Source organism: Salvelinus alpinus, chromosome 26 (genome assembly GCF_045679555.1).
Source record: "Salvelinus alpinus chromosome 26, SLU_Salpinus.1, whole genome shotgun sequence".
Classification (NCBI taxonomy): Eukaryota; Metazoa; Chordata; class Actinopteri; order Salmoniformes; family Salmonidae; genus Salvelinus; species Salvelinus alpinus.
The window spans coordinates 11,041,544-11,170,148 of NC_092111.1; the positions used below are offsets into that span (position 1 = coordinate 11,041,544).

At 41.4% G+C, this 128,605-nt stretch overlaps 4 protein-coding genes and 1 long non-coding RNA gene across 10 annotated transcripts; 4 read left to right on the forward strand and 1 right to left on the reverse strand.

Moving 5' to 3' along the window:
* Positions 1-1,873: 1,873 nt before the first annotated feature.
* Positions 1,874-18,661, reverse strand: LOC139554690 (DEP domain-containing mTOR-interacting protein-like). Of its 3 annotated transcripts, XM_071367726.1 has the most exons (6): positions 7,152-7,758; positions 4,744-5,149; positions 3,772-3,903; positions 3,575-3,645; positions 3,346-3,450; positions 1,874-3,161 (listed from the first exon to the last, which is right to left on the reverse strand). In XM_071367726.1, exons 2-6 carry the CDS (start codon positions 4,760-4,762, stop codon positions 3,033-3,035), a joined length of 456 nt encoding a protein of 151 aa, XP_071223827.1. In that variant the 5' UTR covers positions 4,763-5,149; positions 7,152-7,758; the 3' UTR covers positions 1,874-3,032. The 3 variants fall into 3 exon arrangements, with proteins under 3 accessions (XP_071223827.1, XP_071223825.1, XP_071223826.1); XM_071367724.1 differs by lacking the exons at positions 4,744-5,149; positions 7,152-7,758 and adding an exon at positions 18,530-18,661; XM_071367725.1 differs by lacking the exon at positions 7,152-7,758 and having other exon boundaries at positions 4,744-5,161.
* On the forward strand, positions 18,579-49,515 carry LOC139554689 (autotaxin-like). Of its 4 annotated transcripts, none has more exons than XM_071367721.1 (25): positions 18,579-18,862; positions 20,226-20,331; positions 20,804-20,959; positions 21,496-21,621; positions 22,246-22,309; positions 22,573-22,670; positions 23,246-23,325; positions 23,542-23,661; positions 23,896-23,951; positions 24,486-24,551; positions 24,749-24,821; positions 25,169-25,277; positions 25,635-25,760; positions 25,900-25,931; positions 26,067-26,194; positions 27,814-27,898; positions 28,001-28,088; positions 28,246-28,415; positions 30,221-30,266; positions 31,675-31,814; positions 32,477-32,618; positions 32,825-32,902; positions 33,659-33,791; positions 43,592-43,745; positions 48,273-49,515. In XM_071367721.1, exons 1-25 carry the CDS (start codon positions 18,845-18,847, stop codon positions 48,441-48,443), a joined length of 2,565 nt encoding a protein of 854 aa, XP_071223822.1. In that variant the 5' UTR covers positions 18,579-18,844; the 3' UTR covers positions 48,444-49,515. The 4 variants fall into 4 exon arrangements, with proteins under 4 accessions (XP_071223822.1, XP_071223823.1, XP_071223821.1 ...); XM_071367722.1 differs by having other exon boundaries at positions 18,660-18,862; positions 22,249-22,309; XM_071367720.1 differs by lacking the exon at positions 18,579-18,862 and adding an exon at positions 19,489-19,782 and having other exon boundaries at positions 22,249-22,309.
* Positions 49,516-53,455: 3,940 nt separating this feature from the next.
* Positions 53,456-88,482, forward strand: LOC139554691 (venom phosphodiesterase 1). The gene is made up of 25 exons (XM_071367727.1): positions 53,456-55,229; positions 59,264-59,351; positions 59,604-59,738; positions 61,570-61,695; positions 61,872-61,932; positions 62,103-62,200; positions 62,323-62,402; positions 64,654-64,773; positions 65,074-65,183; positions 65,302-65,367; positions 65,487-65,559; positions 68,835-68,943; positions 69,206-69,334; positions 69,421-69,452; positions 71,285-71,412; positions 71,527-71,596; positions 73,245-73,332; positions 74,880-75,052; positions 75,872-75,917; positions 83,394-83,548; positions 83,999-84,134; positions 84,457-84,534; positions 84,868-85,000; positions 85,219-85,372; positions 86,099-88,482. The coding sequence occupies exons 1-25, from the start codon at positions 55,188-55,190 to the stop codon at positions 86,270-86,272; spliced, it is 2,604 nt and encodes an 867-aa protein (XP_071223828.1). The 5' UTR covers positions 53,456-55,187; the 3' UTR covers positions 86,273-88,482.
* Positions 88,483-110,593: 22,111 nt separating this feature from the next.
* Positions 110,594-112,906, forward strand: LOC139554299 (uncharacterized). Its single transcript, XR_011670810.1, has 2 exons — positions 110,594-110,661; positions 112,454-112,906. It is a non-coding gene; the product is annotated as an uncharacterized lncRNA (long non-coding RNA).
* A 9,679-nt stretch (positions 112,907-122,585) lies between these two features.
* Positions 122,586-126,529, forward strand: tnfrsf11b (tumor necrosis factor receptor superfamily, member 11b). The gene is made up of 4 exons (XM_071367728.1): positions 122,586-122,706; positions 122,840-123,221; positions 125,342-125,524; positions 125,624-126,529. Exons 1-4 carry the CDS (start codon positions 122,701-122,703, stop codon positions 125,953-125,955), a joined length of 903 nt encoding a protein of 300 aa, XP_071223829.1. The 5' UTR covers positions 122,586-122,700; the 3' UTR covers positions 125,956-126,529.
* Positions 126,530-128,605: the final 2,076 nt, after the last annotated feature.

Genomic DNA, 128,605 nt, shown 5'->3' on the forward strand with positions numbered 1-128,605 from the left:
AAATAATTTCTGGAAAGTGACTTTGTTTAAAAAAATGAACTAACTACCTATCTTGACCACATTAAATGTGTTAATGCCTTTAATAATAAGCCCCTATCTGTGTCAAGTTAAGAGGTCAGTGCAATCCGGTATCTTTGGGACGTCCCTACCCTAAACCCTAACCCTAACCTTAACCCCTACCCTAACCTTAACCATAACCCTTACCTAGCCCTAACCTTAACCCTTACCGTAACAATTTAAAATGTCAACTTCAATGGGGTAGTGACGTCCCAAGGATCCCAGATAGCACAGACCCAAGTTAAGATATAGTACCATTCACTCATGTTGCAGCAACCTTAATGCAACCTAGCATCTACTTCAAGAGGTTTGGACCTCTTGGAATAACAGATAAGGTGTTGCACTGACGGTCAGAATGCCCGTCAGGTTACCCCCGAATTTGCCACTTTGGTGTTATGAGTGGAATGGCACTCCGGTGCAGCCTACATTTTTGGAATGAATATCCAATGAAGTTTAATGTTTCACTCAATAAATATTTTATTTTTAATTTAAATGGTTCCAAACACACAGGCTCTAGTCTTGCTGTTGAAAAAGATAGTAGTTTAGACTTATCGGAGTAACTTCTACATAGCTGTTTTGATTAGACCATCTCACAGCAAACTAGATCCCACTCATCAATGGACAGTTAACACATCATTGACTAAAGCCTGACTGTGACTGAATACAGTATGTTAGCATGGGTAGCCCCATGAAGTCATAGGGTCTACGAGAGCTCCTTGGGCTACACACCTTTCCCAGTTGACCCAATGTCGAATGTGTTTCTACAAGCACAGAGGGGTAGTTAGGTACGCTGTGTTTTATGCATCGCCATGACAGCAAGGTCATGGTCATGACAGAAGTGATAAAGAATCATCTTTTTAAAATCAATTACTTGTGGAATCCCTCTATAACTCTTTTTTATTGGAGGCCTCTTATGGGGTTAACATTCCTGCAGTTATAGAATTCACAGTTGTTACTGTAGTTACTGTAGTTACAGTAGGATATGGTTACACTATATCACTTACTCTTTTTGCTTTTGAAGATCCTTGTGCATTCAGAATGCTGAGCTCATCACTAGATGGAGTTTGAAATAGCTCACAATTTCTGCCCTTGACACAAGCCCTGACCCATTTTAAGAGCATTCCATGCTACTGCACTTAAACCCTTGACCCCTGAACTCTGATGAGGGCAGCAGAGGGGTTATCTTATCATAAGTTTCCTACACTAACAGGCTGGATATTTTAGTAATCTGTAGTGATAGCAACCCTACTAATATTGCAGGAAACATATAATGCAGCTTGTGGATTGTTATTGTAATATTATTGTGGCAAAAGTGACATCAAACAAACATGACAAACAAAAAAACTTCTCAAAGTACTGGAAAGGTATTTACAGTAAAACGCCTGTAAAAGAGATTTGGATATTCAGTCAATGAGATCCAATTGGGAAATATCAGTTGTATATATGGTACATACTGCCACCTGGTGGTCAGAGACATATAGTCTGCTTACGTGATTGAATGTTGTTCCTTGTAGTTCACATGCCATCTACAGATATTATTGCACAATGCACATTCCTTGACCAGATATTTTAACCACATAATCTAGGAATGCCAATGTGATCCTGTTGATCTTGATCTTCAAGGTTATTTAAACTTTTATTGCAGTTTAAAGTTCCTGTCAGGGTTCAATAAATGCTCTTACTTTATTGCTATTAGATTGAAGCAGTTACATTTCTATCCATAATATTGATTTTCCGGTAATGTTGCTAAAATAATTTGCTTCAGTTGATGTGAGCCCTTATTTTAACGATAATAAGATTGATTATTTGCAAGTGATGAATCATATTATTGCTTTAATATCATAAACATTGATTCAAATACACATTTGCTAACATTTTCAATTGAATTACTTTATTTTATTAATTCATTGGCTAATTGAAATATTTTCACACTGATCAGACGCTAACACAAATTCAGATACTCTTTGCTGGCCTGGTCTGCACTAATACCCTTTAAAGATCAGTTGACCATAGCAAATGTATAGTGTCGGGTTATATGGCTATATAAAAGTACAACTCCTTTAGTGCTTTGGGTCCTTTATATCTTATGTTGGACTATGTGATCATGCATTACAAATGCACAATATCACTGCTATAACCTATCTATTTCCCTGTAAAGTGCATTGACATAACACATGGATTTGTTGTTTCAAAAATAAAAAAGGATTAACATGTTGATAGGCTACTACTGTTTGATTATTTGAACTTTTATCAGTATTGTGGGTTTCCAAAAATATTGCAGTGGAATCAGAAGCCAAGATGACATCCAAGCCTTTTTATGCTGCTAGAAAGTATGTGATCTGCAGTTTGACAGTATTGTGCTATTTTCAGTCCAATATGAATACAAGGTTTAAGTTACTCCTGCTACCAAACTTTAGCATTCAATGCCAAACATATTCCAAGCAAAATGCAAAGCTAAATCATCAAAAGAAATTCTACACTACTCAAAATCACCTTTGCCACGTCACAAAGTGCGGTGTTGTTTACAATATGTGCCACCTCACTTAATCAACAACACCCTAAGTACTTGTCTTTCTAGGAAGGAACCCTCCATTGGAGCAAACAAGGGAGTGGATGGAAAAGCAAACAGCAGGCAAGGAGTAGGCGCACAGGTCAAAAGTCTAAACTGCTGTGGGAGAGCGAAAAACACAAGCTGTATCCATGTTAACCACGGAACACTGGTCAGAGTCTCAGACTGATGATGTAAGCACACATGGCTTCACAGTGGGGCTCATCAGGTTTCTGTTGCTGTGACCCGCGTCTCAAGTCGATCATGTAGCTAAGTCCATTTGGCTCCATATCAAGGTCGTAAGGTTTCTATGGATTTATTTCGGCCAATATAGTCCACATTCTTACTCTAAGCTTTCGACCACCAAGAGCCAATGGGTTACTGAGGCCTTAAGTTGACTGTAACCGAATACAATACAACCTCAACCTCAGCAATCAGACTCCTCCATAACCTCCATGACCACGGTTCGCGATCCAGTGAGGATGAGGTTGCTGACCGTCTTGTAGTCCAGAGACAGGACGTCCAGACCATTGACAGAGACCACAAACTGGCACACCTGGAAAACGGACTTTGGTCAAATACTGTACGTAATGAAGAGAATTTATGAGAGCTGCACATAGCAGAGGCATACTTATTATTGTCTACCAGTCTAACAAATATATTGATTTGACAAAGCTATCAACCTGTAGGCCCTGGCGATGCTCTTTGCACTAAATGTCCCACAATGCCATGGTACTCACTTTCACTCCTACTGCTGCTGCAGGGCCACTGGGGTCCACTGCCTGGATATGACATGGCCTACTCCCCCTGACCACGAAGCCCCAGCCCACCGCATCACCTACAATCTGGAGATAGATTGATCACATGACTTAGGAATAGAATTGTGAAAAAATATAATGGATTTTTATTGATATTTGGTTGTGTTTCATTATTTTAGCATGAATAAGAAATAACACTGTGGTAACGTACTGTAAACGTCCTCTTTATGTATGAACCTCCTGGTCTCCGCAGCTCCTCTGGACTTACTTGTCTCTTTAGCACTGTCAATGGAACACAGACACTGTTAGCAGATTCTCAGTGTAATCATGAACAGTGGTGTTTAAATTGAATCTGTACAGTAGAGAGGACGTGATACAGCTTTAGGTGAAGACCAGAGAGATTCTTACCTGATTTGGGGTTTGACAGCACAGGTGAGGTAGGGGTAAGCATGGGACCTCTGTTACAATACCCGCTGTTGCCACTACTAAGACTGTTATCTTGCCCCCCGGACACCATCTTTCTTTCCTTAGATGGAGTGACTGAGAGAAGGAAAAGAAGAACATATAGAGATATCACACAGAGAGCATAGACTTGTTTTATGATTGAGAGTGATTGACAAAGTGTACTGAGAGGAAAAAGCACGAATAACAAAAGGAAGCCACCATGTTATTCATTCTGAAATGTCACACACACACAGACACACACTCCAGTTTCAGAACTGTTAGCAGTGCTGTAGTTTACAGTAGAACACATCAAACACACACCATATACCCCTCTGCCTCCCATTTCATATCTGAGTGTTATGAAAGAACTAAGTGTCTGCTGCTAATCAAATATAGCCACATAATGTGTTAATGAACACTCCCTGAACTGATTGATATCACAGAAACACTTCCTGACAAGCTTATATTTATACCAGCCTATCGTGGAAGCTATGGTTACTGCACTTAGTTACATAACAATCACCAGCATACTATTATGATGACATATAGAATAAAGGTCAAATTCACCCCCAGTCAAACACAATGTAATAATGCTTTCTTCTGTGCTGGATATCTCTTCTAATTTGTAGTTGCATATAATTGGACTAATCTATAATTTTTCATCAATAAAATGGTTCTCAGTCTCACAAAAAAAAAAGGAATAAACATTATCATTTAAAAATACTTAACAAGAGCCCAACTAGGAGTAAAAACATGTCCACAGCCACTTGTGATACCATTGTATTCACAGCACTCATATAGGTGAACTCAACACCAATGCTTATGATTTAACAAGAGACACAATATTACATTAGCCATAGCAAGGAAAACAAGTTCAGTAAACCTACAATCTCCACCTTTCACGTATTTGCCTCGCGCAATAAAAGTTGCCCTTACCAGCTGTCCGAGGTCCCATCGTACAATTCACTTCAAAGGTTTGCCAGCCAAAGTGCCAAGTAACTTGGGAAGGTTGTTGTCCACAATCTCTGATGATGTAGTCAGCTGTGGTGCTCCGGTATAAATGTTAAATGTTAACCCCCAGAGAGAGTAAACAGTCTAGGCTGGCCGGGAGGGAGTGGGAGGGGTTGAGGGATGCCTTGTTGCCAGGCTATCCCAGGGTAGGCGATAAGAGCTGAGAAAGGCATATTGGGATCACTAATGCTCTAATGGAGGTAGGGAAAGAATCAGTGGAGTTTTCCACTGGTCACTGCGGCCAGGCAAGGTGGAGTGGAAGGACTGGCCATTCTCTATTACACACACACACACACGCACACAAACAAACACACACGCACACACACATTCTCTGTCATGGTACATGGATGAGAGACATGGTCAGTGGGAAGGTTCAACAACATCCATATCAACAATGACTACATCCACAATGACATATGGACAAACAAACTGATGATAATGGCCTAATGATAATGGCCTTCTGTGAGATAAATCAAGAACATTCCTAGCTGTTGACAGCATGAGGTATTTGCCTCTACAAATACAATATTCAATGTATTTACCCAATTACAGTTGAAGTCGGAAGTTTACATACACTTAGGATGGAGTCATTAAAACTTGTTTTTCAACCACTCTACAAATTTCTTGTTAACGAACTATAGTGTTGGTAAGTCGGTTAGGACATCTACTTTGTGCATGCCACAAGTAATTTTTCCAACAATTGTTTACAGACAGATAATTTCACTTATAATTTACTGTATCACAATTCCAGTGGGTCAGAAGTTTACATACCCTAAGTTGACTGTGCCTTTAAACAGCTTGGAAAATTCCAGAAAATTATGTCATGGCTTTAGAAGCTTCTGATAGGCTAATTGACATCATTTGAGTCAATTGGAGGTGTGCCTGTGGATGTATTTCAAGGCCTACCTTCAAACTCAGTGCCTCTTTGCTTGACATCATGGGAAAATCAAAAGAAATCAGCCAAGACCTCAGGAAAAAAAATGTAGACCTCCACAAGTCTGGTTCATCCTTGGGAGCAATTTTCAAATGCCTGAAGGTACCACGTTCATCTGTACAAACAATAGTACGCAAGTATAAACACCATGGGAGCACGCAGCCGTCATACCTCTCAGGAAGGAGACACGTTCTGTCTCTTAGAGATGAACGTACCTTGGTGCGAAAAGTGCAAATCAATCCCAGAACAACAGCAAAGGAACTTGTGAAGATGCTGGAGGAAACAGGTACAAAATGATCTATATCCACAGTAAAACAAGTCCTATATCGACATGACCTGAAAGGCCGCTCAGCAAGGAAGAAGCCACTGCTCCAAAACCACCATAAAAAGCCAGACTACGGTTTGCAACTGCACATGGGGACAAAGAAGGTACTTTTTGGAGAAATTATGAAGCAAAAATAGAACTGTTTGGCCATAATAACCATCGTTATGTTTGGAGGAAAAAGTGGGAGGCTTGCAAGCCAAAGAATACCATCCCAACCGTGAAGCACGGGGGTTGCAGCATCATGTTGTGGGGGTGCTTTCCTGCAGGAGGGACTGGTGCACTTCACAAAATAGATGGCATCATGAGATAGGAAAATTATGTGGATATATTGAAGCAACATCTCAAGACATCAGTCAGGAAGTTAAAGCTTGGTCGCAAATGGGTCTTCCAAATGGACAATGCCCCCAAGCATACTTTCAAAGTTGTGGTAAAATGGCTTAAGGACAACAAAATCAAGGTATTGGAGTGGCCAACTCAAAGCCCTGACCTCAATCCTATAGGAAATTTGTGGGCAGAAGTGAAAAAGCATGTGCGAGTGAGGAGGCCTACAAACCTGAATCAGTTACACCAGCCCTGTCAGGAGGAATGGGCCAAAATTCACCCAACTTATTGTGGGAAGCTTGTGGAAGGCTACCTGAAACATTTGACCCAAGTTAAACAATTTAAAGGCAATGCTACCAAATACTAATTGAGTGTATGTAAACTTCTGACCCACTGGGAATGTGATGAAAGAAAGAAATAAAAGAACGTGTATTGTATAATTTCAATGACAAACCAAGATGATCATCAAACCAAGATGTTCATTGACCACACACCAACACTGAGTGCATCATGATCAGTAGTATAACATGATGACCTCTATTATGTGGCTCCTTTGCCTGGTTGCCCAGCCAGAGAGCAATATCCAATAGCAATATCTCTCTCCTCTCACATTGCTAAAAGGTAGAGACATAATTCATAATGTATAGAGGTGAGTCATGATCAATAGGCTTATAAAGTCTGATATGGATGTCACACTGCCTGAGGTATTTCGAGAACATACAGCTCAATAACTTTACATAGGCCTTTTCTTACATACAGATGTAGGATGATCACTCTTTTGTTGCTGAGAATCATCCTGCACAGCAGGAAATGCAAACTTGTTGTGTATTTAATGTTTAAAAAAGCTTCTAAAGTTTGTAATTTTCACTTTAAAATGTCAAATTTGATTTGCCTTAAAGAAAAATGCATCAACCCCTATAAAAAAAAAAAATGTCCATCGTTATAATCCATATAGTAATTCACATTTTCTGTTGCTGCAGGATTACTTTCCTGCTGTAGCTGTCACGATCGTCTTCGTGAGAGAGAGGACCAAGGCGCAGCGCGTGAAAAGAACATCTTCTTTTATTAGAAGAGAAAAAAACAAAACAAAACAAAACACTTTACAAAATAACAAACAGACGACCGTGAAGCTATAATAGAAAATAGTGCTGACACAAACACTACACATAGACAATTACCCACAAACACCTAAAGCCTATGGCTACCTTAAATATGGCTCCCAATCAGAGACAACAATAACCAGCTGTCTCTGATTGAGAACCAAATCAGGCAACCATAGACTTTCCTAAACACCTACACTCAACCATAGACATACCTAGACACATACACTCAACACAAACCCATACACTACAACCAACACCCCCTATACCATATAATCACCCAAAACACACACATACCCCATGTCACACCCTGACCTAACTAAAATAATAAAGAAAACAAATAATACTAAGGCCAGGGCGTGACAGTAGCAAATTGGCTCAAATTAAGATCCTACGTCTGTAGATTTGGAGCTCAATTCAATAAATCCCAAATGTAGCGCTAAGCTCTTTCCCCATGTCCCCAAATAAAACAACAGAATGTTCCTGGATATTATACTACTATTAGTAACAGTTAGGCTCTGCTCAAAGGTAGATGCCTCCGGATTTCCGAAAACGTAGCGTGTGTGTGTAACTGTGCACAGATCCGCTTAAGTGATAATGCCCTAGAAGACGGTGTTTGGAGGGTATATATATATCCCTCAAACACTGGCATCGAGGGCATTATCACTTTAATTTTGATGAATTTATTCATACTATTTCATCCTTCCACAAGATATAGTCCTGACACAAGTTTAGGGTTGCTTCCCAAGCCGGTCGGTTGTTCATTCTATCGATTCAGTTGATTCAGTCTTTTTGTTCTGTAAACATGGACGCGACACAGTTGTTCATTCTAAATGTTCCATTGCCATACTGGCTGGCAACGTTTTTATCCTTTGCTTACTAGCTAGCCAACTACGGCTAATTTACAGTCACTTGAAACAGTATAGCTGGAAAGACCGCAAACTAGCTGCACTTCATTTGTTTGACCTTTTTTCAATTGACATTTCTTTGTATATAACCATAAGAATTATGCCAGCTGACGCATGACTGGCTGAGAAACGACTGGCTGAGAAATGCTGCCTGTCTGTCTGTCTGTCTCGTCCCGACTCCCGACATGTTCATTACTATGGGACAGCTGGAAATCAAATTTAAATATTGAAACAATGTTGCAAATGTCAGAGAGATAGATAGCAAGTTTTATACAAATCTCTGCTGTTGAAAACTAAATGTTAGTCTAAAAGAAACGTGAGATAATGTCTAGATGCATTTTATAGTGGAATTCAAGTTTATAAATTGCCTGGCTGGGCTGATGAGACAGTGGATTGCGCAGTCAGATGGAACAGAGTAAATAGGCATTTTAACGTTGTAGATTTAGACGGCGGTAACTTTTGGAATAGACACCAGCTGGAATATGCTTTGAACTAATCAGCATTAAGGATTAGAACCACCTGTTGTATAATAGTAAATACACTTGCTATGGCAGGTTTGACTGAATTCACACTGTACAGTACGTACCATACTGTATGTGTCCCAACTTCCTTCAAGACATGTCTTTCCCCAGGTCAAGATGACCATAAAAGCCTGCACTGAACAGTGACAAAAATATAGAAGATAAGCTCAGTTTACAGAGCTGCAAAATGACCATACAGACAACATGATAGTATTACAACATCTGTACACCACATCTGTCATTGGCTTCATCAATAAGTGCATCATTGACGTCGCCCCCACAGTGCCTGTACGTACATACCCCATCCAGAAATCATGGATTACAGGCAGCATCCGCACTGAGCTAAAGGCTAGAGCTGCCGCTTTCAAGGAGCGGGACTCTAACCCGGAAGCTTATAAGAAATCCCGCTATGCCCTCCAATGAACCATCAAACAGGCAAAGCGTCAATACAGGACTAAGATCGAGTCGTACTACACCGGCTCTGATGCTCGTCGGATGTGGCAGAGCCTGCAAACCATTACAGACTACAAAGGGAAGCACAGCAGAGAGCTGCCCAGTGACACGAGCCTACCGGATGAGTTAAACTACTTCTATGTTCGATTCGAGGCAAATAACACTGAAACATGCATGAAAGCACCAGCTGTACCGGAAGACTGTGTGATCACGCTCTCCGCAGCCGATGTGAGTAAGACCTTTAGACAGGTCAACATTCACAAGGCCGCAGGGCCAGACGGATTACCAGGACGTGTACTGCGAGCATGGGCTGAGCAACTAGCAAGTGTCTTCACTGACATTTTCAACCTCTCCCTGTCTAAGTCTGTAATACCAACATATGTTAAGCAGACCACCATAGTGCCTGTGCCCAAGAACACTAAGGTAACCTGCCTAAATGACTACCGACCCGTAGCACTCACATCTGTAGCCATGAAGTGCTTTGAAAGGCTGGTCATGGCTCACATCAACACCAACATCCCAGAAACCCTAGACCCACTCCAATTTGCATACCACCCCAACAGATCCACAGATGATGCAGTCTCTATTGCACTCCACACTGCCCTTTCCTACCTGGACAAAAGGAACACCTATGTGAGAATGCTATTCATTGACTACAGCTCAGCGTTCAACACCATAGTGCCCTCAAGCTCATCACTAAGCTAAGGACCCTGGGACTAAACCCCTCCCTCTGCAACTGGATCCTGGACTTCCTTACGGGCCGCCCCCCAGGTGGTAAGGGTAGGTAACAACACATCCGCCACGCTGATCCTCAACACAGGGGCCCCTCAGGGGTGCGTGCTCAGCCCCCTCCTGTACTCCCTGTTCACTCATGACTGCACGGCCAGGCACGACTCCAACACCATCATTACATTTGCTGATGACACAACAGTGGTAGGCCTGATCCCCAACAACAATGAGACAGCCTATAGGGAGGAGGTCAGAGACCTGGCCGTGTGGTGCCAGGACAACAACCTCTCCCTCAACGTGATCAAGACAAAGGAGATGATTGTGGACTACAGGAAAAAGAATCCCGATCACGCCCCCATTCTCATCGACGGGGCTGCAGTGGAGCAGGCTGAGAGCTTCAAGTTCCTTGGTGTCCACATCACCAACAAACTAACATGGTCCAAGCACACCATGACAATCGTGAAGCGGGCACGACAAACCTATTCCCTCTCAGGAGACTGAAAAGATTTGGCATGTGTCCTCAGATCCTCAAAAGGTTCTACAGCTGCACCATCGAGAGCATCCTGACTGGTTGCATCACTGCTTGGTATGGCAACTGCTCGGCCTCCGACCGCAAGGCACTACAAAGGGTAGTGCGATCGGCCCAGTACATCACTGGGGCCAAGCTTCCTGCCATCCAGGACCTCTACACCAGGCGGTGTCAGAGGAAGGCCCTAAAAGTTGCAAAAGACTCCAGCCACTCAAGTCATACACTGTTCTCTCTGCTACCACACGGCAAGCGGTACCGGAGTGCCAAGTCTAGGTCCAAGAGGCTTCTAAACAGCTTCTACCTCCAAGCCATGACTCCTGAACATCTAGTCAAATGGCTACCCAGACTATTCACATTGCCCCCCCCCCCCCCCCTCCCCTCTCCACACCACTGCCACTCTCTGTTGTCATCTATGCATAGTCACTTTAATTAACTCAACCTACATGTACATACTATCTCAACTAACCGGTGCCCCCGCACATTGACTCTGTACCGGCACTCCCCTGTATATAATGTTATTTTTTACTGCTCCTCTTTAATTACTTGTTACTTTTATCTCTTATTCTTATCCATATTTTTTTTAACTGCACTGTCGGTTAGCTGCTCGTAAATAAGCATTTCACTGTAAGGTTGTATTCTGTTGTATTCGGCGCATGTGACTAATAAAATTGGATTTGATTTGATTTGACAACATGTCTTACTGTTTATCAGCACGTGTACTACATTGGAACCACAAATGGAGTTTAGATTTGTCCTTGCTTTGTATCATGTGTAACAGAGTCCATCCCTGCTATAGGCCTACATGATAGCAATGGCAGGCGCGCAGTGTCATTTCACAGTAATTTTTACAGCGGGGCTTGTTTCAACAGTCAACACGTGCCACTTCTGTTTGTCTTATACATGGTTAATCATTTGCCATTTAAGGTCAGTTGAGAGACAGTTGAAGGAATGACACAATTTTCAGGAGACAATGGTTGGTCAGTTGGATGTGGTGTTTCGGTCAGGTTTCAGTGTAGCGCTTGACAGTACCAGGGTTGGTGACCACTGTTATGATGCTTTTGTATTATAGATAACATTGCCATCGACTGGCCATTGACTGAGTAACAGTGATCCATTCAAAACATGACTACCATTTTGTTGATCATAATCAGTGGAGGCTGGTTGTGGGAGCTATAGGAGGACGGGCTCATTGTAATGTCTGTAATGGGATAAATGAAATGGTATCAAACATATGAAACCACACGTTTGACTCTGTTCCATGTATGCCATTCCAGCCATTACAATGAGCCTGTCCTCCTATAGTCGTTCCACCGTCTCCTCTGATCGTAATAATATGCTAATAATGCGATCATAGTTTGTAATTCTCTGCTAGAAACCACTCTTTGAAGTTCACTCTCTTCGTTCGCTAGACTTTATCCTGCTAACTGTTCCAAATGTCCGAACTGAATTTGGTAAAAGGTCTTTTGTGTACTCTGCGCCATCGTCTTGGAACACCTTACAAAATAATTTTAAACTGGAAGAACTTGTCCCGATTGGTGTTTTTAAATCACTGATGAAGGATTTTGAGGCTGATTCCCTGACCTGTCAATGTTTTTAATTTGCTGTTTTTGATATTGTTATACTCTTGTGAACTCAATGGTTTTTACTAGATTACTTGTAGTTTTTCATGTTGTCTGTCTGTAATTTTTTGTAATGACTTGGTGCTGCCTATCTTGGCCAGGACGCTCTTGAAAAAGAGATTTTAAATCTCAATGAGCCCTTCCTTGTTAAATAAAGGTATATAAAAAAAAATAAAAAAAATACTTTATACTCTTTATTGGGTTGTAAGAAAAAAACTCTACTTTCGCAGACAGTCTCCATCCAAGATCTTTATACTAGTCCGGTGGGAATTATTGAGGACATCTACATTTGTTCATAACAATGGACAAGTTAACTGACAAGCAGTCATGATCCAGCCAGGTTTATATTTGTAGTTGTATAGTAACAGTGCTTTAACAAAGACTCCTATGACCCTAGTTTACTCAGAAGTAGAAATTATGTTACCACTATTTACCACCAGTACCACTATTCACCAGCAGAGAGAGTACGTTTCAGATTGAGGAGTTCAAGAGTCCCAGTGCAGATGGTACATCATATGTTTCTGTGCATTTATATCAGTGTCAGGTTTAGATTTGGAAAAATACTTTTTTTAATCTAGCTGTCGACACTACAGCACCAAGGTGCACATTTGTTTAAAGTGGCAATCTGCAATTGCTACATCCATATTTGGACTTATAAATGAAGGATATGTTCCAATTGATTCATGAAGAATTTAACTTATAAATGCCTCATGAGTTCAGTTCAACTGTTTAGTTCAACTGCATCAGAACCCAATATAAAAGCTTGTTTTACTCCAATGTTTATAAATAAAGTAAATGTAAACAAACACTGTATAGCCTCAAACCATAGTTAACATGATACTTTTGATATCGTGGATGGTCATTCCTTGCATCCATAGCTAAGTCTATAAATTTGAGAGTATTTACATTTCTCTAGCCCCATCTCTCAGCCTTTTACTGAAACTGAGGCAGGGTGTTTCACTAAATGCTATCAAAAATGATTCTCTCCCCCAAATATCTTCTCGCAAATAAAAAAATCTTCTGAATTGCGCATGTCAGTTCATGCCATCATTTGATTGGATGGGAAATATGTAAATTGCTACTACAAGAGATCTGAATGGCTATCTGTTCATTCTTCCCTGGATAATTTAAAAGATCCAAAAGTCGAATTACCTTTCAAAACAGCAATGGTGGGTAGTTGGACCAGAAACTTGTTAAATGTCCCACAGATAAGTTGAATAACTATAGACAAATGGACAGATGAAGACACATGGGTGCTGAAAGCAGTAGAACAGAAGGGAACATTCACAACATATGTATCAGATTGTGTCTGCTTAGTGCAGTGATGCAACCTCGTCATCAGCTGTTTACATGAACAGTTAAACCAGATAGGTTTCAAACTCTTTGGCTAAACAAACTAATTGGGATTTCAGGAATGTGTCAATTATAAAGCAATGGACCGTTTTTAAATACTGAATGGGAATCTAGAGGAGGACAGAAAAAAGCCACCCTCACCTATAGGGTGTGCTGTTGAGACAACTGTAGACCATTGAAAAACAGTGTTTTTATCCAGATACTGAAGTTAGTGACAAGACATTATATTTATTCAGTACAGATTAATCTAAAATTGTTTTTGTCTCATATTTTTTTCTTAAATTCAAATACAGGAGGAATGGTCCTCCACTTCCTCCAATGACGTTGAAGTTCCTAACAACTGATACAGCGTCAGATATTTATTTTATCACACAAATGGTTAATGGAAAACTCCACCCAAAAACTATCTTTTGGTATTTGTTTCATTAGTCCATTGTTGACACAGTCCCAGAATGTTTTGCTTGTCATCAATCACGTTTTCAAGATATGTAACTTGCAAAGGACAGAAATCGTTCTCCGTATGAGGCATTTTGCATCATATGATGCTGCGTTTTGCACTAACTCCATGCTGAGACATGTCTTTTGAAGCTGCTGATTTTTAAGATTTGCAGAGCATAGAGACATCCAGCCTCAAACCTGCATGCCTTTCAAGCAGCGAACTGTCAACTCTCACAATGGTCAAACTCGTGAATACTGGCTTGGCCTTAAAAATACTAGAAAGAAATGATACTCCTGAACCAGCCTCTCAGCATGCGGTAGTTCAAGTATGTTTTTTAGTTACATTGTGTTGTTTGCACTACGTCAGTGGGCTGTGTGGGCGAAATTGAAGTCAACTCGCCACTGCACACTAGGAGCAATAAACAACGTGAATAACATAAAACAATAACATGTCGCGTCTGTCCGTAGGCTGTGGGATATGAGTATTACGAGGAACAATTCTATCGGTGTGCTGGATTTTGCATCACTGTTCATTTGGACGGATCATGCATGAGTGCACCTACACCTGTCTGGCATCTTTAGAATTTTCCAAAAAGGAGGGGTTCATTTGAGCAATAGACTTGACTGATGTTTTAAGAGGTGAGGGTGTGTTGACTTGTCTGCTACCAGATAGGATCCACCGTGGTTCCGCCAGTTGTACTAGGTGAAACATCTCAAGCCTTTCCTCCCAGACCCAAATCAAGAAGCTGGCAGGAAAGCCAGCGGTCAAGCCAGATTTGGTTATGGGTTGCTGAGATTACCTTTAATAGGATTAGTCCTCTGTAAACATTACATGGAATACATATTCCAAGAAAAGGGTAACATACACAAACGTACCATGCTGTATTTAAAGAGACAGTAAAGAGAGTTTTCAGACCTCAAAAGTAGTCTGTCATTATGATTCCATGGTTGCGTAGATCCAGCTACATGCCCCAGATGAATAGATGGATAAGCACCAAATAAAATCCTATCTTCTCCATTCACTTTAATTGAGGCATATAGACCTTCAAACTTTGCTGGGATTAGCTGACAGCCACCATCATTGTCAAAAAGAAACCCAATGGCAGCAGTAAGGTACACTGGCTAATAAAAATGATAGAAACACCTCATAGGAGGACAAGTCATCTTTACGTTGTTACAGGTGACTGGTGTGTATGTGTGTGTGTGTGTATGTGTGTGTGTGTATATGTGTGTGGTGGGGCAAATATTTACTGACCTGTAGTGTGCTCTTTCACTTTGCTCTCAACCAATGTCAGCATAAGCTTATTGCATAAGCTTATTTGAGTATACTCTTGACATCACTTCCCATAACCATATCACTGTCCATTTTATTCCTGGACAATTCTCAATATGTTCAATTAATCTAGAGCGACAACAATGTTTCCTTTTAAGGTCTATCATAGTGGTTGACACATTTGACTGCACAAAGACTGAGACAGGGTGGGTCCTGAGCAATGGTTACTGCATGTAGAGCAGAGACAAACTCACAAATTCATTATATTCTTCTTTGTCTAAGGTATTTTCTTTAACCATTTAAACTTGTGGTGTGCATCTGGAGTTTCATAAAACATGCAGGATTCCCTGGTCAAAATTCACAGTATAACATTGTTAGAAACCATATCCAATAAGTGTCCTTATAGTAAAGTTTGTCAACCAGAGCCTGAGGGGGAAAGGGACCGTGTCCAATCCAAGACAGGCTGTAATTTTTGCCCGTATCAGAAGTTGCTCTTTTTCAGAGAGAGAGAGAGAGAGAGAGAGAGAGAGAGAGAGAGAGAGAGAGAGAGAGAGAGAGAGAGAGAGAGAGAGAGAGAGAGAGAGAGAGAGAGAGAGAGAGAGAGAGAGAGAGAGAGAGAGAGAGAGAGAGAGAGAGAGAGAGAGAGAGAGAGAGAGAGAGAGAGAGAGAGAGAGAGAGAGAGAGAGAGAGAGATTTATGCTTATTTATTTTAACTTGTGTGCTTTAACCATTTGTACATTGTTACAACACTGTGTATATATAATATAACATTTGTAATGTCTTTATTGTTTTGAAACTTCTGTATGTGTAATGTTTACTGTTAATTTGTATTGTTTATTTCACTTTTGTATAATATCTACCTCACTTGCTTTGGCAATGTTAACACATGTTTCCCATGCCAATAAAGCCCCTTGAATTGAATTGAATTGAATAGAGAGAGAGAGAGAGAGAGAGAGAGAGAGAGAGAGAGAGAGAGAGAGAGAGAGAGAGAGAGAGAGAGAGAGAGAGAGAGAGAGAGAGAGAGAGAGAGAGAGAGAGAGAGAGAGAGAGAGAGAGAGAGAGAGAGAGAGAGAGAGAGAGAGAGAGAGAGAGAGAGAGAGAGAGAGAGAGAGAGAGAGATTTTTTATATGAATCTGGTCCCCAGGTGACATGTAGGTTGAAACCCTATCCGATCCAACTTCCTATAGGATCAGGGAGGTAAGCATAGCCCCAGGTAGCAGAGGTTCACTGCCCAATTAAATTGCTCCATGGCCATGCCAGGTAATCCACTCCAAAGGCCGAATAGCCGAATGAGACAGGACAAGCTTTTAGTCTTAATGCTGTGTCATTCAACAGCTACCCATAACTACCTAAGCCTCCAACAACTGAACAAAACACCATTGTTTGATAAATATTTCATAACATCGGAGTACATTTTAGGAAGTGGATGCCCTCAAGCAAAGTTTGTCCTAATTAGTTTCAAAACAATAAAGTGGATGCCCTCAAGCAAAGTTTGTCCTGATTAGTTTCAAAACAATAAAGCAGTGACAGAGAGCCTCCTGTAAAGGCCTTGACTACCAGAAAAAAATAGATTTCTGAGAATTGGTAACATTGGCGCCTTTACAAGGCTGTGGATAAGAGCCCCTGCTAAATGAGTGGAATATAACATTGTGTTCTGTACTGTATATCAGCATGCACTGAAGGATGCCCCTGTGTGCTGTTTGAACCCTCTATACTTCTAGCCTTGAGAGTAGCATTGAGTAACTGTTCCCTTTGCGTTGTGACATCCCCTTTGACTCAATAAACAGAACAGAATGATTGGTGAACGAGACAGAATGGGGTGTATTTGTTGTAGTAAATACAATTGAGGACTCTTACCTCAAATATGCATTGCCCCGTTCAGTATCAAAATACTTTCATCTTTGCTTTTCGGGCTTGATGAATTTAGAGCATAATCACACAGGAAATTACAAATGGCAAAAGGAGTGCTTTCCATGCATTTCCAAAACATATTTCAATAAAGTGTCAATTTCAAGTCAAACCCCTAGCACCACAAGTAGAGGTCAACAAGGGTACACATGGGGTATCTGACATACAGTACAGGCCTATGATAAACATGGAATCACCCTGTGCGCTCACCCTCCCATGCAAGGGTGTAGATACTGGGAAGGGCGAACAGTAGACTGGGGGTCCTCCCCCAGAATTTTTGTTTACATTTTAAAATGCATTTCCTGCAATTCTACACAGTTTTCCATGTCGCTGACATACATTTTTGCCGTTTTAAAGTAATTGTCAAGTGAAAATCGAACTTTTAAAAGTTCATATTATGTTAACCCATACCCAAATAATGTTGTTGACTCATCCTATACTCATATTTGTGGCTACACAATGAATTGGAGAAAAAAAAACACTTAAAAACCCTCACCTCAAAATGCTTGGTATTTCAAAAATGCTGAGGAGGATGAGCTGGCCAATCAGCGTTTTACTCGCATTAATATTTTTAATGACCAGTATGCGCCCACACAATTCTGTTGTTTGGGTGCACCCACACCATTCCAACACAGAAAAGCTGCTTTTTTAACATACTTAATTACAATATTTTGTAAGGAAAACTATTTAACTTATATTGTAATTAATTATAGGTCATATTAATCTGCTAACACTGGACACTTACTTTAAAGGTTGCCTTGAGCAAAATCGCAAAAATAACAGCTTTACACTGTATAACTGATCAATGCACAATCATACCAGGTAGTGCATAAAAGCCAAAATAAATGAATGAATAAGATATTTAGCAACAGAAGTGCCATTTCTTACTGATCTCTACAGCTTCCGTCCCCCCCAAAATTATGTGAAATGACATCAACACATACTGAAGGAGTTACTGGCTAGCTACAAGTGGCTAACTTAGCTAACGAACTAGCTATGCCGGTCACAGCGCACATGACCAGAATGATACATTGATGAACCACCAAAGGCACACCCCATTTCTGAGAGTGTTTTTCTTGGCAAAAGTCGACCATTAAAGCTAATTAATATTTTTTAAATAAATTATTTGGGGGACAGTCTACCTTTTCTGAATATTGGGGGGGACATGTCCCCCCATCCCCCCTGGAAATTTCGCTATGCTCCCAAGGCCACAAGTTATTGTTGTGGTGTTTTCAAAAATTATTTTTACAGCTGTCATTTCAACATAAACTGTAGTTGAGAAAGTGTTATAAAAACCCACCCCTTCTCTCTCTGAGCGTCTCTCTCTCTCCTTCTCCCTCGGTCATTGCGCGGGTCGTGCGTAGGAGTGAGCCCACAGTTTAGTGCTGACTATGGTTAACAGATCATCTGCCAGCAGCACCATTGTACCAGAGCGCAGCTGTCACCATTACTTAATCCGCATTGGTTTGCAGCAAAAACCAAATTGAGCAAGACAACTGAACAGCGCTGAACTCCTGCGCCCTGTCCATCGATTCAGAACGGTCAGGGTGGACTTTGCCCACCATTTTTTTTGACACTTTTGGGGAATGCACTAAGAGGATACGCTATTTGGAACATGTTACTGGGAAAATTGGTACGGTAAGATTGTTTCATAATTGTTGTATTCTGAAATGTAGTCATGAAATTCTTGGATTTCTTTTGGGCAACCTGACAAAATGCTAAATGCGTCCTTGCAACAGCGGTCCAGATCTTGCAAGCGAGCTTTAAGAAAACGTATGTAATGATTCATCCTATGCATAATGCATTAACAACGAAAATAAACAACTGATGAATAGCCAAATTGTCGGTAGGCTACATACAGTCTGTAAATAGTGGCACACGCACTTGTTTACCCGGGCAAGTAAACATGCTAAATTGGCTAGTGATTAATATTTTGTATAGTCATGTAAGTATCCGTTATGTTCTGCAACACATTATTTTTTATGTTCTTAATTGATACCAGCTTTTATTTGAGAGTAAATGTTTCAACTGAAACTGAATAGGCCTATGTGTCAGATGTATCATTTTAAGTGCAGCAGTTCAGATGAACTTGAATCAATATCGATGCAATCAATGAGTGACAGGAATCGTCTGCTCAGACTGATTAGCTTATATAATGAATCACATTCATTTAATTTTTCTCTTCGCTGACACAAATATCAGTATCTGCTTACATTTTTGTTTTAGACAATTTCACATAGACGGAGCATAAAAAATACACAGGGTGGTCTAATCAGGGATCAAATTACAAAGATTGTGAACATAAAGGGCTTGTTGGGACTAATTTAAACGATTGTCTATAACTTTCAAAAAGACAATAAACAGGGGGATCGTTTTCAAATAGCGATATTTGTGTATGAAATATTTTGCCATGATAATCAAGTTATACATAAATTCAGCTATTCTGTCCTCCAATTGAAAAACAAACCTCTCTTCAAACTTCAAACCGTGGGCTGCTTATGGAATAACAAAAGGCAACCACTAGTTGTGATGATTTTAAAGGAGTACTTCAAGGTAAACAATATTATGTTCCTCTCTTCAATGATACTCTGGTTTGTTTGATCATATTTCAAGCTCAACACACACTAGTAATAACAGAATATTTGTCAATATGACGGTGCTATCATCAGACCTGAGTCAAATATAGGCTATAGGTCAAATGCTTTCAACTACCCTATTTAAGGGCACTTGATTTTGGGACTATTACATTGGTTCCATTGTACAGTGTAGGCTAAATCATGCCCAGCTTGAGTATTTGAATGTAGTTGACATCAACCAGTGTACACATATTTAAGTTGTCACAGTACCTACCTATAAGGGGTGTTTTTGTACCAGTAAAAAGGGATTTGGGGATTTGTTTGAATTCATCAGGTGGATTACCTAATGTTCTAGGCTTGACTCCTTGATTCTGATGTTGCGTGAACAACTTTAGGATGACGTCTATCTCTTATTCTCAGGCAGTTGTTCTCTTCGCACTCCTTACGGGATCCAGTGTTAGTGTGGCATATGTCTTTCAAGCAAGTCGACCTGGAGAAGATGCTGGATCTCCGCCCCAAACCAAAAGTGAGACATGGATCGATGCGTTGACATTTGGCCTTTCCTGCTCTGACACAGTTGACTAATAATGGTTTTATTACAGTATAATAAAATAGAGAGTAATAGAACTGTTTTGTCCGTTCAAGGATGGAAATTGTTCGTTGGCATCACCACTGTACCTTTTCTTCCACATTGCACCTTTTTTCTGGAACAGTAGGCTAATAGACTTACAGTAGTAACCCAATATTTAAGATTGACGTTACATTTTCTGCAGCCTGGTTGCCTTTAGCCTTGGTCATTTGTGTTGTCATGATGCCATAGCCTATTATGTGTAGCACACAAACTGTGTTTACCAGGCTACATTTTCAGTACGCTGAAGCCTTTGCTAGTGAGTATGGTGTCCATATTAAGGACACATCCACGGACGTTGTGTCAATCACTTGTTGGTGTGTTAGTGTGTCTCGTTAGCGTTGATGCTAATTGTGTTCGATTGTCCCAGCTCTCTCAGACTCCCTGTGGGTTAGCTCAGCAGGATCATGTAAGGGCAGATGTTTTGAATTGGAGGAAGCTTTACCGCCAGGTTGCAGATGTGACAACTTGTGCAAAACCTACTACAGCTGCTGCTCAGATTTCGACGAGCACTGTTTAAAAACAGGTTTGTATACCAGCTTGTCTTTGAACTGTTTTCTTGTACTGTATATCTTACTCTGGTGCTATGGTGTGATGAAGGAATAAGGCCCAAGTGCTGTGGTATATGGCTAATATACCACAGCTTAGTGCTGTTTTAACGCACGACGCAATGCAGAGTGACTGGATTCAGCCCTTAGCCGTGATACGTATATTGGCAAAATACCACAAACCCCCGAGGTGCCTTATTGCTAATATAAACTGGTTACCAATGTAATTAGAGCAGTAAAAATAAATGTTTTGCCATACCTGTGGTATACGGTCTGATATACCACAGCTTTCAGCCAATCAGCATTCGGGGCTCGAACCACCCAGTTTATATTCCTCAGTATGCACAGAGTATAACCATCCACTACTGTTAATAATAATGTACACCAAATTAAACAATGGCTGATATTGAATTTGCTTTCTGATTTTGTGTGTGTGCATGAGTCATGACTATGGTTTTGTAGTAGCTAGTTGTTGATGCTGAATACAGACTCTTATGTCCCTTCCCTGGTGCAGCGGGTGGCTTTGAGTGCAGTGAAGATCGCTGTGGGGAGACGAGAAACGATGACCACGCTTGCCACTGCTCAGAAGACTGTCTGGTGAAAGGAGACTGCTGCACCAACTACAAAGCCCTCTGCAAAGGTACACACTCAAACTAGGGATGTATGAAAGGCTTTTGAAGAAAGTGAATTTAGGTCAGTTCATTCTGTATTGGACACACAAGGGAACCAAATGAGAAGGCAGTCGGTTAGAAGGAAAAGTAGAATGTGGCCTTTGGGTTTGTTGTGCATTTTACCTTTGGACAGCAGAAGTCCATTAGTTTCACTTTTGTTGTTTACACTACAATGAACCTATAAAAAGTTGTGAGTCTCTTATATACATAGTAACTTTCACATTCTACATCAGGGGTATTCAACTCTTACACTTGTGGTCCGGAGTCTGCTGGTTTTCTGTTCAACCTAATAATTAATTGCACCCACCTGGTGTCCCAGGTCTAAATCAGTCCCTGATTAAAGGGCAACAGTGAAAAAGACGCAGTGAAACTGGCTTCGAGGTCCAGAGTTGAGTTTGAGGGTTCTACATTGCATACATGTTTTCTATTCTTCTCACACTCTGACAAGCTTTGATCATCCAAATACTTTCAAAATGAAGAAGTGAAACTTTGCAACGTTGCAACAATTCTTCTTTTGAATCAAATTCCAATGCACCGTCAACAGACTTTTGCAGACTTGCGCTAGACTTTAACTTTTCAAATTCTCCTATTAGCAGGAGACACTAAATGGGTGGACGATGAGTGTGAGGAGATCACAGGCCCTGAATGTCCTGCAGGGTAAGTTTGAATCAAAAACTCAATAAACGTTCATGATTTTATCCTCAGAAACAGTGACAGTGGCTTTATGGTCTGGGGGAAAGGGGCAGCAGCTGAGCAGTCAGCTCCAACTTGGACTGGAACCAGTAGCCCAGTGGGCACCTTTTGACCTAACACTACAAGGCCATTTGGTTCCCATATCATTTGTGTAAACTAAACAAGTGACATCCCATCAACAGCTAATTTTCCATGACAGCTTTTGAGTATTTGGTCCTTATTCCCAGTTTTATCCGCCCTCCTCTGATCATGCTGTCGGTGGATGGGTTCCGGGACTCCTACATGAAGAAGGGCAAAGCGGTGATCCCCAACATGGAGAAACTGAGTAAGTCACTCCCACTCACATCCTGACACTAGATAGGCCATAGTGTAGCTATACTGTTGTTGAAGGCAGACAAAGTCAGGAACCCAAGCGACTTAGTTACATATCAATCAAATGTATTTTATAAATTCCTTTTTTACATCAGCAGTTGTCACAGAGTGCCTTACAGAAACCCAGCCTAAAAAAACCCAAAGAGCAAGCAATGCAGAGGCAGAAGGACAGTGGCTCGGAAAAACTCCCTAGAAGGCATAAGGGTCTCTAGGAATAAAACAATGTCCTCCTCTCCTCTCCTCTCCTCTCCTCTCCTCTCCTCTCCTCTCCTCTCCTCTCCTCTCCTCTCCTCTCCTCCCCTCTCCTCTCCTCTCCTCTCCTCTCCTCTCCTCTCCTCTCCTCTCCTCTCCTCTCCTCTCCTCTACTCTACTCTACTCTACTCTACTCTACTCTACTCTACTATTAGACTTTAGACCGTAATGGATGAGTTGAAGTGAGGTGCTTTCACTTTAGATTTCATGCAGTGTGATGAAAGATTCTAGGCTACTGATAATATATTGATCATTTGTTAATTTCTTTCCATATAGGAACATGTGGCACTCACGCACCCTACATGAGACCAGTGTACCCCTCCAAAACTTTCCCCAATTTGTATACTCTTGCCACGGTATGGTTACTTATTCCGATGCATGTCCATATGAATATACCACTGTTTTATTGAAACTTGAAATAAAATATGTTTTCAATTAGATGGTTTCCAATTTCCAAGTCATATACATTGTAACAACATGTAGCAACATTATAATAACATTGTAACAGCTTTTATACAGATCTTCGTCAATTATGTTTCGCTGGTAAATCTATGAGTTGTGATGTTTTCAAGGGGCTATATCCCGAGTCTCATGGAATAGTGGGCAACTCAATGCACGACCCCGTGTTTGACGCCAACTTCAGCCTGAGGGGGAGGGAGAAACTGAACCACCGCTGGTGGGGTGGCCAACCTGTGAGTGTATAGATACTGTCCAATTCTTCACACTTACACCGTTTTTAAACTTAGGGAAATACACTAAAGGTTTGCAGAATCACAATGGCATTTCTAATGTAAGATAGTAACTTGGCGCAGCATCAAGTGGTTAGGAATGGATAAGATAATACGTGAATGGGTTTTTTGCATACTGTATGCTTCATGTTTTATATCTGTGCTTGGAACATGACCTGTTTCCCTGTATGTCTGTAGATCTGGATCACTGCAGAGAAGCAAGGGGTGAAGGCAGGAACCTTCTTCTGGCCGTGGTGAGTTAACTCGGTCTCTTTGTCAATGACTATTTTGACCGTCAACTACGGTGGCCTGTTAGAGCAAAATGACACAACAAATAATTGATCAGTTGATTAAAAAACCAAGACCATTAATTATTTATAAAACATTAATACTGAGTGGTGAAACTTAATATAAAGATGATAATAAGGGTCAATATAAATACAAATAAGTTGGGATTTTACTGAAATAATGCAAATCATTTGCATATCTATGAACTAATAATGACGAGGGGGCTGGTCCTTCCTGCGGCACATCCATACAAACAATGCCCCCCCCACACAATCAGACACATTGGCCATTGAGCTTCCAAAGCATGGTAGCCTAGAGCCCAGTTTGTTTTGCTAGCGAGTTTCACTCATTAGCATAAACACATGTTAGACTGCCAGGCAAACACTTTTGTTGATATTTCTTTTTGCAAAATAATGTACCCTCATAACGTGTAGTTATTCTAGAACTAAGTCATGAGATACTTGCAAGTATACTTGACTGACATGTCTGTGTCGTTGCAGGGTGATTCCACTGGAGAGGAGAATCCTGACCATCCTGCGTTGGCTTAGTCTTCCTGACGATGAGAGGTTAGATATTCATCCCCAAGGCTCATTAAATATGAACATCAATCTGCGCCAACCTCACTTCCACCAATTTCCCCAAAAGACTCAGAGATGGACTAAGCTACTCAGCCTTATAAAAGCGTTAATAGATAGAGAATCAAGCTGCTGTACTGTACTGATTAGGTCAGAGGTTGAGCTGTGTGTCTGTGTGATATTTCTAGGCCCTATGTGTACGCTGTCCACTCAGAGCAGCCCGACACGTTCGGACACAGACTGGGACCCTTCAGCAACGAGGTGAGCTCCTTTGATTGGGCCAGACATAACTTCGTCCCCAGTCCCGAATTGGTTCGACAGAGAGAGAGCCGGCTGGTGGATGAGATTAGGCCAGAGATAGTTGATGGATGCTATGGGGCGGGGTGGGTGTTGTGCGGGGAGCGGTTCACGTAAGAGTAACTCATCTTAAGGGGATAAAGAGCTAAACCATGTTGCGGTCTCTAACTTTGGTGATATTTACGCATTTTTACACATTAATACTGTAAATACAGGTAAAATGTTGTCATGAACCACAAATGACAAATTCCAGAGATTGTTGTTGAGGTATGACTTACTGTAGTAACCTTTGTGTGTTTTGTGTGTTATAGTTGGACAACCCCCTGAGGGAGATTGATAATGTCATTGGTCAGCTGATGAACGGCCTGAAACAGATGAACCTACACCGCTGTGTTAACATCATCGTCGTTGGAGACCATGGTATGGAACAACGGACCACAAGAACCACAACGAGCCTATGTCTACTCTGGTTAACTGACCTAATAACACAAAAACATATTTCCCTGATGTCTTGATAACAATGTGAAAAAATACAGATTTACCTTGTTGTAATCTTGTTACTTGATGTCTGCAACCAGAAAAACATTTTAGAACCATTAAATGAAGTTATTATGAAGTCCCATGTCGACTTTTGTTCCATGGGAAATGTTTACTAACCTTGGCTTATGCTTAAGGCCGTCATTGTAAATAAGAATTTGTTCTTAACTGACTTACCTAGTTAATAAAGGTTAAATCAAAAAAATTTAATAAAAATAACTTGTCTCTTTCTGCCCCTAGGAATGGAGGAGGCCCACTGTGAAAGGACTGAGTTCCTCAGTACCTATCCTGTGAACGTGGACGAGATCAATCTGATCCCTGGATCTCTTGGGAGAATCCGGGCCCGGGATCCCAAGTCAACCACCTGTGAGTTACACAGTACTGTAAGAGAATGGACATAGCTGGATAGATGTGTGAACTACAATGTGTTCATGCATCTTTCTTTCTTTATAGTATATATTTTCCTATATAGCTGTTTTACTTTTTTATGTTTACAATTTTTCAGACGACCCAAAAGTAGTTGTGGCGAATCTTACAGTAAGTACACATGAAACATTTACGAAACAAAACAATTATTATGTTTTTGTTAGTTATTTTGCTGGCTGTGTATAACTTACTGTAAGTCATCTACATGAGCGATCACGTAGTCCATGTAATGACCTTGTTTTACAGTGTAAAATGCCAACCCAGCACTTTAAGCCTTACTTGAAACAACACCTCCCGAAACGGCTTCACTACGCCAACAACCGCAGAATTGAGGATGTCCACTTACTCATGGAGAGAAAGTGGCACATTGCCAAGTATTGTATTTTTCTACAGTACTAGTACTATCAACTCAACTAAACTCAGCAAAAAAAGAAACGTCCTCTCACTGTCAACTGTGTTGATTTTCAGCAAACTTAACATGTGTAAATATTTGTATGAACATAACAAGATTCCACAACTGAGACATAAACTGAATAAGTTCCACAGACATGTGACTAACAGAAATGGAATAATGTGTCCCTGAACAAAGGGGGGGTCAATATCCAAAGTAACAGTCAGTATCTGGTGTGGCCACCAGCTGCAACAAGTACTGCAGTGCATCTTCCTCCTCATGGACTGCACCAGATTTGCCAGTTTTTGCTGTGAGATGTTACCCCACTCTTCCACCAAGGCACCTGCAAGTTCCCGGACATTTCTGGGGGGAATGACCCTAGCCCTCACCCTCTGATCCAACAGATCCCAGACGTGCTCAATGGGATTGAGATCCGTGCTCTTCGCTGGCCATGGCAGAAAACTGACATTCCTGTCTTGCAGGAAATCACGCACAGAATGAGCAGTATGACTGGTGGCATTTTCATGCTGGAGGGTCATGTCAGGATGAGCCTGCAGGAATGGTACCACATGAGGGAGGAGGATGTCTTCCCTTTAACGCACAGCGTTGAGATTGCCTGCAATGACAACAAGCTCAGTCCGATGATGCTTTGACACACCGCCCCAGACCATGACGGACCCTCCACCTCCAAATTAATCCCGCTCCAGAGTACAGGCCTCGGTGTAACGATCATTCCTTCGACGATAAACGCAAATCAGACCATCACCCCTGGTGAGACAAAATCGCGACTCGTCAGTAAAGAGCACTTTTTGCCAGTCCTGTCTGGTCCAGCGATGGTGGGTTTGTGCCCATAGGCGACGTTGTTGCCGGTGATGTCTGGTGAGGACCTGCCTTACAACTGGCCTACAAGCCCTCAGTCAAGCCTCTCTCAGCCTATTGCGGACAGTCTGAGCACTGATGGAGGGATTGTGCGTTCCTGGTGTAACTCGGGCAGTTGTTATTGCCATCCTGTACCTGTCCCGCAAGTGTGATGTTCGGATGTACCGATCCTGTGCAGATGTTGTTACACGTTGTCTGCCACTGCGAGGACGATCAGCTGTCCGTCCTGTCTCTCTGCAGCGCTGTCTTCGGCGTCTCACAGTACGGACATTGCAATTTATTTCCCTGGTCACATCTGCAGTCCTCATGCCTCCTTGCAGCATGCCTAAGGCACGTTCACGCAGATGAGCAAGGACCCTGGGCATTTTTCTTTTGGTGTTTTTCAGAGTCAGTAGAAAGGCCTCTTTAGTGTCCTAAGTTTTTATAACTGTGACTTAATTGCCTACCATCTGTAAGCTGTTAGTGTCTTAACGACCGTTCCACAAGTGCATGTTCATTAATTATTTATGGTTCATTGAACAAGCATGGGAAACAGTGTTTCAACCCTTTACAATGAAGATCTGTGAAGTTATTTGGATTTTTACGAATTATCTTTGAAAGACAGGGTCCTGAAAAAGGAACATTTCTTTTTTTGCTGAGTTTAGATTAAGTTAAAAAGTGGAATTTGGGGACAAATTGGCATTTGTCTAATGCTTTTTATTTTGTATATTCTATGTGATGCAGGAAAGTGCCTGAAAACAGGAGGCATCCTGGGAGATGTGGTTTCTTTGGTGACCACGGATTTGACAATAAGATCACCAGTATGCGGGTAAACCACTTAAATAAAAATTCTATAATCGTAACATTTTCCAGATATCATATTCTTAGCTGCTTGTGTTTACATTGTTTTCAATGTTTGTTCCCTGTATAGACAATCTTTTTGGGCTACGGACCAAGCTTTATGTTCCAGACAAAAGTGGCAGAATTTGAAAGTATTGAGTTGTACAATGTCATGTGCGGTACGATTTCTTTCTGTACTTAAGAGCTTATTTGTTGGCACCACCCCCTTACTCTGAAACAGATATTTACAATAAATATTTCAGAACTAGGAAATTGAAAGTTTCTGTGGAAACTTTGTTCCATACTAAATCAATCTCATATGCCCTTCTTTCTCAGACCTCCTGGGCTTGACCCCTGCCCCTAACAATGGAACCCATGGCAGTCTGAATGACATGCTGAAAGCCCCTCCTTTCACACCCACCATGCCAGAGGAAGTGACTGCTCCCACCAGCTCTGACACATCCTCTGCCACAACCTACGACCTGGGATGTAGCTGTGACAATGAGGTCAGTGGGGAGGTCATGAGTGGGAACCAACTCAAAGAGTTTTATTGAGTAACAGGGTCGGGGTCCATTCCATTTTAAACCCCATAAGGTTGATGTCCGATGAATGCTAGTATATATGGAGACTGTTTAGTGGCAAAAATAAGGGGTTAAATACATGTAAAAAAAAAAAAAAAAAAAAAGCAAATGTTTTCTGAACTTTCTCTTTGGTGGCAGGTAGCCTAGCGATTAAGAGCATTGGGACAGTAGCCACAAGGTTGCTGGTTCAAATCCCTGAGCTGCTATGTGAAAAATCTGTCAATGTGCACTTAACCCTAATTGCTGCTGTAAGTCTGCTAAATGTAAATATAGGACAGACACTTCAGAACAAACTTCCTTTGGATTTTTTTAGGGGGGACTATCTGCTGTTCCTTGTAGGGAATCTGTTATGCAATGTGTTTGTATTGGTCCCATGATTTATGTACGCTGAGAGTCGGGAAGCAAGTTCAGGGAGTGAAGACATTTAATAAATTAACGAACATGAACATGAACAGAACAAAACAAGAAACATGAACAGCGCACCGACATGAAACAGACACAGAAACAATAACGCCTGGGGAAGGAACCAAAGGGAGTGACATAACTAGGGCAGGTAATCAAGGAGGTGATGAAGTCCAGGTGAGTGTCAATAAGCACTGGTGCGTGTGACGATGGTGACAGGTGTGCCTAATAATCAGCAGTCTGGTGACCTAGAGGCCAGAGGGGGAGTATACGTGACACCAAAGTCGTTTTAGAGAATTTGGCAGTACGTCCAAACGGCCTCACAACCACAGACCACTTGTAACCACGCCAGCCCAGGGCCTCCACATCCAGTTTCTTCACCTAAGGGATCATCTGAGACCAGCCACCTGGACAGCTGATGAAACTGTGGGTTTGCACAACTGAAAAATGTCTGCACAAACTGTCAGAAAACGTCTCAGGCAAGCTCATCTGCGTCAAATGCTCTCCTTCGATGGCCAGTGGCACGCTGGATAAGTGTGCTCTTCACGGATGAATCCCGGTTTCAACTGTACCGGGTAGGTGGCGTTGTGTGGGCGAGTGTTGTGAACAGAGTGCCCCATGGTGGCAGTGGGGTTAAGGTATGGGCAGGAATAAGCTACGGACAATGAACACAATTGCATTTTATCGTTGGGAATTTGAATGCACAGAGATACCATGATGAGACCCTGAGTCCCATTGTCGTGCCATTCATCCACCTCCATCACCTCATGTTTCAATATGATAATGCGCAGCCTCATGTTGCAAGGATCTGTACACAATTCCTGGAAGCTGAACATGTCCCAGTTCTTCCATACTCACCGGACATGTCATCCATTGAGCATGTTTGGGATGCTCTGGATCAACGTGTACGGCAGCATTTTCCAGTTCCCACCAATATCCAGCAACTTCACACAGCCATTGAACAGGAGTGGGACAACGTTCCACAGGCCACATTCAACAGCCTGATCCACTCTATGCGAAAGAGATGTGTTGCGCTGCACGAGGCAAATGGTGGTTTTCTAATCCACGCCCCTACCTTTTTAAAAATATATCTTTGACCAATAGATGCATATCTGTATTCCCAGATTTCATGAATTTATTTCAATTTACTGATCCACAGATTTCATGAATTTATTTCAATTTACTGATTTCCTTATATGAACTGCAACTCAGTAAAATCTTTGAAATTGTTGCAGGTTGCGTTTTCATTTTTTTTCAGTGTATATAACACACAGGAAAATCATGCTTTTGACTGCACTGGGACTAAGATCTCTGTTCCTCTGTTACAGAACAAAGTAGAGGAGAACAATCAGAGATTCAGCCCAGCCGTAGATGGTAAGTGTCAATCTTTTAGAGTGTGTTCGGTTACAGTTTATTTAAAGTGATAGTTCCCTTTTATTTTTACATTTTGTGCTTATTTTCCACTTACCTAGGGTGTTATGGAGTAATCCAAATAATTTAAACGTTTGTTTGCTGGTAATTTACCAACTTCCAGAATCTCCAGGCTAACAGTTTTTGAAAATGTGGAAGATTGTATCAGTTAGCAGTGCATTCAAAAGTATTACAACTGGCCTAGTCTCTCGTGACAAGGTATGCCATGAAACGCCCAAAATGCTAATATCGGTGATATTGATCAGTGTTTTTAAACACTAATAACCAGGTAAACAAAACAAAAACATTGTTTGCTGTCTTACCTTGTCCATATACTGCTCACAGGGAAACTGTAATTTTGTAATTTGGGTGAACTCTTTTGAACTATTTTTAAACTCATACCCCGACTTTCCCACTTACTGAGTGACTAGGAGCTTAGCAACCATCTGACGTGTAACCTGTGGTATGTGTGGCTTAGCAGCTTTGCTTCCTCGCTCACACGTCTGCTACTGGGATTGATCTTGTGTCCTATGTATCCCGAACACTCTCGATTCACCATAGCCAGCTGCACCACCATAATGCAAGCAATTCCATGCTGCTGGTGGTGGTATTTCAAGCTGAGTGAACTTTGCCAACTCAACTCGGTTACACCCGCCCCTCTCAGTCCACAGCCACCCCAGCCTTTGAAATGAACGCACTGCAGATCCAGGGCACGGTGCCCCTGTAACAGCTACATGCTACTTGCTTAACAGCTTTGCTTCCTAGCTAACAAGTCCACTACTGAAAGGGATTGATCTTGGGCACTTTGTCTCGCAAATACACGTGACCGCCCTCTTGAAACACCTTAGCCAGCTGAGCCACCGAAAAGCAATTCAATGGCACGGGGGGTGGTATTTCAAGCTGAAGAGTGAGCTTTACCAACTCAACTCGGTTGCACCATGACAATGTGAATGTGATTAGTCGAGAGCCCGTAGTGCAGAGCGTTACACATTGTACACACTCCTGAGTTACTCCAGCCAACTCCAACGCCTTATCCCCATGCTTTTGAATACACTAACTTATGCTAATGCTAATCCTAATACTAATGCCCTAACTGATACAATTAGTTTCCACTAGCATTGCTACATCCCCCCAAACCACTAGCCAGGGGATTCTGGACCTTCTATTGAACCAGCTAACGAACTTAGAACTTTGGATGAAACTCAGGTAAGTCGAAAGCTAAAAATAAAAAAACGATCCAGTTTGCAATATTTAGACAATATGAAATACTATATAGTCACATAGCCTGCTGTAGAATTCAAAAACAAAATGACTGATTTTGAGCCCAGGTTAACTACTGCCCTACTTGCTTGATTAACTGGTATTTTCACAGACGCCACACACCTCCCCTTCGGTCGACCAGCGGTTCTTTTCCAAACGACGTATAGCCTCCTCCTCCACAGTGACTTCATCAGTGGATACAGCCAGGAGCTCTCCATGCCCCTATGGACATCATTCACAGTGCCCAAACAAGTAGGCTATTCATCACATGGAACACAACAAATGGAACTAGTAGTAGTAATTTAATGAGTCGATCCATATGATTTGAGAGCTTGTCCTCAGACCTGGGTCATGTTGAGTCGTTGATCAGTGGTTGCCGAACGGTTTTTGAATTGTGACCCACAAGGCTTTTCTAGTTTTCTTCTTACCCACAGAATAGACACACAAAAAAGATCATAGTCACAGGGACTGGCTATGACGTACCAGTCGGTCCAGAGCCACCATTTGGGAAGCATTAGGTCATATCTTTCCAAAGCTCTTTTGAAATGTCTCTGTTTACTTGAGTGGTTACAAGGAGTAGCATGTGTGAAAATAATTACTACTCCCGTTGGGAGATCGTAAATGTTATTTTGGTCTTTGACTCAACTGGTTAATTGCATTTTGTATTAAAATGAGCCTGGTTTTGTTTTATTGGGGGGAGAGAATCTGGATAGGTACTTGCGTAACACTAACCTAACAGAACCCTATACAGACGCAGACACGATACAGCACACAAATACCAACTAATGATGTGGCCCCAATCACATACAGCAACACTGTATTGGCTGTTTTTTAACACTGGCTGTTTGTGTACCGGTTCTCTCTCATTTGGCGATGGGATTTCACTATGTGTTACAAATGACAACCCTTCCAAGGAAGAAGTCATGCCCCTCCCTGAGCCTGAGCCAGTGATTGAGTGTGTGAGAGCAGACATGCGGGTCGCTCCTGAACACAGCCAGGCCTGCACCACCTACAGCCAGGACACCGATGGCTCCTATGGCTTCCTCTATCCACCAGGTGGGTTGCACACTGGTCATGTTCATTAAGGCACACTGAAGCAAAACAAGCATTTCTTATTGGAGTTAGATAGTACCTCCTTTTTCAATCGGTTTTGTGCTTAATGAAGACGACCCTGGTCTTGTGGCGCTACATGGTGTGCAGGCTTTTGTTCCAGGCTTAAATGGGAGGTAAATGAAAGTATATATTTGTATTTTCTATGCTAGAGCTGGCCATGTCTTCTGAATCAAAATATGATGCATCACTGATCACGAACACTGTTCCCATGTACCCTGCGTTCAAAAGTGAGTATTCATTTATTTATATCTACTTATATCAATTGTAATAAATCTGTCACTGCGTTTTGTTAAGAAAGTTGTTATGCTGTAAGGTTCTCAAAGGAGATCCTTGTTGCTCACTTTCTGTTTTTCTCTGGTAGATGCTTCCTTCCAAAGCTTTTACGGTTACCAATCACATCATATATAGTACATGTGGGCCTCTGGACTCTTGTTCTGCGTCTTTGCTTGGACTGCCCATTCTAATGTGTGGAGGGAGAGGTGGGAGGAGGAGTGAGGCGGGAGGCTAGTAGGATGACCTCAGGTCTGGGGGAGAATGGACAGGCTGACCCCCCCCCCCCCCCCCCACACACCCCCCACACACACACACATACAAAGAGAGCCTCAGTCTAGGCCAGTGAAGCCTGGTGTGGTGAAAGACTAGAAAAGGATGTGAAGGTCAGTTGCCTTGTCTGGGGAATTTTAGTGTGGGGCATGGCTTTTACTTCCTCGTGAAAGAATTAGCATCAAGATCAGACCAGCAGCCTTTGGCTTTTGAAATGCTTAGAAGGTGCCCTGTCATGATTCAAATGGCGCAATAACACATTAATAACATGTATTCCCAAAATGCTATACGCAAATGCAGTATAGAGAGCATTTTTCAAGGTTGGCTATAAGCATTCATTTCAGTTCCTGACCTACACATAATGTTGCAAAACATTTGATTTGGTTCTCTAATTGTTGATTGTCTTATTCCCTTGTTCTCTTTTCCCTTCAACTCTGCAGAAGTATGGAGCTACCTCCAGGGGACTCTTCTCAAGCGCTATGCAGAGGAGAATAACGGCATAAACGTGGTCACCGGTCCCATCTTTGACAACAACTACGATGGCCACCGCGACACCACTGTGAAAATCAAAGAGTAAGGACTCAGACATAACAACAGCGTTTGCTGGCCGAGAGTACTTAGCACCTTTGAAAGTAATTTGCGAACCGAGTGCGTTACCGATTTTACACCGATTTTACATCTACAGCGGGCGGGTAGTCCCTAAAACACAGCATGCTGAACGATCGGCAGATGACTGCTATATCCACATTTGGTGCGATGTGTGCGAGCTATAAGGGTGACAGGTAGTGATGGGGGAAGATGAAAATTTGTAATGGTGTTACATTGGATAAAAGTAGAGACTCAGAGCTAGAAAATGGTATATCGTACCTTGCAGTTTTTTTTATTTAACCTTTATTTAACTAGGCAAGTCAGTTAAGAACAAATTCTTATTTACAATGACGGCCTACCAGGGAACAGTGGGTTAACTGCCTTGTTCAGGGGCAGAACAACATATTTTTACCTTGTCAGCTCAGTGATTCGATCCAGCAACCTTTCGGTTAGGCTACCTGCCGCAGTTGAGGAACAATGGGAAAGTATGTCTGCTTTGAAACTTGATAAACTTGTAACCCCACTTTTGAGAAAATGGCACTTGAAAGTTTTGGTACACCTACTGGAGAGCTCTTCTTTGTCTACACCCATTCAGCATCGTTCACACCCTCTTAAGCCTTAGCCCCACCCATCTCTTTGAGGATTCACATGTGTGGCCATGTGCTAAACTAAGTGAGTAGTTTAGTAAACAACCAAAGATTTCAAGATTAAAGTGGTAAAAGTAGTAGCCTATAATAAGGAAAAACTCCAGGTAAAATCACACTTTATCTATTCCTTTGCCTATATCCCAATCTGACTTTGGTGCAGGTCATGTTGTTCTTCAATGGTAAACACACACTATATCAAATAAAATCAAAAGTTTATTTGTCACATGCACAGGATACAGAAGGTGGTACAGTGAAATGGTTACTTGCACATTTGCAAGATTAAAAACAGAAAGTGTCCAGATAAAAATGATTTATAAATATTGTATAATTATTAGACGATGCTCACCCGACACACTTGTCTAAATTGATGGGTCATGTGAAGGAAATGCTATAACCACCCCCCAGCCACATCTAGCTAAGTGGATGGGTCACTATTGTCTAGACATGTACACATGTTGATTAAATACAATATATGGCCTTAATCACCCCCAGACACACCTGGCTAACTTGATGGATCATGTAATCATCTGGCGAAGTGGAGCCTTTTGTTTAGAAATGGTGCTAGCCAAACAATGAATCGGCATAATCCCAATTCGTACTACTACCAATACAAACATTGTCATAGCTGTAGTATAAATCTGCAGGTAGCTAAAGCTAACAATAGGCTATAACTAGCAATGCAAATGGATTTCTGATTAGAATAATATTACTACACAGATCATACACGTAACGTTGGCTAGCGAACCAGCAAGATAACGTTCGCTAGCTAGAGAACAGTACACTTTAACTTGCAAGGAAAATGACTTTCTGACAAAATTTTAAACTTAGAAAATCTGAAAATGCAGCTAGACGCTTACCCCTATAGTTGGATGAACGCTTCACAGCAGACTGGAACCATTTAACTATGTTTTTGTTTGTAGCTACATCTTGTTTGGCCAGCGTTGTCAAGTCACTCCGGTTCACACTGACCGTGGCGTGTGCAGAAAGTAGCCCTTCCCTTTTCCAACTGATCTACCAATAGCACCTGCTAAATTCAGTGCATCAATGTTGTTGAGCAAAGTAGCAAAACGTTTGTAGTTCTCGATGTTATATCTTTCAAAAACCACACCGTGGAAAGGACTATCAACACATACTGAGCAGCTCATGTTATAGACAGAAGCATGCTACATGCAGACCAATCCAAACTCATCTCCCGGCATGTGCAGCCCATCCATTATCTCTGCCAATCATGGCTAGCGGGAAGGTTCCTGACTTTTTCCGTGGCTAGACCAACGAGGCTCGTAATTTAACACTTTTATTTGTATTTACGTATGGAATACAAGTTTGTTATTAAAGCACATGAAAGTATACATGTTCCCGAAGGCATTTCTGACCAAAAACGCATTTTGATTAAAAGAAATACATGTTTACATTCAAATGCCTCTCCTGTGAAGTAGTGAAGTGTGACATACGCCTAGTTCCCTGAAGCAAGTCACATATCGCAATATTATTTCTGGGACGATATTATGTCAATATTTGATTACAAGTATCGATTTTGCAACTCTAGGTAGCGTTAGCTGGCACTAGTCGGCTGTACCTGCGCCAAAACTCCAGTATTTCCCTCCTATAGTTTGTTCCCCCGTCTTCTTTTTAAATAGTGAGCCCACATGTTTTCAGCCCTTTTAATTCCCTGACTGATCAAAACTTGTTTTCTCATGCTCTCTCTTTTCTCTCTGATGCAGACATATGGTAATCAATATGTTCATAACATCAAATCGCAATAAAATCGCAGTATCAAATCCCGATGCATAATGTATCGTGAGAATCTTGAGAATCGCAAAACATATTTTATCGGCACCTAAGTGTCGTGATAATATAGTATCGTGAGGTCCCTAGCAATTCCCAGCCCTAGTGACAGGTCAAGATGATGCCCTTTGACCTGTGTTTGTAAGATGTTACAAACAAAGGGGATCATGTTTTGTGTTATTCTATTTCTATTTTCAAATAGTTATGGCTGTTCAATTGGAGTGATTTGGATTCATTTGGATGTATTTTGTTTTTTTACTGGCTGGTACATTTAGCTATGATATCTCCTTTTACACAGTAGCGATGTGTGTGTAAAATCAATGGGGAAGCCAAGCCAGGCAAATATTATTTTTTACAACCTGTGTTGTTTTCACTATAACCTGTTAGAAATGCATTTATACAGCACCGTGATAGCCGATATAAGGCTGATAAACCATAGCCTACATCGTGTCACAGACAGTCCCAAAAGACAAGTGTCACACAGTGGCGTAATAAATTCAACCACATACATTTGTGTTTCATCACAGTTAAAACCAGAGAGCAACTTCTGTCCTGTTTAAGTCCACAAAGATAATATTGCATGTAACAAACAGTTGACCTACACAGCATGGTCAAATGAAAGTTAAAGTTAGTTGTAAAAGTTAATTTGACCAACGGTTTGCTCAAGTTACAATAACATCCTTACTAAAATGTTTCTGAAGCAGCAAGATTATAATAGCCTATTGGGAAATACAACTGCAATGCACTTCAACTTGGACATGTTGTAGGCTAACTTTAGGGAGAAGCCCCCCGGAATACTGATGTTAACTTGTGGTAACCCCAAGAAGTGCATTAAAACAGACTCTGAACAGTCTAACTATTGATTCAGGACCACGGAGAGTTACCGGAAAGCGCGGCCTCCACTATCAGCACCTCAAGTTGGACAGCGCCTTTCTGGCGGAGGCCGCATCTCAACGAGCACATTCACATTGACTCATCACAAAAATATATGCAAGTTAGAATAAACCTGTGCAGAATATATGCCCACAGTCCAGACTAGATAAATAGTTAAGTATTATCATCTGGCGGCGAAGATGGAAGCAAACATGAAATAAACCGAGCTAAAATAATGAATAACATGGTACAGAAATTGTAAGCATATAGACATTGATCATCTTACGGCAAAGATGAAAACACAAACCATTTAAAAAACAACATTTCAACAACATCAAGTATATGCCTAGTCTAATACAATGGCAATATAAAAACACCGAAAAACAATTTAGTCCAATCAAGCCGTCTGTGTGCAAAGAGAAAAACATGTTGACTCACCCTACTTGTTGACTCACCTTCCTCTCTTTCATGCTGGCAAAATGGTCAATGACTTTGTCATACAGTACTCCGCTGGACTTAAGTTCATGCAACACACACGTTTCCATTGACATTTTTGCCAAATGTGAGTCTCTCTTGTCCACAGCTATTGTTTAGGCAGGTTTTAATCATTTTCAGACAGGAAAATGGCCTTTCAGCCGATGTACTTGTGACAAGGGATGGTGATCATCAGTTTCAGGAGCTTGCATACCTCGGGTAAAGTGTTGGTCACGTAATTTTTCACGAGTGATTTCAGCAGCTCACCTAGTGGTTTGTGGAAGGAGGCATCAGCATAGACTACCTGCAGCAAATGTTTCAACCTCTGGTTGTCAAAGAAAGGGTACGTCTGGAACAGCTGTGTGAATACTCTGTCAGGAAACCCCTCTTGCTTGGAGACCTCGGGAAATGACCCATGATCAAGAACACAGAAGAGGTCGAGGCTCTTCATGTTAGCAAACCTCTGGGTCATGTGTAGTATGATTGAATTGAGTTGTTTCGAAGTACAGTCGTTTGGTATCTGTCCAGGAAGCCTGGGGCATTGTCAGTGTTGTCCCGGTGGTTGAGTCCCTGTTCATAGTCATCCCAGCCACGGCTGCTTCTTTTGCGTCTTTCATCTTCCATTCAACAGTCTGATCAGTGTTGTCATATATCCTTTGAAACTTTGCATCACTTCTATTGGCTTTCAATGCATTTAGTGTACTATCAACCTGTACACAAGAATGTCTTACATCAAGAGATTTGCTCTACAGGGCCTGAAACAGCGGTTCTGTGAGTCCCAAAATGTTGACAGCTTTGCACACTCTTGGCATTCTCTCAACCAGCTTCACCTGGAATGCTTTTCCAACAGTCTTGAAGGAGTTCCCACATATGCTGAGCACTTGTTGGCTGCTTTTCCTTCTCTCTGCGGTCCAACTCATCCCAAACATTCTCAATTGGGTTGAGGTCGGGTGATTGTGGAGGCCAGGTCATCTGATGCAGCACTCCATCACTCTCCTTCTTGGACAAATAGCCCTTACACAGCCTGGAGGTGTGTTGGGTCATTGCCTTGTTGAAAAACAAATGATAGTCCCACTAAGCGCAAACTAGATGGAAGGGTGTATCGCTGCAGAATGGTTAAGTGTGCTGGTTAAGTGTGCCTTGAATCTTAAATACATCACTGACAGTGTCATCAGCAAAGAACCCCCACACCATCACACCTCCTCTTCCATGCTTCACGGTGGGAACCACACATGCAGAGATCATCCTTCACCTACTCTGCGTCTCACAAAGACACAGCGGTTGGAACCAAAAATCTCACATTTAGACTCATCAGACCAAAGGACAGATTTCCACCAGTCTAATGTCTATTGCTCGTGTTTCTTGGCCCAATCAATTGGTGTCTTTTAGTAGTGGTTTCTTTGCAGCAATTCGACCATGGAGGCCTGATTCACATAGTCTTCTCTGAACAGTTGATGTTGAGATGTCTGTTACTTGAACTCTGTGAAGCATTTATTTGGGCTACAATCTGAGGTGCAGATAATTCTAATAAACGTATCCTCTGCAGCAGAGGTAACTCTGAGTCTTCCTTTCCTGTAGCGGTCCACATGAGAGACAGTTTCATCATAGTGCTTGATGGTTTTTGTGACTGCACTTGAAGAAACTTCCAAAGTTTTTGACATGTTCCTGATTGACTGACCTTCATGTCTTAAAGTAATGATGGACTGTCGTTTCTCTTTGCTTATTTGAGCTGTTCTTGCCATAATATGGACTTGGTCTTTTACCAAATAGTGCTATCTTCTGTATACCAACCCTACCTTGTAACAACAAGGCACAGCTGTTAATTCAAATGCATTCCAGGAGACTATCTAATAAAGCTGGTTGTGAGAATGCCAAGAGTGTGCAAAGCTCTCATCAAGGCTACTTTGAAGAATCTCAAATTATTATATATATTATGATTAAATAATTTTTTGTTACAACTTCATTCCATATGTGTTCTTTTTATAGTTCTGATGTCTTCACTATTATTCTACAATGTAGAAAATAGTAAAAATAAAGAAAAACCTTTGAATGAGCAGTTGTCCAAACTTTTGACTTGTACTGTACCTGTAAATATGGGGCTTGTCCCAAGGTGTTCAGTCATGGCAGTATCGAACTCTGCAAATGCATTGACAAGTTCCACAAAATGACCTTTGTTAAGGCTTGTTGCTGACTCGTCATGATTCCTGAAGGCTTGCTCCTGCTGTCCCAGGTATATTACTGCGGTTAACAGTTTCTTCAGAATGTCTCTGCTTTATTCACCTGTTTGATGTGCCTCTGGACACTGATCACTGCGGCCTGGTCGAGAGCCTTTTTGATCCGGACTCGACCAAAGAGCTTTAGTTTCAGGCTCGCCATAATGTGTTTTTTAGATTTTCCATATTGGTCAAGGGACCTGCCCAGATTTGCAAGATCAGAAAAACCTGTGGTGGCCCAAGGGTTGTTAAGCAAGCATGTGCTCTTGTCAAATAGAAGGCATGGTCAGCAAAACATATTTTTTTACTTAGCACTCCCAGTTAGCCAGTCGTATTGTAATTCTCAGTGTTGAAATATCCGGTCCCACCCCTTACTCCTCTCCCCTGCGCAATATCCAATTTTGGGGTCGGCTTCCCATTCACCTTGATTTTCAGTTGCTGCTCAAATGACAATTTTACAAAATCGAATTTAATGAAAATTATAAAACACAGCGACTTAAGTCATTATATGTATACTGTATATATATATATATAATTCTTTTTGGGGGGAAGCTTGGCTTCCCTTGACGTCCATGAATACACGTGTCACGGCCGTCGAAAGAACTGGACCAAAGCGCAGCGTTGTGAGCGTACATATTCCTTTTATTAGAAATGACGCCGACAAAAACAATACAAAACAACTGTGAAGCTTAAGGGCTATGTGCCACAAACAAAGTTAACTTCCCACCCAGAAAGGAGGGAAAAGGGGTACCTAAGTATAGAAGGGGTACCTAACGATAGACAGCTGTCCCTGATTGAGAACCATACCCGGCCAAAACAAAGAAATACAAAACATAGAAAATAGAACATAGAATGCCCACCCAAATCACACCCTGACCAAATCCAAAATAGAGACATAAAAAGCTCTAAGGTCAGGGCGTGACAACACGCCACTGCTTTTACCTAAATAATGAGTGTCACAAGCATAACCACCAGGATAAATGTATGGGCTTGTCCTCCCAACTAGTGGAGGAATGGGTTGCTGAATATGGTACTGACGCCCATCCATTTTAGTAGCGATTGAAGTTCAGATAAATGGGAAAGTACTGTAATATAAATATGCATACATACATTTGGGGGTGACATTTCATAAATTATAGCATCTGAATTCTGGAATTGTTCAGAGGCAATATTTCTGATCATAACTGCTTTGTTTGTTTAATAAGACCGACCAGGTCCGGTTCCTCTGGTCGTGATTTTTTGGTTTTGTGTCTGCAGCTGTGCGTGTTTCTCTGTGTGTGTGTGTGTGTCAAATCAAATTGTATTTGGCACATGCTTCGTAAACAACAGGTGTGAACAACACGGCAGAGAGAAAATAATAGAAATAATATACAAATATTAACACGAGGAATAAATACACAACGAGTAACGATAACTTGGCTATATACATGGGGTGCCACAACCGAGTCGATGTGCAGGGGTAAGAGGTAATTGAGATAGATATGTACATATAGGTAGGGGTAAAGTGACTAGGCAACAGGATAGATAATAAACAGTAACAACAGCTTATGTGATGAGTCAAAATAGTTAGTACAAAAAGGGTCATTGCAGATAGTCTGGGTAGCTATTATTTAACTAACTATTTAGCAGTCTTATGGCTTGGGGGTAGAAGCTGTTCAGGGTCCTGTTGGTTCCAGACCTGGTGCATCGGTACTGCTTGTCGTGCGGTAGCAGAGTGAACAGTCTATGACTTTGGTGGCTGGTATTTGACAATTTTTAGGGTCTTCCTCTGACACTGCCTGGTATAGAGGTCCTGGATGGCAGGGAGCTTGGCTCCAGGGATGTAATGGTCTGTACGCACTACCCTCTGTAGCGCATTGTGGTCAGATGCCAAGCAGTTACCATACCAAGTGGTGATGCAGCCAGTCAAAATGCTCTCACTGGTGCAGCTGTAGAACTTTTTGAGGACTTGAGGGTCCATGCCAAATCTTTTCAGCCTCCTGAGGGGTAATAGGCATTGTTGTGCCCTCTTCATGGCTGTGTTGGTGTGTGGACCATGGTAATTCCTTAGTGATGTGGAGGGGACTAAACATGCACAGCTGAGGGGCTGAGGTGCCCACGTGTTGAGGTCAGTGTGACAGATGTCTTGTTGCCTACCCTCAGCAGCACTTCAGGAAAGGGAGGTGTTTAATCCCAGTGTTTAGTGATGAGCTTCGAGGGCACTATTTTTTTCAATTTTACTAGGCAAGTCAGTTAAGAACAAATTCTTATTTTCAATGACGGCCTAGGAACAGTGGGTTAACTGCCTTGTTCAGGGGCAGAACAACAGATTTTTACCTTGTCAGCTCATCGATTCGATCTTGCAACCTTCCGGGTTACAAGTCCAACGCTCTAACCACTAGGCTACCTGCCACCCATTCAACTATGCTGTTGAATGCTGAACACGTAGGTGTTTATTTTGTCCAGGTGGGAAAGGGCAGTGTGGTGTGCAATAGAGATTGCATCATCTGTGGATCTGTTGGGGTGGTATGATGGTATTGATGTGAGCCATGAACAGCCTTTCAAAGCATTACATGGCTACAGATGTGAGTGCTATGGGGCGATAGTCATTTAGACAGATTACCTTGGAGTTCATGGGCACAGGGACTATGGTGGTCTGTTAACCTGTTTAAAGGTCTTACTCACATTGGCTATGGAGCGCATGATCACACAGTCGCCCGGAACAGCTGGTGCTTTCATGCATGGTTCAGTGTTGCTAGCCTCGAAGCGAACATAGAAGGTATTTAGCTTGTCTGGTAGGCTTGCATCACTGCTGGGTTTCCCTTTATAGTCCGTGATAGTTTGCAAGCCCTACTACATTCGACGACCGTCAGAGCTGGTGTAATAGGATTCGATCTTGGTCCTGTATTGAGGCTTTGCCTGTTTGATGGTTCATCGGAGTGGGATTTCTTATAAGTGTCCAAATTAGTGTGCCGCTCCTTGACAGCTCCAGCTCTAGCCTTTAGCTCAGTGTGGATGTTGCATGTAATCCATGGATTCTGGTTGGGATATGTACGTACAGTCACTGTGGTTACCACGTCGTCGATGCACTTATTAATATAGCTGGTGACTGATGTGGTAAACTCCTCAATGCCATCGAACATGTTCCAGTCTGTGCTAGCGAAACAGTCCAGTAGCGTAGCGTCATCGGACCACTTCCGTATTGAGCACGTCACTGGTACTTCCTATTTGAGTTTTTGCTTGTAAGAAGGAATCAGGCGGATAGAGTTATGGTCAGATTTGCCAAATGGAGGGCGAGGGAGAGCGTGTATGCATCTCTGTGTGTGGAGTAAAGGTGATCTAGAGGTTTTTTTTTGCTTCTAGTTGCACAGGTGACATGCTGGTAGAAATGAGGTAAAACTGATTTCTGTTTTCCTGCATTAAAGTCACCGGCCAGTAGGAGCGCCACCTCTGGGTGGCATTTTGATAATTGTATAGCGCCGTCTCCTTCGAGTGTCGGGGATTTGGGCCTGGTCCGGGAAAATCAATATGTCTTTTGCCTCCGACTCATTGAAATAGAAGACCTCGTCCAAATCGAGGTTAGTGATAGCTGTTCTGTGATAGCTGATAGCTGTTCTGATGTCCAGAAGTTATTTTTCGGTCATAGGAAACAATGGCAGAAACATTATGTACAAACAAAGTTAAGATCAGTGCCAAAAAAATACACAAAATAGTCAGGAGCCTGTAAAACATCTGCTATTCCCTTCAGCACCATCGTGTGTGTGTGTGTGTCTGTATATTCATTGAAGTGACCACTAATGACTGTCACCCCCAGGTACGCCGGAGTCTCGGCTCCGGTCCCCACCCACTACTACGTAGTGATCACCAACTGTCAGGATGTCAACAAGACGGCCGAGGCGTGTGACGGCCCCCTCAATGTCTTCTCCTTCCTCTTACCCCACCGCTCAGATAATGATGAGAGCTGCAAGGTAATTCTCTCACCACATGGGGGCACTATGTCTATGACTAGCTCTCTGCTTGAAGAAGCCTACATAATAAATTGTCATTCACCGCAGATCAAGGATCAGGTTATCCTACTGCTAGCCCTTACTGTAACCATTAGATAGATGAAATAGTATCTGACCCTGTATGAGTGGTTATGTGTAACTTGGAACTGGCTCTTCCCCATTCTTCCCCATGGCTGTGACTCTCTATATTCAACCACAGTTGCTTTAACCTCAGGATTCTATAGAAATAGAATCCAACCTCAGAGTGCGTATTTACTTCACAGAACAATACCACATAATTAAAAAGTTATTTACTTAGAAATTACATGGCAACGGTTGGTATTTATGTGAACTAACTCAACTGACGTTATTCCCTTGACAAACTCTTGGCACCACATGATACTTTCATGCTGATGAGTTCTTAAGAATCTTAGGGAAAGTACTAGCATGACATCCTAGAATCATTTCAAGGGAACACTTAAAGGGTGTAGGGGAAGTACTTTGTTGTTTCCAGTGCACAGTCCTTGAGTCAACTCTGCATCTAACAACCTTTACTACAGTTTCTTATGTTCAGACTTCCATTCATGGGACATCCCTTGCCCTACTGAATTATTGGAGTGACATTTAGAATGAATACAGATGACTATCTCTGTAGGCTACCTGTCACTCTTCTCACTAACCGTTTGCCACACAAACTCATAAAGGGTCTGATTCAGGGCCGAGATATCCACACAACTCTGACCTTCACGTTAATGACTTAAACAATGTGCAGATTACACATTAAGTTTGGAACTCAATTTCTTTGAAGTTTGATTAGGATGTATTAAGCTTTGCATTGTCAGCAGAAGGTGGCATTTATTGCAGCCTTCTGTGTCAGTTCAAATTTCACAATACAGTGCCTTCGAGTAGTATTAAGACCGCTTGAATTTTTCCTCATGTTATGTTACAGCCTTATTCTAAAATAGATTTTTTTTAAATGTCCTCAGCAATGTACACACGATACCCCATAATGACAAAGCGAAAACAGGTTTTTAGAAATGTAATAAACAGAAATACCTTATTTACATAAGTATTCAGACCCTTTGCTATGAGACTCGAAATTGAGCTCAGGTGCATTCATCCTTGAGATGTTTCTGATTGGAGTCCACCTGTGGTAAATTGATTGGACATCATTTGGAAAGGCACACACCTGTCTATATAAGGTCACACAGTTGACAGTGCATGTCAGAGCAAAAACCGAGCCATGAGGTTGAAGGAATTGTCCGTAGAGCTCCGAGACAGGATTGTGTCGAGGCACATATTTGGGGAAGGGTACCAAAACATTTCTGCTGCATTGAAGGTCCCCAAGAACATAGTGGCCTCAATCATTCTTAAATGGAAGAAGTTTGGAACCACCAAGACTCTTCCTAGAGCTGGCTGAGCAATCAGGGGAGAAGGGCATTGGTCAGGGAGGTGACCAAGAACCCGATTGTCACTCTGACTGAGCTCTAGAGTTCCTCTGTGGAGATGGGAGAACCTTCCAGAAGGACAATCATCTCTGCAGCACTCAACCAATTAGGCCTTCATGGTAGAATGGCCAGATGGAAGCCACTCCTCAGTAAAAGGCCCATGACAGCCCACCTGGAGTTTGCCAAAAGGCACCTAAAGACTCTCAGACCATGGGAAACAAGATTCTCTGGTCTGATGAAAGCAAGATTGAACTCTTTGGCCTGAATGCCAAGCGTCACGTCTTGCGGAAACCTGGCACCATCCCTACGGTGAAGCATGGTGGTGGCAGCATCATGCTGTTGGGATGTTTTTCAGCGGCAGGGATTGAGAGACTACTTGGGATCGAGTAAAAGATGAACGGAGCAAAGTACAGAGAGATCCTTGATGAAAACCTGCTCCAGAGTGCTCAGGACCTCAGACTGGGGTGAAGGTTCACTTTCCAACAGGACAACGGCCCTAAGCTCACAGCCAAGACAACGCAGGAGTGGCTTTGGGTAATGTCACTGAATGTCCTTTAGTGGCCCAACCAGTGCTCGGACTTGAACCCGATTGAACATCTCTGGAGAGACCTGAAAATAGCTGTGCAGCAACGTTCCCCATCCAACCTGACAGAGCTTGAGAGGATCTGCAGAGAAGAATGGGAGAAACTCCCCAAATACAGGTGTGCCAAGCTTGTAGCGTTATACTCGAGAAGACTCAAGGCTGTAATCTCTGCTAAAGGTCCTTCAACAAAGTACTCAGTAAAGGGTCTGAATACTTATGTAAATGTGATATTTCAGTTTTTTTTTAATACATTTTCAAACATTTCTAAAAACCTGTTTTCGCCTTGTCATTATGGGGTAATGTGTGTAGATTGACGAGGGAAATTATTTAAAATCAATTTTAGAATAAGGCTGTAACGTAAAAAAAATTGGAAAAAGTCAAGGGGTCTGAATACTTTCCAAAAGCACTATTTTATGAATTCCCTGCCGGCGACAGTTTTTTGGTTGCATAGTATAGTTATTTAGCAGACACTCTTATCCAGAGCAACTTACAAGAACAATTTGGGTTATGTGCCTTGGTCTTTCATTAGTGCTACTGTTTATGAGCATGATCACTTATCTGTTTGTGACCTTTACTAAACGTACTGTAATTGGTCATCTGAGGCTACATGACTATCACCATTTATCCCATGGTATCAGTTTATGACCGTGACCTCTTGTCTATCTGTGTTGAACTATGACCTTGTCTTGTGACGGTCATATAGTGAATTTTCTATGAATGCAGCTATGCTTGTTTTGGTAACATCATTGTAATTTCCGCTCTTTCGAAATTGATTACCATGTAGTGTAGTCTTTTGAAATGCTTTCTATAAATAATACAAAGAGATTTAATGAGCCAGGTGATGATCATAATAATTTCAGAATTACATGTGATTTATATGTAACATACAGTACCAGTCAAAAGTTGCTCCTACTCATTCCAGGGGTTTTCTTTATTTTTACTATTTTCTACTTTGTAGAATAATAGTGAAGACATCAAAACTATGAAATAAGACATATGGAATCGTGTACTAACCAAAAAAGGGTTAAACAAATCAAAAATATTTTTTTCTATTTGAGATTTTTCAAAGTAGCCACCCTTTACCTTGACAGCTTTGCACACCCTTGGCATTCTCTCAACCAGCTTCATGAGGTAGTCAGCTGGAATGCATTTAAATTAAAAGGTGTGCCTTGTTAAAAGTTAATTTGTGGAATTTCTTTCCTTTCCTTAATGCGTTCGAGCCAATCATTTGTGTTGTGACAAGGTAGGGGTGGTATACAGAAGATAGCCCTATTTGGTAAAACTATGGCATACTATGGCAAGAACAGCTCAAAAAAGCAAAGAGAAACGACAGTCCATCATTACTTTAAGACATGAAGGTCAGTCAATCTGGAAAATGTCAAGAACTTTGGAAGTTTCTTCAAGTGCAGTTGCAAAAACCATCAAGTGCTATGATGAAACTGGCTCTCATGAGGACCGCCACAGGAATGGAAGACCCAGAGTTACCTCCGCTGCAGAGGATATGTTCATTAGAGTTACCACCCTCAGAAATTGCAGCCCAAATAAATGCTTCACAGAGTTCAAGTAACAGACACATCTCAACATCAACTGTTCAGAGGAGACTATGTGAATCAGGCCATGGTCAAATTGCTGCAAGAAACCACTACTAAAGGATACCAATAAGAAGAAGATACTTGTTTGGGCCATGAAACATGAGCAATGGACATTAGACCGGTGGAAATCTGTCCAAATGTGAGATTTTTGGTTCCAACCGCCGTGTCTCTGGGAGACGCAGAATAGGTGAACGGATGATCTCCGCATGTGTGGTTCCCACCGTGAAGCATGGAGGAGGAGGTGTAATGTTGTGGGAGTGTTTTGCTGGTGACACTGTCAGTGATTTATTTAGAATTCAAGGCACACTTAACCAGCATGGATACCACAGCATTCTGCAGCGATACACCATTCCATCTGTTTTGCGCTTAGTGGGACTATCATTTGTTTTTCAACAGGACAAGGACCCAACACACCTTCATGCTGTGTAAGGGCTATTTGACCAATAAGGAGAGTGATGGAGTCCTGCATCAGAGGACCTGGCTTACACAATCACTCGACCTCAACCCAATTGAGATAGTTTGGGATGAGTTGGACCGCAGAGAGAAGGAAAAGCAGCCAACAAGTGCTCAGCATATGTGGGAACTCCTTCAAGACTGTTGGAAAAGCATTCCAGATGAAGCGAGAGTGTGCAAAGCTGTCATCAAGACAAAGGGTGGCTACTTTGAAGAATCTCAAATATAAAATATATTTTGATTTGTTTAACACTTTTTTGGTTACTACACGATTCCATATCTTATTTCATAGTTTTGATGTCTTCACTATTCTACAATGTAGAAAATAGTCCAAATAAATAGAAACCCTTGAATGAGTACTGTAGGTGTGTCCAAAGTTGACTGGTACTGTACGTACATAACAATTTCATCTTGACTTGTGGTGGTCCTGCAGAGCTCAGACGACGAGTCGCAGTGGGTGGAGGAGCTGCTGAAGTTGCACACAGCGCGGGTCAGAGATGTGGAGATCCTCACAGGGCTGGACATGTACCGCTCCACCACCCTGAACTACACCCAGACCCTCTCCCTCAAGACCTTCCTGCACACCTTTGAGAGTGACACCTAAAACAGACACACACAGACTCACTCTTACTGTATCTCTGTATTGTTTTCACTCTCTTCTCAATCTTGTTACTGTGTTTCACTTCCCCTCTCTGTCCTACTGGGCACAGACGCCAATTCAACGTCTACTCCACATTGGTGCAACGTAATTTCATTGAAATGATGTGGAAACAATGTTGATTCAACCAGCGTGTGCCCAGTGGGGTCTCTCTCTCTCCCCAGTACATCTCTGATCTTTAGGTGTATATTTGTATACAATTTGTCATATTTATTAGGTAGAAGATAATAATGCTACCACTTATAGTCACACTAATTCAGAGAGCTCTTGTGTAGAAGTGGAATTAGACTTTTGTTGTGTGTGGTTTGAGAGAAAGTGTTGTGTCGTGAATGGAGTGTTTGTTTGGGGAAGTGGAGTAATGGGTTGGATTAGGTAATGGGCCCTTTTGGTTGCAGGAAGATGATGTCACATCTCTTAATGCCGCACAGTGATGATGTACTATAGCCTGAAGTATCTGTGTAATTCGTGTGAAGACTTTATTGCCACCTCCTACACCTACATAAGGTTTACATAAGGATGACAGAGCAAATGTTATAAACAGTCGAGGCATCAACGACAACTTGCTGTAGTACTTTATTGGTGACACAAAGCGTTGTTCAGGTTAGCTAACAGGCTAGTGCATTGGTGTTATGGGTGTTATAAGTGCTAAGTCAGTTGTTATAAGATCTTAGAACTGTGTTATAACAACTTTAACAACCGGTATATGATGTTTATGACAGTGTTACGTAGGCCTTATGACAGTGGAGTCAAGTGCAATGATTGGCTGTTTGGCATTGAGCGTACCGTACTACATCTATTACTGATGACGGCCCTGCTTGCAGCACACTTAACTCAGCCAGTCATAGAGATTCATCACAATTAACAATCATTTTCATGTCACTTAATACAAGCTCCATTGACGGCCTCAAATGGTTGATATGTATGTTGATGGTATCTGGATATGTTTTTCCCTTCTAAATTGTGTATTATTAACATGTGGCAAGGTTCTGATCAGAATAAATTCTTATATTGCAGGTGACCATTCAATTAGAATGTATGTTTATGTATAGAGAAATTTGAGAGCACCATCTTGTCAATCATTTAATCATTTAACCTTGGCTGTAGTATAAGAGTAAGCTAAGTAACCAAAACGCTAAGTTTAAAAGGTGTGTTTTCTTATGCTATACAGTGGGGAGAACAAGTATTTGATACACTGACAATTTTGCAGGTTTTCCTACTTACAAAGCATGTAGAGGTCTGTAATTTTTATCATAGGTACACTTCAACTGTGAGAGAAGGAATCTAAAACAAAAATCCAGAAAATCACATTGTATGATTTTTAATTAATTAATTTGCATTTTATTGCATGACATAAGTATTTGATACATCAGAAAAGCAGAACTGAATATTTGGTACAGAAACCTTAGTTTGCAATTACAGAGATCATACGTTTCCTGTAGTTCTTGACCAGGTTTGCACACACTGCAGCAGGGATTTTGGCCCACTCCTCCATACAGACCTTCTCCAGATCCTTCAGGTTTCGGGGCTGTCGCTGGGCAATACGGACTTTCGGCTCCCTCCAAAGATTTTCTATTGGGTTCAGGTCTGGAGACTGGCTAGGCCACTCCAGGACCTTGAGATGCTTCTTACGGAGCCACTCCTTAGTTGCCCTGGCTGTGTGTTTCGGGTCGTTGTCATGCTGGAAGACCCAGCCACGACCCATCTTCAATGCTCTTACTGAGGGAAGGAGGTTGTTGGTCAAGATCTCGAGATACATGGCCCCATCCATCCTCCCTTCAATACGGTGCAGTCGTCCTGTCCCCTTTGCAGAAAAGCATCCCCAAAGAATGATGTTTCCACCTCCATGCTTCACGGTTGGGATGGTGTTCTTGGGGTTGTACACATCCTTCTATTCCTCCAAACACGGCGAGTGGAGTTTAGAGCAAAAAGCTCTATTTTTGTCTCATCAGACCACATGACCTTCTCCCATTCCTCCTCTGGATCATCCAGATGGTCATTGGCAAACTTCAGACGGGCCTGGACATGCGCTGGCTTGAGCAGGGGGACCTTGCGTGCGCTGCAGGATTTTAATCCATGACGGCGTAGTGTGTTACTAATGGTTTTCTTTGAGACTGTGGTCCCAGCTCTCTTCAGGTCATTGACCAGGTCCTACCGTGTAGTTCTGGGCTGATCCCTCACATTCCTCATGATCATTGATGCCCCACGAGGTGAGATCTTGCATGGAGCCCCAGACCGAGGGTGATTGACCGTCATCTTGAACTTCTTCCATTTTCTAATAATTGTGCCAACAGTTGTTGCCTTCTCACCAAGCTGCTTGGCTATTGTCCTGTAGCCCATCCCAGCCTTGTACAGGTCTACAATTTATCCCTGATGTCCTTACACAGCTCTCTGGTCTTGGCCATTGTGGAGAGGTTGGAGTCTGTTTGATTGAGTGTGTGGACAGGTGTCTTTTATACAGGTAACGAGTTCAAACAGGTGCAGTTAATACAGGTAATGAGTGGAGAACAGGAGGGCTTCTTAAAGAAAAACTAACAGGTCTGTGAGAGCCGGAATTCTTACTGGTTGGTAGGTGATCAAATACTTATGTCATGCAATAAAATGCAAATTAATTATTTAAAAATCATACAATGTGATTTTCTGGATTTTTGTTTTAGATTCCGTCTCTCACAGTTGAAGTGTACCTATGATAAAAATGACAGACCTCTACATGCTTTGTAAGTAGGAAAACCTGCAAAATCGGCAGTGTATCAAATACTTGTTCTCCCCACTGTACTTGTCTGTTTATCCATGAGGAATAATTGTGGAAGCTACGCACTAGAATCTGGGTGGTTGTTATTTCAGATTTAGATGACAGTGGCTCTGCAAAGTGTTTTTCCAGATAATTTACAAAGCTTAATTCCCTCCTTCAGTGGAATCATTGCTGGATTAGGCTACTGTTTAGATTATGCTTTGAAGGAAAAAAACGTTGATTCAGTCTTTACACTGATCTTACATACAGAGACTCAAAGGTTTTCTTAAAGTTCCAAAGTCAGTGGTTATGAACGATTTATTGACTTTTACATTAATTTTTTTATTTTTTTGTAATTTAGCAGACATTCTTATCCAGAGCAACATACAGTTAGTGCATTCATCTTAAAATAGCTAGGTGGGACAAGCACATATCACAGGCATAGTAGTACACTTTTCCTCAATAAAGTAGTTATCAGCAAAGTCAGTGCTAGGAAAGGGAGGGGGGGGGGGGGGGGAGTCAAATGCAAGTGTTGGTTCAGGATTTTGTTTTTTGGGGGGGGTCTAGGTGAGGAGGGGGATTATTTAAGATACTCTTTAAAGAGGTAGGGTTTCAGATGCATTCAGAAGATGGTGTCATGATCGTTATAATGATTGGACCAATGCGCAGCGTGCGTAGAATTCCACATGTTTAATAAAGAATAAACTCACCAAACAAAACAGAAGAAAAAACTAAGCATGACGTTCTGGGCTGCTCACAGGCAGCTACACAAAAACATAGTCAAGATCCCACAAAGCACAATGGGGAAATGGCTGCCTAAATATGAACCCCAATCAGAGACAACAATAAACAGCTGCCTCTGATTGGTAACCATACCAGGCCAACATAGATCATTATTCACCTAGATAACCCACCCAAGTCACTGTCACGCCCCAAACAACATAGAGAATAAGCAGCTCTCCATGGTCAGGGCGTGACAGATGGGCAAGGACTCTGCTGTCCTAGCTTCAGGGGGAAGCTGGTTCCACCACTGGGGTGCCAGGACAGAGAAGAGCTTGGACTTGGCTGAGCGGGAGCTATACTCCTGTAGGTGAGGGAGGGCCAAGAGACCTGATGTGGCAGAACGGTGCTCGGGTTGGGGTGTTGGGTTTGAGCATGGCCTGAAGGTAGGGAGGGGCAGTTCCTCCAGAGCAACATACAGTGGGGCAAAAAAGTATTTAGTCAGCCAACAATTGTGCAAGTTCTCCCACTTAAAAAGATGAGAGAGGCCTGTAATTTTCATCATAGGTACACTTCAACTATGACAGACAAACTGAGGGGAAAAAATCACATTGTATGATTTTTAATGAATTTATTTGCAAATTATGGTGGAAAATAAGTATTTGGTCACCTACAAACAAGCAAGATTTCTGGCTCTCACAGACCTGTAACTTCTTCTTTAAGAGGCTCCTCTGTCCTCCACTCGTTACCTGTATTAATGGCACCTGTTTGAACTTGTTATCAGTATAAAAGACACCTGTGCACAACCTCAAACAGTCACACTCCAAACTCCACTATGGCCAAGACCAAAGAGCTGTCAAAGGACACCAGAAACAAAATTGTAGACCTGCACCAGGCTGGGAAGACTGAATCTGCAATAGGTAAGCAGCTTGGTTTGAAGAAATCAACTGTGGGAGCAATTATTAGGAAATGGAAGACATACAAGACCACTGATAATCTCCCTCGATCTGGGGCTCCACGCAAGATCTCACCCCGTGGGGTCAAAAAGATCACAAGAACGGTGAGCAAAAATCCCAGAACCACACGGGGGGACCTAGTGAATGACCTGCAGAGAGCTGGGTCCAAAGTAACAAAGCCTACCATCAGTAACACACTACGCCGCCAGGGACTCAAATCCTGCAGTGCCAGACGTGTCCCCCTGCTTAAGCCAGCACATGTCCAGGCCCGTCTGAAGTTTGCTAGAGAGCATTTGGATGATCCAGAAGAAGATTGGGAGAATGTCATATGGTCAGATGAAACCAAAATAGAAATTTTTGGTAAAAACTCAACTCGTCGTGTTTGGAGGACAAAGAATGCTGAGTTGCATCCAAAGAACACCATACCTACTGTGAAGCATGGGGGTGGAAACATCATGCTTTGGGGCTGTTTTTCTGCAAAGGGACCAGGACGACTGATCCGTGTAAAGGAAAGAATGAATGGGGCCCATGTATCGTGAGATTTTGAGTGAAAACCTCCTTCCATCAGCAAGGGCATTGAAGATGAAACGTGGCTGGGTCTTTCAGCATGACAATGATCCCAAACACACCGCCCGGGCAACAAAGGAGTGGCTTCGTAAGAAGCATTTCAAGGTCCTGGAGTGGCCTAGCCAGTCTCCATATCTCAACCCCATAGAAAATCTTTGGAGGGAGTTGAAAGTCCGTGTTGCCCAGCAACAGCCCCAAAACATCACTGCTCTAGAGGAGATCTGCATGGAGGAATGGGCCAAAATACCAGCAACAGTGTCACGATCTATCACAAGGATGACGCTGGAGAGACGAAGCAGGTACGGGGAGTAACATTTAATAAATAACGGACATGGAACGAGACATAAACAGCTTAGCAAACAGAAAAACAATCAATGCAGAACAGAGCTGGGGAACTGACACATATAGGGGAGGAAATGAACAGGTGATAAGAGAGTCCAGGTGAGTCCAATAACGCTGATGCGCGTGACAAGGAAAGGCAGGTGTACGTGATGGATGGCAGGAGTGAGTGATGCAAGGCATTCTGGCACCCTCAAGCGCCAGGGGGAGGGAAAGAGCGGGAGCAGACGTGACAAACAGTGTGTGAAAACCTTGTGAAGACTTACAGAAAACGTTTGACCTCTGTCATTGCCAACAAAGGGTATATAACAAAGTATTGAGATAAACTTTTGTTATTGACCAAATACTTATTTTCCACCATCATTTGCAAATAAATTCATTAAAAGTCCTACAATGTGATTTTCTGGATTTTTCTTTCTCATTTTGTCTGTCATAGTTGAAGTGTACCTATGATGAACATTACTGGCCTCTCTCATCTTTTTAAGTGGGAGAACTTGCACAATTGGTGACTGACTAAATACTTTTTTGCCCCACTGTACATAACACTGTCATTTTTGTATCCATAGCTCTGTATATGAATTTGAGAGTGGTTACAGTACATTTCTCCAGCCCCATCCCTCAGCTTTTTACTGAAACAGGGGCGGGGGAAATGCTTTATTATTGTTTCAACTGCTGATTGCTGATTTAAATGATCTATATTTATTTATTTCAACAATTGCACCATCAACAATTGGTCACCAATTCCTAATACGACCAGGGCAATACTTCCCCTATAAATTAATAAAGTCTCCTACTCTCAGAAAATATTGATTTTAAGATTAAGATCACTTTATTGGTCAATTGCACACTGGGTCCAACCGAAATATGACTTTCACTTTCAACCCAACCACTCTGAAAGACACATTTATACACAGGCTTTTGGAGAGGTGCGGGGAGCTATTGTGGGGGGTTAAGTGTTTTGCTCAAGGGCACAACAGCAGGCAATGGCATCTAGGATTTGATACCAGCAACCCTCTGGCTGCTAGCTCACTTCCCAACAGATTTTCTTGTCGGACCCCGGATTTGAACTCACAACCCTCCGGTTGCTGGCTCGCCTCTCTAACCTTTTAGCCCTCTGCAATCAGATCTGAACATTGTAAAATCAGAGTTGCAAAATGTCTTCCCTGTAAATCATTAGCTTTTCCTGTGAAGCTTAATATCAGGTGAGTTCTGGACAGGTTCCCAAAGCTTTCAATTGGTCTCCTGCATTTTACAGTTGCAGAAACATGAGGTTCCCTCTTCTGGCAATAAGTTACTTTCCCACACTCAGTTCCAGAGTTCATTGTTGTGGTGAAGTAGCACCTCGTGTTGACTGTGTTTAGAATTGGACAGCTCTCAAGTATGGGGATAAGCAAGGAGTTGCAGGGAAAGAAGACTATTGTCGTAAGTGCATCCAACATCCAGCTTCTTTTGAATGTTTCACTAATGGAAATGGTGTATAATGAGATATGGGTAATACTAAACTTAAAGCCTGCAGGTAATATTTATCATGATGCAGTCATAATGTATTGTGAGACTTTTGTCTCATCATCATTTCATCGCAATCCTATGTAAATACCAGCCAGTTGAAATGTTGATACATAGACATAAGATATTATAATCGTTATTATAAAACCTTACAAAGGCTCATAAATGCTTAATGTAAGTTATAAAACATACCAGCAGGTTTTAAGTAGTTTAAATGTTATCGAGATAGGAAATGCATAAGATTGATTGGATTTATGGGAAAGGGTGTAATTGTACTTTATAATGCATACAAATAAACTACTCTTAGAATAATACTTATACTACTCATGAAATGCACTACAAAAAAATGCTCATGACAATCAAAAGGATACTCGTAAGGCATATGAAGGGTCATTGTTTGGAAAGGTTTTTCAGTGGGACTGGTAGCTTTACCATCACAGATGTGTGCTTATTGTGTATGGCCCACTCCACATGCCCAGTGTATTTGTGTCCTTTGCACATTTTTTACCATATTTTCTCCACAGTGACTCAGCAACCCTACATTTTGTTTCGTAACACTTTACAATAAGGTTCCATTTGTAAAGGGGTAATAAATGGGTTAGAACGGTTATTTAATCATTTGTAAATGCCTTATAAACCATTAATAAACAGTTATATTACATTGGCCAAAATAGTGTAATAACTGGTCAGTGTTTGCCAAATAGTAAGCCAATATTTACCTCCTGTTATTAACCATTTATAAATGCACTTACAAATGTTTATAAGATTAACCTCTATGTAATCTTGCAACCTCATTTTCAATGGTTGCACAGTTACACTATAGTCATTTTCTAACGTTTGGGTGTGATGCATTGTTGCTCTGTCCCAGGAACAGAAGAGGTTGGTTTTTCTGACGTGTCTTGACAGACCTTTGAAACCCTGATACCCTGGTCATTTACATCCAGGACATTATTCAATCATCATTACCCCTTAACAGATTACCCGATTCAACACACATCACTTCTCTGTGATAGTCTAAGTATGGTGAACGCTCTGGTGTGAAACGGTAACCGTAATACCTTTGGTTGGTGAAACATTGGAGGAGGTATCCTCTCACAGCGTTGATTGTTTTGGTCTTCACACCCACCATTCATTGACTGAACATATTTAACAAAGTGTTGAATCTTCTCTCATGTATGTAGTGATGAGTACCCAATACTGTCTATAAGTATGTCTAACTTCTGACTGAACTCTCAAATCATCTATAAATGATTTACCCACATGTATAACTGCTAAAAGTATACCTTATTTTAAAGGTGACAGACCTATAAACATTTATAACTGAGTTATCAACATGTATAACTGCTAAAAGTATCATGTTTCTTAAACAACAGGCCTGTAAACATTTATAACTAAGTTATCAAAAAATACTTTTAAAGTTGCAATATTGCTCCACCATTTCCTGGTTGCTAAAATTCAAATAGTTAGACACATTTCAGTTTATGTAACAAAACAAGCAGTCATTGTGTAGAGAATCATTGTACCATCTAAACCGCTATGAAATATATTTTCCATAACCAAATATATTGTATTTTCAGCTGTTTGAAGCTGGTGTACAAAACTGAAAGTAAAAGACATGAAACATAAGAACAGGAAGCATTGAAATAGCACACATAAAAACAGATCTATCACTTCTTAGACTTGCTTTCAATGAGAATGACAGATCTATAAACTTTAAAGAAAGTGGAAACATACTGACCATTTATTCACGAGTTAGGCCTACCAGTATTTATAACTTAAAAACATTAAATTGCTTAAAAGAAAGTAGAAAACTTCTGGCCATTTATTCATGTTGTTACAAACATTTCTAACAGTATATACAGTAATCTCCTCAAACCTGCAATACATAGTAAGAAAAAAAAAATAATTGAATAGAAGGATACATTGGGAAAACAATTTTAATTGCAGTGACTCAAATCTGTAGCCTATCATTGGAATAGTGAGTAGCCTATCTAATTCAGATAAACAGGGGTGTCTTTTTCTCCCCTTTTTAACATTACAAATCAGAAGAGAAATTGACAGATTAATTATTTAAAATACCACATAGGGTCTCATTCTGTCTTCATCCGTTTCTTTCTTGTTAAGCATTTTCCCATCCTGAAGTCGCAGACCTTATGGGAATGTTTGGGAGATAAGAGGAATTTATGACAATTTAGCATAGATAATAGCTACATTACTCTACTATAGCGGTTCCTAAACTAAGGGTCACAACCCCATGTGGGGTTCCCTGATATGAAAATGGGGTCGCGAGCATGAAACGGCACAGGGGATGTTCAGTGTGCTGCGTGGCTATATTGAAGAAAAACAGATTCCATTGGGTTTTAGGGCCTTCCTCTGAGGTCCTGGATGGCAGGAAGCTTGGCCCCAGTGATGTACTGGGCCATACGCACTACCCCCTGTAGTGCCTTGCAGTCGGAGGCCGAGCAGTTGCCATACCAGGCAGTCATGCAACCAGTCAGGAAGGTCTCGATGGTGCAGCTGTAGAACTTTTTGAGGATCTGAGGACCCATGCCAAATCTTTTCAGTCTCCTGAGGGGGAATAGGTGTTGTCGTGCCCTCTTCACGATTGTCTTGATATGTTTGGACCATGATAGTTTGTTGGTGATGTGGACACAAAGGAACTTGAAGCTCTCTACCTGCTCCACTACAGCCCTGACGATGAGAATGGGGTGTGCTCGTCCCTCCTTTTCTTGAAGTCCACAATCATCTCCTTTGTCTTGATCTTGTTGAGGGAGAGGTTGTTGTCCTGGCACCACACTGCCAGGTCTCTGAGCTCCTCCCTATAGGCTGTCTCATCGTTGTCGGTGATCAGGCCTACCTCCGTTGTGTCGTCGGCAAACTTAATGATGGTGTTGGAGTCGTGCTTGGATATCATCATCATGATTCTCACCATTTAGCCTTAGCTAGTTATGTTAACCACTGCAAGCTAAAACTAATAATAGCCAGTGTTTAACATGTAACTCTGTGTTGTTGTATGTGTCGAACTGCTTTGCTTTACCTTGGCCAGGTCGCAGTTGCAAATGAGAAACCAATGATTACCAATGATTATTTCATGTAATCTCTTCTGTCTGGACTTTGCACACTTCTCATAGCCACGTCCATCATGATTCTTCATTACGCACTGTCACATAATGTCAGTGCCAACACAACATTCTGGACACGTTCCAGGTCATCTTTATTTCAAGCACGTTTCACAGATGGCCAGATCTCACAAAGTAGGGGACATTTTTCAGAAACCAGCGAACCACACCAGTAATATGGCTTGAGATCTTCAGATGAGGTCTCTTCAGATGAGTCCTTAAATATATGTACCAATGCATCATCAGGGTTTCAAACGTGGGGGAAAGACACATCATGGGAGTTGACCGTTGGTCTGAAAACCAACCTCTTCTGTTCCTGGGACAGGGCAACAATGCATCACACCCAAAAGTGAGAAAATGACTATAGTTAACTGTGCAACCATTGAAAATAAGGTTGCATGATGATACATAAGGGTTCAATAGTATACGCATTTGGAAGAGCATTTATAAATGGTTAATAGCTGGAGGTAAATAGTGGCTCACTTTTTGGCAAGCACTATTTTGACTAATTTGTTATAACCCATTTATTAATGGTTAATAATGCATTTAAAAATGATTAAATAAGTGTTAGTATCGTAATTACAAACCCTTTATAAACCCTTTACAAATGGAACATTGTAAAGTGTTACCGTCTTGGTATACCACAGTAAATGGGATGCCCTTTTTTCAAAAACATTTTGTATTAGAAAATAGTACAACTAGTGTCTTTGTGGTTGATACTTGTACTTATACTGTGTGTGTATGTTTGTGTGTGTGTGTGTGTGTGTGTGTGCGTGTGTGTGTGTACGCGCTTACACGCATGTATGTGTCTGTGTGTGTCTGTATGTGTAGATAGGTGCTTTGGCGATCTCCATGGTCACCATAATCCTAGGGCTCGGACTGGGGCTTGGTTTACAACTAGAGGACTGTCGAAACAAAGGTACACTATTTCTTATTGGAGCATATTCTGTAAAAAAATCACATACACAACCACAATATGTATAATTACAATTATATGTGATATTTGATATCACCACTTCAACAATAAAACAAAGACTACCTTGGTGTGCCAAATCAAATTGGCTCGTGGGCCGGATTTGGCCCCCTGATCAGTTGGTGCCCCCTGTTCTACTGTATAAGCTGCACCTGTGAAATACACTGGAAGTGCTCAATGTACCTTCATGTGTTCCAGTGGTTCCCACTACCTCCTGCAAGAACAGATGCTACGAGCCCTTCGACGATGAGACACCAGGCTGTCGCTGTGATACTCAGTGTGTCATCAACAATAACTGTTGCTATGACTTTCAGGACACCTGTTTCCAACCAAGTGAGCCATGTTTACTGTAAATTACATCAGTGGTTCCCAAACTGTGGGGCGCGCCACCTAGCGGGGGCGGGGGGGGGCAGTAATAGTAGAATGCACAAGGTGCAATTTCGAAATTGCATAGTGCATTCTCAGTTCCTCTTGCCATGTTAGTCATTGCATACCTTAGAAAGCTATTTATAACTTGTCAGAAATTTGGGGCGCGGGATTACCCAATGCTGGAACAGGGACCCGGAGTGAAAAAGTTTGGGAACCCCTGCCCTATATCACCCACTGAATGTCCTCACAAATTGAACTCATACATTGGCATACTGATATGAATACCTTTGAAAAGTATGGTGTTATCAGTGGAGGCTCCTCAGAGGAGGAAGGGGAGGACAATCCTCCTCAGTGAATTTCATAAAAATTTAATATATTTAGTTTAGATAAAACTAAACTAAATATATTCACGTCACCAAATAATTGTTTTGCAATGAAAAACACAGTTTTGCAATGAAAGTCTGCAGTAGCCTCATGTGCTTGTTTTAGTGTTGGTCAGGACGTGAGCTGGGTGGGCATTCTATGTTGTGTGTCTAGTTTGTCTGTTTCTGTGTTCAGCCTAATATGGTTCTCAATCAGAGGCAGCTGTCAATCGTTGTCCCTGATTGAGAATCATATATAGGTGGCTTGTTTTGTGTTGGGGATTGTGGGTGGTTGTCTTCTGTCTTTGTGTTCTGCACCAGATAGGACTGTCTCGGTTTTCACATTTGTTATTTTGTATTTTGTATAGTGTTCACGTTATTGTCTATTCTTTATTAAATCATGTTGCACACTAGCCGCGCTGCATTTTGGTCCTCTCCTTCATCCCAGGAAGAAAGCCATTACACCTCAACAGCACTCTGTAGGGTAGCACCATGATTTAGCCGGAGGACAGTTAGCTTCCGTTCTCCTCTGGATATATTGACTTCAATACAAATCCTAGGAGGCTTATGGTTCTCACCCCCTTCTATAGACTTACACAGTAATTATGACAACTTCCGGAGGACATCCTCCAACCTATCAGAGTTCTAGTAGCATGAACTGACATGTTGTCCACCCAATCAAAGGATTAGAGAATGAATTAGAGAATGAGTTTTTTTCACCTGGTCACATACAGCTGATGTGTTGTGCATTGAAGTCCACAAACGACGGGACAAGGTGAGAGGAGGAGAGTGAATAGATGCGAGAAGGAGTACAATGTGGCTGCTATGAAAGTGAACTGTGTTTAGCGGGTTGTATTCATTCCGCCAATTCTGTTGAAAAACGTTTCTTAAACGGAAGCAAACAGAACAAAACAGGGATGAACATATCTGAACTCTCGTTTGCAACTGTTGGACTAATAATTACACCCTCTTTACCAGCTAGATGCAGGCAAGAGTGTGCAAGGCCTCACATGTTTCTCCTGACCTGTGTGCACCTACGTTGTAAGCTTTCATTCATAGGCTAGGTTTTTAGCAACCTCATGATATTATAGTGAAAATTTGAGTATTATGTAGTAGCCTAAACCTATCGATGTTACATTGAGCTGGGTGAATAGAATATGAATGACAGTCATTCAATACGCTGTAATAGAAATAAGGTCATGCTCATGAAAAAAAAAACTTCCTCCCTCATCATAAACGGCACCGACCGCCACTGGGTGTTGTCATGTTGTAGAATTTTTTATGATAGCATATTATGACCAATAGGGTTCAAGTCTACCACTTTATTAAACTAAGAAAAGACTGAACTTTGATGACAGAATTGTTACCTTGTTCACATGTCAGCTTATTATGGTTTAGCTAGCTTCACCACTTCTAATGGTTTAATCCAACAGCTCAACAATGGGAGTGCACCAAACTGCGCTGTGGAGAAACGAGGTTGGCGGAGAGCAGGTGCCACTGCTCTGACGACTGCCTGGGTGCTGGTGACTGTTGTACCAACTTCAAACATGTCTGTCAAGGTGAGAAGAACTTTATGAAATGTACACGTCAATGTACACATTACCATGTATCCATGTATCCTCAATAGCTCAAATGTTTGCATTGAGACAGATTTGGAAGAACACTTGATTTGAAATGATGAAATTATTTTTTTCCTTCAATTTTCTCACTTGTACTTGTTTTCCCATAAATGAAGGAGAGACAGAATGGGTGGCAGATGACTGTGTGGATTTGACGAGCCCTAAATGTCCAGCGAAGTATGGTTTAGCGCATTAAGGAATGCACAAAATTGTTTTTCTGAAAAAAACAAGAATGCCAAGATGATTAGAAAAGGCTTCAATATCTACCTGAATTACTAAACTAAATGTAAAATGTAAAATTCTACATATTTTCTAAATGTTTCTAAAATCTATATTTTTACCCTTAGCTTTAAACTGCAGCCGCTGCTCCTCATCTCACTGGACGGCTTGAGAGCAGAGTATCAACAAACATGGAGTTCCCTCATCCCCGTCCTGGACAAACTGAGTGAGTCCCATCATCCCTTTGTCAGATGGGATCAGTTTGTGCCATCATCCCTATTCAACTGCCTTAACCATACCAATGGGCTTGCACATAAGGGCTCATCTTTGTCCTTATCCCTCTAACAGGAACCTGTGGCACCTCTGCACCTTACATGCAGCCTGTGTTCCCCAGCATTACCTTCCCTAATCACTACACCATTGCCACGGTTAGCCTCATATCCTCACACACAAACCCATTGTTATGCACAATGACAGGCATTTTTAAAGACCCACAGAATTGTATATCAGCCAAAAAGGGGATATCAAATATACAGTTGAAGTCGGAAGTTTACATACACTTAGGTTGGAGTCATTAAAACTTGTTTATCAACCACTCCACACATTTCTTGTGAACAAACTATAGTTTTGGCAAGTCGGTTAGGACATCTACTTTGTGCATGCCACAAATCATTTTTCCAACAATTGTTTACAGACAGATTATTTCACTTATAATTCACAGTATCACAATTCCGGTGGGTCAGAAGTTTACATACACTAAGTTGACTGTGCCTTTAAACAGCTTGGAAAATTCCAGAAAATTATGTCATGACTTTAGAAGCTTCTGATAGGCTAATTAACATCATTTGAGTCAATTGGAGGTGTACCTATGGATGTATTTCAAGGCCTACCTTCAAACGCAGTGCCTCTTTGCTTGACATTAGGGGAAAATCAAAAGAAATCAGCCAAGACCTCAGAAGTCTGGTTCATACTTGGGAGCAATTTCCAAACGCCTGAAGGTACCACGTTCATCTGTACAAACAATAGTACGCAAGTATAAACACCATGGGACCACGCAGCTGTCATACCGCTCAGGAAGGAGACGCGTTCTGTCTCCTAAAGATGAATGTACTTTGGTGCGAAAAGTGCAAATCAATCCCAGTGTCACGCCCTGGCCTTAGTATTCTTTGTTTTCTGTAATATTTTGGTTAGGTCAGGGTGTGACAGGGGGGATGTTTGTGTCTATTTGTCTCGTCTTGGGTGGTTGTATTGTATAGGGGGTTTTGTAGAGGTTATGGGGTTGTGTTCAGTGTAGGTGTCTAGGTAAGTCTATGGTTGCCTGAATGGTTCTCAGAGACAGCTGTCTTTCATTGTCTCTGATTGGGAGCCATATTTAAGGCAGCCATAGGCATTAGGCTATTGTGGGTAATTGTCTATGTGTAGTGTTTAGTGTCAGCACTATTTTGTTTGAATAGCTTCACGGTCGTCTGTTTGTTGTTTTGTTCGTTTGTTCGTCTTCATAATAAAAGAAGATGTCTTTCTATCACGCTGCGCCTTGGTCCACTCTTCTTCAAAGTTACGACGATCGTGACACCCAGAACAACAGCAAAGGACCTTATGAAGATGCTGGAGAAAACAGGTACAAAAGTATCTATATCCACAGTAAAACGAGTCCTATATCGACATAACCTGAAAGGCCACTCAGCAAAGAAGATGCCACTACTCCAAAACCGCCATAAAAAATGCCAGACTACGGTTTGCAACTGTAGATGCTGACAAAGATGGATCTTTTTGGAGAAATATCCTCTGGTCTGATGAAACAAAAATAGAACTGTTTGGCCATAATGACCATCGTTATATTTGGAGGAAAAAGGGGGATGCTTGCAAGCCGAAGAACACCATCCCAACCGTGAAGGACGTGTGTGGCAGCATCATGTTGTGGGGGTGCTTTGCTGCAGGAGGGACTGGTGCACTTCACAAAATAGATGGCATCATGAGGTAGGAAAATGATGTGGCTATATTGAAGCAACATCTCAAGACATCAGTCAGGAAGTTAAAGCTTGGTCGCAAATGGGTCTTCTAAATGGTCAATGACTCCAAGCATACTTCCAAAGTTGTGGCAAAATGGCTTAAAGACAAGAAAGTCAAGGTATTGGAGTGGCCATCACAAAGCCCTGACCTCAATGCTATAGAAAATTTGTGGGCAGAACTGAAAAAGCGTGTGCGAGCAAGGAGGTCTACAAACCTGACTCAGTTACACCAGCTCTGTCAGGAGGAATGGGCCAAAATTCACCCAACTTATTGTGGGAAGCTTATGGAAGGCTACCCAAACGTTTGACCCAAGTTAAATAATTTAAAGGCAATGCTACCAAATACTAATTGAGTGTATGTAAACTTTTGCCCCACTGGGAATGTGATGAAAGAAATAAAAGCTGAAATAAATCGTTCTCTCTACTATTATTCTGACATTTCACATTCTTTAAATAAAGTGGTGATCCTAACTGACCTAAGACAGGGAATTTTTACTAGGATTAAATGTCAGGAATTGTGAAACTGATCTGTATCAATTTGGCTAAGGTGTATGTAAACTTCTGACTTCAACTGTATAAGAAATAAAAAATATGCAGCAGTTTGTGTCATTACCAAAACTGTGTCATTAATTTTGTATTCTTCACAAAATGTCCACTGTGTCATCTTTAGGGCATGTACTCCGAGTCCCACGGGCTGGTTGACAACAAGATGTATGACCCTGTGTTCGACGCTTCCTTCAGTCTGTCAAACGATGAGAAGTCCAACCCCAGATGGTACCTTGGTCAGCCGGTGAGTCCACCCTCCTGCTTCCTGCTTTGCCATTCACATTGAGACCTTTAGAGAGCTAAATAAGCAAGATAAGAATACTTTTATTTGGTTTCCCACAGTCAGATACGGGGCCTACTGCCATCTTTTGACCATAGCGTTGAAAGTCAGCCTGACGTCAATATTTATTTTTCATTGTGTGTTGTGCATTTACGTGTGTTGCTGTAGTTCACAAAATAACACAACTCTCTGCTCAACAGAATACTTCGATCAGTACTGAGGAGTGATTCGAAAATATTCTCGCTCATAACCTTGTCATTGTAGATTTGGCACACTGCCAGTTACCAAGGACTGAGAGCAGGGACGTATTTCTGGCCTGGCTCAGATGTCAAAATCAATGGCAGTTTCCCAGACATCAACGAAGACTACAACGGGTAATATAATCAGGAATAAATTATCTTGTTTCTCATATATGAATAGACCGATAGCTTTATTGCCCTTGGATGATAAGAACTGTCATTTTCTATTGTCATGCCTTTAATTTCATTTCAGAAAAATACCTTTTGAGGAGAGGGTCTTCACACTCCTGAAGTGGCTACAGTTGCCAGATAATGAGAGGTAAATCCCCCATTTAAGTTAGAGGCATCCCAGCTACTAGCAAGCCTTTATCAGAGACATTCAAGCCTAAAGTGCATTGTGTATAATGTCGTGGTGTATAACAATTGTTGTCCCTGCAGGCCAGATTTCTTCACGTTGTACCTCGAGGAGCCGGACAAGTCGGGGCACAGCTTTGGTCCTGTCAGTGGAGGGGTAAGGTCAATAGGAAAACAACCAGGATGCATCTCATTAGTCTGAAGTTATTTCATATGCAATTAACTGAAATACCTTGAGAGGCGAAGGGCAAAAAACTGGTTTCTGTCCACCATATTGCTTTCTCCTGCCCTGTGTTCTCAGATCATTGAAATACCTCTGGTGCAACAACCTTACAACAACCTGCAGGTCAAAGCAGGTTCTGGATTGTTAAGCTTATACTGTATCTACCATTCGAGAGCTTGGGACAATAAAGCTATATCTGCATAAAAAAAAAATATATATGTTGTTATTGACATAGCCTTGTTCTGTTCAATGTTCTCTACCTATAAAGTACTCTAAATGCAACAATTCATGTTGTTAAGTTCAAAAGAATACAAGAAATTGTTGACACCATTCAAACCAATGAGAGTCCGGAACATTAAAGCTAATTATCTCAGAATAATATTTTTTTCTGATAGAACTTTATAGTCCAAAGCTCTCGCATTAATAAGATACACTTCAGACGCTCTGAAGTACTTTGATGAAATGGTCCATAAATCTTTATTAATAAAATAACCAAAATGACAAAATAACTAATATTAGAATTAACACTACTGCAGAGTTCCTGCACCTAAATAGAAACAGTACCAGCACACAAAATGAGTACTGGCACCTATTTCAGTCAAGCATTAAGGCTGCCACCTCAAAGGTGTTGTTCGATTCCTGTCGAGGACAAAACAGCAAAAGGTCATGATGTACTGCTTTGTTGTTACGTAATGTAATCCAAAAAGGCTCACTTCTTGTGTTTAGGTCAGGAATGTGTCGAAACTACCCTTTGTTTTTGTTCTCGTAACTGCTTTTAACATGCTTTTATAGCACCACTATCAACCCCTGACATAACATTTACACAACATATGGCAAGTGTCTTCACTGACATTTTCAACCTGTCCCTGACTGAGTCTGTAATACCAACATGCTTCAAGCAGACCACCATAGTCCCTGTGCCCAAGAGCACTAAGGTAACCTGCCAAAATACCTACCGACCCGTGGCACTCACATCTGTAGCCATGAAATGCTTTGAAAGACTGGTCATGGCTCACATCAACACCATTATCCCAGAAAAACTAGACCCACTCCAATTTGCATACTGCCCCAACAGATCAACAGATGATGCAATATAGATTGCATTCCACACTGCCCTTTCCCACCTGGACAAAAGGAACACCTATGTGGAAATGCTACTCATTGACTACAGCTCAGCGTTCAACACCATAGTGGTGCCCTCAAAGCTCTTCACTAAGGACCCTGGGACTATACACCTCCCTCTGCGACTGGATCCTGGACTTCCTGATGGGCCGTCCCCAAGTGGTAAGGGTAGGTAACAACACATCCACCACGCTGATCCTCAACACGGGGGTCCCTCAGGGGTGCATGCTCAGTCCCCTCCTGTACTCCCTGTTCACTCATGACTGCATGGCCAGGCATGACTCCAACACCATCATTAAGTTTGCTGACGACAACAGTGGTAGGCCTGATCACCGACAACGATGAGACAGCCTATAGGGAGGAGGTCAGAGACCTGGCCGTGTGGTGCCAGAATAACAGCCTCTCCCTCAACGTGATCAAGACAAAGGAGATTATTGTGGACTACAGGAAAAGGAGGACTGAGCACGCCCCCATTCTCATCGACGGGGCTGTAGTGGAGCAGATAGAGAGCTTCAAGTTCCTTTGTGTCCACATCACCAACAAACTATCATGGTCCGAACACACCAAGACAGTCAGTGAAGAGACAGTGAAGAGGGCATGACAAAGCCTATTCCCCCTCAGGAGACTAAAAAGATTTGGCATGGATCCTCAGATCCTCAAAAAGTTCTACATCTGCCCCATCGAGAGCATCCTGACTGGTTGCATCACCACCTGGTATGGCAACTGCTCAGCCTCCGACCGCAAGGCACTACAGAGGGTAGTGCGTATGGCCCAGTACATCATCGGGGCCAAGCTTCCTGCCTTCCAGGACCTCAATACCAGGCGGTGTCAGAGGAAGGCCCTAAAAACTGTCAAAGACTCCAGCCACCCAAGTCATAGACTGTTCTCTCTGCTACCACACGGAAACCGGTACCAGAGCGCCAAGTCTAGGTCCAAAAGGCTTCTTAACAGCTTCTACCCCCAATCAATAAGACTCCTGAACAGCTATTCAAATGGCTACCCAGACTATTTGCATTGCCCCCCTCTTTTACGCTGCTGCTACTCTCTGTTTATTATCTATGCATAGTCACTTTAACTCTATCTACATGTACATATTACCTCAATTACCTCGACTAACCTGTGCCCCCACACACTGACTCTATACCGGTTCTCCCTGTATATATCCTCGCTACTGTTATTTTACTCCTGCTCTTTAATTATTTTTTATTTTTATTTTTTACTAATCTGTTTTCTACTTAACACTTATTTTTCTTAAAACTGCATTGTTGGTTTTGGCCTCCCGAGTGGCACAGCGGTCTAAGGCACTGCATCTCAATCTAAGCCCCTGGTTCTAAGCCCCCCACTGGTTCGAATCCAGGTTGAATCACATCCGGCCGTGATTGGGAGTGCCATAGGGCGGCGCACAATTGGCCAAGTGTCGTCCGGGTTTGGCCGGGGTAGGCCTTCATTGTAAATAGGAATTTGTTTTTAACTGATTTGCCTAGTTAAATGAAGGTTAAATAAAATAAATTGGTTAAGGGCTTGTAAGTAAGCATTTCACTGTAAGGTACCTGTTGTTTTCAGTGCATGTGACAAAAAATATTTGATTTGATAGACAGAGCAACCCACTGAATGATTTTGATCCATGACCGCTGTATACATATCCATGACCACTGTATACAAAACACATGGCTTAGATTCAATGCTGACCGCCAAATGAAAGTGCTCACCAAAAGGTGAAAGTTCAATGTCTTGCTCACATGTGAACAAATGGTGCCATTGAAAATTAAGTTGGGCATACTTTTTCTCCATTGAAAAGGCCCCTTCAAATCAGTTGCCTTATAAATGCAAACATATTGTAAAATCATCATGATGCAAAGTTATGATCTAATGACATTTACATATTGTAGTAACCCCAAGAGAAAATTACATAGTTATTTTTTTTATAGAACTCAACATTTGTTTTCATATAATCATGCATAAATCACGTCAAAGTGTGTTTACTTTTTGTAAATAGACTGGTACTTAACAATAATCAAGGTTTGATTGGTCATTGAAGACTACAGTCACAGATATAACAGTCTCACAAGTTTCTCACTGTATTTCAGTTGATCGAGGCTCTCACGGGAGTGGACAAGGTCATTGGTCAACTGATGAACGGACTCAAACAGCTGAACCTGCATCAGTGTCTCAACATCATCATCGTAGCGGACCACGGTAGGAGGCTAATAAATCAAAGGAATCAAATGTATTCGCCCTTTACCTCCACAAATCTGACATCTGGACAGCAAATGGACCTCTTTCCCATAGACCTAGTATATCTAAAAATGTAACGTATTTAGAATAATATGGAATTAGTCTACAAACATGAAAAAATAGTGAGCATTGTTGTACTCGTGTTGTGGCTTAATAGTTCAAGGCTGTACAAATAAGTTTGTGTGGAAACTTCAACAAAAACTTTATTGGGCTACACCAATAGGTATGGAGGACACAAGTTGTGACAGGAAGGAAGTCCTCCAGGATCTACTCCAGGTGGAAAATGTTCGTGATCTATATGTCTACGAGGGACCATTTGGGAGAATTAGATCCAATGACAAAAACCAACCCTGTGAGTGTAAGACCAAACATGTAGAAAATGTACCCTTTCTTTGTATCGCAATAAAAATGACATATTCCTGTTGTTTCCTTTGACAGTGGACTCGGCCCAACTTGTAGCCAACATGACGGTGAGTAAGAAGCTACAATAAATCATTCACCTTGATTTAAACTAGCCGTGACTGCCATATTGACTGGAAATGCTCCAATTGAGGAATAATCAAATGTTTAGGCAAACTGAAGATGTTCATACAGTGGGGAGAACAAGTATTTGATACACTGACGATTTTGCAGGTTTTCCTACTTACAAAGCATGTAGAGGTCTGTAATTTTTATCATAGGTACACTTCAACTGTGAGAGAAGGAATCTAAAACAAAAATCCAGAAAATCACTTTGTATGATTTTTAAGTAATTAATTTGCATTTTATTGCATGACATAAGTATTTGATACATCAGAAAAGCAGAACTGAATATTTGGTACAGAAACCTTAGTTTGCAATTACAGAGATCATACGTTTCCTGTAGTTCTTGACCAGGTTTGCACACACTGCAGCAGGGATTTTGGCCCACTCCTCCATACAGACCTTCTCCAGATCCTTCAGGTTTCGGGGCTGTCGCTGGGCAATACGGACTTTCGGCTCCCTCCAAAGATTTTCTATTGGGTTCAGGTCTGGAGACTGGCTAGGCCACTCCAGGACCTTGAGATGCTTCTTACGGAGCCACTCCTTAGTTGCCCTGGCTGTGTGTTTCGGGTCGTTGTCATGCTGGAAGACCCAGCCACGACCCATCTTCAATGCTCTTACTGAGGGAAGGAGGTTGTTGGTCAAGATCTCGCGATACATGGCCCCATCCATCCTCCCCTCAATACGGTGCAGTCGTCCTGTCCCCTTTGCAGAAAAGCATCCCCAAAGAATGATGTTTCCACCTCCATGCTTCACGGTTGGGATGGTGTTCTTGGGGTTGTACTCATCCTTCTATTCCTCCAAACACGGCGAGTGGAGTTTAGAGCAAAAAGCTCTATTTTTGTCTCATCAGACCACATGACCTTCTCCCATTCCTCCTCTGGATCATCCAGATGGTCATTGGCAAACTTCAGACGGGCCTGGACATGCGCTGGCTTGAGCAGGGGGACCTTGCGTGCGCTGCAGGATTTTAATCCATGACGGCGTAGTGTGTTACTAATGGTTTTCTTTGAGACTGTGGTCCCAGCTCTCTTCAGGTCATTGACCAGGTCCTGCCGTGTAGTTCTGGGCTGATGCCTCACATTCCTCATGATCATTGATGCCCCACGAGGTGAGATCTTGCATGGAGCCCCAGACCGAGGGTGATTGACCGTCATCTTGAACTTCTTCCATTTTCTAATAATTGTGCCAACAGTTGTTGCCTTCTCACCAAGCTGCTTGCCTATTGTCCTGTAGCCCATCCCAGCCTTGTACAGGTCTACAATTTATCCCTGATGTCCTTACACAGCTCTCTGGTCTTGGCCATTGTGGAGAGGTTGGAGTCTGTTTGATTGAGTGTGTGGACAGGTGTCTTTTATACAGGTAACGAGTTCAAACAGGTGCAGTTAATACAGGTAATGAGTGGAGAACAGGAGGGCTTCTTAAAGAAAAACTAACAGGTCTGTGAGAGCCGGAATTCTTACTGGTTGGTAGGTGATCAAATACTTATGTCATGCAATAAAATGCAAATTAATTACTTAAAAATCATACAATGTGATTTTCTGGATTTTTGTTTTAGATTCCGTCTCTCACAGTTGAAGTGTACCTATGATAAAAATGACAGACCTCTACATGCTTTGTAAGTAGGAAAACCTGCAAAATCGGCAGTGTATCAAATACTTGTTCTCCCCACTGTATGTTGTTTGTATTCAGTCCCATAATGTTTTGTCCCTAATACTGTATCTGTTATAGAAACCTAGTGATTGATCAAAAACATTATGTTGTTTTCTTGGGATTCCAGTGCAAGAAGAACGGTCAGAAGGTCAAGGCTTACCTGAAAAACCATCTGCCCAAGCGGTTCCACTATGCAAACAGTAGACGCATTGAGGACGTCAGCGTGATAGTCAATCCAGGATGGCTGTTCGAGAGGTACCGATTTAAGAAACTCCACCCTACTTTATAAACATAATCCTGGTGTGGATTTTAGTAGGGCATGATGTAGCAAAATGTTGGCTTCTTACATATTTCTGTGTTATGTTATAGATACCCAGGGTCTTTGACCTTCTGTGCAGGTGGAGCTCATGGGTATGACAATGATGATGCTAGTATGCATGTGAGTAGGAAGGAGATCCATTTACTCAAATAAATCAGTTAGTTAATGAGTACAAACTTAATTTGATTGGTTTAAAAAATATACTGAACAAAAATATAAACACAACATGCAACAATTTCAACGATTTTACTGAGTTACAGTTAATATAAGGAAATCAGTCAATTGAAATACATTCATTAGACCCTATGGATATCACATTACTAGTCAGGGGCACAGCCATGGGTGGGCCTTGGAGGGGATAGGCCCACCCACTGGGGAGCCAGGCTCAGACAATCAGAATGAGTTTTTCCCCCCATAAAAGGGCTTTATCACAGACAGAAATACTTCTGGGACGACAGCCATGCAGACCAATTTGATACAGTGTACGGCGTATGGTCTGAGCACTGACAGGCTGACCCCCCACCCCTTCAACCTCTGCAGCAATGCTGGCAGCACTCATACGTCCATTTCCCAAAGACAACCTCTGGATATGACGCTGAGCACGTGCACTCAACTTCTTTGGTCGACCATGGCGAGGCCTGTTCTGAGTGGAACCTGTCCAGTGAAACCGCTGTATGGTCTTGGCCACCATGCTGCAGCTCAGTTTCAGGGTCTTGGCAATCTTCTTATAGCCCAGGCCATTTTTATGTAGAGCAATAATAATTTTTTCAGATCCTCAGAGTTGTTTGACATGAGGTGCCATGTTGAACTTCCAGTGACCAGTCAGTATGAGGGAGTGTGAGAGCTATGACACCAAATTTAACACACCTGCTCCCCATTCACACCTGAGACCTTGTAACACTAACGAGTCACATGACACCGGGGAGGGAAAATGGCTAATTGGGCCCAGTTTGGACGTTTTCAATTAGGGGTGTACTCACTTTTGTTGCCAGCGGTTTAGACATTAATGGCTGTGTGAGTTATTTTGAGGGGACAGCAAATTTACAGTGTTATACAAGCTGTACACTCACTACTTTACATTGTAGCAAAGTGTCATTTCTTCAGTGTTGTCACATGAAAAGATATACTCAAATATTTACAAAAATGTGAGGGGTGTACTCACTTTTGTGATATACTGTACATACACACACATCTTTGCACTGAGTGCACAAAACATTAGGAACACCTGCTCATTCCATGACATAGACTGACCAGGTGAAAGCTATGGTCTCTTATTGATGTCCCTTGTTAAATCCACTTCAATCAGTGTAGCTGAAGGGGAAGAGACAGGTTAAATAAGGATTTTTAAACATAGAGACATGTATTGTGTTTGTGGGCCAATCAGGGGGTGAATGGGCAAGACAAAAGATTGAAGTACTTTTGAACGGGATATGGTAGTAGGTGCCAGGCGCACCGGTTTGTGTCAAGAACCACAATGCTGCACAGTGTATCAATAATGGTCCACCACCCAAAGGACATCCAGCCAACTTGACACAACTGTGGGAAGCATTGCAGTCAACACGGGCCAGCATCTCTATGGAACGCTTTCGACAACTTGTAGATACCATGCCACGAGGAGGCTGTTCTGAGTGCAAAAGGGGGTGCAACTCAATATTAGGAGGGTGTTCCTAATGTTTTTTACACTCCGTGTATATTGATATTGTTGTATTTAAGAGATGGAAAATTGACAACTTAACCCTATGATGAATACCCTCTTTATTCTCCTCAGGCTATGTTCTTAAGCTATGGACCCAAGTTTCATTATAAAACCGAAATAGAACCATTCTCCAATATTGAGCTCTACAATCTCATGTGTGGTGAGTAGCAGTAAATATAGCAGTAAATTACAGTGTCAGTTGTCTGTGTTAACCAAGAAATTGTTTCTGTCAGTCCATCATTAAGTGGCAGAATTTGTTGTGAAAGGGCTGGGTTTTGATTAATAAGTAAGTTGTACGCGGGGCGAAGGCTTGACCATTCACTGGCCAATCAACGTGTTCCATGGCTTAATATTGCATGAGGTTGTCTCAAGTTGTGGAGGTTATTGACGGTCTTTCGATGTCATCAACTCCAATTCGGCTGGGGCCACGGAATATTCTCGTCCTAATCCGTTTATTAAATAGCATAGGCCACTGTAATTAATAACAGCAACAACTATATACATCCAGTTTTTGATAATATGTTTGGAGTGTTGGCAGTCAACATTGTAATCGCTTCACCTATAGGCCTATACATGTCTTTACGCATCGCATTTCTCCTGAAATAAAAAATACTAGGCTCCCCTTAAAATGTATTGAAGGCTATATGTGAGGCTAGTTCGCAATATCAAGATATACCACCGTTGATATTGCATTATGGGACTGAATATTTTGAATAGGTTTGGAGGAGCGCATCTTTGGTAACCCCACTAACCGTACAATAGGCGCTCTTTGTAAATGGGGATGGATACAAGTGAAATGGAGTATGCAGGTAGGCCTATGTTAATTGTGAATAATGCAAAAGCATGACAGCAAAAGCCTCTCTAGAAGACCACTTAGAAACCTTTTATGGATAAAAGGTTCCAAAATAATAACAGGAGCTGGCTAAAACAATGTACAAGACATAGATACAAAAGGGGATGTCCGCTTACTGTTTTACTGCTCCCTTGATCTGTTTAATAAAGCTTTGGTGATAAAGATTTATTTCAAAACGGTCTCATGAGCCAACCCGTTTATTGATAGTCTTGGCTGCTTAATGAATGCATTGGGCAGGACAAAAAACAATCCTGATTGAGGATGTTTTGGGTTTTTAATCAAATGAAACAAAATGCTAACAAAAACAACGTTTTTTAGGTTTCTAAATAGTAGATTCACCGCACAAAAAAGCACATCTCTCTTGTTCCATGGGCACTATGCATCAAGTCTGAATAGGCTGTGCTTCCGCCGTCAAAATCCATGCCGTAATCAACATTGTTACTTATAAGAATAGCTTTTGTGGAGTCTTAAATCTCCCTATTTGTGCTAAATGAAATTGTCACTGTTGTGCTAGTTTTTAAGGACACACTTCACATATTACCAACCCTCCCACAGCACAAGTGAGCTGATGTAAGACAGGTAAATAGCTGAACCTGGCGCAAGGTGTGGAAATGCCAGAGCGCCAGTTTTTACGTGACGAAGTTTGACAATTGCGCTGCTTTAACGCCAGACGAAAATATAACTCCTGGTATTTGAACACTGCATTGTTGAGGAAGAGCTTGTAAGTAAGCATTTCACCGGACTGTTTTACACCGGTTGTATCCTGCACAAACGACAAATAAGATTTCATTTTATTTGATCTCAAACATGAATAGTATGTGCATTGTAACATTGTCCATGTGAAACCCTTTCAGATGTGTTGGGGATCTCCCCATCCCAGAACAATGGAAGCCATGGCAGTATGAACCATCTCCTGAGGACTCCCTGGCACACTCCCATACACCCCGCAGAGCAGACAACCCCTGGGCAGTGCCCTCTGGTGATCCTTGAACCCACAGATACCCTGGACTGCACATGCACCTCCCTGGTAGTACCCCTTGCTTACATTGAGTACACCAAACATTAGGAACACCTTCCAAATATTGAGTTGCACCCCCTTTTGCTCTCAGAACAGCCTCAATTCCTCAGGGCATGTTCATCTAAAATGTAATCTATATAATCCCCAAGAGTAATTATTTCTCATTAGAGGACCATAAACAATATCTAGTAATGCTGCATATGCCAAGAAAGGTTCAAATCTCACCTTTCTGGAATAGTTTTTTTATATAAATTGCTGAGGTGTAGTAGTCACTTTTGAGGACACAAGTGCAAGTATACAGTACAATATGATAAAAATATGAAATATGTTATATGACATATGTCCTATTCAATACAACTGTATGAATAAGGCTTGAAATGACGTATATGCTTTCTAAATATAGTATAAACAAATGATAAAACCAATAACTATAACATTTCACCTTATAACTGCAAAATACATATTTCTATGTTCAGTCTTAGAGAAAATATGGACATCACACAGCTCTATAGCTTGACTTCTTGAACTAGCCTTTCATCTCATATTAATCTTGTCCATCTATGACAAACAAAGTTTATTTTATTATTATTTTTTTTTTACGATGGTCCTCCCATGCCTACACCGCTGCTTTGAAGTTACAGTATACACCTCTGAATCCTATAGTGATAAGAAGCTGGTATTATACAGTATATTAAGCACATATGAATTACGCTAACCATAGAACGTCTCTGTCTCCAATGTTGTTGATATTCATGAAAGAATCAATTAATTAAAGGATCAATATTGTCAGTCTTATCTATAACAACATCATATCTTGTTTCTTTCCAGGGTGTAACTAATCCAAATAGTCGTCTGAATCTGACAGCTGCTGAAGGTAAATATTGTGTGAGAGAGAGAGTATGGACAGATTATTGCCGGAATATTGTCATGATTAACAATCAATTATGATACCAGATGGTACATTGAGTTTAGCAATAATACTTCATTATAAACTGGTTGGTTTGAGCCCTGAATGCTGATTGTCTGAAAGCCGTGGTATACCACGGGTCTGACCCCAAAATACTTTTTACTGTTTTAATTACGTTGGTAACCAGTTTATAATAGCACTAAGGGGGGTTGTGGTATACCGTAAAACGTAATTTAAAAGCAGAGTCTGAAATAGTCACCTGTCCCTTTTAATAGCCGAACAAGAGCACACATTTCAGCAAATTAAACGCCTGTTTCAAATAAACGCCCTGACTAAATGAAATGTTTACGAGGTTACTGTGAATTACCATGAATTGTTTACAAGATGTAATGTTTGATTTGTTAAATAAATGATTTAAATAATTCAGTAATGGCTCAAAAAAATGATGTCAATCATCCGTTTTTACTGCCAGTAAGAAACTGCTAGCCATTGGCTGCTAACAGCTGAACACTGCTAGCCATTGGCTTCTAACAGCTGAACACTGCTAGCCATTGGCTTCTAACAGCTGAACACTGCTAGCCATTGGCTTCTAACAGCTGAACACTGCTAGCTAAAAGTATAACACATTAGTAAAGGAAATTAAGAAATTAATTTAAATTCTGGAAGTGCAAATGAGCACCATCGATTTCTGTATGCTAGCTATGCTAACCAGCTTATAGGAACGAAAGTTAGCATTTAGCAGTCACTTCTTAACCTGAAAAGGGACAACTTCTACATGGTATGCAGCCAAATATATCCAAATCGGACTTAAGTAACCACATTGTGGCCCTGTTACAATACATAAATCAGGACAGATTTGAAGAATAGCCACATTGTTAGAACAGATTTGTTGAATGTGCGCCAATCTGGTCAATGCGTCTGCATCCCATTGACTCCTTTACCAAATCTATGGCATTGTTGAATACCCGTTTCTGATTGCCTTGAAGGGCATTCTAGAGCGTGCATTATTTAAGTGATAATACCCGAGAAGCCGGTGTTTGGAGGATATATTGGCATGGGTGTTGTTAGAAAACCGTGCCAATATATCCTCCAAACACTGGATTCGAGGGCATTATCACTTTTATGCAATGGGTTACCAACATATTCAAATAATGATTGTCATATTTTCATAAACATTATTTTGATGAATTTATTCATACTATTTCATCCTTCCACAAGATATAGTCCCGACACAAATCTAGAGTTGCTACCCAAGCCGGCTGCTCGTTCGTTCTATCTGTTCGGTTGCTAGAGACAAGACCCAGTCGTTCAGTCTTTTTTTTTTTATGGACACGACCCAGTCGTTGGTTCTAAATGTTCCATTGCCATACTGGCTGGCAACGTTCTTATCCCATGCTTTCTAGCTAGCCAACTACGGCTAACTTACAGTCAAGTCAAAAAGTGCAGCCAGAATAACAGCAATGTAGCTGCGTTTTTATTTGTTTAAGCTGTTTTCTAGTAACATTTATTTGGATACATCCATAGCAATGAGCTAATTAAGGCGTGATTTTGACTGGCATAAAAAACGTGCTCACTCGTCAGGACACTGTTGTTCAGATGAGCTAGCCAACAACACAGCTAACACAATCACTTCAAACTCTCAGGTATCAAGGTAAGACCCAAGTGCAGACTGTGTGAAGTAACAATGTTTATTGTAACAGGGGCAGGCAAACGACAGGTCAAGGCAGGCAGGGCTCGATAATCCAGAGTAGGAGCAAAGGTACAGGCTCAGGGTAAAAACCAGGAGGACGAGAAAAAGAGAGGCTGGGAAAAGACAGGAGCTGACAGGACAAACTTGGAAACAGAAGACAAAGGGCTGTGAGACATGGCTTTAATTCTAAACACAGGAAGGGTAGGAGGTATACAGAGGGTACCAGGCAACAGAAGACGAACAACAGAGGAGCTAATGATCTTGGAGCAGGGGGGACGGGGGTGTAGCCGCGGGGCTATAGCGGCGTGCCAGCGCATCTGGCTTGACCTTCTTGGATACCGGTCGGTGCTGCAGAAGTGAAGTGGCCCAGGCCTTACTGAACCCCTCCCGGGGGTCCTGGTACTCCGTGGGGCTGGCGGAGAGGTCCGGGGCAATTTCCAAGCCCCCAGGAAGACGTCCCGGGGCAGGCAGAGCTGACTTCAGGCAATGATTGTGGCAGGACGGGCTCCAGCCCACGATGGCACCAGTAGCCCAGTCAATGGAGAGATTGTATTGCTGGAGCCAAGAGAATCCCAATACCACGGGAACCTGCGGAGACTCAACCAGTAGGAATTGGATCGTCTCGCTGTGATTCCCCGACACTCGTAGGTTGGTCTGGTGGGTGACCCAGCCTATAGAGCGCCCATCCAGGGCTCTAACACCCATGGGAATGGAGAGGTGTTGAGTGGGGATACCCAGGTCGGACGCAAGGGTAACGTCCATGAGACTCACATTGGCCCCCGAGTCAATGAGTACCTGGAGAGACTTGGGCTGATCGCCCCACAACAGGGTGGCATGGAGAGGGGGGTGAGTAAGGGGAGAAGAACAATTATCTTTAAGACCCACTAGAGTACTCACTCCAACGAATGAGCTAGGTCACTTGAAGGGACAGGTAGACACAAAATGACCGGCAGGACCGCAATACAGACAACTGTATTGGGTGTCAAGTCTGCGTACACATTCGGCTGGAGACAGCCTAGCCCTGCCGAGCTGCATCAGCTCATTTTAACGTCGTAGCTGCATCAGCTCATTTTAACGTCATAGATTTAGCCACTGGTAAACTGTGGAATAGATACCCGTGGTATACGTCTATCAGCCAATCAGCATTCAGGGCTCGAACCACCCAGTTTATAATTCCCTATAACGGACAGTACAGTATATCAGTACTGGTAGAATTCAATGGCTATAGTTCAATCTTGCATGTTCAATGTTTGAGCTGCTTTTGAAATCAAAAGTCGAATTGAAAACATTATTGGCATGGCTGAATTTGAATTTCATAAATAGCAAGCTTGGACTGAAGGTTTGGATCGAGGTAAAGTTGGTTTTATATTCACACATTCGGACATTCAACAGATATTCATCAGACATTCAACAGACATTCGCCAAAAGTCAATGTAAAAATGTAAAAATCAATAACTGTTTCACTGTTTGTCACATAAAACGAGGTATTATTTATTCTATAAATGTCTAGCATACTTTTACAACCTTTGTTTTGAGGACAAACTGCAGTTTTGATTTGATAGAAATACATAAAATCTATAAAATGCCATTTAAAGCGGTATAAATCAATAACTAATTCACTGTTTGTCACAAACATCAAACGATGTATGATTTATTCTATATCCATACTTTTGTTTTGAAGAAAAAGTCCAGTTTTGACTTGATAGAAATACAAAAAATCTATAAAATTCAGTTTAAAACTATATAAAATCAATAACGTTTTCACTGATTATGATAGAATCATCAAATTAGGTATAAATGTCTAGTATACTTTTAACAACCTTTGCTTTGAGTAGAAATTCCAGTTTTGATATGATAGAAATACATAAAATCTCAAATAAATGACATGCATTTGACCACAACCCTGACAGAAGCACCCATAACTAAGGTGTTAATCATCGTTGAGTATTCAGGCAATATAAATCACATAGTAATAAAGGCATACATTTGCAAAAAACATATGCGTTGATAAAAAAGGTATCACACATCAATGTTGTAATATCAAACCTTACAATAATGTCAGTCTTTGAAATCCAAATCAGTTTAATCGTCACTTGTGCCAGATACAATGTGTGTACCTATTATAGTGAATTTCTGTCATAGTATGTATCTAGTATCTCTCATAGTAGAATAATAAAATAGAGTAATGATAATAGAACATTAGAGCATTAACTCGGGTTGCAAAGGGCTGGAATTTTTCTGGAAATTTTCCATGGGAAGTTAAGCCCGGGAATTTTGGGAATTTTGCTTAAATTCGCTCACAACCTCTGACAAAAGTCCCTCTACTTCTATTCAAGGTGAAAATGATGAACCAGACACCTTATCGATAGCAAGAGCTCATGGTCCTCCTGGAATCAGAAGTTTTTTTGACTCAATGGAGGAACGTAGTCAGAGAGATGCAGATGAATGTCTTGCTCTAGCTGTATATGCAACTGGTTCACCTCTGATGCTCACAGGCAATGTGTATTGGAAGAGATTTCATCAATGACCAAGGTCATCAAGGTCATCAATGACCTTGGACCACAGAAGGTATTTGCACTGGTGTTGGACAATGCTGCAAACATGAAGGCTGCTTGGTCTAACGTGGAGGAGTCCTACCCTCACATCACACCCATTGGCTGTGCTGCTCATGCATTGAATCTGCTCCTCAAGGACATCATGGCACTGAAAACAATGGATACACTCTACAAGAGAGCCAAATAAATGGTTAGGTATGTGAAGGGTCATCAAGTTATAGCAGCAATCTACCTCACCAAGCAAAGTTAGAAGAATAAGAGCACCACATTGAAGCTGCCCAGCAACACCCGTTGGGGTGGTGTTGTCAGCATGTTTGACAGTCTCCTGGAGGGGAAGGAGTCTCTCCAAGAAATGGCCATATCACAATCTGCTGATATGGACAGCCCCATCAAGAGGATCCTCCTGGATGATGTACTTTGGGAGAGAGTCCAGCCTGAAACTCCTGAAACCTATAGCAGCAGCCATTGCACGGATTGAGGGAGACAATGCCATCCTGTCTGATGTTCAGACTCTGCTTGCAGATGTAAGAGAAGAAATCCGTACTGCCCTGCCCACTTCACTGTTGCTCCAAGCAGAGGAAACTGCAATAATTAAATATATCAAAAAGCGTGAAGACTTCTGCCTGAAGCCCATACACGCCACAGCATACATGTTGGACCCAACGTATGCTGGCAAGAGCATCCTGTCTGGTTCAAAGATCAACAAGGCCTATGGTGTCATCACTACCGTGTCTCGCACCTTGGCCTGGATGAGGGCAAGGTTCTTGGCAGTCTGGCGAAGTACACTTCCAAGCAAGGGCTTTGGGATGGAGATGCAATATGGCAGTCGTGTCAGCATATCTCATCGGCCACCTGGTGGAAGGGACTTTGTGGATCTGAGGCTCTTTCCCCTGTTGCCTCCATCATCCACCAAAACCCACCAACATCAGCCGCCTCAGAGCGCAACTGGTCCTTGTTTGGGAACACACACCAAAGCATGCAACAGGCTGACCAATACAAGGGTTGAAAAATTGGTGGCCGTCCAGGCAAGTTTGAAGCTTTTCGAGCCTGACAACGAGCCATCCTCAACAAGGTTGGAAAGTGACAGTGAAGATGAGGCCTCAGAGTCTGTTCAAGCGGTGGACATTGAGGAGGTCCAGGGAGAAGACTGAGAAGAAGACAACCAAAGCTTTAGTTTCTAGACTATCATTTTACAGATGTATGTTGAAAACGTTTTTGGGAAATGCGATGGATCATTGGGGATCATTCAATATTCCCTTTCTTTTGTTGTTCAGTGCATTCATCTCATGTGAAGAGTCAACTCATTTAATTCAATTCAATTCGTAACTAAATTGTTTTTTTCTATTGGAAGGATTTAATAATTAGCAATTTGCCTACTTATGATAAGGTAAAGGTTTCTGTCTCCATATGATATGGTAAATATATCCATTGCAAAAAACATAATGTGTGGTAGTTGCACACCTCCCTGCTGAATTATATAGAGGTGATTTGGGCCAGTTTTTTCATGATCTTTTGTGAAAAACCACATTTTCACGTAGGCTTTGGGCTAGCAGTTTAAGAGAGCAGATAGCATAGAGAAAGCCTGGTTGAAGTCCTACTTTTTAATGGTTTGTGCCAGTAGATTGCAGAGGGGTTCACATACAGATAAGAGGCAAATCATAATGTATACATTTAGCCCAAAAACCAAACATGTACCATCTACTTCTTATATTAATGCTTTTTTTTGTTATCCACCCTCTGGTATCTTTCAATACCCATGCTAATATATATATATATATATATATATATATATATATATATATATATATATATATATATATATATATATACAGTATATATATATATATATATATATATATATATACAGTATATGTTATGGTTCACTCTTAGTTTTCCTTATCTCCACTGTGGAATGTCCATGTTGATCCTCTTGGTTATCTTGGTCCTCTTGATCCATCCACCTGTCTTCTATAGCCAGTCAGGCCTGATCCCTTCATCACGTAGTTTTTCCTGTAATTTAATTTAATATGACTGAAGATGCAGAATTTTCTGCCAGGCCCCTTCTAATAGGGTACAGCAGACTTTGACCACACGTCCTCTAGACTGACTACATGCCTTCTATCAAATCAAAACTGGAATTTGTACTCAAAACAAAAGTTATAAAAGTATGCTAGACATTTATAGAATAAATTATACCTAGTTTGATGTTTGTGACAAACGGTGAATTAATTATTGATTTAGACTGCTTGAAATGGCATTTTATAGATTTTATGTATTTCTATCAAGTCAAAACTGTCATTTTTCCTCAAAACAAAGGTTGTAAAAGTATGCTAGACATTTATAGAATAAATCATACCTAGCTTGATGTTTCTGTGACAAACGGTGAATTAGTTATTGATTTATACATTTTTAAATGGCTTTTGGCGAATGTCTGAATGCCTGATGAATGTCTGTTGAATGTCCGAATGTGTGAATATCAAACCAACTTTACCTCGGTAAGTGTAGCTAGCTAAACTAGCAAGTCTGTTTGTTTGGTTACCATGGCAACTACTGCAGCTATCTGGTAAACTTGATAGCAAGGGAGAACGAACATGGCGCTCTATCTAAAATATCTAAAACTCCGTGTTGCTAGTCTGCTAGTGCGTCGTGGAAAACACCTTCCACATGTTTATTATTTGACATAGAATCCCTTGTTGATTATCCTTTACATAGTGCCAATAATAGCCTACTGCTCCTCCAAAACAAATAGTTTGAGTCAAACAAAATGAATGTTATGTAGTACATCCTATATGCTGAATCTTATTGGACAATTAGGTCTTGTCCAATATAAAAAACATTTAAAGCTGCAATATGTAACTTTTTGACCAACCCGACCTAATTCACACAGAATTTGGAGATATAGTCCTGTCCTTCTCATTGAAAGCAAATCTAAGAAGCGTTCTATGTGAACTATTTCTAATCTTCGCATGCTTAAATTTGTTTTTTGCGTCTTTTACTTTAGATTTTGTACACCAGCTTCAAACATACAATAATACGTATGGTTATGGGAAATTCACAGCTGGTTATATGGTACAATGATTGTTTTGTTACATAAACTGAAATTAGGCAAACTTTTAGAATTTCTGCAACCAGGAAATGGCAGAGTGATTTCTGTATAGTGCATCTTTATCTGACATCTGTTTGTCTACTCACTTTCAGTGAAGGCTGTTGAGCAGAAGCACATGTTGTTTGGAAGACCAATAATGCTGCAACCCAGCAATGACTACTGCTTACTGTATCATCAGGGCTTTGTCAACGCCTATAGCAAAAAATCCCTCATGCCAGTGTGGAACTCATACACTTTGGACAAACCTGTAAGTCATTTCATCTAAAGGCCATCATTTTTACAAATCAGTAACTGATCAAGTGTAATTTGTTAGACACATTCATTTGAACTTTCAGTTAATTCTTACTTTGATATGTCAATGTCATGACACTTGCACATCCACAAGTCTTCAAATTACCTATTCTTTAGTCAAACATGAGCTATGATGAGTTTAAATATTGCCTCTCAAAGATCATCCACAGAAGCTAACTTTGATTAAATTATATCTAAAGGAAGGTTAGAATGTAAATTGACATACAAAGTACAGGGGTCATCCTTGTCAAAATGCATTGGAGAAGATCCAAAGTTGCTCTTTTGCTATTGTCTTCTCCAATGTTGTCCTTGCTTCCCTTGGATGTTTTCAAAAGTTTGTGGAGGGTGGATGTGAGTAATGCAGGAAGGACTTTTGTAATTTCCTCCTCTTTGTCACCCTCTGTAGGAAAACATGGACCCTTTGCCAGCAGTCACACCAGACTGTCTGAGGGCTGATGTCCGCATCGCGGCAGATAAAAGTCCCAGATGTGACCAGTATGCTCCAGCCAGGAACATTACCCACGGTTTCCTCTACCCTCCCAGTACGTGTGATGATTTCACATCTATACTTTCAAATACACTAGTCTTAAGCAAACAGAATAAGGCTGAAACAACAAAAAAGTCTAACTCCCACCCCCTTAACTTTGTTTTTCTATGTCATTTAGTTAGCAGACACTCATAACCAGAGAGATTTGCTGTAAGTGATGTAATAGTAGAATGTATGTCAAAAAGAAACTGTTGTTCATCTGGTCTCCCCCCCACTAAAATAATAATATACTTCTCCCCCCAGGCATCCAGCTGTCAAAATAATGAGGAATTTAGTCTTATTGAAGTATCTCGTTTGTTATTTCTTGTGACGTCCAGATCTCAACAAGACAGCACAGGAGGAGTATGATGGCCTGTTGATGAGCAATGTTGTACCCATGTATCCTGAGTTTAAGAGTACGTACACTCTTCACAGTCTGAGACAGCTCTCTCTTGCTTCCTTCAAACTCATATTTTCCTCTCTTGTTCACTCACTGTACTCGAATTCAGCTTGTCTCTCTACTTCTCTCCCTTATTCACATCTCCTACATGTTATATGATTAAACATACATTTAATTTCTATTATTTATATGTACTTTTATTTTGAAATTACATTTGTATTTAGTTTTCACACAACATAAAAGAAGAACATCAACAAATAAAACAGACACAACAAACACAGTCAACACCACACGTCATACAAGTAGCTTCAGCTCATGATAAATAGATACACATGTCTTTATTTTATAGAGATCTGGGATTACTTCCAGACTACATTGCTGAAAAAATATGCCGGTCAATATAATGGCATTAATGTGGTGACAGGCCCGGCATTTGACTACAACTACGACGGACAGTTTGATTCTCAAGACCAGATACAACAGTATGTGAGCTTTTCTTTATCATACAAAACAGAGCCAATTGTGTGTTCTAACATGGGGAACATGCCATGGAGCAGAGAGGAAGCGAAGTTTATAAATCTCACAAAAGGCAATCATGAAACACATAGTGTTGCAGAGCGCTATCAATGGGGCACAGATGATTGCAGCGATGCCAGACACTTCAGTCTTAACCAGTGTTTTATTTCTTGTTTTCATTAAGGTTTGTAACAGGTACACAGATTCCAATCCCAACCCATTACTTTGCAGTTCTCACGAGCTGTAAGGACTCGCAACCAGTGAGCAGCTGTAACAATGAGCTACAGACAGTTTCCTTCTTGATACCACACAAAGCGGACAACTCAGAGAGTTGTAATGTAAGGCAACCATATCACCTCAAAGCACTGCACACTTTCTTTGTAAAAAAAATAACAAAAAACAAGAAAAACTGGACAGGTCTAAGTACTTGAATTGCAAGTACAGAGTGTTTTGGAATGATGTACATTCTGTACTCTCTCCTACTACTGACAAACACGTAGTGAAATGCAAAAACAATTGTGTTGTAAAGTTGAGAACACCTATACTTTCATCTGTTTTGAAGACAGTGTAACCTTTTACATGACCCTTTCCCAACACCTGGCAACTATCATGATGTTTTGGTGAGAAACCCTGGTTCGCACATTGATGTGGATTGTGTCTAACGTTAGCTAACCTGTAGCTAGCTAGCCTGCCTCTCTAGCATTATCCAATTATAATGTCACATAACCAGTAGTATCTAGACAATACACTTGTATAAGCTATGACCTAACTAATTTGTAATGAGCTAGCTAGCTAGGTAAGCTAACATTAGCTAAAAAGTTAGCTAGCATGCCTTTCTCACCCAAAGTATGGGTGAGAACACCCATACGTTCATCTGTTTTGAACACAGTCAACTTTTGCATGCCCCTTTCCCAACACCTGGCAACTATCATGATGTTTTGGTGGAAAACCTCTGGTTCGCAACTTGATCTCATTGTTTTTGTCTGTACCTCTGTCTTGTCAACACCTAAGTAGTGATAATTAGGGTCTGTGTCACTGATCCGCTTGTTTTTATACTTCCACAGAATGGTGACACGGCATCTCTATGGGTTGAAGACCACCTGTGGTTCCACCAATCACGTGTCAGAGATGTAGAGTGGCTCACAGGATTGGATTTCTATCAAGGCAGCACCAGGCCTATCCCGGAACTTCTAAAAGTAAAGACTCGGCCAACTGCTGCCATTCACAGAAGGCCTTGAAATGAATGACCTTTTGAAATATACATGTATTGGTAGAGGTATTTGATCATTATAAAAACATACATTTTATTTAGTTTGTCTAGTGTGGGTATTTATCCACTTGTTAATAAATATTTAATGATTCAAATCAATGCAGGGAGGAATGCAAATGTCATGAAACATGTACAATGCTTCTGTAGGCCACAATCACCACACAAGTCTTTTCCACCTTTAAATTCCTGTGCAGAGATTATCCCCTAATCTTCTGACTTCCACAGAAAGACGTGTTTGACAATTACAGGAAACATATCAGCTAAATGACTTAATGTACAGTGTCTTCGGAATGTGTACAGACCCCTTGACTTTTTCCACATTTTGTTATGTTACAGCCTTATTCTAAAATGGATTCAATAAAAAAATCCTCAATCTACACACAATATCCCATAATGACAAAGTGAAAACAGGTTTTTAGAAATTTTAACAAATGTATTAAAAGCAAAAAAACAGAAATACCTTATTTACAAAATAATTCAGACCCTTTGCTATGAGACTTGCATCCTGTTTCCATTGATCATCCTTGAGATGTTTCTACAACTTAATTGCAGTCCACCTGTGGTAAATTAAATTGATTGGACATAATTTGGAAAGGCACACACCTGTCTATATAAGGTCCCACAGTTGACAGTGAAAGTCAGCTCAAAATCCAAGCCATGAGATCGAACTAACTGTCCGTAGAGCTCCTAGACAGGATTGTGTTAAGACACAGATCTGGGGAAGGGTACCAAAACATTTCTGCAGCATTGTGGGTCCCCAAGAACACAGTGGTTTGGAACCACCAAGACTTTTCCTCGAGCTGGCCGTCCGGCCAAACTGAGCAATCGGGGGAGAAGGGCCTTGGCAGGGAGGTGACCAAGAATCGGATGGTCACTCTGACAGAGCTCCAGAGTTCCTCTGTGGAGATGGGAGAACCTTCCAGAGGGACAACCATCTCTGCAGCACTCCACCAATCAGGCCTTTATGGTAGAGTGGCCAGACGGAAGCCACTCCTCAGTAAAAGGCACATGACAGCCCGCTTGGAGTTTGCCAAAATGCACCTAAAGACTCTCAGACCATGAGAAACAAGATTCTCTGGTCTGATGAAACCAAGATTGAACTCTTTGGCCTGAGTGCTAAATGTAATGTCTGGAGGAAACCTGGCACCATCCCTACGGTGAACCATGGTGGTGGCAGCATCATGCTGTGGGTTATGTTTTTCAGCGGCAGGGACTGGGAAACTAGTCAGGATCGAGGCAAAGATGAACGGAGCAAAGTACAGAGAATTCCTTGATGAAAACCTGCTCCAGAGGGCTCAGGACCTCAGACTGGGGCAAAGGTTCACCTTCCAACAGGACAACGACCCTAAGCACACAGCCAAGACAACGCAGGAGTGGCTTTGGGAGAAGTCTCTGAATGTCCTTGAGTGGCCCAGCCAGAGCCTGGACTTGAACCCGATCGAGCATCTCTTGAAATACCCCAAAATAGCTGTGCAGCAACTCTCCCCATCCAACCTGACAGAGCTTGAGAGAATCTGCAGAGAAGAATGGGAGAATCTCTCCAAATACAGGTGTGCCAAGCTTGTAGCGTCATACCCAAGAAGACTCGAGGCTGTAATCGCTACCAAAGGTGCTTCAACAAATAAAGGGTCTGAATACTTATGTAAATGTGATTTTTACGTTTTTGCTTTGTCATTATTGAGTATTGTGTGTAGATTGAGGGGAAAAAACGATTTAATCAATTTTAGAATAAGGCTGTAACCTAACAAAAAGTGGTCTGAATACTTTCCGAAGGCACTGTATAATGCAGTATTTCCACTCAGCCAAACCCTCACATGGCATTACTGTTATCTGCTGGCATAGATACAGCAATGCTGTGGAAGACCTTTTGACTTTTTTAATTTTATTTGTTGAACATGTTAATAATGCATCATGATTTATATGTAATAGTGTAAAATGTATTTATGAACAGTTATGGTTCTTCCAAGTAATGAGCATTTGGCCTTATGTCCACAGTCAGTCTGATGAGTAATACACTTTGCAGTAGCATTGAGTGGATTATTGGTTATTGTAAGTGCAGTGTAACATATTGAGTATTCAACTTCTTATGAACATTTCAAAGGAGGATATGATGGCAAAGTAGATTTCAGTTTTTATTCCTGACATCACATTCCCAGAAAATAAATTGTCCCAATGTACTTTTATGCCCAATGTACTCTATCCCTATGTAAAAGGCTGAGCAACGTATTGTATCCAGTTATCACCATTCATACTCATGGGTTTTTAATGACTCAATTAGCGTGGAAAGGGTGTTGCCAGGTGAATTTCTTTCCAACCGATACATAGGGGCAGTTTCGAGGACATAGATTAAGCCTAATCCTGGATTAAATGGCAGTTTTAAAACTGGACTAATTGAAATAGCATTTCTCAGACATGGTTTAAAATAGTCCCAGACTTGCCCTAGTCTAAATTCAAAAAGTCTGATTTGCAGACGAACGATTAAAGTTCATCTAGATCTAAGTGAGGGCTCAAATTAAACCTGGCCAGAGGCAGGTTTATCTTCAGATTAATGGATGCTGGCCCCCAGGTTGACCTTAGCAATGATTACATGAACTATTTCAATGATGATCAAAGAGCACCACCAAGGCCAGACAGAAGGGTGGTTATATTAAATAATGGCGCCGGAGGAGATGCCTGCCGTTTTACGGTCTCCTAACCAATTGTGCTATTGTGTGTTCTTTCGTGTTATTTGTAACTTATTTTGTACATATTGTTTCTGCCTCCAAAATAGCAAAATAGACAAACTACGATCACGAATGGGACATTAAAAACTGCTTGAAACATGTTGGTATTACAGACTCAGTTAGGGACAAGTTGAAAATGTTAGTGAAGACACTTGCCAGTTGGTCAGTGCATGCTCAGAGTACACGTCCTGGTAATCCGTCTGGCCCTGTGAATGTTGACCCGTTTAAAGGTCTTACTCACATCGGCTACGGAGAGCGTGATCACACAGACGTCCGGAACAGCTGATGCTGTCATGCATGCTTCAGTGTTGCTTTCCTCGAAGCGATTTATAGAAGTAATTTGTCTGGTAGGCTCGTGTCACTGGGCAGCTCACGGCTGTGCTTCCCTTTGTAGTCTGTAAGGCACTACGGAGGGTAGTCAGTACGGCCCAGTACATCACTGGGGCCAAGCTTCCTACCATCCATGACCTCTATACCAGGCGGTGTCAGAGGAAGGCCCTAAAAATTGTCAAAGACTCCAGCAACCCTAGTCATAGACTGTTCTCTCTGCTACCGCACGGCAAGCCGTACCAGAGCGCCAAGTCTAGGTCCAAAAAGCTTCTTAACAGCTTCTACCCCAATCCATAAGACTCCTGAACAGTTAATCAAATGGATACCCAGACAATTTGCATTGTTCCCCCCCTCTCTTTTACGCTGCTGCTACTCTCTGTTTATTATCTATGCATAGTCACTTCAACTCTACCTACAATAACATATTACCTCAATTACCTCGACTAACATGTGCCCCCACACATTGACTCTGTACCGGTACCGGTATATAGCCTCGCTATTGTTATTTTACTGCTGCTCTTTAATTGTTTGTTATTAAAAACATTTACTTATCTATTTTCTACTTAACACTTATTTTTCTTAAAACTGCATTGTTGGTTTTGGACTCCTGACTGACACAGTCGTCTAAGGCAATGCAGCTCAGTGCAAGAGGCGACACTACAGTCCCTGGTTCGAATCCAGGGTGAATCACATCCGGCTGTGATTGGGAGTCCCATAGGACGGCGCACAATTGGCCCACCGTCGTCCGGGTTTGGCCGGGGTAGGCTGTCATTGTAAAGAATTTGGTCTCAACTGACTTGTCTAGTTAAATAAAGGTTAAATAAAATAAATTGGTTAAGGGCTCGTAAGTAATCATTTCACTGTAAGGTACATGTTGTATTCAGCACATTTGACAAATAACATTTTATTTTATTGACAGAGCAACCCACTGAATGAAATGCATATCCATGACCATTTACGCATGTACAAAGAAAATGCAACTGACATCATTTGTTTGCTTGCTTGAGCCAAGGCTTTCATCTGACTCTCTTCGGGGAAGGCTCATCCCTCCTTTCCTACTAGTACTGATCACCTTGAGGTTTTTGGCATCTTGAACCTTCCATCGTGAAATAGGAGATTTGTGTGGTGTAAGTATCAGAATAGTCTACAAAGTCTGCAATGCTATATGTGAACTGAAAGACAATTACATAAAGTTCCCTGATGCTGCTGCCCAAGCCAACTACCAGGTAGAGTTCTATGAATATGGGGGGAACTTCCCTGGAGTCATTGGCTGTATAGATGGATGTCATATTCCCATCAACCTTCATCCTGTCTTATCCCCTCCAAGCTATTGTGATCATCTGCCTCAAGAAATGATCACATTGCTGCATTAGAGAACAATTTTTTCAAGAGTTTAGTTCATTACATAATTGTATTATGGGAGTGCAAAAGATGACTAGCAATATTACACATTCCCTGCAGTCCGGGGATTGCACATGTTGAATGAATTTTTTGAATGAACGGTCCACCATCTGACTATCTGACCAAATGGTCATCATCGGGGATACCTTCCAGGGGTTGCTAGCTATCAAGTCCCCACGCTCATCTGTCTCTGATCTTACTGGGACCACCACCAGTCTTGAAACGTTTCCTACGAGCAAGAGCATTTGTCTTCTGTAAATAGATTGTTTAGCCACAGGACCTTAGAAAGACAAAACAATAATATTATATTATAAAAATAATTTGTGTTGCAAATACATTTCGGCCCCACTGTGTTTTTTTTTACAGAAGAAAACAAACATTTAAAAATTACTGATTTGTACAAGCTGTTGAAGAGTCCTTTTGTTTAATTAATTACAAATAGTAGTCCAGCGATTAATTTTCTTGTTTTCTGTTGATGAATCATTCTGTTTGTTCTTGATAATTGGGTGGTTTGGCACAATTTGCTTGAAGAGGTTTTTTTTCAAAGTCACTGACATTTTTAAACGTTTTCTCTTACCTCCGTCCATTGTTTGGTTTAGGTGACTTGGTCCAATTCCACACAAGTCTTATGTATTGGTGTCCCATCCCTGTTTTTCAAAGCATACTCAGGTTAGCACTAAGTGCACAGTATTAATCTAATTAGGTTTCAGAAAGATTAACGGGTTAGTCCTTACTTCCCTTAGTCTGGGACTCCCTAGTCTAGAATGAATTAATCTGAAGCTAAGCAATGTCTCAGAAATATTTGTAAAAAATCAGGATTAATTTAAAGTGGATTTAGCCTAGTCTTGATTTAAATTAAACTCTGTCCGGGAAACCGCCCCTTAATCTTCCAACTCCAGCCTTGAGATTATTTATTTGGATGTGATTCATAGACCATTGTCAAGGTAGAGGAAGTTGAAATAGTGAGTATGGAGCTTGTGGAACCATAGCTTGATCTGGGGAAGAGGATGTTGAACTAAAAGTTACATATGGGACCACATAATAAAAAAATGGCGTCTTGCCAAATCTAATTTGGTGTAGAACAGCTATGGTTATTAATGATCAGGACTGTGACATCAATACATTAGACATCAATAGAAATGTGTGAAGATCAATTCCAAATAAACCTAACCCAACATAAACAGGATCATTTGAAAAGCCTATAGGCTACATTTTCATCATGCATACTAGAATCCATTGCTGCTCTGCAGGTGTTGTTACCCAGCTGGTGTTCTATTGTGCACCTGGTGCAACAACTTGGGCAGAGATCATTTTAGTTCAGTTCAGAAGAAACAGACAATGATACAACTGAAAGTCAGTCATTTATTCGGAAAATGCTTGAGGGAGAAAATTACTTCCAACACATTTCTTTATCGTTTAGATGACAATTACCAGAGTGATATTCATTAATCTTGATAATTATATTGAACAAAAATATAAACTCAACATGTTAAGTGTTTGTCCCAGATATTTTCCATACGCACAAAAAGTGTATTTTTCTCAAATGTTTACATTGCTGTTAGTGAGCATTTCTCCTTTGCCAAAATAATCCATCCACCTGACAAATGTGGCATATCAAGAAGCTGATTAAACAGCATGATCATTACACAGGTGCACCTTGTGCTGGGGGCAATAAAAGGCCACTCTAAAATGTGCAGTTGTGTCACACAACGCCACAGATGTCTCAAGTTGAGGGAGCGTTGCCCAATAATTTTCAGTTAATTTCTCTACCATTAGCCGCCTCCAATGTCATTTTAGAGAATTTGGCAGTACGTCCAACCGCAGACCACGTGTACGGAGTCGTGTGGGCGAGCGGTTTGCCGATGTCAATGTTGTGAACAGAGTATCCCATGGTATGTGCAGGCATAAACTAAAGACAACCAACACAATTGCATTTTATTGATGGCTATTTGAATGCACAGAAATACCGTGACGAGATCCTGAAGCCCATTGTGAGGCCCATTCTTTTTAAGGTATCTATGACCAACAGAGATCTATCTATATATATGTGTGTATTCCCAATCATGTGAAACCCATAGATTAGGGCCTAATACATATATTTCAATTGACTGATTTCCTCATATGAACTGTAAATTGTTGCATGTTGCGTTTATATTTTTGTTCAGTATACTTTGAATAATCACAGGGTTGGCTTTCTTCGGAATAGATATTTGCTTCTTTCTCTTACAAGGAAATGAGGGCTGAACATTCTTTTCAGAAACAAAACAAATGCTGTATGGGGAATGCAACCAAAATTGCCACAGGGTGAAAACTCCTCAATCACAAAGAACAGAGGTTACATGAGAAACCCAGATATTTTGGTAAAATTGTATTCTCATGGAAGGAGATTGAGTCAATTGCTTGTGTGATTACGGTCTTCATTATTTGGGTTTAAAGTTTCATTATGTTCCAAGAATTCTGTCTCTCTGATCCACATCTGTTGCACCTAAGATCTGGGAAACTCCCCAGGGCTGGGACACAATTAGCAAAGTGTGTGTGTGTGTGTGTGTCTCAGTGGGCCATTGAATTATCTGCACCAGATGGTCACAAAACAACAAGGCTCTTCTGAGATGATTGAGCACAAGAACTCTTCTTCAAATTGATCTGTTTGTTTTTCATAACTGAAGGGGACACTGGAAGAGAAGGCCCACATTCGTCATGATGTAAAATATTAGGTTGATAAGGAACATATTTATAATATGCATGAAGTATTTTATGTAATTGAGTTGGAAAGTGTGTATGCAAACTGTGAGTCAATGTATGTTGGTGGCATTTCAAGGCAAATATTTCAATGTTCAATATTTCAATGTTCAGAATTGGACCATGAAAATCATACACTGCTCAAAAAAAATAAAGGGAACACTTAAACAACACAATGTAACTCCAAGTCAATCACACTTCTGTGAAATCAAACAGTCCACTTAGGAAGCAACACTGATTGACAATAAATTTCACATGCTGTTGTGCAAATGGAATAGACAAAAGGTCGAAATTATAGGCAATTAGCAAGACACCCCCAATAAAGGAGTGATTCTGCAGGTGGTGACCACAGACCACTTTTCAGTTCCTATGCTTCCTGGCTGATGTTTTGGTCACTTGTGAATGCTGGCGGTGCTTTCACTCTAGTGGTAGCATGAGACGGAGTCTACAACCCACACAAGTGGCTCAGGTAGTGCAGCTCATCCAGGATGGCACATCAATGCGAGCTGTGGCAAGAAGGTTTGCTGTGTCTGTCAGCGTAGTGTCCAGAGCATGGAGGCGCTACCAGGAGACAGGCCAGTACATCAGGAGACGTGGAGGAGGCCGTAGGAGGGCAACAACCCAGCAGCAGGACCGCTACCTCCGCCTTTGTGCAATGAGGAGCACTGCCAGAGCCCTGCAAAATGACCTCCAGCAGGCCACAAATGTGCATGCTGGGTTGTTGCCCTCCTACGGCCTCCTCCACGTCTCCTGATGTACTGGCCTGTCTCCTGACAGGCACAGCGTGGTAAGTGTTCATGTTATTTTTATTAGAACAGAAACACTAAACAAAATAACAAAAAGAGTGAAACGAAAACAAAACAGTCCTGTCAGGTGCAGCAACACAAAACAGAAAACAACTACCCACAAAACCAACATGGAAAATGGCAACCTAAATAGGCTCCCCAATCAGAGACAATGAGAAACAGCTGTCTCTGATTGGGAACCAATTCAGGCCACCATAAACCTACATACCCCTAAACCATACAAAATCCCCATAGATAAACAAAAACCCTAGACAAGACAAAAGCCCCTAGACAATACAACAACTAAACAAACCACCCTTGTCACACCCTGACCTAACCAAAAAATAAAGAAAACAAATATAACTAAAGTCAGGGTGTGACACTCTTTTTGGACAGGATTCAGATGTTTAACAGCAGCTCTTTATCTTTCCGGTGTCATGGGTCTTTATGGAACCGCACCATAGCAGGCAATTGTTGCAGATATTCTATCCCCCCCCAAAATCCCTGGATAAGTTAATGGAAACATAGCTTGTGACAATCTCTGAGGAAAACAACATGCACTTTTAGCACCCTTAAGGCAAGTGTATCCCTACTCTGGTTCCCGAGTACCCCCAACAGCACACATTTTTGTTGTAGCCCCAAACATAAAAATGATTAGTTGACAAGTTGAATCAGGTGTGCTTGTCTGGGGCTACAATAAAAAGGTGTGCTGTTGGGGGTACTTGAGGACTGGAGTTGGGAAACACTGCTCTTGGCTACTTGATAGTTAGCTCTCAAAAAACCTTATACAGCCCCACAGTGAAGGTGTCATAATACCCATAAAACCTAGCGTTCAAAACAGGGAAATGCTTCCAATCGTTTTTCCACCATTCATTTTTCCCGTAGGGGATTTTAGAAACACTTAAAATAAGGGCTGTGCTTCGTGTAGGCTTACCCTGGCGTGACATTTTGATAACCATGTAAATTTCTCTTGGACAAGGTGACTTTTATCAATATATTTCGGCTGTATTTATTCTCATATTCAAAAATACTAATTAACATCAAAGTAGACATCATGCAAGACTACAAATCCCTGCAAGCTCCTGCACGTAATCTCTAGCTGAAACCTTTTGCTAAACAAGTATTGTGTCAATTTATAACTTGCACATAACAGTTCACAGAATTGTCCATTTAAAGAAATGTAGCCAATTCATTACTACATTTAGCTAACATTAAAAAGTTAAACCAGAGAGTCTCGTCCAGATCACCGTGGTATTTGTAGTTCTTTATGATAGCCATACATTTTTTGTGGGTAAATACAGGCAAATATATTGATAAAAGTCACCTTGGCCTAGAGAGATTTACATGGTTATCAAAACGTCACACCAGCGTAAGCCTACACAAAACACAGCCCATATTTTAAGTGTTTCTAAAATCCCCTATGGGAAAATGAATTGTGGAAAAACGATTGCAAACATTTCCCTGTTTGACTGCTAGGTTTTATGGGTAATATGACTCATACTGTGCTACTCTATTATCTGTAGGGTTTTCAGGAGTTAGCTTTGGCCCGAATGGCTGCATGTGAACTACAATTCCGACATGTGCGAATAATCACTTTTCACTGCTTGTAGCCTAGTGGTTAGAGCGTTGGGCCAGTAACCGGAAGGTTGCTGAATTGAATCCCTGAGCTGACAAGGTAAAAATCTGTTGTTCTGCCCCTGAGCAAGGCAGTTAACCCACTGTTCTCCGGGAACCCGAAGAAGGCAGCCCCCTCTCTCTTGATTCAGAGGGGTTGGGTTAAACGCAGAAGACACATTTCAGTTGAATACATTCAGTTGGACAACTGACTATTCCTCTTATTTTCTCTTTGTTCAGTTCCTCCTATCTCGTCTCAATGTGAACCAGTGAGATGCTTGTATAAAATACATTGGAGGGGAAACGACCAGAAGAATAACATCTGATGTAATAACAAAGTGGCTTAGTTTGTATGTAGACAATGAGGTAATGTTGACTTGATCTTTTAACCATGAGCTATCACTGACTCACTGAAAGCATAATAAACAGCAGATGACTGTTGGTAGTCTGGAAGTATCTGTGAGACTGTTTCTGGTCGGTGGTTTTCTTTACCATGTGGCAGATGGTTATATACACACAACAAACACACCTTGTTTGAGATTTGTGCGGTGAGAAATCCTTTCCAACAAACTCTCTAGGAATATAAACTGATTATGAGTGTTTATGCGCTCTCTTGGGAAGAATATACAATGATCTCACAGGATTGTCAGCCTACAAACCAAAATATAAATGCAACAATTTCAAAGACTTTACTGAGTTACAGTTCAAATAAGGAAATTAGTCAATTGAAATAAATTCATTAGGCCCTAATCTATAGATTTCACATGACTGGGAATATAGAAATGCATCTGTTGGTAACAGTTCTGCATGGCCAAAATTCCTCCACAGTGACATGAGAGACTGATCAACAACTACAGGAAGTGTTTGGTTGGAGTCATTGCAGCTAAAGGTGGCACAACCAGTTATTGACTGTAAGGGGGCATTTACTTTTTCACACAGGGGCATTGGGTGTTGCATAACTTTGTTTATGAAATAACTGTCATTGTTATGTTCACTCAGGTTCCCTTTATCTGATATTAGGTTTTGATTGAAGATCTGATAACATTCAGTATGCAAAATATGCAAAAGTAGAGACAATTAGAAAGGGGGATAATACTTTTTCACAGCAATGTTTGGGGTGAGTTGGACCGCAGAGTGAAGGAAAAACAGCCAACAAGTGCTCAGCATATGTGGGAACTCCTTCAAGACTGTTGGAAAAGCATTCCATGTGAAGCTGTTTGAGAGAATGACAAGTGTGCAAAGCTGTAATCAAGGCAAAGGGTGGCTACTTTGAAGAATCTAAAATATACTTTTTTGGTTACTACATGATTCTATATGTGTTATTTCAGAAAACCCTTGAATGAGTAGGTATGTCCAAACTGTTGACTGGTACTGTTTACGTCCATGAAATACAAAACATTCCTGAGGAGCAACAGTTATGATTAGTACAAAATAATTAGCTGGGATTGGGGAAAAAGTGTGTGTGTATGTAAACTCAGCAAACTCAGCAAAAAAAAGAAACAGACCTTTTTCAGGACCCTGTCTTTCAAAAATAATTCGTAAAAATCCAAATAACTTCACAGTTCTTCATTGTAAACGGTTTAAACACTGTTTCCCATGCTTGTTCAATGAACCATAAACAATTAATGATCTCAATCCCATTGAGCACGTCTGGGACCTGTTGGATCGGAGTGAGGGCTAGGGCCATTCCCCCCGGAAATGTCTGGGATCTTGCAGGTGCCGTGGTGGAAGAGTGGGGTAACATCTCACAGCAAGAACTGGCAAATCTGGTACAGTCCACGAGGAGGAGATGCACACCAGATACTGACTGTTACTTTTGATTTTGACCCCCCCTTTGTTCAGGGACGCATTATTCTATTTCTGTTAGTCACATGTCTGTGGAACTTGTTCAGTTTATGTCTCAGTTGTTGAATCTTGTTATGTTCATACAAATATTTACACATGATAAGTTTGCTGAAAATAAACGCAGTTAACAGTGAGAGGACGATTCTTTTTTAGCTGAGTTTATGTATGTATGTATGCATGTATGTACAGTTGAAGTCGGAAGTTTACATACACCTGAGCCAAATGCATTTTATCCCAGTTTCACAATTTCTGACATTTAATCATCGTAAAAATGCCCTGTCTTATGTCAGTTAGGATAACCACTTTATTTTAATAAATGTGAAATGTCAGAATAATAGTAGAGAGAATGATATATTTCAGCTTTTAGTTCTTTCCTCACATTCCCAGTGGGTCAGAAGTTTACATACACTCAATTAGTATTTGGTAGCATTGCCTTTACATTGCTTAACTAAGTTGGGTGAATTTTGGCCCATTCCTCCTGACAGAGCTGGTATAACTGAGTCAGGTTTGTAGGCGTCCTTGCTCACACACGCTTTTTCAGTTCAGCCCACAAATTGTCTATAGGATTGAGGTCAGGGCTTTGTGATGGCCACTCCAATACCTTGACTTTGTTGTCCTTAAACCATTTTGCCACGATTTTGGAAGTATGCTTGGGGTCATTGTCCATTTGCGACAAAGCTTTAACTTCCTGAAAGATGTCTTGAGATGTTGCTTCAATATATCCACATAATTTTCCCTTCTCATGATGCCATCTATTTTGTGAAGTGCACCAGGCCCTCCTGCAGCAAAGCACCCGCACAATATGATGCTGCCACCCCCATGCTTCACGGTTGGGATGGTGTTCTTCGGCTTGCAAGCCTCACCCTTTTTCCTCCAAACATAACGATGGTCATTTTGGCCAAACAATTCTATTTTTGTTTCATCAGACCAGAGGACATTTTTCCAAAAAGTACAATATTTTTCCCCATGTGCAGTTGCAAACCGTAGTCTGGCTTTTTTATGGTGGTTTTGGAGCAGTCGCTTCTTCCTTGCTGAGCGGCCTTTCAAGTTATGTCAATATAGTACTCGTTTTACTGTGGATATTGATACTTTTGTATCTGTTTCCTCCAGCATCTTCACAAGGTCCTTTGCTGTTGTTCCTGGATTGATTTGAACTTTTCGCACCAAAGTACGTTCATCTGTAGGAGATAGAACGCTTCTCCTTCCTGAGCGGTATGACGGTTGCGTGGTCCCATGGTGTTAATACTTGCATACTATTGTTTGTACAGATGAACGTGGTACCTTCAGGTGTTTGGAAATTGCTCCCAAGGATGAACCAGACTTGTGGGGGTCCACAATTATTTTTCTGAGGTCTTGGCTGATTTCTTTAGATTTTCCCATGGTGTCAAGCAAAGAGGCGCTGAATTTGAAGGTAGGCCTTGAAATACATCCACAGGTACATCTCCAATTGACTCAAATGATGTTAATTAGCCTATCAGAAGCTTCTAAAGCCATGACATAATTTTCTGGAATTTTCTAAGCTGTTTATAGGCACAGTCAACTTAGTGTATGTAAACTTCTGACCCACTGGAATTGTGATACTGTGAATTATAAGTAAAATTATCTGTCTGTAAACAAATGTTGGAAAAATGACTTGTGTCATGCACAAAGTAGATGTCCTTACCGACTTGCCAAAACTATAGTTTGTTAACAAGAAATGTGTGTGGTTGAAAAACAAGTTTTAATGACTCCAACCTAAGTGTATGTAAACTTCCGACTTCAACTGTCCATACATATACACAAACTTTTGTTTCTCAAATCCCAGCAATTTTTTTGTTTTCAAATATTTTCTGGCAAACAGTTCTTCAACGAAACAAACCAGAGGTAGACTTCTCTGGCCTTGCAACAGCAAGTCTAGGGGATTATTCACAGGGTCAGCCTTTTGCGCACTCAGTCAGGATATGTGCACCTAAAGAGTTCCTGCACTGGAGATGCTGTGGCTATTTCCACAGACATAGCAGGGTTGTTACTGGACAAGGGGGAAGGTTGGAATGTCTTTATAGTTCTCTGTTGCAGGCATCCTTTGTGAGTGAGTTGTTGGACATAAGAACTCTCTGGTGGGTACAGCTCCTGCTGAGGCTCTGCTTGTGGTTGGAACGGCAAAGTCTGTCTTCAGGTCTTCACCTTGATTATCTGTTAAATCCAGGACATTTTCCTTTGAAAGCAACAGATGGTCAATGTGTACTGTGCATTGTCTCAGACCATCATGAATCAGGTAAGTAACTAGTCAAAGGCGCTTGAGCACTGTTGCTCTGATTCACTTTTCTTTCCTGTCACAGAAGTTGCTGACATGAACAGAGTTGTCTCCTGTCAGGCTTCTTAGAGTGGAAAGGGATCTGTTGTGATAAGTATTTTGTTTTTGTTGATTGTCTTCCACTGTTCTGGAAGATCAGGATTGAGTAGGATGAATCTGGTCCATAGCTGACATTTTAGGAAGAGTTCCGCTGGCTTGCAGCCCGTCACAGTGTGTGGTGTGCTTCTGTACATCAAAAATAAGTTTGCCAGTCAATGTTGTAATGTCACAGTTCTACAAGACTCTTCTCCCAGAACGACTTCAGTCTGCACTATCCTTTCAGGGTGGTACGCTGGTACAAGCGTTTGCTTGATACCGTTGCGCCTCAGGAATATTTTGTACTCCATGGACGTAAACTGTGGTCCGTTAGTGACCATTTCCTCTGGCAGCCCATGAGAAGAAAATAGATTTCACTGAACTTCTATGGTTTTGGCTGAGGTCGTGGCAGACGTCGGGATTACCTCCAACCATTTTGAATGGCTGTTGACGAGTACTAAAACATCCTGTTTGTCTATCTCAGCAAAGTCAATGTGTGTTTTCTGCCATACACTGCTTGACCACAGTTTTGTACTGTTTTTTCGATGTCACTGTCTAGGTTGGGCCACCACACATAGCTTCTTGCAAACGCCTTCATGCGACAAATGCCTGGGTGTCTTTGGTGTACATCACTCAGTCGTTCTCAGTGTGCTGAGGGAATGATGAATCTCAGTACCCATAATACACATTCATGTTCTTCAGCTCGGTACTTCGGTTGAAGAACGGTCGTAGAGCTTCATCCTCTTTGTAGTTTGGCCATTCATTTAAAGTGAACTCTCGCACTCTGCTTCGAGTTGGGTCTTTGCGTGTGCTCTGTGCAATATCATTCGCCTGCACAGGCAACTCATCCACGAAAGAGATGTGAAAGACGTTACCTTCGTTGGTTGTTTTGTCTTCATTGCCTCTCAACAGCCGGGAAAGCGAGTGTGTGTTTGCATGGCCCTCTGATTTTCGGTATTCAACCTCATAGGCGTATGCCATCAGGATCAGTGCCCACCGCTGCATCCTCAATGCTGCTAAGGTAGGGATGGCTGACTTGGGTCCCAAAACTATTTCAAATGTTGCTATATAAGACCGAATCCAGGTGGTGAGTCACAATATAACCTAGTAAGGGTATGTTCTCACCAGAGAAGGTAGAGAGCTGCATATTGCTTTTCTCAAGGGGTAGGTGAGAGAGTGATTCACTATACACCTTCTCAGACACTAGTCTCACTGCAGCTCTGCTATCTAACTGCATTTCTACTCTCTTGCCCTCTAAATGTACATTTACAGCAATGCCATTATTTCCATCTGAAGCTGTGTATACTGTATAAACTACAAAAAGTTAATATTAATTTTACTTTCGTTTAACTTCATTTTCAACATACTGAGTCTGGGCTTGCGTTTTTCTATTCAAAACATGAAAAAAATATATATATTTCCTATTTGAATTTGCTTACCTGGGTTGAGTGATTACTGAGAAGAAAAAAAAAATCCTACTCAAGGAGTGGGGAAAAACAAGGATGATAAGCAGCATCACCATGTGGTATCAGTAACAGGGCTGGTGCTGCTTATCATCCGTGTTTTTCCCCACTCCTTGAGTAGGATTTTTTTTCCCAGTCCCCTTTCTTTTTCGGAGAAAACACTTTGTTTACTGTTGCCGCCTCCTTCACTTTCCCAGGAAATTCAAGAGTATTCCTAGATGCCCTCTCCATTGAAAAAGCAATGTCACATGCTCCCTTTCCGCTAGCAATTTTCTCTGTATTGCCTCGCTTTCAAACCACTCACAAAACGGTCGCACAGTATTTATGCTGCTGTAGTTTATGTGTCGGGAGGCTAGGGTCAGTCTGTTATATCTGGAGTATTTCTCCTGTCTTATCCGGTGTCCTGTGTGAATTTAAGTATGCTCTCTCTAATTCTCTCTTTCTTTCTTTCTTTCTCTCGGAGGAGGACCTGAGCCCTAGGACCATGCCTCAGGACTACCTGGCATGTCCCCAGTCCATGACTCCTTGTTGTCCCCAGTCCATCTGACCGTGCTGCTGCTCCAGTTTCAACTGTTCTGCCTGCGGCTATGGAACCCTGACCTGTTCACTGTGATTACTATTATTTGACCATGCTGGTCATTTATGAACATTTGAACATCTTGGCCATGTTCTGTTATAATCTCCACCCGGCACAGCCAGAAGAGGACTGGCCACCCCTGGTTCCTTTCTAGGTTTCTTCCTAGGTTTTGGCCTTTCTAGGGAGTTTTTCCTGCTTCTACACCTGCATTGCTTGCTGTTTGGGGTTTTAGGCTGGGTTTCTGTACAGCACTTTGATATATCAGCTGATGTAAGAAGGGCTATATAAATTTGATTTGATTCATTTACATTTCGGCCGTACTCACAGTACAAAGTTGTTTTAGAGCTACAATGTAGTCAGCGATTAACTCGCCCTTTTGCTTGTCCACCTTTTGGATAAGAAATCTTTCTGCAAGTGTGAGCAGTTTCAGCTTGTAATGGTCAGATAGATAGTATTTCACTAAGCTGCAGGTAGCTGAGCTCGCTAGGCTTATCTGGCATGGAGAGATTCTTCAGTAGTCTATAGGCTTTAGGTCCTATGACTGATAGGAATACACCGACCTTCTCATCTTAACATCGTTTGCCAACATCCACTGTTCCATGCATTCAAGGTAAGACTCAAAATCTTCTTGTCCTTCTTTATATTCGGATATGTTGCCTATTGACACCATGTTTGCTAGCTTAGCCAGTCTCTCGTTAGCTAAATTCTGTGCCTCAAAATACACTTTTCTATTAACTTGGCTAGCTACGGGTTCATATCTCGTCTATGAGAAACCTAATGGTTTTAGGCATCCCATCCTCGTCGCCACTGTAATATATTTGGGGATATTAAATAAAAGAGAGCGAGACCGAAAGTAAGCTGGATGCTGCCATGCTGGTCAGTTTAATGTCAAGATCCTCTACTTCTTCTTCTGTGGGGTTTATCAGCGATTAGCATCCAATGTTATGGTGCATTACCGCCACCTATTGTACTGGAGTGTCAGCCAGAGACAAACTAAATCCTACCTGCCAGCCCTGTTGCTCTTAAAAAATATATTTGAGACTATATCTAATAAAGTTCTACTCAATATACTCTTTAAACTAATTTCCTGTATCCCCTTCTCCCTCATACTAGATCTCAGCCTCTCTCTCTTTCCCTCTGATACTGCCCACACTGTAGCAATACATGCCCCACGATCTCGGTTTCCTGGCAAAAATCACACTTTCCTGTTGAAGTCTTATTCAACTGGCTGTGTCCCACCCTTAATATTGTAAAAATAGCCTCCTCTCTTTTGTCCCTTCCTGCCGTCCTACCCTCCCCGACTTTCCTCTGTACTTGAAATAAATGTACGCCCTTATCTCTATTCCGCTGATCCTGCCATCTCTGCACCATCACTCTCCATATCAAGCTTTTTGCCTCGGTCTTGCTCATTGAAACTACAACATCAACATCCCCACTACTAAGTGTTTGTTTTACCAGTATATCAACTGCCTCGTTCCCCTCCACCCCCACATGGGCTGGGACCGAAGTAAATCTTATCCTTATACCCATCTGTCTAATCCTGTCATGGGTTTGTAGTACATCATAAACGCGAGGTACAGTAAAGGACTGGAGACTCATCAACACTGCAGATGAATCAGAGCAAATAACTACTCTGTCTGGCTTGACTTCCTCCACCCACTGCAAGGCCAACAGTATGGCCATCTGTAAATGGCTCCAAAATCCTGATACACAGTATCCAGATGTCTATTAAACAAATCAGATGAGATCAACACCTTCCCTATATTTCTGTAGTCTCTCCAACACTTCTAGATCAACTACTGGAGGTGAGTGTAGCCATGGTGGATTTACAGGAATCGCTACCGTTGGACTAAACTACCTTCCATACAGCCCCATTTCCTTCGCCTGGGTATTACCCACCCACCCAAAGCACCCAAAGCTCATCCTTGCTTATGTTCCCAGCATGCCTGTAAAATCCCTTTCACAGGATGAGACACCCCATGTCCCTGTAGGTTGGCCCAATAATTAATTGCCAGTTGCTGTCTCCTAATCTGCAATGACCTATTCCCCATCTCCACCTGTAGTGCAGCCACTGGGGAGGTCCGAAACGCCCCACTACATATTCTGAGTCCTTGCCCCTGTATGACATTTAGCCTTTCCAATGAGGTCCGGGCTGACGAACCATACGCTATACTGCCATAGTATATTACAGATCAGATCAATGCAACATACCTGGTCCTCAATGAGGAACGCCCAGCCCCCCACTCCTTCCCCGTCAGACAGCGCATCACATTTAGCACCTTATACTTTCCCACCACTCTCTCAATGTGTTCTGCCCAGATCAGTCTAGTGCCAAAGTATATCCCAAAGAACCTGAAGGCCCCCACCCTCTCTAAGTTTCTCCCATATAACCTCCCACCTTCCTCCTGGTAAAGAACACTGTCTGGTTTTTCTCTACAAAGAACCCGAATCCCTACATTAATGCCCGCTGATCTACCTCATCAGTTGCTTCCTGTACCTTTCTGACTATGTATGGGACATATCTTCCCCTTTTCCATAAGGCCCCATCATCTGCAAATAACGACCTCCCAATGTCCAGCCATACCTGAGAGTAAACATCATTGATCATGATTTAGAACAACAGAGGACTAATCACGCTCCCCTGTGGTGTACCGTTAACCCACCAGGTAGATACCTGATAGAGACTTCCCCACCCTCACCTGGATAGACCTTCCAAACAGGAAATCCTATATCCAGTTGTACATTCTTCCTCCGACCCCCATAATATCAATAATGATTAACAACCCCTCCTTCCACATCATATCATACTTCTCCACATCAAAAAAGGCAGCTACAACAGTATCCCTGTTCACCTGAGCCTTCCTGACCTCTGCTTCTAAGCAGAGCACTGGGTCCATAGTTCCCCTACCCTTCCTGAACCCACTCTGATGTGGCGATACTAGCCCCCTGCTCTCCAGGAAGTAAGTTAGCCTCTCCGTAATCATACATTCCATAATCTTACATACATGTGATGATAAAGCTATTGGCTGATAGCTTGTTGGCCTCATTGGGTCTTTCCCTGGCTTCTGGATTGGTACAATTACTGCCTCCCACATATATATTGGGGTTAAATAAATATCTAAACATATAGATATATATTATACAACTTTTGAAGTTAATGCAATGCCATTGTTAAGTGAGAAAACCACTCTGGATAAATTTGGGACAGCTCCTCCAGATGTGAGTATTGAAAAAGATTTTAAATTCAATGTCTATTGATATGAAAAACCATTTCAAAGTAGAGAAGTGTAGGCAAGAGATAATAAAGAAACATTCCATCATTGTTGACAAAGATGGAATATGGAATCTGTCTGATATATAAAAAGCTTGGGGAACAATACAGAGAATGTCTAACTCCTTGACACAGACACGATGGTCTTTAACTGTATTGGCCAAAGTAAAAAAACGGGATGAGAAATTATTTCTGGAGAATCATGACAGTTCATGACAGTACATTGCAGAGAGAAAAGGATAGTTTGAAAGCTCTCGTGAACAAATAAAGACCTTAAAAGGAGAAATTCAACTAATGCAGCAGGAGACATGGGTGAAAAAGTCAGATTTGACCCCCACTTTTGGGCTCTCTGTCTCCTCTATATATCCTTCCATTGAATCGGGCAAGGCAGATCAGGTTTCAAGCATCTGGTCGGCACTGCCTGGCTTTGAGTCAACAGATTCTGATAGCAGTGACGAACGATGTCTTAGGCAACAAGAACACAAGCTGTAAAAGGAAGCAAAGATAAACTTCTAGTGACAGTAATCACACATAAATCAGCATCTCCAAAACAGCTGGATGAATGGTCAGAAACTTTTAAGCATTCACGGGATATGGTTATCAGAGTTACAGAGGCATGAAAAAGTATGTGAACACTTTGGAATTACCTGAATTTCTGCATAAATTGGTCATAATACTTGATCTGATCTTCATCTAAGTGACAACAATAGACAAACACAGTCTGCTTAACACAGTCTGCTTGACAGGTGTTGCCCCACTGTGCACAAAACAATATCCCATTAGCAAGGAAGCTATGGACTCTACTAAAGTAGTGATCAAAGATCTATAGGACATGGGTATAGTTGAAAAGACACCATGTAATCCAAGCTACTCAGATGTATCCTACAGATACCACATTACTTGAACACGACTGTTGTGAGTTGGTTTTGGATCAGCTTTCTGATAGGTTTATACAGTCATCCGTTGGCAAACCCTGAGTTTATCTTATACACAGACGGTTCAAGCATTGTGGAGGGGGGTGTGAGGCAGGCTTGGCAGTTACTACAATGGACAATGTGATAATACCAGGCACGTTAGATTTGAGAAAAGCAGACGTTCACTTTATGAATGACACAATGCTTAACTATACAACTCTCTAATGGGAAATAACTCCTAGGGGGGGGGGGGGGGGGGGGGGGAGGGGGGGGGGGGCATGTCATAGTGCCAGGACAGTGGGTGATGGTAAATAAATACAGTTGAAGTCAGAAGTTTACATATACCTTAGCCAAATACATTTAAACTCAGTTTTTCACAATGCCTGACATTTAATCCAAGTAAAAATTCTCTCTTTTAGGTCAGTTAAGATCACCACTTTATTTTAAGAATGTAAAATGTCAGAATAATAGTAGAGAGAATGATTTATTTCAGATTTTATTTCTTTCATCACATTCCCAGTGGGTCAGAAGTTTACACTCAATTAGCATTTGGTAGCATTGCCTTTAAATTGTTTAACTTGGGTCAAACATTTAGGGTAGCCTTCCACCAGCTTCCCACAATAAGTTGGGTGAATTTTGGCCCATTCCTCCTGACAGAGCTGGTGTAACTGAGTCAGGTTTGTAGGCCTCCTTGCACGCACACGCTTTTTTTAGTTCTGCCCACACATTTTCGATAGGATTGAGGTCAGGGCTTTGGATGGCCACTCCAATACCTTGACGTTGTTGTCCTTAAGCCATAACTTTGGAAGTATGCTTGGGGTCATTGTCCATTTGGAAGACCCAATTGCGACCAAGCTTTAACTTCCTGACTGATGTCTTGAGATGTTGCTTCAATATATCCACATAATTTTCCTTCCTTGTTGTTACGGATACAGGTATCCTGTGTGTGTGTGTGTGTGTGTATCCTGTGTGTGTATTTATTTTCTCCCCTTCTCCCCTCACAGGTGGCAATAATCATTCCCCAATCAGTCACCAATCAGGCATCAATCAGAAGACACACCTCCTCCTGTTTCCATTATCCAATCACAACCCCTTTCCCTTGGTTTAAAAACCCATTCAGTTGTTTTCTTTGGAGCTCAATCTCTCTGTAGATCTCTTGTTTGTGCAACTACATGTCACTTTGTCCGTTACCCTGTGAGTATTGTTTTGTTATGGTGTTTGACTGTTTGTTTGATGGTGGGAAAAAGGGGTAGAAAGACAAGTCGCCCATGGGCCTACACTACCCGTAGGAATACTTTGTCTAAGAACACTAGTTAGAACTGGGCGGACCACCCACTGTATTTTTGGTTAGTTAGCTGTTGTTGAAGTAGGCTAGTCTAGCTTAGGGGTGTTTTGGGATATTTGTTTCTTTCCTTGGGTCCAGTTCAGCCCCTTTTCCTCCTCCCCCCCCCTCCCCCCTTTACCGTGTGTTTAGCAAATAAACGATGAGTGTTTTGACGGTCATTTAGTTGTCTGTGGTTTTTCGTTCTCACTTTTTTCACTTATTTGCATGAGTTATGTTACGGGTCTCGTTGCCATCCCCCCCTTGACTGTAGAGCAAAAGGGATTTGTAACAAGTGGGGGCTTGTCTGGGATTTGAACCCGGGACCTCTCGCACAGTTTCACGAGCAGCAAACAAAACTAGAGGAACTCCCTCATCCCAATCTTTCTCAGATTCCAAACAATATTTACGTAGCATAGACTTCAGTGTCTGATGCCATCGTTCAAGCGCACCCTGAGACTCTGGGTGATATGCGCTTGACACATGGTGCGTAATTGACAAGGATTTTAACACCTGCTTGAAGAGCTTTGATAGGAAATTGGTACCTTGATCACTTTGTACCACCTTAGGTAACCTGAATGTCAAAGTATTTAATTAAGGCTTTACTCACTACCGGAGCAGTAATCCTTCGCAGAGGAATGGCCTCTGGGTATCTTGTTGCCATACACATAACCGTTAACAGAAACTGGTTACCCGATTTTGTCTTCGGTAACGGTCCAACACAATCAACCACCACATGTTCGAATGGTTCACCTATGACAGGTATTGGACAAAGAAGAGCGGGAGGAATAACCTGATTTGGTTTTCCTGTTATCTGACATGTGGCATGTCCGACAGAACTGAGCCACATCTTGTTTTAAACCTGGCCAAAAGAAATGTCGAAGGATCCGATCATAAGTTTTGGTGATTCCTAAATGACCAGACCACTGGTGATCATGAGCAAGGGATAACACATTTTGTTGAAAGGCTGTAGGAATCACTATTTGGTAAACAGCATTCCAGTCTCCGCCCACGTCAACATGGGATGTCCATTTACGCATGAGGAGATGACCATCAATGAAGTAAGCCACGTTCTTCTTTACGTCTTCCAATGAGACAGCACTAGAAAAACATTTAGTAAACTTGTTGTCAACCTTTTGGTTAGCAATCAGCTGCTCACGAGTGACTGGTAACTGTATTGCATCAGCAATAATTTCAACATACTTCGATTCTTCCCTGGGCTGTTTGTCAGGTGATCAGCTTCCCAGAGGTAGCACCCAACCCATCCTCTTGATCAAACTCTTTGAACAGAACAGTGTTCGACAAATCTATCACGTCACCCACTTGTCGTGCCTGAGCACGAGTGACAGCACAAGCGGGGAACACATGTGGATAACTCTGCCAGCTCATTGGAGAGAGTGGATCAAAACGGGGCAATGTGGCTGGAGTTTTGCCCTCGTTCTCAGACACCAACGGGCTTACAGGAGCAGCAACATCCCCTACAGGGGTAGTAGACTCAGGCAGCGGTAATACAAGCACCTGCTCTTCCAACAAAACTTAACACTAGCTGTTTAACCTCCGCCTTAACTACACTCTGCGGAATCGATACAGAATAATGGTCAGCCAAGGTCTGTAAATCAACTCTACGACATTTGTCAAAAACCTCCCATGAAGGGTTATCCAAAAAGGATTTCAAATCAAAAGTAGCCATCTTGAACTACTACGCACGAGCCAACAAATAGCAAACACTAATGCTACATCAGCTATGACGCTCAACACTGAACTATACCACTATAACAATCTGCACGAGCGGCATGGGTGTCAGTAATGACAGATCCCGGAAGAGCCCCCATGTTACGGATACAGATATCCTGTTAACTCCGTATTAGCTGGCGTTCCCAATTGTAGTGCATACCTTGATGATTTAGTAATTTATTCGTCTGAGTGGTCAGATCATGTTAACTCTCTAAGGGTAGTATGTGAATGTTTGGCAGCTGCTTCTCTAACCCTGAACTTGGAAAAGTGCGAGTTTGGGAAGGCTACTGTTACCTATCTCGGCAAAGAGGTCGGCCATGGACAGGTGCGCCCTGTTGATGCCAAGGTCTTGGCTATAACTGCATTTCCCGCACCTACCTCCAGACGAGAGCTACGCCGCTTTTTACTTTTTAGGGATGGTTGGCTACTACCGTAGTTTCTGTAAAAATGTCTCTGCGGTAGTTGCTCCATTAACCGATTTGCTCAGTCCGGCTAGAGTGTTTGAGTGGTCCCCTGATTGCAAGGTAGCTTTATCTGCTAAAGCACTCTTTAGTAATACCCCTGTACTTGCTGCTCCGGATTTTGAGTGACCATTTAAACTGGAGGTAGATGCTAGTGCCAGAGGTGCTGGTGCTGTTCTACTGCAGCAGGACAAGAGTTGAGTGGATCATCCTGTTTGTTTTCTCATAAGTTTAACCAATGTCAGGCAAACTATGCAACTATTGAACAAGAAGCTCTTGCTTTATTGTTATCTCTGCAATACTTTGAAGTATATATTGGTTCCAGTGCCCTACCAGTGATCGTATATGCTGATCATAACCCCTTAGTGTTTCTCCACCGTATGTACAACCAGACCCAGCGCCTTATGCATTGGGCGCTTATTGTGCAGAATTATAATTTGGAGATCCGCCACAAGGGTTCTGATAATGTAGTAGCAGATGCTTTGTCTCGTGTGTGAAAATGATTTTTGTAAGGTTAACTTTGTTATTCTTGTGGGTATTCATTGTAAATACTTTGTTCGCAATCCCCATGGTTGCTCTTTTAAGGGTGCTCGTGTATTTCTTTTCTCCCCTTCTCCCCTCACAGGTGGCAAAAATCATTCGTCAGTCATCAATCAGAAGACACATCTCCTCTTGTTTACATTATCCAATCACAACCCCTTTCCCTTGGTTTAAAAACCCATTCAGTTTTCTCTGGAGCTCAATCTCTGTCATGCAATCTCTCTGTAGATCTCTTGTTTGTGCAACTACATGTCACTTTGTCCGTTACCCTGTGTATTGTTTTTATGGTGTTTGTTTGATGGGGGTAGAAAGACAAGTCGCCCATGGTCATACACTACCCGTAGGAATACTTTGTCTAAGAACACTAGTTAGAACCCACTGTATATTTTTGGTTAGTTAGTTGTTGTTGAAGTAGGCTAGTCTAGCTTAGGGGTGTTTTTGGATATTTGTTTCTTTCCTTGGGTCCAGCTCAGCCCCTCTTCCTGCCCCCCCTTTACCGTGTGTTTAGCAAATAAACCATGAGTGTTTGACGGTCATTTAGTTGTCTGGTTTTTCGTTCTCACTTTTCACTTTTTCACTGTTATAATTTGCATGAGTTATGTTACGGGTCTCGTTGCCATCCCCCCCTAGACTGTAGAGCAAAAGGGATTCGTAACACTTGTGATGCCATCTATTTTGTGAAGTGCACCAGTCCCTCCTGCAGCAAAGCATCCCCACAACATGATGCTGCCACCCCGTGCTTCACGGTTGGGATGGTGTTCTTTGGCTTGCAAGCCTCCCCCTTTTTCCTCCAAACATAACTATGGCCAAAAAGTTATATTTTTGTTTCATGAGACCATAGGACATTTCTCCGAAAGTACGATTTTTGTCCCCATGTGCAGTTGCAAACTGTAGTCTGGCTTTTTATGGCGGTTTTGGAGCAGTGGCTTCTGCCTTGCTGAGCGGCCTTTAAGGTTGTCGATATAGGACTCGTTTTACTGTGGATATAGATACTGTTGTACCCGTTTCCTCCAGCATCTTCACAAGGTCCTTTGCTGAGGTACTGGGATTGATTTGCACTTTTTGCTCCAAAGTACGTTCATCTCTAGGAGACAAAATGCGTCTCCTTCCTGAGTAGTATGATGGTTGCGTGGTCCCATGGTGTTTATACTTGCGTACTATTGTTTGTACAGATGAACGTGGTACCTTCCAGCATTTGGAAATTACTCCCAAGGATGAACCAGACTTGTGGAGGTCTACCATTTTTTTTTCCTGAGGTCTTGGCTGATTTCTTTTGATTTTCCCATGATGTCAAGCAGAGGCACTGAGTTTGAAGGTAGGCCTTGAAATACATCCACAGGTACACCTCCAATTGACTCAAATTATGTAAATTATGTCAATTAGCCTATCAGAAGCTTCTAAAGCCATGACATCATTTTCTGGAACTTTCTAAGCTGTTTATAGGCACAGTCAACTTAATGTATGTAAACTTCTGACCCACTGGAATTGTGATACAGTGAGTTACAAATGAAATAATCTGTCTGTAAACAATTGTTGGAAAAATTACTTGTCATTCTCAAAGTAGATGTCCTAACTGACTTGCCAAAGCTATAGTTTGTTAACAAGAAATTTGTGGAGTGGTTGAAAAACACTTATGTTGGGGTCATTAAAACTCGTATGTAAACTTCTGACTTCCAACTGTATGTAACAGACACATTAGGGCCAAAATGGGAAGGTCCTAATGAAGTTTTGCTCATAACGATGTCAGCAGTAAAAGTTAAGGGAAAATCACGATGGATACATGTCATTCATTGCAAGGTTGTCCATTTTGATGACAAAGTGGACCCTGGAGAATAAAGAACTGATTGATTAGCAATTGGGGCCAATCTCGGGTGAAGAAGCATAGTAAGATGATCAGAACCTGATAAGCTTCTATGTTGTATACCGCAGTCGTCATATTAGGGATATCTAGGTGAAATGTCCAACGTTTTCCTGAAAATTGGGACATGCTTACTTATGGAAATCTGTGAAATATCAATTTCTCTTGAAACCAGGGCATGTTACTTTTGTTTCATTCGTTACAGGTTATGAGAATCTATCGTCTGAGACTGCAGCAATATCCTTTGATTCAAGGACTGTACCTGAAGTGCAACCAGTGGAACGGAAGAAGAATTCCTCACTATCGGCAGACTGTCAGAACATCATGTCTAATAGTTATCTATGTGGGACTGATACCAGTGTGGAAGAGCTGGTCACTTTTAAAGGACTTGGTGAATGATTACCTTGCCAATAGGACGATTTGAATATTATTGTCTTGTAGACAAACATTTGTGAGTTTCTTAACACAAGATGTACATCACCATTACACCTGTTAATACTATTTCTTATTGTAACAGCAAGTACAATGTGCCCTTTGTGTTTTATAGAAATACAAGGTGTTTAATGTGAATGACTATGCTTACTGCATAAATATATATTTTTTGTCTTGTTTTTAAATTGTTTTCTAAAAAATACATTTGAAGTATTTCCTTTAAAAATGGTCTAGGGGGAGTAAGAATGTCGAAGATAAATACACAACGCAGAGACAGAGGACAAGAGTCATAACGATCAATGGAAAGTGTTTTTTCTGTAATAGGGAATTTATGATCAATGGTTCAGAAACATGGGAGGAATATGTCTTCTGAAATGGGATACTTGTTATTTGGCCATTGGCTCATTTTATTGCAAGGAATTCTAATTGGTCAACCACAGGCTAGGGCTGGGTTATAAAACTACATGCTGTTCTGTCGAGAGAGAGAACCACTGGAGAGAATCACCGAGGACAGGAGAGAAATGACCATCTACCTCCCTATATGATTTCTCCTTTTTGAATAAACCTATTTTCCTCCACCTGATTTGCTTTGAAGTTTCTGTTATTGAAGAATAACAAATTGCTAACACTATGTATGCCATATCGCCGCCCACCTGCCCCGTAATCCCCGGTCTAGATGCTCCTAACATCTCTCCGTTGAACCTGTATCTCCCTGGACCTGTACCACCCTCACTGCCTCAGCATATGACACCCTTCTCTCCACTCACTTGTTGCACCTCCACTGCCTGCTCCATTGCCTCACACCATCATATGGGACACTATGAGCACCCCCACAGCTGCAGCACGTTGGTTGTACACCACCCCCCCCCACTTCCCATACTCATGCTCCCCTCCACACCTTTCTTTTTAAAGGCTGTTGCCACATGCACAAACCTCTGGCAATTAGAACATCTTAAAGGCTCCATCCCTTGTTGCTTGCAATCTTTGAACATTCACTAGAACGCCTCAAGTTGTTGCTGACCTCTTTAGTGCTAACACTCACAGGCACTCCTGTTATCACCCCTTTAATCCACTGCTTCCCTGCTTGATCAGTCCAGCTGCCCAACACCACCTTACACTTCCTCAGAGCTCAATTTCCACATGATTTATTACAATATTTAGTTGAGGTTTAGGGTTCAGTGAATGATTTATTCCAAATACAATACTTTTAGTTTTAGAAATGTTTAGGGCTGGCGTATTCCTTGCTACCCACTGAAACTAAATGCAACTGAGTATTTCAGTCGCTGACGTGTATAGTGTTGAGTCATCCGCATACGTACTGTAGACACTCTGGCTTTACTCAGTCAGTGGCATGTCGTTAGTAAAGATTGGAAAAAAAGCTACCCTGGGGTATTCCTGATTCTACCTGGATTATGTTTGAGAGGCTTCCATTAAAGAACACTGTTCTGTTAGACGAGTATCTCTTTATCCACATTATAGCAGGGGGTGTAAAGCTCTAACACATACGTTTTCCAGCAGCAGACTATGATCGATAATGTCAAAAGCTGCACTGAAGTCTAAAAAGACAGCCCCCACAATCATTTTATCATACATTTCTCTCAGCCAATCAGTCTCACACATACATTCATTAACGATTGATACAGGAGCTCCGATCAACCCACGTCCCAACAACCTGCTCGTTCACCCTGTTTGTTCAGAACCTAACTGAGTAAAAACCCAAATGGACAACTAGAAAAAGCTCAAACCAAGTTTATTCACCCACTTGGTCATACAGCTGCAAAAACAAGGAATGATTACACAAGCACATATATTTATAACCTAATAGGCGCGGTCAACTCCTTACACATCTAGACAACTAATATATTTCTGTTTCTAGGCAGGAATATAATTGGTTCAACTCACTGGTGTAGTCACAGCCCTGCCTGTTACTAAAACATTCATGGGCGTGGAATGTATGTGTGCGGTAGTACTGCAGCAGTAGTGGCATTGTGGCGTGCCTCTCTGGCCCCCCTCCCAGAGGTTTCTTCTCACTTTGTCACGTCTGCTCCCTCTCTGGCGCTCGAGGCCGCCAGGCTGCTCATCATTACACACACCTGTCACCATCGTTACGCACACCAGCGCTTCATCGGACTCACCCGGACTCCATTACGTTATTAATTACCTCCCCTATATCTGTCACTTCCTCAGTTTCTTTCCCGAGTCAGCATTAATGTTGTTATGTGTCCCTTGTCCAGACGACGTAGTTCGTGTTTTGTTTCCTGTCTGTTTATTCATTAAATATTCACTCCCTGTACTTGCTTCTCGTCTCTCAGTGTCTGTCCTTACACACTTCATCTGTTGACTTGACCTCGAGACGCATTCCTCACTCCTCCCTAGTTCCGCAGCCATCCTGCCTTATCAGAGACTAACAAATACCTTTCACCTCTCCTCTCAGAAACATGGAACAGAATATGAAGCTTTTACTATCAATAACTTTCCATTTCCCTAGTCCCATCTACCCTTCATTGAACCCAACATATACATTCCTTATACATGTAAAGTAATTAATGTGTTCACTAGTATAGTAACATGAATCAGTACATTTCAAGCTAGAGTCTAACAACCCTTACCAATGTCCCTTACCAATTCAGTGCACTGCATATTAGGAATATCCAGTCACAAATGACACTATACGGTGGTACCACAAGGTGGGGTCAATTAACCTTATAATATGCCAATCTACTACATGGGCACTTTGTTCACAATGTTGACGTCAGCAAATCTGCCGGTACAGTTGAATACGGGATTCATCCGTGAAGAGCACACTTCTCCAGCGTGCCAGTGGCCATCGAAGGAGAGCATTTGCCCACTGAACTGCAGTCAGGTCAAGACCCTGGTGAGGACGACGAGCATGCAGATGAGCTTCCCTGAGGCAGTTTCTGACAGTTTATCCAGAAATTATTCGGTTGTGCAAAACCACAGTTTCATCAGCTGTCCAGGTAACTGATCTCAGATAATCCCGCAAATTAAGAAGCCAGATTTGGAGGTCCTGGGCTGTAGTGGTTACACGTGATCTGTGGTTGTGAGGCCAGTTGGACGTACTGCCAAATTCTCTAAAACAACATTGGCTTGTGGTAGAGAAATTAATATTCTGGTAGTCAGCATGCCAATTGCACACTCCCTCAAAACTTGAGACGTCACACAACACAATGTCACAGATAAAACTTCACATTTTAGAGTGGCCTTTAATTGTCCCCAGCACAAGGTGCACCTGTCAAGTGGATGGATTATCTTGGCAAAACAGAAATGCTCCGTAACAGGGATGTAAACAAATTTGTGCACAAAATTTGAGAGAAATAAGCTTTTTGTGCGTACTGTATGTAATAAGAACAGTACCAGCCAACCAGCATTCTGGGCTCAAACCACCCAGTTTATAAACAGTAACATTGTTTAGAGAAAAGACAAAGAGCATGCAGTTGTTATAGTGAGGCCTCTGAAACCTATGTGCCTGCATGCATTGATACACTGATTACGCAATGTTTGTGTCGTGTGCCTCATGTTACCTTTGACCCTGACCTTTGTCCATACAAATGTAATGGTGTGACCTCACTCTCTTTGCCCTCTGCCTCACAGCTTCTCATCGTCTCACTCAACTGTGTGTCGCCAGTTCTTATGATAGTTTCTTTATATTCTTGAGAACTTTGCAAAATATTTCTTGGGAGTTTCTCAATTAATAATTTGAAGATGAGTGATGGACAAGATCCAAATTCAGTCAATTGATTATGCAACAGGTAAACCCATAAATTAGGTGTCTTGACAGCATGCAATCATTCTGCAAAAGATTATCTGAATGTATAATTTCGCAAAGTCCTTCAGTCATCCTCCATCATTCTAAAGTGTACAAGTGGGGATCTAATTTGTTCAGGGACAGAAGCTAACAGTCTTACATGTAGATGGATACAACCAGCAGGTGGAGATAGAATTGTATTCTGTAAATAGAAAGTCAGGAGTGAACTGACCTGTGGTGGAGGAGGTGCAGTTATTACAAAAGGTTGACTGTGCTCTCTTTACAAAACAAGAAAAAAATCATAATACCCAATATCCAGGCAAATATGCCATGCTTGTATACACAGTTCTGTACCATTCCTTGTAATAATGAGCATTTCTTACATACAGGAACATCGCTAAGTGACAGTGTGGGAAGAGTGTACAGAGGGCTATTTCTCCAGCGTTGCTTCAGCATCCAAAAGACTGCCTCCTGCCTTGTCTATGGTGCCAGACAGGTAAATACTGTACGTACCAACATTATTCATAGGTCAAGTCATAGTCATATAAATCAGTTTGTTTATCCATGTGTAATCATGTATACTTTTGGTCAATTAAGTTAGTCAGGGCATCATCATGTGTTCCCTCTGAGTCTATCATTGTGTGTGTTATATACTCACAACTAAAGTAACTAAATTGAATGTTATTAAAATCCCACAGAGAAAGGAAGTAGGCCTACCACAATCGTGCCAATCTCTTCAAGGCATTCATGATATTGCAGTGAATATGCTGTCAAGTGACACATCTTGGTGTCAACGGCTGTGAACAAGACCATTACAACTTTGGTAAAATGAGTAGAGTGAAAGTGAATGAATTGAGAAAATATGTTATGAGGAGGTGACGCAGCCTGTGCTTGAAATCCAATGACCAAATACTGTGGTATTCTGCTTACCTAAAATGGGGAAGTTACAGTGGTGGAAAAAGTCCCCCATTTTCCTACTTGAGTAAAAAGGTACCTTAATAGAAAATGACTCAAGTAAAAGTGTAAGTACTACTTGAATAAAACTCCAAAAGTATTTGGTTTTAAATATACTTAAGTATCAAAAGTAAATATAGTTGCTCAAATATACTTAATAATCAAAAGTAAAACTATAAATCATTTCAAATATACCTACCTATATTAAGCAAACCAGATGACAGCACAATGAAAAAAATATATTACGGATAGCCAGCGGCACACTCCAACACTCAGACATAATTTACAAAAAAAGCATTTATGTTTAGTGAGTCCGCCAGATCAGAGGTAGTAGGGGTGACCAAGGATGTTCTCTTGATAAATGAGCGAATTGGACAATTTTCCTGTTAAGCATTCAAAATGTAACGAGTACTTCAGGGTGTCAAGGAAAATGTATGGAGTAAAAAGTACATTCTTTAAGAATGTAGTGAAGTAAAAGTAGTCAAAAATAGAAATAGTAAGGTAAAGTACAGATACCCCCCAAAATTACTTAAGTAGTACATTAAAGTATTTTTACTTAAGTACTTCACACCACTGTGGAAGTTGTCATGCAAAAATTCCTCTATCCTCTTTCTGACTTTAGTCTTGGACTATGTTAGCCATATTTTGGTTAAAAGGACAGTCAAAGAGTAGGTTGATCAGTTTGATCAACCTAGGGACATCACATAGTCAATATATTTTGCATTACCCAGGAAGAATGTACGGTAGGTATGTGTATTGTAATTGATTTATCCTTTTGATTTTGAGTGGACATTGGAAGGCCCTTTTTTCACTGTCATTCAAATAAAGTAACCATTGATGTATGTAATACCTCAATTTATATCCTGAGGCTAAAAGTGGATGACATTTGATATTTCACTTTAAAAATGGAAATGACGCTGATCGAAGCTGATCGTAAATGACGGAACAGAAGGAAATGATGGAGGTGGCGATTAAGGTGTAAATAAATGGCAACAAAAATTGGATCGGGCCAAGAAAACACACCTTTGCACAACTTATCTGCTGACACAGATCTCACATTGTGCAATCAGACCATCCTTCGCTCTCTGCTGCTGGGACGATTGGCTATAGAATCCATTCACCGGGGTTGTGTATAGAAGGGCAAAGCATGACAAAATGTTTTGCAATGGAAAACAAAAATCTTTGTTCTATTTTACAGTAAATACTGCTACTTTTTGTCAAATGTTTTTTCTCAACTGAACATGACCCTGGTTTTACAGTACAGTTGGTTCTTATACAATAACATGGTAAACAGCCAATATGGCTGCACTGAGTTGTGTAACAGATATGAATGCTCTTACAGTGTAACATACTTTATACTTACAGCTTAACCCGGGTTCTCAATGTTGTCCAAATGTTTACAGTTTGAAGACTCTTCTGAGTAAACAAGTTGAGGATCAACTGCAATAAAACAAATGGCATTTTCACCAGCCGTACCTATGAAGGTTCTTCATAAACCTTCCAGACTTCATGTAAACCTCGTTTTACAGGCTTTTTATTTAAGTGGTCAGTTTGTCATCCAAATTAGGGCAATGCACATGTGTGTGTAATCAAATAACGGTTAAGTACCTGAGAAAGGTCTTCTCCGGAGTCACCAATGGAATCAAATATAGTTGTGGACACAAATGTGTTTTTGCAATAGGAAAGTCTGTTGGGCATACTTGAGGAATGATTTGTTTATTATCCTATGCCAAATAATTGTTTCCATTTACATCAGCACTTTTGAAAATAAATACAGCGAAAGATTGTTTAAAAGTGTTTTATGGAAAATGCCAATAAAGGCACTTAGCACAGTCATACTGTGTGGAACTTCAAATGGGGAGGCATTGCCATGAAATTGGTATTGTTTTTGGCACAAACAAACACCCAATAAAACAATTTGTCTATTTGTGTTGTTGATGGATTTGTGTGATCTATCGTTTTAACTATTGCCTTTGAAATGGAAGACTCATCCTGCACAAACAGGCAATGCAATGACAACTTGTTGTTCTGCATTGCATAGCACGTTAATTAAAATGACCCCCAAAACACCAATTAAAATAAAGACCTCTGGGACATTGTCAGAGATTAATTACAATGAACAGACCATCTAAGAAGAGGGTACAGTATGCATCTGGTAATCCGTAAACTAGTCAGTGTCTAACAACCCATGAGTTTTGCAAAGGAAGAAAACCCACAGCTCAGGTGAGGCTCATGAAAAACTCTGGGTCAAATGTACGGGTATGTACAACTGCTGCCTAGTGTTAACCTTTTTCTGCTGTCTGCAGGTGTGGCCCACTGAGGATGCAGCCCAAGTATAGCAGCCTGGGCAACATCAGTTACTTCACCCAGATGGACCAGAGAGCTGTGAAAGTCTTCCTGTCAAGGGTCAGCTGAAGAAGACATCCACGTGGAACTTTCAAAAGGTAGGTTTTGCATATGGGTTAACAATTATTTTTCTAATGTACAGTACCAGTCAAAAGTTTGGACACACCTACTCATTTAAGGGTTTTTCTTAATTTTTACTATTTCCTACATTGTAGAATAATAGTGAAGACATTAAAAAACTGTGAAATAACATATATGGAATCATGTAGTAACCAAAAAAAGTAAATTTTACATTTGAGATTCTTCAAAGTAGCCACCCTTTGCCTTGATGACAGCTTTTCACACTCTTGGCATTCTCTCAACCAGCTTCATGAGGAATGCTTTTCCAAAAGTCTTGAAGGAGTTCCCACATATGCTGAGCACGTTGGCTGCTTTTCTCTGCGGTCCAACTCATCCCAAACCATCTCGATTTGGTTGAGGTCAGGTGATTGTGGAGGCCAGTTAATCTGATGCAACACTCCATCACTCTCCTTGGTCAGATTGACCTCCAGGCTGTGTAAGGGCTTTGTCCTGTTGAAAAACTAATGATAGTCCATCTAAGCACAGACCAGATGGGATGGCGTATCGCTGCAGAATGCTGTGGTAGCCATGCTGGTTAAGTGTGCCTTGAATTATAAATAAATCAGACAGTCTCACCAGCAAAGCAACCCCACACCATCACACCTCCTCCTCCATGAATCACGGTGGGAACCACACATGCGGAGATCATCCGTTCACCTACTCTGCGTCTCACAAAGACACAGCGGTTGGAACCAAAACTCTCAAATTTGGACTCATCAGACAAAAGGACAGATTTCCACCAGTCTAATGTCCATTGCTTGTGTTTCTTGGCCCAAGCAAGTATTTTGTTCTTATTGGTGTCCTTTAGTAGTGGTTTCTTTGCAGCAATTCGACCATGGAGGCCTGATTCACGCAGTCTCCTCTGAACAGTTGATGTTGAGATGTATATGGTACTTGAACTCTGTGAAACATTCATTTGGCCTGCAATCTGAGGTGCAGTTAACACTAATGAACTTATCCTCTGCAGCAGAGGTAACTCTGGGTCTTCCTTTTCTGTGGCGGTCCTCATGAGAGCCAGTTTCATCATTGCGCTTGATGGTTTTTGCAACTGCACTTGAAGAAACTTTCAAAGTTCTTGACATTTTCAGGATTCACTGACCTTCATGTCTTACAGTAATGATGGACTGTCATTTCTTTTTGCTTATTTGAGCTGTTCTTGCCATAATATGGTTAATAATATGGACTCTTTTACCAAATAGGGCTAACTTCTGTAAACCATCCCTACCTTGTCACAACACAACGGATTGGCTCAAACGCATTAAGAGGGAAAGAAATTCCACAAATTAAATGCATTCCAGGTGACTACCTCATGAAGCTGGTTGAGAGAATGCCAAGAGTGTGCAAAGCTGTCATCAAGGCAAAGGGTGCCTACTTCGAAGAATCTCAAATATAACATGTATTTTGATTTGTTTAACACTTTTTTGCTTACTACATGATTCCATATGTGCTATTTCATATTTGTGATGTCTTCACTATTGTTCTACAATGTAGAAAATAGTAAAAAATTAAGAAAACCCCCAAAATGAGTAGGTGTGTCCAAACTTTTGACTGGTACTGTATGTCTTTCAGGTTTGGTAAGTACAAAAAATGTAATAAAAAACAAAAACTACATTACATTACCAGCTAAAATATTGCAATCAGATTAAAGATACTTTGAAAAACTAGATGATTACTTCTAAATACAGAAATTATGTTAGTGAAAAAATATATATACACATTATGACACCAATCTGTTTTGTTAATGACATTCAAGTTAGCATTGAAAAAAAGTGCAAGTTCAAGTTTGTTCCACCTAAGGAAGTCTGAGCACCTGTCAGAGACCACTATGATGACACACCAAATGCGTTTGATGGATACATTTTGTCTTCTTCTAATGCTTCTTAAGGATAAAGTAAGCCAAAAGTAACAGAAAGTAATCAGTGTGTTACTGAGTCCAAAAGTGACTTTACTGATTACAGTTTTGGACAGGTAACTAGTAACTAACATGTTACATTTAGAAAGTAACCTCACCATGTCACGCCCTGACCTTAGAGAGGCTTTTTATGTCTCTATTTGGTTTGGTCAGGGTGTGATTTGGGGTGGCATTCTATGTTTTTGTTTTCTATGATTTTGTATTTCTATGTTTTGGCTGGGTATGGTTCTCAATCTAAATCTATCATTGTCTCTGATTGGGAACCATACTTAGGTAGCCCTTTTCCCTCCTTTCTTTGTGGGAAGTTAACTTTGTTTGTGGCACATAGCCCTTCAGCTTCACGGTTGTTTTGTATTGTTTATTGTTTTTGTCGGCGTCATTTCTAAATCAAAGGAATATGTACGCTCAACACTCTGCGCTTTGATCTACTTCCTTTGACGGCAGTCACACACCAACCCGGTTTCTAGGCTAATAGCAAATACGCATCAGGAAGCAGGAATATGTTCTTTGGCATTTCCTGGTATCTTAGTGAGATTTCCTCCAATGAATAGACTAACGAGAACCAGAACCACTCTTTCCTATCAGTGCAATTAATGCATGATTACATGAATAGCCTACCTACCATCACGTATGGTTCCTGCGTTAGGATAAAGGATAAACACTGGATGTGTCATCTCAATAGGAAATGACCTTTACATTTCTTTCGAGGAATGTTATAGATTGAGCAGAATCCTAAAATAGGTTACAGATATCCACGTCAACACGTTTAATTGATAAGTAAAATAGGTTCCGTTAAAACCAACCGCAGTGACGCCCACGCTCAATGCGCTTGTAGGCGCGCGCTTAAATAGCCGGACTCGTTTCTGGACCAAAGAAAGAAAGCATCCTTTTGAATCCAAGGAGAACTGCATTAGCCTACACAATGATGGTATGTGGAAACATATGTTTAGTCTGTATTGAAAACGGTGGTTTTAGTTCATTGCAATTAACGGAATATGAAATTGTTAACCGAATGCTTTATAAACAAACTGAATGACAACCTGTCTGTTCTTTCTTCACAGCTCTTTTTTACGGTGATGCTAGTCAGTGCTGATGCCAGTATGGCACTTCACGCCCAAACTTTCAAAAAAGATGATCCGTACTCCGGTCGTTCGTTAGTGTGTGATCGCTGTCCACCTGGAACGTACCTCCGCGCGCCCTGCAGTGCCACCCGAAAGAGCGACTGTGCGAAATGTCCCAAAGGGGCATACACAGAATTTTGGAACCACATCTCCATGTGCCTGCGCTGCAGCATGTGCGCCGAGAACCAGGTTGTCAAGCAGGAGTGTTCTCCATCCAACAACTGCGAGTGCGAGTGCAAGGAGGGTTACTACTTCAACAAGAGATACGAAGCATGCAACAAACATAAAGAATGCCCCCCTGGTTATGGAGCGAATAATACAGGTATGACAAAAAAATAGCCAGTTATACGCACGGAAAAAAATAATAATAGGCCTACGAGAAATGACTATTTCCACTTAAGTCTATGATAACAAAGTGTTTTAATCATAATAGTCGATAGTTCCATATGCATACATTGAATGTTCACATGTCTCAGTATTATTCTGACTGCGTTTGTCTTTGTTTGGATTGTAAAAAGAGAAAAATGGCATTTGGTATCAATACCGAATTTACTAATTAAGGCGAATTTAAGGAATACTTCAATTATTTTACAGTGCATTCGGAAAGTATTCAGACCCCTTGACTTTTTCCACATTTTGTTATGTTACAGCCTTATTCTAAAATTGATTACATATTTTTTTTTCTCATCAATCTACACACATTACCCCATAATGATGAGCAGAAACAGGTTTAGATATTTTTGCAAAAATAAAAAATAAATATCACATTTACATAAGTATTCTGACCCTTTACTCAGTACTTTGTTGAAGCACCTTTGGCAGCTATTACAGCCATGAGTCTTCTTGGGTATAATGCTACAAGCTTGGCACACCTGTATTTGGAGTTTCTCCCATTCTTCTCTGCAGATCCTCTCATGCTCTGTCAGGTTGGATGGGGAGCGTTGCTGCACAGCTATTTTCAGGTCTCTCCAGAGATGTTTGATCAGGTTCAAGTCTGGGCTCTGGCTAAGCCACTCAAGGACATTCAGAGACTTGTCCCGAAGCCACTCCTGCATTGTCTTGGATATGTGCTTAGGGTCGTTGTGCTGTTGGAAGGTGAACCTTCGCCCCCAGTCTGAGGTCCTGAGCGCTCTGGAGCAGGTTTTCATCAAGGATCTCTCTGTACTTTGCTCCGTTCAGCTTTCCCTCGATCCTGAGTAGTGACCCAGTCTCTGCTGCTGAAAACATCCCCATAGCATGATGCTGCCACCACCATGCTTCACCGTAGGGATGGTGCCAGGTTTCCTCCAGACATGATGCTTGGCATTCAGGTCAGAGTTCAATCTTGGGTTCATCAGATCAGATAATCTTGTTTCTCATGGTCTGAGAGTCCTTTAGGTACCTTTTGTCAAACTCCAAGTGGGCTGTCATGTGTCTTTTACTGAGGAGTGGCTTACGTCTGGCCATTCTACCACAAAGGCCTGATTGGTGGAGTGCTGCAGAGATGGTTGTCCTTATGGAAGGTTCGCCCATCTCCACAGAGGAACTCTGGAGCTCTTTGAGTGGCCATCGGGTTCTTGGTCACCTCACTGACCAAGGCCCTTCTCCCCTGATTGCTCAGTTAGGCCTGTCGGCCAGCTCTAGGAAGAGTGTTGGTGGTTCCAAACTTCTTCCATTTAAGAATGATGGCGGCCACTGTGTTCTTGGGGACCTTCAATACTGCAGAAATGTTTTGGTACCCTTCCCCAGATCTGTGCCTCGACACAATCCTGTCTCGGCGCTCTACGGACAATTATTTCGACCTCATGGCTTGGTTTTTGCTCTGACATGCACTGTCAACTGTGGGACCTTTTATAGACAGGTGTGTTTCTTTTAAATAATGTCCGATCAATTGAATTTACCACAGGTGGACTCCAATCAAGTTGTAGAAACATCTCAAGGATGATCAATAGAAACAGGATGCATCTCAATTTCAAGTCTCATAGCAAAGGGTCTGAATACTTATGTAAATAAGGTATCTGTTTTTATTGTTAATACATTTGCAAACATTTATAAAAACCTGTTTTCACTTTGTCATCATGGGGTAGGTATTGTGTGTAGATTGATGAGGAAAATGTTTTAATATATTTTTGAATAATGTTGTAATGTAACAAAATGTGGAAAACGTCAAGGGGTCTGCATACTTCCCAAATGCACTGTATGTAGATAGCATTATAGCAGTCTAATGCAACATATGGACAAGTAGTGACTGCAAAACACACTTCGGGTTTGTTAAACTAGCCACTGCAAACAATTAGCAAATATTAGCAATGTTTTATCAATTCCCCATGCAAATCAGTCCCCCCCGTTTAGCATGTATCAAATGCCATAATCAAATCTTAAATGGATTGTGTTCCTCAATGAATTGCTTTAAAATAATGTTGAGATAAATATTGTGGCATACACATCAAAACATTTCCTCAGGTACACCACAACAAGATACAGAATGTGTGCAGTGTCAACCCGGATTCTATTCTAACGTTTCCTCGGCAAAAGCAATCTGTGTTGCCCACTCAAACTGCGAAGCTGGTGGACTGCGCGTGGTGCTGAAAGGCAGGGGCTGGCACGATACACTGTGTGCCTCATGTGATGACCTCAAAACTCGTGGTAAAACACATTATGAATAACAATATCTATACTGAAAGACTAATCATTTGTGGCCTCAATTGAGTTTACGTTTCTCAACCATGTTTATTTTTTCTTCAGATGGAGCTGGATATCTGCAGGAAATCCTTCCTGCGTTCTTCACTCAACTTCACCAGAAGATGGGCATTAAGAGAATACGTCGGTTAGCGATGAGGCTGCCACAAGAGGGAGGCAAGAAACCGCTCCGAGGAACAGTCATGAAACTTTCTAGGAGGGGTCTTAATGACTTTATGAACAGTTGGGACCAAGGTGCAGGGAAAGACCAAGTTAGGAAACTTCCAGAGATGTTAAGGAAGACAGGGGCCCACAATGCAGCAGACAAACTAGAGCTTAAACTGAAATATATAGACCAACAATTCAAACTCTGTGAAGGGTTAGTTGAAGTAGCCTAAAATGGGTTAAAGTAGCCTCTCATCCCCATCTTCTTAATAACATATCTTGACAGGAAAAAGTAAGTTGTCCATTTTAAAATGGTTCATATAGGGTACGTGGGCTATGCAGTCTAGACCAGGGTTCCCCAATATGTGGCCGTGATTTTATTTGGCCTCCCAAGTCTTCTGAGCAAAAAAAGTAAAACATTTGAAGAATTATCATAAATCTATATATATATATATTTATTTATTTTGGGGTCACTTAAATGTCCTTGTTTTTGAAAGAGAAGCACATTTTTTGTCCATTGAAATAACATCAATTTATCAGAAATACAGTGTAGACATTAATGTTGTAAATGACTATTGTAACTGGAAACGGCTGATTTTTTAAAATGGAATATCTACATAGGCGTACAGAGGTCCATTATCAGCAACCATCACTCCTGTGTTCCAATAGCATGTTGTGTAAGTTAATCCAAGTTTATCATTTTAAAAGGCTAATTGAGCATTAGAAAACCCTTTTGTAATTATGTTAGCACAGCTGAAAACTGTTGTTCTTATTTAAAGAAGCAATAAAACTGGCCTTCTGTAGACTAATTGAGTTTCTGGAGCATCAGCATTTGATTACAGGCTCAAAATGGGCAGAAACAAAGAACTATCTTCTGAAACTCGTCAGTCTATTCTTGTTCTGAGAAATGAAGGCTATTCCATGTGAGAAATTGCCATGAAACCTAAGATCTCGTACAATGCTGTGTACTACACCCTTCGCAGAACAGCGCAAACTGGTTCTAACCAGAATAGAAAGAGGAGTGGGAGGCCCCGGTGCACACTGAGCAAGAGGACAAGTACATTAGCGTTTGAGAAACAGACACCTCACAGATCCTCAACTGGCAGCTTCATTAAATAGTACCCGCAAAACACCAGTCTCAACGTCAACAGTGAAGAGGCGACTCTGGGATGCTGGCCTTCTAGGCGTAGTTGCAAAGAAAAAGCCATATCTCAGACTAGCCAATAAAAAGAAAAGATTAAGATGAGCAAAAGAACACAGGCACTGGACATAGGAACTCTGCCTAGAAGGCCAGCATCCCGGAGTCACCTCTTCACTCTTCCCAGAAGAGTAGAGGCTGTTATAGCAGCAAAAGGGGGACCAACTCCATATTAATGCCCATGATTTTGGAATTAGATATTCAACAAGCAGGTGTCGACATACTTTTGGTCATGTAGTGTATGTTCCCAAGTATTCATATGCATAAATAGAGGCATGTGAGATCATATCCCAGTGTAATCAAGGTTTGAAAGTATTCTGTTTTTGTCAAATACTATATCTGTTTGGGATTCTTGTGGTCAATTTGCAGTTTACAAATTATTTCTAACTATCCAAAAAAACATTCCTTACCCCAGCATACTGGGTACTATCCGGCAGAATAACAACAACAAAAAAGAGCATTCTGTTTCTGCGTAAATCTGATAGATTTATTGATGGAACAAACCAGCCTTTTCGTTTAAACTGGGCTGAAGCGCATTTGGGTATACCTTTATTTAATTATTTATATGTAACTGGGGACTCCTGATCTAGACCTATCGTTCATTGATTGCATGTTTCTACTGACCTCTGTGGCAGTCAATGATTACACATTCAAACACACATAATGTTGGCGTTTTGTGATTTTGTTGCATTTTAAGAAAGATTTTAAAAAGGCACACTTTATAGATATAGAAAATTCAATTGTTGCAGAATGAAAATGTGTATTTAACTTCTAATATATGGATTGTTACATAATATTTAAATGAAATATACAACATTCTAATAGTATAGCATGAAGTCTTGAAATGCTTTTTGCAATAAAAGGTTATTCTTGCTTAAACGTCCTTTTCATGTACAGTGAGGGAAAAAAGTATTTGATCCCCTGCTGATTTTGTACGTTTGCCCACTGACAAAGAAATTATCAGTCTATAATTTTAATGGTAGGTTTATTTGAACAGTGAGAGACAGAATAACAACAAAAATATCCAGAAAAATGCATGTCAAAAATGTTATAAATTGATTTGCATTTTAATGAGGGAAATAAGTATTTGACCCCTTCTCAATCAAAAAGATTTCTGGCTCCCAGGTGTCTTTCATACAGGTAACGAACGGAGATTAGGAGCACACTCTTAAAGGGAGTGCTCCTAATCTCAGTTTCTTACCTGTATAAAAGATACCTGTCCACAGAAGCAATCAATCAATCAGATTCCAAACTCTCCACCATGGCCAAGACCAAAGAGCTCTCCAAGGATGTCAGGGACAAGATTGTAGACCTACACAAGGCTGGAATGGGCTACAAGACCATCGCCAAGCAGCTTGGTGAGAAGGTGACAACAGTTTCTGTGATTATTCGCAAATGGAAGAAACACAAAAGAACTGTCAATCTCCCTCAGCCTGGGGCTCCATGCAAGATCTCACCTCGTGGAGTTGCAATGATCATGAGAACGGTGAGGAATCAGCCCAGAACTACACAGGAGGATCTTGTCAATGATCTCAAGGCAGCTGGGACCATAGTCATCAAGAAAACAATTGGTAACACACTATGCCGTGAAGGACTGAAATCCTGCAGCGCCCGCAAGGTCCCCCTGCTCAAGAAAGCACATATACATGCCCGTCTGAAGTTTGCCAATGAACATCTGAATGATT

Coding starts and splice junctions, on each gene's coding strand:
- LOC139554690 (XM_071367724.1), bottom strand. CDS start 18,575: ATGACCGAGGGAGAAGGAGAGAGAGAGACGCTCAGAGAGAGAAGGG. Junction 3,451..3,574: donor ACATAAAGAGGACGTTTACA/GTACGTTACCAC, acceptor ATCTATCTCCAG/ATTGTAGGTGATGCGGTGGG. Junction 3,162..3,345: donor CAGCAGCAGTAGGAGTGAAA/GTGAGTACCATG, acceptor TCCGTTTTCCAG/GTGTGCCAGTTTGTGGTCTC.
- LOC139554689 (XM_071367719.1), top strand. CDS start 19,759: ATGATTTTAAAGGAGTACTTCAAG. Junction 23,326..23,541: donor ATTTGTATACTCTTGCCACG/GTATGGTTACTT, acceptor GATGTTTTCAAG/GGGCTATATCCCGAGTCTCA. Junction 27,899..28,000: donor ATAAGATCACCAGTATGCGG/GTAAACCACTTA, acceptor TTCCCTGTATAG/ACAATCTTTTTGGGCTACGG.
- LOC139554691 (XM_071367727.1), top strand. CDS start 55,188: ATGGGGATAAGCAAGGAGTTGCAGGGAAAGAAGACTATTGTC. Junction 64,774..65,073: donor GATGGTACCTTGGTCAGCCG/GTGAGTCCACCC, acceptor TTGTCATTGTAG/ATTTGGCACACTGCCAGTTA. Junction 75,053..75,871: donor ACTGCACATGCACCTCCCTG/GTAGTACCCCTT, acceptor GTTTCTTTCCAG/GGTGTAACTAATCCAAATAG.
- tnfrsf11b (XM_071367728.1), top strand. Junction 123,222..125,341: donor TTATGGAGCGAATAATACAG/GTATGACAAAAA, acceptor ACATTTCCTCAG/GTACACCACAACAAGATACA. Junction 125,525..125,623: donor TGATGACCTCAAAACTCGTG/GTAAAACACATT, acceptor TTTTTTCTTCAG/ATGGAGCTGGATATCTGCAG.